Raw genomic sequence first — 144,179 nt, forward strand, 5'->3', positions numbered from 1 at the left:
CGCCTAGACACAGAAACCCCTACAGCCATTTTCTAACCAAGGAGAGTGTTACAAAAGTCAGAGGTAGCATTAAAATTAATCACTTACTTTTGATGATTTTCATCTGGTGGCACTCCCAGGTCTCCATGTTAGACATCAAATGTTTGTTTGTTCGATAAAGCTCATCTTTATGACCAAATACCTCCGTTTTGTTGGTGCATTTAGTTCAGAAATCCAAAGGCACAATGCGCGCTCTCAACACCAAGATGGAAAGTCAAAAAAGTAAAATAAAATATAGTAGAAATATGTCAAACAATGTTTAAAATCAATCATCAGGTTGTTTTTGTCAAAAATAATCAATAATATTTCAACCGGACAAAAGCTTTGTCAATGGAAAAGGTAAACAAGAAATGCGCGCTCAACGTCGTGATCAGAAGAAGATTGAGAAGAAGCAGATGAAGATTGCTTGGTTCATGTCTGGAAATTTCCACTGTCCTCTCATTGAAAGCGGTGTAGCTCCCTAATTTTTCAGAGTAAAAGCCTGAAATAATGCCTAAAGACTGGTCACATGTTGAGGAAGCCATAGAGATGAACTGGGTCCTAAGTCTTTGTATGGTGGATAGGCTTTCAATGGAAAAACAGCCTTTCAAAATAATAGTACTTCCTGGTTGGATTTTCCTCAGGTTTTCGCCTGCCATATCAGTTCTGTTATACTCACATACATTACTTGAACAGTTTTGGAAACTTTAGAGTGTTTTCTATCCAAATATACTAATTATATGCATATCCTAGCTTATGGGCCTGAGTAGCAGGCAGTTTAATTTGGGCACGCTTTTCATCCAAAATTCCGAATGCTTCCCCCTACCCTAGTGATGTTAACTTTAAAGCAAGGCCCCTGACCTCTCATGTATGTTCTGCACAATGCAATGATATGGGCAGCAACCATGTTACGCTTTTACAACATACAGAAGTGCGCTGGTTATTAAGGGGCAAAGTATAGACATAATTTTTTTAATTGTGAGAGGAGCTTAAAGTTTTCTTTACTGACCATAATTTTCACTTGTCTGACTGCTTGCATGATGATGAGTTTCTCACACCACTGGCCTATCTGGGTGATGTTTTTTCTCGCCTGAATAATCTGAATCTAGGATTACAGGGACTCTCTGCAACTATATTCAATGTGCGGGACAAAATTGAGACTATGATTAAGAAGTTGGAGCTCTTCTTTGTCTGCATTAACAAGGACAACTCACAGGTCTTTCCATCATTGTATGATTTTTTTGTGTGTAAATGAACTCATGTTTACAGACAATGTCAACTGTGATATAGCGAAGCACCTGAGTGAGTTGGGTGCGCAATTACGCAGCTACTTTCCCGAAACGGATGACACAAACAACTGGATTCGTTATCCCTTTCATGCCCTGCCTCCAGTCCACTTACCAATATCTAAACAAGAGCCTCATCGTAATTGCAACACGCATTTCTGTGAAAATTGAATTTAATCAGAAGCCACTGCCAGATTTCTTATCATTAATCTGTGGTGAGTTATTCACAATTTTCGATGAACAAATAAGGTTTTATATGTAAGATGGTTAAATAAAGAGCAAAATTATGTATTATTATTATATTATTATTTGTGCCCTGGTCCTATAAGAGCTCTTTGTCACTTCCCATGAGCCAGGTTGTGACAAAAACACACACTCATTCTTATGTTTAATAAATGTATCGTATGTGTCAGGCCGGGCGCAGTGCACACTGACCAGGTCGCCAGGTGTACGGTTAGATGTGCATTGTGTCAAGAAGCAGTGCGGCTTGGTTGGGTTTTGTTTATGAGGATGCGTGGCTCTCGACCTCTGTGTGTGTGTGTGTGTGTGTGTGTGTGTGTGTGTATAATATTTCAATTGTGGAGGTTAGTCATAAAACTCTCAGTACTATAAAACAGAAGATATCAAATGCACTGCACACCACAATAGCATTAAATCAAAGGAACACAAATCAGAAAGAGCTGAAGTGAAAAATATCAATATAATTTAATCACCAAATATCATATATGTCAAGACTCGGTTACAAACTCGGGTCTCCGGTGTCAGAAACAGTCACTTAGCTAACAAAGCCCATAATAGTCAGCAGAACCCAGAAGATGAGGCAGACACAGCAATACTTGAGACAGTGTTTTAATAAAGTAAAAAGGAAAGTTCTTCAGGCAAAAATATAAATCCACAATGTCAAAAGTAATTCCAAGAGAACAAAGGTAATCCTCCAAGTCAAAAGGTAAATCCACAAGGTGGGAGGTACAGCAGAAAAAGCCTCAAAAGATAATCAAAAATGAATAAATAAGAACAAAAACAGAGTACCACAAGAGAGTCCAACTGGAGCAACAAATATTCACAGCATCGCTGGGGCTGGGTGGTAACATTCAAACACAGAGCAAAGAACTGAGGAAAACTAAGGGTTTAAATACATTCAAGGGAAACGAGGCACAAGTGCAAATAATAACTGGGAACAAGGGAAAACAAAAGGATCCAAAAGCACAATGGGGGCATCTAGTGGCAAAAACCGGAACAACCCTGGCCAAATCCTGACAATATATAAACATTTAGAGATATGTTTTTTCATTTAGCAGACACGTTGTACAAAGTTGGCCTTCTTCCGTTGACTGCTTTGAGTCATCTGTACAAAACACAAGGTGACATGGATGACTGCGCACAAGGAGAGGAAACGCTGTCCCAAGCAAACAACAACAATAGCAGCAAACCAAACCAAAAGTAGCAGGACAGGAAAATGGTCCAATTCACACATTTATCAAGAGAACATCCTACTGCCACTGATCTGGTGGTCTCACTAAACAAAAATGCCTCATTTTGTAAATGATGTCTGAGTGTTGGCGTGTGAGCCTGGCTAGCCATAAATATGAAAGACAAGAAAATGGTTCCGTCTGGTTTGCTTAATATAAAGAATGTGAAATGATTTCTACTATTACTTTTGATACATTTTATATTTAGCAATTACATTTACTTTTTGTACATAAGTATATATATATTTAAAACCAATTACTTTTAGACTTTTACTCAAGTAGTATTTTGCTGGGTGACTTTTACTTTTCTATCAAGGTATCTTTACTTTTACTCATGTATAAAAATTGGGTAGTTTACTTTTTCCACCACTGCGCAAAACGAACTCGCCCACTGGAACCTCTTCCCCAGACAAGACGTGTGGTTAGTAGCTACTCTAGAGAAAATGGGCTTCCAGAAAGTTGTTCAACAATTTTGGGCAGATGGCCAGGATAACCGTCAAACAGTTACATGTCATTATAGGCTACGCTGCTATGATACTAGGCTGTGATACTGTGATGTACCTCGCTAAATACATAGCCTCTCGCTTATTGGTCATGTCAGAGATAGATTTGCATAGCTATCGTTGAACCTGAATAAAGGTTTTATCCCTGCTAGTTAACTAGCTAGCTCCTAATCAAGCACACCTGAAGACATGTTTGATGCATGTTGCCAGCTTGCTTTCAATGTTTCAACTCGAAATGGCTAGCTACTTGCATTGTTTGTTGTGATTGATTGGCAAACACAAACCCAAAGAAAGACCCACCTCAAACCACACCCCCAAGACAGCTCTTGTTGTGGGATAATGTAGGTATGAGGAAATGTTTTTCTTTAATCCATTTTAAAATAAGGCTGTAACAACAAAATGTGGAACATTTTGGGGGGTCTGAATACTTTCCAAATGCACTCTATCTGTGGTCCTAGCCCCACCCCAATCTCACCCCTATCATTATTCTCTGCCTAACACCTATTTTTGCAATTGCACCTGCAAACTATTTTTCAGCCACCCACTAACCCCCATTTGCACGTCACCCTAGGCTTTCTAAAACCACAAGCTCCTCCCCCCCTCACACCCACAGGATTTCCTGCCTCCTAACAGTCTAACCTGGCTAGGGTTGTTCTCAGTCAAGCTTGCACCCTTAATATACTTTTAGCTACATATCATCACCATTACTAGTTTGAAACATTAACACTTATTATTCCCTTTACTATTCTAATTTCACTCAATTCTAATCTAACTCTAACCTAACTCTATTACCGGATCTTAAACATCCAACATCCCACCATTCTCTTATTTCTACATTCTAACAAATCACTATCAACCTAAGACCTTATCCTCCAAGCCTAATAGACATAGTCCAAATATACTGTCCCTTAAAACCAACATCTCATCCTTAACCATTTTACTATATTACTTAAGTCAACCTTTAACATTCAACATATTTAACCTTTAATTATTATTTTAATAAATTCCAGTCCCAATGAATTTCTTCTTATTTTTCTTATTTTCTAAGGCAATGTCAATTTTTCTCTGTTCGTTCTTCTTTGTGCTCCATGTGTGAGTGTAAGTAAAACTTTTTCTTGGGTGTGTGAGTGGGGCCTTCCTATTCATACTTTCTGCCTTTAAAATGTCACAGAAAACTAGGCCTTAGTCTGCCATTCTGAGTATGTATGTATGTATGTATGTATGTATGCACTGAGTATACAAAACATTAAGGACACTTGCTCTTTCCATGACATAGACTGCCCAGGTGAATCCATGTGAAAGCTATCATCCCTTATTGACGTCACTTATTAAATCCACTTCAATCAGTGTAGCTGACGGGGAGGAGACAGATTAAAGAAGGATTTTTAAGTCTCAAGACAATTGAGACCGATTGTGCATGTGTACCATTCAGAGGGTCAATGGGCAAGACTAACTATTTACAGTAAGTGCCTTTGAATGGGTTCTGGTAGTAGGTGCCATGCGCACCGGTTTTTGTCAAGAACTGCAACGCTGCTGTATTTTTCATGCTCAACAGTTTCCCGTGTGTATCAAGAATGGTCCACCACCCAAAGGACATCCAGCCAACTTGACACAACTGTGGGAAGCATTGGAGTCAACATGGACCAGCATCACTGTCAAATGCTTTTGACACCTTGCTGTTCTAAGGGAACTTAATAACTTAATATTAGGAAGGTGTCCTTAATGTTTTATACACTGTGTGTGTGTGTGTGTGTGTGTGTGTGTGTGTGTGTGTGTGTGTGTGTGTGTGTGTGTGTGTGTGTGTGTGTGTGTGTGTGTGTGTGTGTGTATGTGTATGTGTATGTGTGTGTGTGTGTGTGTGTGTGTGTGTAATATTTCAATTGTGGAGGTTAGTCATAAAACTCACAGTACTATAAAACAGAAGTTATCAAATACACTGCACACCACAATAGCATTAAATCAAAGGAACACAAATCAGAAAGAGCTGAAGTGAAAAATATCAATAGCATTTAATCACCAAATATCATATATAAACATTTAGAGATAATCTTTTTTCATGTAGCAGACAAAATGTTGTACAAAGTTGGCCTTCTTCCGTTGACTGCTTTGAGTCATCTGTACAAAACACGAGGTGACATGGACGACTGTGCACAAGGAGAGGAAACGCTGTCCCAAGCAAACAACAACAATAGCAGCAAACCAAACCAAAAGTACAGAAAGACATTAAACATTCATATTATTTCATAGCCTAATAAATAAAACGATAGGAAAGCTGTTACGGGCTTTTTTGAATAAACTGAAGTTAAAATGCCCATCCCCCATATTTTTCAAAAACATTCAACGTTCTTTAAATTTTGCAATAAACAAACTGCCCATTGAGTTCATTCTCACAATCAATGCTATTACCTAATGTATAACAGGTAATATGAAGCATACTCAAAAGTCAATCAGAGGTCATCGACCAAAACCCCCACATGCCTATCAGATTCTCACAACACTCATAGTGTAAGGTAACTCTGGTCCAGAACATTGTTTGGCTGCGATCTCAAAGCTGAATGACGCCCTGGACCAGAGTTAAGTGTAAGGTGGCACCCATTGGGAAATCCTCACGGAGTGGGAGAGTGCTTAGGCTACTCACGTTCACCTGTAAAGAAATGTCAAATACTTTTTATTACTAGTTTATACATCAATCTGGAAATGTTCCATAAAATCATGCAATAAGTATATCAAAAATTAAACGTACCAAACTAAAACACTGACTTCAGAGTTAATAGCACACTGTATAAAGAGCAATAGTTATCCTATAATGTGGACAGAGTTGTTTTCAATATTTAATTCCCCCAAATCAATCATGAAAAGCCCAGATAAAATGCTCGTCTTTAAAATGCCCATGGTCTGGGATGGGTACTGGGTTGAGGTGTGCAGCTTCGATGTATACAATTTTTGTTTGTTAATTTACTTTTGTAAACACATTCTTGAAGAGACAATTATTTGTATGTTTTGTACAATCAGGTTTTTGTCTAGTCTGTCTTGAATAATATATAAATAATAATAAAAAACATGGTCCAAACTGAGTGTTCTTCAGTCTATTTAACAAAGGCTCTACATGAGCCTGTGAGAATTGCAGAAAAAAAGTTCAACTGTACTACTGCTAATACTGTATTCTAACAGTCATTGTAATTGAGTGACTTGTCATATCTGATTGGCTGATGGCAAGTCACTTCCTGGATGTCTCATGTATACAGTGAGGTCAGTAGGAAAGGTGAGCTGGTATCTGGTATTCCTACAGAGAGTATGGAAATTCCCCTGGGTTGGAGGTCGCCCCCATAGAAATAGGAATTAGAATACTAGAATGTGTTAAAGGTCAGCCATTTTGGTTAGGGAGTTGGTCAACTATGATTTGCCAGTGCTGTGATAAGATATTGTGTAAAATAATGGATTTGTAAAATGTATCTGCACTGTATATTTGTTAGCTAGCTATCCAAACAGTTTTACTGCCAATATCCACAGCCATTCACTGGCCGAAATATGTAGATGATAGGACTTAGACAAGTTGTAAATGCAACAAGTACTTATATTGTATCATATAATAGCACTCTCAGATTTCCAAGAAAGCAAAAATGTTGACATTTATGGTCTGGTTACATATATGTTTGTGGCTATTTATACAGAAAAGGTGCATAAAACCCATATCAACTGTTTTTATGTTTATATAACATATTTGGTTGAAAATAATTATATTACACAATTTCTGATACATCACATGCCTTTGTTTTAATTTCATGCATAAGTAAAATCAGGATTATGCCTTTCATTCCATTTAGACTGGTTTGGATTTCTCCCTGACCAATATGGCAGCCATTTTCACTCCATTCTGGAACTTCGAGGGTTAATGACATAACCGCCCTCTAGTAATTTAATAGGATCTCTATGGTCCCCCCCACCCTCCCCAGATACGATATGAACATGTCATTAAAAAAAATGATTTACAGGAAATTTGCTGTAAAACTGCAACATTATCTCTCAGCCTCATGCCAAAATGTATAGAATAACAGGAAATTTGCTTTAAAAATGCAAAATTCTCTAAGCCTCATGGCAAAATGTGTAGAATTGCATGAGATACTGCGGTACACCACTGAACTACAGGGTAGAGGGAGATGACACTGAGCACTGGGGAAGCAGGCTATCTAGGCTGTCCTTTATCCATGATCAGCTCTTGGTCACACGGTTGACTGCACCTTTTCACAAACAGACTGGAGCAGGCTGAACGATGGCTGTGCCTCTGTGTCCATGGGGAAATTACAAGGGAAAGTACTGTAACTGGGCGCTGTTTCAATTGTGCTGTATCCCTAATACCTTGCAGTCTGAAATGTAATCCTAAACTACACCTATCTCCCTTCACCTCACACAGTCCACCTTAACATTTCCCATGGCCCACAAAATCCATTGAGGGCTGTCCTTTCAGTCAGTACTGTCCATAGAGTCGAGTGTGCCTTTCTCCAGGGCTGGAGCAGAAGTGTCTACTGTCCAGATCTGAGATCTAAAGTCCCGCTCATCCAATAGGAGTGCACCAAGGCACTGCTGGGTGGAACACCAGGCATGACATGAAAGAAAAAACATTTTACAAATATTTCATCAAAAAAAGTGTGTCAAAAATATTACTCCTTTTTCTATAACCCAAATGTGTTTCTTCATAAAGGCTTCCAGGGGCTATAAAGCTCTGCTTGGACTAGAAGGGAATATCAACAAAGGGAATCGGAGAGTGGCATCATCAAATGTTTACACTGAAAGCTGCCCATACATAAGCTACATTCTCCAGAAGTTAGCATACACAAATGCATGAGCTTTTCAGATCACATAGACAAATCATTGCACAAGATGCAAGGTAAAGCTTCAGTAGGTCATCTTCAACCATCCAAATGGAGTATAACTTAAATGGAGTATAACATTTGACATATAGGCTATGCATGTTTGTTCATACATCTAATTCAATATATGTATTGTTCATATATATATATATACAGTGCCTTGCGAAAGTATTCGGCCCCCTTGAACTTTGCGACCTTTTGCCACATTTCAGGCTTCAAACATAAAGATATAAAACTGTATTTTTTTGTGAAGAATCAACAACAAGTGGGACACAATCATGAAGTGGAACGACATTTATTGGATATTTCAAACTTTTTTAACAAATCAAAAACTGAAAAATTGGGCGTGCAAAATTATTCAGCCCCCTTAAGTTAATACTTTGTAGCGCCACCTTTTGCTGCGATTACAGCTGTAAGTCGCTTGGGGTATGTCTCTATCAGTTTTGCACATCGAGAGACTGAATTTTTTTCCCATTCCTCCTTGCAAAACAGCTCGAGCTCAGTGAGGTTGGATGGAGAGCATTTGTGAACAGCAGTTTTCAGTTCTTTCCACAGATTCTCGATTGGATTCAGGTCTGGACTTTGACTTGGCCATTCTAACACCTGGATATGTTTATTTTTGAACCATTCCATTGTAGATTTTGCTTTATGTTTTGGATCATTGTCTTGTTGGAAGACAAATCTCTGTCCCAGTCTCAGGTCTTTTGCAGACTCCATCAGGTTTTCTTCCAGAATGGTCCTGTATTTGGCTCCATCCATCTTCCCATCAATTTTAACCATCTTCCCTGTCCCTGCTGAAGAAAAGAAGGCCCAAACCATGATGCTGCCACCACCATGTTTGACAGTGGGGATGGTGTGTTCAGCTGTGTTGCTTTTACGCCAAACATAACGTTTTGCATTGTTGCCAAAAAGTTCAATTTTGGTTTCATCTGACCAGAGCACCTTCTTCCACATGTTTGGTGTGTCTCCCAGGTGGCTTGTGGCAAACTTTAAACAACACTTTTTATGGATATCTTTAAGAAATGGCTTTCTTCTTGCCACTCTTCCATAAAGGCCAGATTTGTGCAATATACGACTGATTGTTGTCCTATGGACAGAGTCTCCCACCTCAGCTGTAGATCTCTGCAGTTCATCCAGAGTGATCATGGGCCTCTTGGCTGCATCTCCCATCAGTCTTCTCCTTGTATGAGCTGAAAGTTTAGAGGGACGGCCAGGTCTTGGTAGATTTGCAGTGGTCTGATACTCCTTCCATTTCAATATTATCGCTTGCACAGTGCTCCTTGGGATGTTTAAAGCTTGGGAAATCTTTTGTATCTAAATCCGGCTTTAAACTTCTTCACAACAGTATCTCGGACCTGCCTGGTGTGTTCCTTGTTCTTCATGATGCTCTCTGCGCTTTTGACGGACCTCTGAGACTATCACAGTGCAGGTCCATTTATACGGAGACTTGATTACACACAGGTGGATTGTATTTATCATCATTAGTCATTTAGGTCAACATTGGATCATTCAGAGATCCTCACTGAACTTCTGGAGAGAGTTTGCTGCACTGAAAGTAAAGGGGCTGAATAATTTTGCACGCCCAATTTTTCAGTTTTTGATTTGTTAAAAAAGTTTGAAATATCCAATAAATGTCGTTCCACTTCATGATTGTGTCCCACTTCCTGTTGATTCTTCACAAAAAATACATTTTTATATCTTTATGTTTGAAGCCTGAAATGTGGCAAAAGGTCGCAAAGTTCAAGGGGGCCGAATACTTTCGCAAGGCACTGTATATATATATACACACAGTACCAGTCAAAAGTTTGGACACACCTAATCATTCCAGAGTTTTCCTTTATTTTTTACTATTCTTTACATTGTAGAATAATAGTGAAGACATCAAAACTATGAATTAGCACATATGGAGACATGTAGTAACCAAAAAGGTGTTTGTAAACAAATCAAAATAGATTTTATATTTGAGATTCTTCAAAGTAGCCACCTTTTGCCTCAAAAACAGCTTTGCACACTCTGGAATGCAAAACACTGGAATGCAAAGCTGTCATCAAGGCAAAGGGTGGCTACTTTATTCTTCAGTGTAGAAAATAGTAAAAATAAAGAAAAACCCTGGAATGAGTAGGTGTGTCAAATTTTGACTGGTACTGTGTGTATATATATATATATATATATATGAACAAAAATACATCTTTGGAATATATTTTACGTATTTTTTTATTTATATATTTACTATATGTTCATGTAAAATTCACAAAAACAAAATGTACTGTATCAGTTGATAGCAACGGTCCACTGTACTTTTGTTACAGTGTTGTTGTTTTTTAAAATCTCTCAATCACTTCTTATTTGGCTTTTGGAAGCACTTTTAGAACATATTTAGCATTGATGCTAACTAACATCTAAGTCAATAAAATATTTGTCATAACATCCCTTTATCACACATTCAAATGAAGTGATTTTTTTTAAAGGATATGGATGATTTAAAAAAAAAAACATATCTCACACTTGGGGCAATTTACTGTCATCAAAATAAGAGAAACTCTCTTCTTTTCAAGTGGCCTGTCATATGAGACATGCAATGGCAATGCAGAGAGAGAGATTAAGGGAAATCACACTAGAGAAAGGGAGAGGAAAGAGGAATTTGGAATTATGAGAAAAAAAAACTGTTTTGGCAGAGGTCAATCCCCGACCAGAAGTGGATAAAGAAATGTTGAAGAACAAAGGGAAGAGTAAGATAATGGATGTCAGGAGATAGTGGATGATGACTGTGGTAATGGTCTAGTCCAGGTGTCAGAGAGAGAGAAGAGTCAGGATCAGCTGGATAGAGAAAAGGATTCCTATTGAAGATTGTAGGGAATGGCCTCTCCCACACTCCGATGTGTTCTCCTAGAAGAGAGAAATAAAGAGAAGACGCAGACTGAGAGGACTAGAGAACAACCACCTATATAATATATATCAAATAATAACAATAGGAAGTGATGCACAAGAGATCACAGTTGTGTCCCAAATGGCACCCTATTCCCTTTACAGGGCACTACTTTTGACCAGGGCCCATAGGACTCTGGTCAAAAGTAGTGCATTACTGTATATAAGGAAAAGGGTGCCAAGTGGGGGACACAGTATGTCTGGGGTACTAGAGAACTCCTTACCCAAATGTTGTAGTCCCAGCATTCGGTCGGGCCTCTCCGGTAGCGTGCAGAGTTCAACACCTCACAGGGATCCTCCTCCTGGACTGTTGGCCTGGGTTAAGGTCAGAGGGTCAACAAGGAAATGCAGTGACACTTTGGGCCTATATAGAGTCTTCTATATGGATACGATAACACCCAATGATTCACTTATTTACAAAATGTAGGCTACAGCTAGCAATATTATCTAATAAGTCAATTTATTAGGTTTTTGTAACATGCAGGAGATCATGCCCCCGTTTGTGGACAGCCTTTGTTCAGATTTGTAGACGTTGCAGTCCTGGTGACCAAATGAAGGATACACTCCGTTTTGACCTGGGTCAGTCTCTCAATCTCACAGGAGCTACAGGGCAGTGTCTCAGCCACCACAAACAACAGGTTGGTGTTCTCTATCCTCTTAGCATGAAATAACCTACAACAGAGGAAAAGAGGTCACATATTTGTACAAACATACACACACACACACACACACACACACACACACACACGCATAAAACATGCATGAGTACACACACCTGGAACAGTTCCCACAGTCCTGCAGCACATTGTATGAGTTGGTGGTGTTGGTGAAGTAGAACTGGCTTTGGATGGTCACACAGCTGCTCTCCTTCTGGTCAAACCCATCTGCCAGAACATCACCTGCAACAAAGGAGGAATGAAACACACAGAAATGTTTTTTTGTTTAGGGTATCATGACACTTTATTTGACAGTTGTGAAATGAAAGGGGGATACAGGCACGTGGGAGAAACAGTGGGAAAGGTGGACGCGGGGATTGAACCTTTGTCTACAGTAGAGAGCCAGGTTCATACATGTGACATGTACTGGGAGTGTTCATGTGTATATGTAAAAACACAGTGAGCTCCATTCCAACAAGACAGCCCTGGCAATGTGCTGTCCCGTGTACACCAACTACTTTCCCATAGCATATGGAAACATATTCCCCTAACATGTCAGCTTTGGAGAAAGGCACACATACAGCACAACAATAAGAAATGTGCACCAACCTGTGTAGAGCCAACTGTTGTAGGCCAGTCCATAGAGCAGCTGCTGGACTACAGACCTAATACAGATGAATCAGGTAACAACACACAGTGTGAGGGAAGCTGAGCCATAGAGTAATATCACAGTAATAGGCAGGACATCTCTCTGACCTAAACCTGACTTGATACCTCTAAACCCTGTCTGGGGGGGGGGGGTTCTACTACCAAGGATAATTTTGCTATCTAACTTTGATTTTTTTTTTTGAAGTGTCCCAAAAATATCTGAAAAGAATATTTGATGAAAAAAATAGTTGGCCCTACTGCCATTGGCACATCAAACACATTGAATAACAGATTCACTACATGGAACAACAGTTGGTCCCCTCATATTTCCTCTCATCAATCTACACACAATACTCCGTAATGACAAAGCAAAAAAACATTTTTTCTACATTTTAGCAAATTTGTTAAAAATAAAAAACTGAAATCATATTTACATAAGTATTCCAGACCCTTTACTCAGTACTTTGTTGAAGCACCTTTGGCAGCGATTACAGCCTCGAGTCTTCTTGAGTATGACGCTACAAGCTTGGCACACCTGAATTTGGAGAGTTTCTCCCATTCTTCTCTGCGGATGCTCTCAAGCTCTGTCAGGTTGGATGGGGGCGTGTCGCTGCACAGCTATTTTCAGGTCTCTCCAGAAATGTTCAACCGGGTTCATGTCCGGGCTCTGGCTGGGCCACTCAAGGACATTAAGAGACTTGCCCCGAAGCCACTCCTGCGTTGTCTTGGCTCTGTGCTTAGGGTTATTTTCCTTTTGGAAGGTGAACCTTCGCCCCTGTCTAAGCGCTCTGGAGCAGGTTTTAAAACCTCACTCAAAATATTGTCTGTGAGTATAACAGAACTGATATTGCAGGGAGGCCCGGCTTTTATTTTTTTAAATGAGCGAGAAAGATCAGATCGCAGCAGAGGATGGCAGGGTGCCAGCAGCGTTTTTTATACGCAACAGAGTGGGGCAGCCATTTTCTCTCTCTCTCCTATTGAAGAAGCTACAGTCCGGTTGACATATTATCGATTATTTATTAAATAAAACAACTTGAGGATTGATTATAAAAAACGTTTGACATTTTTCTCACAAACTTTATGGTAACTATTTTGAATTTTCGTCTGCCCCGCTGTGACCGCTCGAGCCTGTGGATTTCTGAACATAACGTGCCAACCAAATGGAGGTATTTTGGATATAAAAATAATCTTTATGGAACAAAAGGAACATTTATTGTGTAACTGGGAGTCTCGTGAGTGCAAACATCTGAAGATCAAAGGTAAGCGATTCATTTTATTGCTTTTCTGACTTTCGTGACCAATCTACTTTGCTGCTAGGTGTATGTAATTTTTTGTCTACTGAGAGAGATGTTCTTACATAAACGCTTGGTTGTCACGTTCTGACCTTAGTTCCTTTGTTTTGTCTTTTGTTTTAGTATGTCCAGCGCTGCCAGAGTCTCCCGTCTGTCCTGAGCCGTCAGTCAGCCAGGAGCTGCCAGAGCCGTCAGTCAGCCAGGAGCTGCCAGAGCCGTCAGTCAGCCAGGAGCTGCCAGAGCCGTCAGTCAGCCAGGAGCTGCCAGAGCTGCCTGTCACGCCGGTGATGCCAGAATCACCCTTCACTCCGGCGCCGCCGGAGTCTCCCGCCTGTCCGGCGCCACCGGAGTCTCCCACCTGTCCGGCGCTGCCGGAATCTCCCGTCCATTTGGGACCCATGGCTAGGGTCACGTTCTGACCTTAGTTCCTATGTTTTGTCTTTTGTTTTAGTATGGTCAGGGCGTGAGTTGGGTGGGTTGTCTATGTTAGTTTTTCTATGATTTTCTATTTCTGTGTTTGGCCTGATATGGTTCTCAATCAGAGGCAGCTGTCAATCGTTGTCCCTGATTGAGAACCATATTTAGGTAGCCTGTTTTCCTTTGTGTTTTGTGGGTGGTTATTTTCAGTCTTTGTGTGTCTGCACCAGACAGAACTGTTTCAGTTTTCACTTTGTTGTTTTGTATTTTGAAGTGTTATTTTTCATTAAATAAGATGAACACTTACCACGCTGCGCTTTGGTCCTCTCCTCCTTCCACCTACGAGAATCGTTACATTGGTATGCTTTCGCCGAAAAGCTATATTGCACTGGTGATTTCATGAAAATGAAATATTTGTAGTAATTTAATTTTCATTTGGCGCTTTGCAATTCTGCGGAAGTTGACGAAAATTATCCCGCTAAAGGGATAGGTGCACCAAGAGGATCTCTGTACTTTGCTCTGTTCATCTTACCCTCGATCCTGACTAGTCTCCCCACAGCATGATGCTGCTACCACGTTTCTCCATAGGGATGGTGCCAGGTATCCTCTAGACGTGACGCTTGGCATACAGGCCAAAGAGTTCAATCTTGGTTTCATCAGAACAGAGGATCTTGTTTATCATTGTCATAGTCCTTCAGGTGCCTTTTGGCAAACTCCAAGCGGGCTGTCATGTACCTTTTACTGACCACTCTACCACTCTACCATAAAGGCCTGATTGGTAGAGTGCTGCAGAGATGGTTATCCTTCTGGAAGGTTCTCCCATCTCCACAGAGTAACTCTGGAGCTCTGTTAGGGTGACCATTAGGTTCTTGGTCACCTCCCTGACCAAGCCCTTCTCCCCCGATTGCTCAGTTTGGACAGGCGGCCAGCTTGGAAGACTCAGCACAATCCTGTCTCAAGCTCTACATACAATTCCTTCGACCCCATGGTTTTTGCTCTGATATGCACTGCCAACTGTGAGACCTTACATAGACAGGTGTGTGCCTTTCCAAATCATGATCAATCAATTGAACATACCACAGGTGGACTCCAATCAACGTGTAGCAACATCAAGGATGATCAATGAAAACAGGATGCAACTGAGCTCAATTTCGAGTCCCATAGCAAAGGGTCTGAATACTTATGTAAATTAGGTATTTCTGTTCTTTATTGTTAATAAATGTGCACGTTTTATTTATTTTTCCGGCTTTGTCATTATGGCGTATTGTGTGTAGATTGAAATCCATTTTAGAATAAGGGTGTAACGTAACAAAATGTGGAAAAAGGGAAGGTGTCTGAATACTTTCCGAATGCACTGTATACTTCCATTCATTTTTTCAACTGGTACTGGGAGACCTTCAACAAGTCTTGTGAGGCCTATAGGCATCCTAGAGCAAAACAACCGACATGTACGTGTTCGTTAGTCTCACCTTTCCACAGAGGCTTATGAGGTTTCTGTGTTATGCACTATAGCCCGTTACCATATATGTGATTGAATATTATCTGCTGTTGGCTTGTGTGGATGTATGTATGTGTTATGCAACATAGCTGACTTGAAACATTGTTAACAGTTTCAGGGCCATGGACCTTTCTCATGATGGAAAAATACAGAATAACATGAAGACAGAAACTGTGCAATGAGTTGAGGGGGCACATTCAGAACGTAGTGTTGCGAGAACAAACAGTATTTTGTTAGATAACAGGAGCCAGGTGCGAGATAACGGTATCGAGCATGAGCGCATAGATATTCTTCACAGCAACAGTTACATCTATCAACTGAAGCGCTTAGGGGGCTGGGACCAGCCTTTGCGCCAACAATCAACGATAGGCTGGGTGAGTCTAAACCACACCCAGTCTCTACTCTGACAGGCCGGCTCGGAAGCAGGAACTATTTCTGTCAAGCTATATTTATAATATCTTTGTCAAGAACAAGTCAGTTCTCTGTTTGCCCTGCGAGGTGGGACAGAGAGCCCGTATATACGAAAATTGCATTTACCACTTATTGCTTAGCTAATAAAAAATACATAGTATACAATCGGTGACTCAGTGTCATACTTATCCTGATACCAGATTTGAATTGACGCAACTCTAACAGGCGTCATATTAGTGTGTAGCCCAAACTGTTCAGACACTACAGCCAAAAGTTAGCAGATCAGCTGTACTGACTTTAGACAAGTCCCAAGACGCTTGTGAGAGGAGAACACCATCATCACCATCGTGTTCTTGAGAGTCTCATCTTTCCATAGAGGGGTCATAATAGTTTGTACACTACAGACAATTCTGTGAGAAGACCGATTTTTGTGGTGTCTCATGGTCTGATAAACACCGCTCTAGCTCTGTCACCTTTCACCGCAAATGAGGAAGTGCGAAATAGTCAGATGCGGTGGACTGAGACGCATCCAATGCCAAAAACATATCTCTAGCTTAAACTGACAGATTCTTATGGGGATTTTTTTATTAGCCTAATGAGATTTCTGCGGGGGCAATCAACAACAAAGTTTTGGTAAACAGCTGAGGGATGGAGCTGGAGAAATCTAACTACTCTCAAATTCAAACACGGAGCTATGGATGCAAGGACTGACCATGCATTAGATCAAAATGATATTCCTATTTTGGTTACACAGTACTCGTTTATTCATTATATTGTTAAACAAGGTTTTATTTTGGGTTGTGATGGAGTAAGAAAGTTGAACTATTTCTAAGTTATATTCTCCAAGAATCTATGGCTGTATCATTCCAAAAATGTATGTACTAATCCCAGATTATCCCTTTAAAGGGTTACGTTTCATACAACTTGTTCTTTAGGTCATGTGATCTGTGCTAAAATAGAGATAGTCTCACCATGCTGCCGCCGATGTCCACCAGGCCAGACTGAGCATGTCTGCGATGGAGGGCTAGACACAACACATTGGGGACCAGGAGGACAGGAGAAGAAAAGAGAACACAAGGAGAAGCCATTACTCACTGAAAGATTTAGAATAAGTAAGTCCCAAACGCTGTTCCCTATAGTGCACTACTTTTGACCAGAGCCTTATGAGGTTGAAGTTGATAGCCCCTTCCAGAAACAAGCTTTAGCCCCCCTACACTCTTAGAAAAAAAGGTGCTAGAACCGAAAGGGGTTCTTTGGCTGTACCCATAGGAGAACCCTTTGAAGAACCCTTTTTGGTTCCAAGTACAACCGTTTTGGGTTCCATTTACAGAGCCTCCGGAAAGTATTCATACCCCTTGAATTTTTCCACAGCCTTAATCTAAAATTCTAAAAAACTATTTAATACATTTAGAATAAGGCTGTAACCTAACAAAATCTGGAAAAAGTCAAGGGGTCTGAATACTTTCCGACGGCACTGTGGAACCCTTTCTGTAGAGGGATCTACATGGAACCCAAAACGGTTCTACCTGGAACCAAAAATAGTTATTGTACGGGGCCAGCCGAAGAACCCTTTTGGAACCCTTTTTTCTAAGAGTTTCCCACTAAGGGACTTGTGTAGATTTGAGGGCATAAACAACGTTGTGGTAGCTGCATCTTTGATAGGCTACGTGGAATAGTTAGTCGTTTTCTCTGGGCCTGTATCCACCCGTAAAACGTCTCAGAGTAAGAGTGCAGATCTAGGATCAGAACCCCCTGGAAAATGCAAAACTGATCCTAGATCAGCACTCCTATTCTGAAACACTTCACAAATATGGACCCTGGAGATTAACTAAGGTAAGTAAGGTAAGGTAAGGTAAGACTGCCCTGGTCCTTGAACTCTCACCACAAAGATGCCCCTGGGTGCTGCCCCTGTGTGGCTGCTGCTGACTGGCTCACATGCTGACTGGTACTGAAAAGACTGCCGGCGGGCATAGATGGAGTTGTTATACAGCGCGTGCATAAGATAGGGGTCCACATCACCAAAGAAAAGGCCCACCTAGAACAGAAAGATACTGGGATAACTGACAGGCAGGTAGAAAAGATATTTGTCAGACCTCCATATCTTTAATACACAGATCTATCATTCAATGTATTTGATAACAATCCGTCTGTATTATTTGCACACTGAGCTATAGCAAAAAACAAGGGTAAGGCTTTGTGACTGGTCTGCACCTATTAAAACTAATGGGAGTCAAATAATACAGACTAAATGTTATAATTGTAACATACAGCTAGCTACCAAAGAATCTCTCAATATCTTCGATAATCAACTTTATTGTGCTATTTGACCATTTAGAGATTGTGTAAGTTGACATGGTTGGTACCTACTGACGTTTACCCTCCATACCTTTTTCCAGTGATCCCTCTGGTTGGACATCACCAGGAAGCCACCATCGTCAATCAGATAGCAGAGTAAGTCCTAGAGACAGGGAATTGTATTGGATTATTATATCACTACTGACAGGCACATACAGACAGACTCTCACACTCTCTCTTATTCTCTCTGTCACACAGACCAGCACTGGACACACACACAAACAAATCATGCCATAATTCCCCAGACGCTTGGTTGACATGAACTAGTCAAACTGTATGTGTGTGTAGGTTGTGTCTGGTTGGGTACTGTGACAGCAGTTTGTACAATTTTGGTATTTGGTATTTTTATTAGGAACCCCATTAGCTGTTGCAAAAGCAGCAGCTACTCTTCCTGGGCTAGGGCTATGTGAAATGAGATGAATTCTTACATCAGTGTTGACTTCACAGTCCATCTCACAACTTCTGGATGGCCCACACTGTACAAAGGAAGTCAGAGTCACCATAACATAATAACGTTAGACTGGATCTGTTCAAGTCACTTGACAGCAGTCACATAGAGGACTGATCATTTTTTACCCAGCCTTTCATACTGTACCTTTTGCGAGCCCTGACGACTGTCAGACACATTGCTGGCCAAGATCTTGAACTTGTCTACCCATGCTTCCAAGTCTAGCTTCACCCCCACCACTGGTCATCAGGAGAGTTCAAACAAAACCATGAGACCAGAACATGAAAGATGGAGATAACAGAAGAGTAAGAGAGAGCCCATTATTAAAGGAGGAGGCCTTGCTCTGCTCCCGTTGCCAGTGAATTCATGATTCAGAAATCCGCAAAGTGTGGACAAATTCATTGTTTTATTGAAAGCGTACAGCCAAATTAGTTATTTTTGTCAAAAGTACTATCGGTTTTGAGTCAGGAAATGTGTACTTTTCCACCCAAAACACTTGTGATGATTTAAAAACATTATTTTATGTAGCCAACTGCCACAGCAGTGGAGATGGGTAACAACTGCGCATGTGCATTCTCAGGGAATCCCTGCTGCTTCGAAACGTTATGATATGCCCTAAATAAATGTCTGAGAAGTGAAGATAGCGTTACACATTAGTTATACAGAGTAAACAACACCCTACAAATATGTCTGACAACAAAATACTTGCGAGTGGTGAAGAAAACTACTGGAGGTAGTTTCTTCTTCGCCCGCTTTGAGCGCAGCTCGCTCCTGAAGGACTGTGGGCTCTTGTTCTCCGTGGCCGATGTGAGCAAGACATTTAAGCGTGTTAACCCTCGCAAGGCTGCCGGCCCTGAAGGAATCTCTAGCCACGTCCTCAGAGCATGCACAGACCAGCTGGCTGGAGTGTATACGGACATATTCAATCTCTCCCTATCCCAGTCCGCTGTCCCCACTTGCTTCAAGATGTCCACCATTGTTCCTGTACCAAAGAAGGCAAAGGTAACTGAACGAAATGGCTATTGCCCCGTGGCACTCACTTCTGTCATCATGAAGTGCTTTGAGAGGCTAGTTAAAGATCATATCACCTCTACCTTACCTGACACTCTAGACCCACTTCAATTTGCTTACTGCCCAAATAGATCCACAGACGATGCAATCGCTATCTCACTGCACACTGCCCTATTCCATCTGGATAAGAGGAACACCTACGTAAGAATGCTGTTCATTGGCTACAGCGCAGCCTTCAAGCTCATCATTAAGCAGGGTCCTGGACTTCCTGACAGGCCGCCTCCAGGTGGTGAAGGTAGAAACAATACCTCCACTTCGCTGATCCTCAACACAGGGGCCCCACAAGGGTGCATGCTCAGCCCCCTCCTGTACTCCCTGTTCACCCTTGACTGCGTGACCACGCACGCCTCAGATTCAAATCATCAAGTTTGCAGACGACACAACAGTAGTAGGCCTGATTACCAAAAAGGACAATGCACTATCTGCTGAGATGAGGACCATGGCAGGGGTGGAGGAGTCTGGACGGTTCTCTTGGTTGGGAACCTGGTTTGGTAAGTACACTGGTATGGTGGTTACTGGATTTCTGACCCTAATTCTTGTATTTTTGTTATTGATGTGTTGTGCTGCTTGCATCATACCATGTTTTAAGAAGTCTGTTACAGATGTGTTGAAGGCTTCAGGCATGATGCCTTTGCTTGATGCTCCAGTTGGAGATGCTGATACTGAATCATGCTTTCAGGGGAGGATGGGACTGACTGAGGATGATCCATGGTATGCTGTGGGTGAGGTAGTAGAATAAATATTACACCACCACAGTTCCTTGTTTTACATTTTTATTTTATGATAAGTTCTTTCCAGTATGTTTGTTCTCCCTGTTGTGAAGGTTTGGAGTCCCTGGGTGGCATGGTGCCCACCTGGTGCAGGATAAGAGTAGCTGAGAGGATCAGATGGTTTATAATAATGCTTTGCTCTGCTTTACTCTGTTTTCCATGATCAAAGTTTTATCCTACATCATACATGTCAATAAAACAGTAAAGTCTTATCCTGTTTTTGTCAAAAGGGGGAGACAAAAGCATATATCACTTGTTGATTTTTCTTTTTTCTTGGTTGATTTTCTTTTCTGTTTTTCTGTAAAAAAAAAAATATATATATATATATATAATAATAATGATAATAATAATGTTTTATTATTTTCATGAAATGCTATTAACATATTGCTATGTTGGGAACGCTGAAATATAGGATAATGAGTGACACCCTAGCAGGTGTCAAAAGGGGGACTTAAATTTAACACTATTTTATTTTATTCTGTTTTTAAATGAGCTGTTGTTCTCTTTTGACATGAGGGTTTTAAGTTCCTAGGTGGCTGGTAGCCAATCTAGTACATAGTGGGATCGAATGGAGGACATGAAGGTATTTTAAACTTTGTAACTGTTATATGATTCATTGCTGAATTTTTGTTCACACCCTTGGGGGTGTGAAAAAGGGGGATTGTTGGATTCTGTATTTTACATTATAGCCATTAGCATATATATGATTAAATATTATCTGATGTTGGTTGTGTGAGGTGTCTGCATTTGTGCACTGGAGCATCATTATGAGATTAAACAACTGCTTGCTACTTGCCTGTTTGTGTGTGACAAGAACTGAGTAACATGGTGTGACCTGCATGTTGCAAAACTGTAGTTAACAGCCCAGCAGATGCTTTGTCCTTGTGTTTGTATGTAACAATATTGAGTGTGACTTGCTGTATCTTACAAAGTTGTGATAGGGAGGGGTGGTCATCAAGAGGTTTAACTGAAATGGAAAAATACTGAACAACACAATAGCAAGAACTGAGCAACTGTTATAATTAGGGGGTGATACCAGAACAGTAGGAACCTAGACATCGACGGAGGGAGGACTCCAAGAAGCGCCAAGAGGCGGGGACCCGCCTGAGCGCCTGCGATAGGCTGGGCAAGTTTAAACCACGCCCAGCCTCTACTGTGATAGGCCAACAGACGGGTTGGAACTATGTCTATCACAGTATAAGAACAACTGTTTACATACATCTTGTCAGTTCTCTGTACTGCCCTGCGTGGTATTACAGTGAGCCCGTATATACGAAAGTTGCATTTGCCATTTATTACTTAGCAAATAAAAAATATAGTATAAAATCGGTGACTCATTGTTATATTTATCCTGATACCAGATTCGAATTTACGCAACCCTAACACATTTACTATTTGAATTGCTACTAACCATCTTCAGCATCTCTCCGTATCTTCTAATGGAAAACAGTGACATTTTGTGCCGTCTTCACCCAATTTCCTACAGTGCCTTGCGAAAGTATTCGGCCCCCTTGAACTTTGCGACCTTTTGCCACATTTCAGGCTTCAAACATAAAGATATAAAACTGTATTTTTTTGTGAAGAATCAACAACAAGTCGGACACAATCATGAAGTGGAACGACATTTATTGGATATTTCAAACTTTTTTAACTAATCAAAAACTGAAAAATTGGCCGTGCAAAATGATTCAGCCCCCTTAAGTTAATACTTTGAAGCGCCACCTTTTGCTGCGATTACAGCTGTAAGTCGCTTGGGGTATGTCTCTATCAGTTTTGCACATCGAGAGACTGAAATGTTTTCCCATTCCTCCTTGCAAAACAGCTCGAGCTCAGTGAGGTTGGATGGAGAGCATTTGTGAACAGCAGTTTTCAGTTCTTTCCACAGATTCTCGATTGGATTCAGGTCTGGACTTTGACTTGGCCATTCTAACACCTGGATATGTTTATTTTTGAACCATTCCATTGTATATTTTGCTTTATGTTTTGGATCATTGTCTTGTTGGAAGACAAATCTCCGTCCCAGTCTCAGGTCTTTTGCAGACTCCATCAGGTTTTCTTCCAGAATGGTCCTGTATTTGGCTCCATCCATCTTCCCATCAATTTTAACCATCTTCCCTGTCCCTGCTGAAGAAAAGCAGGCCCAAACCATGATGCTGCCACCACCATGTTTGACAGTGGGGATGGTGTGTTCAGCTGTGTTGCTTTTACGCCAAACATAACGTTTTGCATTGTTGCCAAAAAGTTCAATTTTGGTTTCATCTGACCAGAGCACCTTCTTCCACATGTTTGGTGTGTCTCCCAGGTGGCTTGTGGCAAACTTTAAACAACACTTTTTATGGATATCTTTAAGAAATGGCTTTCTTCTTGCCACTCTTCCATAAAGGCCAGATTTGTGCAATATACGACTGATTGTTGTCCTATGGACAGAGTCTCCCACCTCAGCTGTAGATCTCTGCAGTTCATCCAGAGTGATCATGGGCCTCTTGGCTGCATCTCCCATCAGTCTTCTCCTTGTATGAGCTGAAAGTTTAGAGGGACGGCCAGGTCTTGGTAGATTTGCAGTGGTCTGATGCTCCTTGGGATGTTTAAAGCTTGGGAAATCTTTTTGTATCCAAATCCGGCTTTAAACTTCTTCACAACAGTATCTCGGACCTGCCTGGTGTGTTCCTTGTTCTTCATGATGCTCTCTGTGCTTTTAACGGACCTCTGAGACTATCACAGTGCAGGTGCATTTATACGGAGACTTGATTACACACAGGTGGATTGTATTTATCATCATTAGTCATTTAGGTCAACATTGGATCATTCAGAGATCCTCACTGAACTTCTGGAGAGAGTTTGCTGCACTGAAAGTAAAGGGGCTGAATAATTTTGCACGCCCAATTTTTCAGTTTTGTCGTTCCACTTCATGATTGTGTCCCACTTGTTGTTGATTCTTCACAAAAAATTACAGTTTTATATCTTTATGTTTGAAGCCTGAAATGTGGCAAAAGGTCGCAAAGTTCAAGGGGGCCGAATACTTTCGCAAGGCACTGTATATAAAGTGCCACCAGGGACCGAACCAGTGTTGCCAACTCCTCAGTAAGGAAAGTAGCTATGGGCTGTCCTAAAAGTCGCTAAATGACGCCATCGCTTAATTTGCATAATTGGCCATGTGCATGTAATTGTGATGGACGCTGTAGGAGAGAGGAATAACGTCGTGGGAGAGACAAAAAAGTGAGTAAAAAACACCCTAAATATGTTGAGAACTACAAATGAACAAGCTGCAGAGAGTTGCACACTCAGCGAATAAGAACCAGATATTTGAGGCCATATGCCTCCTTCAGCACTTTATGGACCCCATTGTTAATCCCCGTCATAACAGAGGCATTGTCAGTCCCTACCTATCCCCAGGAGTTTCTCTTTTTTAAGACAACACTTCTCAAGGAAAGCCACAACAGCACGGGCTATAGATTTGGCATCTCCTCCCTCCAACAAGCCCCAGAAATGTTGATACAATTGTCTGCTTGGTGTCACTAAAGTACCTTATCACAACCCCCAGGTACTTAGAAACACTTACATCCGTGGACTCATTGAGGAGGCTGAAACGCTGGTCAACCACATCTACGACCAACTTTTTCAGAGAGTATGGTGCTAGAACACCATTAATCATTTCTGTGCACTTTGTCCTGCATTTTGAAGTGGGTAGCAGCAGTGGAGTTTGAGAATGCAGCTCTACATGCTTCTCCAATGTGATCACATGCCAGCATGGAACAGTGTTCAGCGATAGCTAATGCCATGGTGGTCTCAAGCCTTTTTTGCAGAGTAAATATTTTAACCATAACTGGCAGCTTGTTTTGGTGGAACTGTTATAAGGCTTTGCCTTTTGAGTATGTTTTTGAGTTGTCATGTGTTTTTACAGCACTATGTTTGGCGTAGAAATCAGCCTTACAATAGAGGCCGTATGCCCGTGTATCAACTTCAATAAACGGCTTCAACCAGCCTTTGAATTCAGGGTTTAATTCCCACTCCTCTCTGTATTTTTGAGTGTACAGTTTAGACTGAGACATGATGAGCTAGCCAGCTAAATGTTTAGCTTATGTCACAGAGAGGCACACACACAGTGGACAAGGTGAGTAAGTGACTGAGGCTGTGTGAGTCAAATGCAGTGATTTATTTTAGACAAAGAACATTTTACATTTACATCCCATCCTGAATGTAAGCCAGGGCGGGAACAGCCAGCGGCGGCCTCCCGCATGAGGAATGGGCCGCCTGTGAGTGCTTTGGGATGGGGTGGGGCTCACGGCAGAACCCACTGCTTGTTGAGAAGAGTAAGAACGATCGATACGTGCTTTCACGTCTGAGTCTTAGTCTCCAATAACACCAGAAAAAGTCGCTAGATTTGTCTCTAGTTGCTTTTTTTTGTGTTGCTAGATGGGTCTGAATACTCGCTAAATATAGCGACAAAGTTGCTAAGTTGGCAACGCTGGACCGAACAGCAGCTTGCTCTAGCTGCCATCTCGTTTCCATTTTGCGTAACTAATTTTACCTGCGATATGCTCTATCAACTTTCGCACTACCGCCTTCTCCTGCCCCCCAAAAATGAATCTGTGACATCAAGCTCCATATAAAGGCATTTCGTGACGTTCTTTTGTAGCAGGGTCCTTCCCCACGAGGGCGCACATGCGCAGTTGTTACTCATCTCCGCTGCTGAGGCAGTCGCCTTCATAAAATAATTACATAAAATAATAGCAAATGTTTTAGATGGAAAAGTACACATTCCCTGACTCAAAACCGATAGTACTTTTGACAAAAATAGCTAATTCGGCCATACGCTTTCAACAAAACAAAACATTCGCCCATACTGGCAACGGATCAGAGCGAGGCCTGCATCCAGCAACTTCATGAGTAACATGACCCATTTTTTCAGCTGTTTCAGTACAGCAGTACAGCACTACAGGGGAGGGAGAGGGCAACATCCACTGAACTAGTTTACATTTATGGAATCACTTGGGTGCTGTGGGATTTTGGGTGAACTTCTACTTTAAGAAGATGGAGCAGGACAAAGCAACCAGGATTTGAGGCCATTAGAGTTGCAAAATTCCAGTTACTTCCCCCTAAATTCCCAGGTTTTCCAGAAATCCTGTTTGGAGGATTCCAGATTTCCTGGGAATTTGGGGAAAGTTCCTGGAATTTTGCCACGCTAGTGAACATTGGCATTAACAGATAACACCTCCTCCAATTACTTTATTCATAACCAAAACAGCTTTACCTGCCGGTTTCAGGTTCTTGCCTCCCAGGTTGACTTCCACGGCAGTGCTGACCAGGATTCCGATGGTGCCGTTCTCAGAGGTCACCGGATCATCCATGGCTATGACAAAGGTTAACAGGGTCAAAGTTCATGCAAACAGAATGCAGTGATTTGATCTGTGATATCCTGACAGGTAAAACAATGTTTTCATGTTATATGAGTGAAATGTCTTTAAATGCCTACAACATGCTTGCTATCTAAAAACCTGACTTTTATCTCCAAGGTCATATATACTACATGGTCAAAGGTATGTGGACACCTGCTCGTCGAACATCTCATTACAAAATCATGGGCATTAATATGGAGTTGGTCCCTCCTTTGCTGCTATAACAGCTTCCACCTTCCTGGAAAGGCTTTCCACTAGATGTTGGAACATTGCTGCAGGGATTTGCATCCATTCAGCCACAGGAGCATTAGTGAGGTCGGGCACTGATGTTGGGCGATTTACCCTGGCTCACAGTCGGCTTTCCAATTCCTCCCAAAGGTATTAGATGGGGTTGAGGTCAGGGCTCTGTGCAGACCAGTTATGTTCTTCTATACCGACGTCGACAAACCATTTCAGTATGGACCTCGGTTTGTGCACAGGGGCATTGTCATGCTGAAAAATGAAAGAGCCTGCTCCCAAACTGTTGCCACAAAGTTGGAAGCAAGAATCGTCTAGAATGTAATTGTATGCTGTAGCGTTAATATTTCCCTTCAATGGAACTAAGGGGCCTAGCCCGAACCATGAAAGCAGCCCCAGACATTAATCCTCCTCCACCAAACTTTACAGTTCGCACTATGCATTCGGGCAGGTAGCATTCTCCTGGCATCTGCCAAACCCAGATTCATCCGTCGGACTGCCAGATGAAGCGTGATTCATCACTCCAGAGAACGCGTTCCTACTGCTCCAGAGTCCAATGGCGGCGAGCTTTACACCATTCCAGCCAATGCATTGCATTGCGCTTGGTGATCTTAGGCTTGTGTGCAGCTGCTCAGCCATGAAAACTAATTTCATGAAGCTCCCAACGAACAGTTATTGTGCTGACGTTGCTTCCAGAGGCAGTTTGGAACACGGTAATGAGTGTTGCAACCGGGGACAGACGATTTTTACACGCTACTCGCTTCAGCACTCGGTGGTCCCGTTCTGTGAGTTTGTGTGGCCTACCACCTCACGACTGAGCCGTTGTTGCTCCTAGACATTTCATCTTCACAATAACAGCATTTACAGTTTACCAAGGCAGCTCTAGTAGGGCAGACATTTTATGAACTGACTTGTTGGAAATGTGGCATCCTATGACGGTGCCACGTTGAAAGTCACTGAGCTCTTCAGTACGGGCCATTCTACTGCCATTGTTTGTAGCGTATATCAGTGTAGCGTATATCAGTGAGTGTTACTCACAGGCTCTGGGTGGAGCTCTGAACATATAGCCCTTGTTGTCAAGGCTGCGGCGGTAGTAGTTAGAGTTGAAGGGCTCAGGGTCCTCATCCCACGACTCAGCAGCCCTGGGAAGCACAGGACAACTCACATTCAAGCAGTATTGCTTGAGTATTCAACAGTATTGCTTGAGTAATGCGTAAGTATTCAAGCATACTCACATTCAACTACCATAATGCTCACAGACAGGAAAGGCATGCAATTATTAACAAACAAACAAACACAGTATATTTTATTAGCCAGAGTGATATCTGTAACTACTCAAAGACACACTCACGAGTTGGGGAAGACCCGGGTTACACCTCCATCTGTGGCTGCAAATAATGCCAGGAAACCATACCTGAAGCAAAAAGTAATTTAATTCACTCAGACGTTTCACATATTGTTATTATTCAAATTAATTGGTTTTAATATCAATGAAATAGGGCAATTATTTGTTGAATTCACTCACGTTTGGATATCCTTGTTCTTCCACACTCTAGATGCTAGCTGCCAGATGATTCCAGAATCCAAGATCAGATTGTGAATGAGGCCTTGATCACCTGTGAACACACAGTTAATGTAACCTGTCAGGATTTATAAAATATCATAGGTGAAAAAAATGTGCTTTTTGCACACTTCCATGTCATCTTCAGCAGTTCAAAGCTGGTGTAGTATGGTGAATGGCATTGCCCTTACCACTCTACAAACTCATTGACATAAAGAAGAGAAACTCACAGTCTTCAGATTCTGGTGTGATCTCCACCATGAGAGATAGGAAGTTCTCTAGGAACTGTGTGTTGTTGTCAGAGATGTGCAGACGCTTGCAGTATTCCCTAAAATAAGAATGGTTAGACAGAGATGAGACTACACACACAAAACTCTGTCTCTCACACACACACACACACACACACACACACACACACACACACACACACACACACACACACACACACACACACACACACACACACACACATCTCTGTACCTGGGAGCCAGGAACACGTGTCCCCCTGATTCAAAGGAGCTGGGCAGCAAAGATTGCAGATCTGCAACAGACAGAAAAAGTAATCAACCGCCCCTGTCATCAGGATCAGTGTCATCAAGCCGCACATAACGCCCTGGACCTGAGCTAAAGGGAGACAGCGGCTTTCTGGGTGGGCAGTGATACTCACACTGGAGCTGCAGCATCACATCACTCAGGTCTGCCTGGATGTAGTATTCACCGTAGGGCGGCAGTACCAGGCCCAGACTACAAGGGGCAGCATCCCCAACAGAAAACAAAGGAAAGTAATCAAAGTCTGAGGCTCAATAGAAGACACTACCGCCATTAAGCAGCTAGGTATAGAGTCCGTCCACCTACACTCTCAAACTTGTCATCTTCAGAAGTTCATATCCTATTGCTATGGTTACAATTACTAATCCTCTACCCTTCAACCCACACCTCCATCTCCTGCCTCCTCACCTGTAGTCTGTACCATTGATGGGTGTCCAGGTGTAACTCCGAACTCCCTCATCTATGTATCGCTGCAATGAAGTGGGAAAAGCCACATATTAAAATAGGTTTGCGTGTACGCTTACACGTAAGTGTGTTGATCAACCATACATGATCATGGCTGTTGGGTTACTGGGGTTGACAAAGTCATTACTGTGAATTAAGTGTGAAGTGAAGTATACCTGATATATTGCCTAGGTGTGAAGTAATTAACAAATATACACACTTGCCTCATCAATTGATTTTACAAGCGTCTTAATCTGCATGTCACCCGGTCTGCCATCAATCATATGTTTGCGGATCTGGAATGTAGAGATAGTATGTTACCTACGCAGTGTTCAGTGTTTAATTGCTATATTGTAATTATTTCGCCACTATAGCCTATTTATTGCCTTACCTCCCTTGTCCTATCTCATTTGCACACACTGTATATGACTTTTTCTACTGTATTATTGACTGTGTGTTTGTTTATTCCATGTGTAACTCTGTGTTGCTGTATGTGTCGAACTGCTTTGCTTTATCTTGGCTAGGTCGCAGTTGTAAATGATAACTTGTTCTCAACTAGCCTACCTGGTTAAATAAAGGTGAAATTATTATTATTATTTATTTAAATACGCTGTCGCATCTCTATGGTCTAACCCAAAAACATGTTTTAGAAAAGTAATCTCAGTAGGAAATATGCTAACATGATTGCCATTCGTAGCTAGATAGCTAGCTAAATTGGTTGTCTAGCAACACACATCTTAAGAAGATTCTTAAGAAGATATTTGAGAAGTTCGTAAGAAAATCATTGAATCTTAAAATATTGTTGAGGAATTGATTTCACAAACTATCTTATGAACTTCTTATTTTTTTTCTTTCTTTTTCTTTTCTTTTTTTTCTTTTTTTCTTGTGTAAGAAGTGTTTTGTGAATCTGGGCCCAGGTGTTCTTAATGTTTTGTATACTCAGTGTATATAGTTTATGGCACAGTACATGTCATTATACTCACTTCCTGTTTGGAACTGTCCTCCACCTCAGCATCCAGGAAGTCAAGTGTTACAGGCTCTGGTAGGTCGAGCAGCTGTTGCGAAAAAGCACCAGTCACATTAGGGATATCACAGCATCCCCATGTTTTACAGTAACACATTCAGTTGAATACATTTCAGTTGCATTCTATTTTCAGTTTAATACATGCAGTGGCAATCTTATCTCAGCTAATTGGAATGACATGCAATAAGCAATACACACTAGGTTCTATATCCAACCTACATCCAACCACATTCACTTTGTATAAAATCGAAATCTACAATCTATTTACAATGCTCCCTATAAACTGAACAGTGATCTTTCAGTGGGGGAATAAAGTATACATAACCTTTGGGTGAAGGTTTGGATGCAGGAGAAGGTATCCATTTGGGTCGATGGCGTATATGTACCCATTGGCTCCAAGCTGCAAAGGTACGGAGCAGAGAATAAATTATTACTTGTGTGCATGCAAGCGTGCGTGAAGTAAGATGTGATGCGGTATACTGACGTTGTATCGGGGCGTCAGCTTTTTGATTTCGTCCAGATGCACGTCCACCCCCATGACACCTAATATGAGCTGATTCTGTGGAGAAAACAACCAGTAAAAAAAAACACTCAAGAAATTGTGATTCATTGAAGAAAGATTGTCGATTAGGTCAACGTGAACTGTTTTAAATGACTGCACCTGTGAGTTTCCATCCACGGTGAGATTAAAAACAGGCATGGTCCCAGTAAAAACAAGTCCCAGACCCTATATAGAAACAAGAGAAACAGAAGAACAAAACTTTAAGTGTTTTCCCTAATAGTCCTCCCCCACACTACCAACATAAAACATCATAATCCAGGCCTAGGCTTAATCTGTGTCTAGGAAACCGCCCCAATGTGTCTAAATTGAGCAATGGCAACTGACTATATGATTACAGGAGATTGTAATGCTTAGAAATCAGATGTGGTTATATTATCATCCACCTTCAGAGCACTTGTAAGGGTCGATGCCGGAGATGAGAAGCAGGTACGGGGAGTCAAACATTGAATCGGGAATAGACATAGAACAAAACAGGACCAGCATTAGCACACGGGTAAACAAGAACGTATGACAATCAATGCAGAAGCAGGGAACAGAGCGGGGAACCAGACAGATATAGGGAACGTAATGACAAAGATGATTGTGTCCAGGTGAGTCCAATAATCGCTGATGCGCGTGACGGGGGGACGGCAGGTGTGTGTAATGATGATGGCAGGAGTGCGCCATGCTGAGGAGCTTGGCGCGCTCGAGCGCCAGGGGAGAACAGTGGAAGCAAGGGTGGGAGCACTCAATGGTATGTCTCTGTCAGTGGACTATGTGTATATACTGCAGGGTCAACTTCCCCTTAGAATCAACTTCTCTGGTTTTAAAACAGCCTATGTGGCATCGATATGAGTCAGAAACATTAATTATAGTGTAAAAATTGACTACAAGGTGTAAATAGGATAATTTTGGTCAAGAAGTCAGTCTCGTCCAAATTTGAGTTTGGTAAGTGACTGCGTCATGACTTACTTGAGGGTTTGGTTTGGATTATAATTCTGTCAACATTTCTTGCCCCCTTTTGCCTTTTAACACATGGTGCCACCATAATTTTGTTGAAAATACTGGGCGAGTTCGCTTTGTATGGCCCGGTGCCCTGGGTGGACAGAGAACTCTCCTTAGGAGGACCAATGGAATGGTCGAAAATGAGCAAACTCCGCCCACCCGGGGCACTCAAAACCAGTGGTGTAAAGTACTTAAGTAAAAATACTTTAAAGTACTACTTAAGTCGTTTTTTGTACTTGGCTATTTATATTTTTGACAACTTTTACTTTTAATGCACTACATTCCTAAAGAAATTAATGTACTTTTTACTCCATATATTTTCCCTAACACCCAAAAGTACTTATTACATTTCAAATGCTTATCAGGACAGGAAAATGGTCCAATTCACGCACTTATCAAGAGAACATCTCTGGTCATGCCTACTGCCTCTGATCTGGTGGTCTCACTAAACAAAAATGCTTCATTTGTAAATTATGTCTGAGTGTTGGAGTGTGAGCCTGGCTATCCGTAAATTTTAAAAACAAGAAAATGGTGCCTCTGGTTTACTTAATATAAAGAATGTGAAATTATTTATACTTTTACTTTTACTTTTGATACATTTTATATTTTAGCAATTACATTTACTTTTTATACTTGAGTATATTTAAAACCAATTACTTTTAGACTTTTACTCAAGTAGTATTTTGCTGGGTGACTTTCATTTTTACTTGAGTCATTTTCTATCAAGGTATCTTTACTTTTACTCATGTATAAAAATTGGGTAGTCTACTTTTTCCACCACTGGAACTCGCCCACTGGAACCTCTTCCCCAGACAAGACGTGTGAGAAAATGGGCTTTTCTAGAGAAAACGTTTCTAGAGAAAATGGGCTTCCAGAAAGTTGTTCAACAATCTTGGGCAGATGGCCAGGATATGGATTACATCTGACTAGTTTCTTCTTGGGCTGTCAACCATCAAACAGCTACATGTCATTATCGGCTACGCTGCTATGATACTAGGCTGTGATCCTGTGATGTAACTAACTAAATACACAGCCCTTTCGCTTATTGGTAATGTCAGAGAAAGATTTGCATAGATATTGTTGAACCTGAAGAAAGGTTTTATCCCTGCTAGCTAACATTAGCTAGCTAGCTCATACCCAAGCAAACAACATGTTTGATGCATGGTACCAGCTTGCTTTCAATGTTTCAACTCAAAATGGGGAGCTACTTTCCTTGTTTGTTGTGATTGAGTGGCAAAGACAAACCCAAAGCAAGACCCACCTCAAACCACACCCCCAAGACAACTCTTGTTTGCCTTCAGTCATGGCCGCTAGCATTTCTTAATAAGCATTGATAAAGAATGTGGCCAAAGCAGGAAGTGCAGTCACCCTTTAAGCCCAATGTAGATGAATTAGCATGAGTGCCAGTCTGTTTGTGCTATCATGCCAACTCTTTGTCACTCAATGTCATACCAAACAGCAACTGACTGCAATGAAGTTGGCATGATTGCACAAACAGACTGGCATTCAGGCTATAGATTAGATATAGATGAATGTTCAGAGCTAGGTGACCTCACCAAGGCATCCTGATAGACATTGGTCCACTGAACCTGCTTGGCACGGCTGCCTGCCAGGACCATGGGGCGGCCCAGCACATCCAGGTACTCCTGGTAACAACACACAGGAATAGCAAACAGTCAGGCATCAGCTGTGTAGCAATTCTGATGTTACACATTCTGTAGCTTGTGTCCCAAATGGCACTGTATTCCCGTTATAGTGCACTACTTTGGACCAGGGCACACAGTGCTCTGGTTAAAAGTAGTGCACTATGTAGAAAATAGGGTGCCATTTGGGACGCCTCCATGCTGATGTTACACAGGAAACTGAAAAGTATTTCACATGACTACGCGCTGTTGCTGATGGAAAGATGCTCAGTGGAGTTTGTCTAACTTGATATCTTTGCCTGTCATCCAGCTGTAAGTGAAAACACTTCAGAGTAATAACCTCAGGGTAATAATATATACGCTACAGTAGAGTCAGTCTCCGGCAAACAACAACAATTCCAGGAAGCAGTGCCAGGAGGAGAACTGGCTGACCCAGGATCAGCTGTGTAAGAGGCACTAGACAAACCCACCTGGGTGTTAATCCTTATGGCACAGATGGAGCGGATCTCAAAATAGAAACCTAGAGGGAGAGCAGAGAGAGAGTTGGAGAGGAGAGAGAGAGAGGGGGGGATAAAAAGAGAGATAGGAGGAGAAACAGAGCTCACAATTATGGCACAGATGAGGGAGAGTGAAGATGGATGTTGTGTATCAGGCGCTTAAAACCTAGGCTAGGGGTTATAAACTGAAAGGCTACAGTAACTTCTCTTAAGCAAACAAGTGTCATGTTTATTAGGGCACAAGGAAATGAAAACGGCCATTTTGTTACAATCCCCTACTGCATCTATTTTTGGACAAGTTAAGAGGGATCTTCACTGATGCTGTTAGGAAAAATAGCCCCTGCACAGATCCCACTCACCTTTATTGGCACACGCAATCCATTGCAAGGGTGTGACATCATAGTTGTGCTGCCCCACAGAGAATGTAAAGACCCGCACCTTAGGAAAAAGAGAATTCAAAGAACCCATTCATCTTTATTCTGGGACATTAACACAGAGATACACGGCCAACTGTGATGTCCATTGTGGTATCCTTTGACCAGAAATCCCATTTGGAAGATTCCTGTAATCAGGAGGAAATAAGCAGGAATGTTTTAAGCCCTGGTGATGCCTTTATGGATTCCAAGAATGAAGTCATCAATAAATAAGGAAGAATGAAGTTACCAATGAAATAGTGATTGAAATGTTTTGTGTGTGTGTTTTGTTTCTGAGAAACAGACCGTTTTGTTGGGCCAATTGTACTGCTCAAAGATGTCCTGAGCTCGATCCTCTCCTCCATCAGTGAACAGCATGATTATTTTATTGCAGTGAGCTCGCGGGACATTCGTCTTCTAGAAAGAGAAACAGAAAGAGTGTGTGCTAACATTAATAAAAAACACAGCAAGTGAATGATTAACAGAGAAAGTAAATATGTGATGAATAAAGCAGGCAAGAGGGCCAAAGGGCACCCTATTTAAAAATAGGGATCTGGTAAAAAGTAGTGCACTATATAGGGAATAAGATGAGCTGCTCCCCTAATATGGCTTTCACTATGATGCCCTACAAAGGCAATGAGCAGTAACTATGCAAACAGTGAAACTGAGAAAAATGTCTTAAAGTGTATTTGCTGTCCAGCCAAATTCAGCATGTTGTAGGTAGATACAGTATGTGATAATGCACTGATGTTTTATCTTATTATGAAGTAATGTGTTATGCATGTCAACCATGACCACTGATTTGACCTATGACCCATAAAATGCAGATACTGCACTCTGCCTTTGTATGACCTTAAACAACTATACTGAACAAAAATAGAAACGCAACATGCAACAATTTCAACGATTTTACTGAGTTACAGTTCAGATAAGGAAATCAGTCCATTTAAATGAATTAATTAGGCCCTAATCTATGGAATTCACATGACTGGGCAGGAGCGCAGCCATGGGTGGGTCTGGGAGGGCATAGGCCCACCCACTGGGGAGCCAGGCTCAGCCAATCAAAATGAGTTTTTCCAGTCAAAAGGGCTTTTTTTCGCCATTAGTTACGAACTATTTAATCACAGAAATGTTTATACTTTTAAGAAATGTTTGACTTTGTATAACTATCATTTTTACACTGTCATTTCCTTTGTTAGCTAGTTTTTACATATTTAGTTTGCTATCTTTCTTGCCATTGTAGGCTCTGCCCTAATTTATGTGCTCTCTATCACCTCTGGGTCCGCATGGCAAATGGCCCTGAACCCAAGGAAAGCACAGAGGACAATGCCTTCACCTCTGGGTCCGCATGGCAAATGGCCAGGAACACAAGGAAGGCACAAAGGACAATGCCTTCACCTCTGGGTCCGCATGGCAAATGGCCAGGAACACAAGGAAGGCACAAAGGACAATGCCTTCACCTCTGGGTCCGCATGGCAAATGGCCAGGAACACAAGGAAGGCACAAAGGACAATGCCTTCACTTCTGGATCCGCATGGCAAATGGCCAGGAACACAAGGAAGGCACAAAGGACAATGCCTAAGGACTAGACAGCCATTTCCCTTATGAGGAGCCAAAATGTTATACTCTCTGTTACAGTATACAGAGGACTGACTATTGAATGTGTGATATAATAATACTATAGTATCCATGTTTGGTATCTATCTGAAATGTGTTCACTGAGGATAACTCTGATGCTATCTATATGGATGTATGGTCTCTGTAGTAACTTGTAAAGGGTGAACTCTAAATGACTCTATGCAAGAGTTTTATGGTCGTCTCTGGAATTGGTCTCATCCCCCACACAAACCTTTAGAATCTATGCTGTCACACCCTGTGGAGATTGGGCTTGGTGGTCAGGTCACGCTAAACTTGGTATCGTTTGATTGGTCTATGATGGTTAGTTGTGGGTTGAAAGAGTTTCACCTGAAGATGTTATGGATGGAATTAAATTCCTTTGTCCTCTCTCTTATCCTGTTTCCAGTCTATGGAGGAAAGTTGATCAATTCTCATTTCCCAGGCTTCTAGGGCTCTGGTCTAGTAGGCATCTCTTTGCTCATGCTTTGTCTTGTAAGTTAACCTTAGGATTTATATGCCTAGAATTAGGTTTTGTTAATGTCAGTATTGCTGTCACGACTTCCGCCGAAGTCGGTCCCTCTCCTTGTTTGGGCGGTGTTCGGTGGTCGACGTTGTCAACCTTCTAGCCATCACTGATCTATTTATCATTTTCCATTGGTTTTGTCTTGTATTCCTTCACACCTGGTTCCAATCCCATCAATTACATGTGTATTTAACCCTCTGTTTCCCCTCATGTCCTTGTCTGGGATTGTTTGTTTGTATGTTTGTGTATTATGTATTGGTGCACGACGGGTTCTTGTACCCACTTTTATTTATTTTGTATTTTGGTTTTGGAGTTTTGTTATAGTTTATTAAATGACTCCATTTATACCAAGTTCAATTCTCCTGCGCCTGACTTCCCTGCCACCTACACACATGTTGTTACAATTGCCTTGTAATATAAGTATGTGAATCCATTCATTTTACAAAGTTATTGCACATGGTTTTACTATAATGTTAAACGGTATTCAGATATTCAGTTTATTAACCTTTGATCATATTAATTGCAAAGTCTTATTACAAATTGCATGTGATGTACAGTTGAAGTCGGAAGTTTACATTCACTACAGTCCCTCCTGCAGCAAAGTACCCCCACAACATGATGCTGCCACCCCCGTACTTCATGGTTGGGATGGTGTTCTTCGGCTTGCAAGCCTCCCCCTTTTTCCTCCAAACAAAAAGATGGTCATTATGGCCAAACAGTTCTATTTTTGTTTCATCACACCAGAGGACATTTCTCCAAAAAGTAAGATCTTTGTCCCCATGTGCAGTTGCAAACCATAGTCTGGCTTTTTTATGGCGATTTTGGAGCAGTGGCTTCTTCCTTGCTGAGCGGCCTTTCAGGTTATGTCGATATAGGACTCGTTTTACTGTGGATATAGATACTTTGTACATGTTTCCTCCAGCATCTTCACAAGGTCCTTTGATGTTGTTCTGGGATTGATTTGCACATTTCGCACCAAAGTACGTTCATCTCTAGGAGACAGAACGCGTCTCCTTCCTGAGCGGTATGATGGCTGCGTGGTCCCATGGTGTTTTTACTTGCGTACTATTGTTTGTACAGATGAACGTGGTACCTTCAGGTGTTTGGAAATTGCTCCCAAGGATGAACCAGACTTGTGGAGGTCTACAATTTATTTTCTGGGGTCTTAGCTGATTTCTTTTCATCTTCCCATGATGTCAAGCAAATAGGCACTGAGTTTGAAGGTAGACCTTTAAATACATCCACAGGTACACCTCCAATTGACTCAAATGATGTCCATGAGCCTATCAGAAGCTTCTAAAGCCATGACATAATTTTCTGGAATTTTCCAAGCTGTTAAAAGGCACAGTCAACTTACAGTGTGTAAACTTCTGACCCACTGGAATTGTGATACAGTGAATTATAAGTGAAATAATCTGTCTGTAAAGAATTGTTGGAAAACTTACTTGTGTCATGCACAAAGTAGATGTCCTAACCGACTTGCCAAAACTATAGTTTGTTAACAAGAAATGTGTGGAGTGGTTGAAAAACCAGTTTTAATGACTCCAACCGAAGTGTATGTAAAGTTCCGACTTCAACTGTATATATATAATATGCATATACACTGAGTGTACAAAACGTTACTACAAAGTCTGATTTCGGTCAAAATTGTAAGAAAATGTGTAGTTACTGATGTTTTCAATCATACGACATTACACTCTCAGCCGTCTCTTATCCCCAGGTGCACATTCGTTAACTAACGCACAGGGTGATTTAGAGCAAGGCAAGGTTGATACTGTAACTGTAAAGTACATTTAAGCAATAAGGCAAGAGGGGGTGTGGTATATGGCCAATATACCACGGCTAAGGGCTGTTCTTAGGCACGATGCATCGCGGAGTCATTGAGAGCCGCTCTTAAATGTTCTGCTGGTTGGCCTGTTATCTGTAATGAAATGTCCTTCATGTGTTTGCTCAAAGAACAACATTGCAAGCACACACATTTTCTTTGGAAAATGTCCTTGTCTATTTAATAGTAGAAGCCCTAAAGAATTGGGAATCACTTGTACAGAATGCGGTCGTTCAGAGTGTTGAGCTTGAAGTCATTTACGTTTAGTAGCTGATTGAAGGCAAAGTGGAAACCAGACTTGTAGTCTGTGGTGCCTTTAGCTTGCATGAGCTTTACAGCCTCTTTGAAGATCTTCTTGTTGCGAACGTTGGCCTGGACCAGGTGTTTGAAGCAAGGGACCACTGCCTCGGCCTTTTCATTAAACTGAAACAAGAAAGGAGAGAGAAAGACAGAGCAGAAGTGGGATTGAGGAACAACAATGAGAGAGCAGGCTAGATAGAGAGCAAGAGATAAAGACAGTGAGAGAGCAGGCGAGATAGACAGCAAGAGATAAAGACTGTTAGTGAAGGAGGAAATTGGTTATGAACAAATGAATAACCGTTCATATGAGTGATTGCTGTGTTGTTTAAGGTTGTGCAACATGTTTTGTGCTGATATCTATAAAAATAGTATGAAATAGAATTCTCCAAAAAAACAAATGTATAACCAATGAAATGTCAATCCCAGGTGTAACTACAGTAACTACCACACTATCACAGACACACTCACCCTGGCCACGTTGACATAGTCGTCATCAGACAGAGTGTCCAGCATCTCCATCACTGATGACTTGATCAGCTTCAAAGTGAGGCCGCTCACACTGCCACTCCTGAGGGGGGACAGGTATTATGAGACACACACACGCACGCACACACACTGCACTCTCTTATAATGTAACCAGTCATTTTGGTACTAAAGTTATTGGAACTTTAAATTAGAAAACTCACACATCAACGAGTATGATCATGTCTTTGGGGGATGAAGCCCCTTGGATGTACCTTATGAAAAAGAATGAAGAATTCTCAAAATGAACTCTTCAGCCATAATCAAAATCAATTATTAAAAGAGAACAGAATAGGTAACACATACCATGGCCTTCTCCTCACATCATAAAGGTCGATCTTATCAGGGGCCCTCCACGGTGTGGCTACAGATAAGGCAATAAAAACATACAGAATTGTAACTTGCAGTTTTTATTTGCCCCTACCAGTATGCCACAAAAATAATATTTGATATATATAAGACAATGGAGGAAATATTGTATTTACATTGCATAGGTTTTATGGTATTACTTTGAGTTTTTGTAACCTTCAAGTAAGCCCTCTTTGAGGAAGTAGATGCTTAAAGGACCAGTGCAAAAACCTGACTTTCCTGTGTTTTATATATATTTCCACACCATGAGGTTGGAATAACACTGTGAAATTGTGAAAATTATGAGAACGCGTAAGAGCTGTTTGCAGTAAATTAGTTAATAGACCAACAGAGTTCCTTACCTCTCTACCATTAACAGCTAGTTTTCACCTCCCCACTCAGACCCCTCCCAGACAGTCCTAGCAAAACTAGCTTGAGAAATTGTTCTTTGCCAAAAATCAATTTTAGTTTATTTTTGACAATTTTAATTGAAACAAATCACAGTAAGGTACTTCATTGTTGCCTAGAAATGATAGATATATCAGGTTTATAGCTAGAAACTCAGCGAGTGCATCCCAAATGGTACCCTATTCTCTATATACTGTAGTGCAGTTGTAGGGGCCCTGGTAAAAAAGAATTGTGCACAATATAGGGAATAGGGTGCCCTAGTTAAAAAATAAGGCACTATAAAGGGAATAGGGTGACATTTGGGATGCAGAATATGAGACAGAGGGGGGTTATTATGGAACACTTCAATTGTGCAGACTGGCTGACATTAAGCTTAGTTTCACAACCCAGCATATTTCCAACCATTCATATAACCATTCACATTTAAGTAAACTTGTATTGCTTTACAGTATATTGCATTGTCGCAAAGGAAAGGACCAAAGACATCCTATAATTCTAATAAGGGCATCCTGTATGTCCTGTAATAAGGGCATCCTGTAATAAGGGCATCCTGTATGTCTTGTAATAAGGGCATCATGTATTCTTGTAATAAGGACATGTACCTGGGTAGTAGCGAGTGACCCCAGTGGCGCTACCAAACGCCTGCCAGAGTAGTGAAGGATCCTCTTGACTGTTCTCCATAAACACCTTCTCCAGCGCCTGGGTCCAGTTCAGCTCATTTAGAATCACTGGGGCTGAAGGGAAAGACCAGGTAGAAGACGGATTGGTCTCAATTACAGTGCCTATAGAACGTTTACACCCCCTTGAACTTTTTCACATTTTGTTGCGTTACAAAGTGGGATTAAACTGGATTTAATTGCAAATTTTGTCAACGATCTACACAAAATAAAATAAATGAAAACTAAAACACTAATATACCTTGATTAGATAAGTATTCACCTCCTGAGTCAATACATGCAAGAAACACCTTTGGCAGCGATTACAGCTGAGTCTTCTTGGGTAAGTCTCAAAAGAGCTTTGCCCACTGTATTGTGCAATATTTGCCCATTAATCTGTTGAGACTATTTGACTTGAGCTCGTTTTAGTTGCATAATGAGTCCGTTTATGATTTCATAATCCCATTATCAGTAGTAATAACTTGTTATTGGTTAGGATGTTGGAGCTGGAGAGTGTTATTGCAGCAACAAAGGGAAGTCCAGAAAGTATTTTAATGTCCAGATACGCTAAATGACCAAAAGTATGTGGACACCTGTTCGTCGAACATCTCATTCCAAAATCATGGGCATTAATATGGAGTTGGTCCCCCCTTTGTTGTTATAACAGCCTCAACTCTTCTGGGAAGGTTTTCCACTAGATGTTGGAATATTGCAGCGGGGACTTGCTTCCATTCAGCCACAAGAGCACCAGTAAGGCCGGCACTGATGTTGGCCGTTTAGGCCTGGCTCGCAGTCTGCGTTCCAATTCATCGATGGGGTTGAGGTTAGGGCTCTGTGCAGGCCAGCCAACTTCTTCCACACCAATCTCGAAAAACCATTTCTGTATGGGCCTCGGTTTGTGCACGGGGGCATTGTCATGTTGAAACAGGAAAGGGCCTTCCCCCAAACTGTTGCCACAAAGTTGGAAGGACAGAATCGTCTAGAATGTCATTGTATGCTGTAGCGTTAAGATTTTCCTTCGCTGGAACTAAGGGACCTAGCCCAAACCATGAAAAATAGCCCCAGATTCCTCCTCTACCAAACTTTACAGTTGGCACTATGCATTGGGGCAGGTAGTGTTCTCCTGGTATCCGCCAAACTCAGATTTGTCCGTCGGACTGCCACATGGTGAAGCGTGATCCATCACTCCAGAGAACGCGTTTCCACTGCTCCGGAGTCCAATGGCGGCGAGCTTTACACCACTCCAACCAACGCTTGGCATTGCACATGGTGATCTTAGGCTTGTGTGTGGCTGCTCGGCCATGGAAACCCATTTCATGAAGCTCACCGACAAACAGTTATTGTGGTGACGTAGTGAGTGTTGCAACCGAGGACAGATGTTTTTTTATGTGCTACGCGCTTCAGGACTCGGTGGTCCCATTCTGTGAGCTTGTCTGGCCTACCACTTCGCATCCACTTCACAATAACAGCAGTTACAGTTGACCGGGGTAGCTATACCAGCACATGCATTTGACAAACTGACTTGTTGGTGCCACGTTCAAAGTCACTGAGATCTTCAGTAAGGCCATTCTACTGCCAATGTTTGTCTATGGAGATTGCATGGCTGTATGCTCGATTTAATATGCCTGTCAGCAATGGGTGTGGCTGAAATACTCATTTGGGGTGGGGTGTCCAGGGGGTGTCCAGGGGTGTCCATGTACTTTGTATATATATTGTAGGTCATTGTCCTCCTGAAAGGTGAATTCCTCTTTTAGTGTCTGGTGTAAAGTGGACTGAAGCAGGTTTTCCTAGGATTTTGCTTGTGCTTAGCTCCATCCCTTTTCTTTTCATTCTGAAAAAGCCCTCAGTCTTTGCCGATGTCAAGCATACCTATACCATGATGCAACTACACCATGCTTGATGTGTGTGGGTGGTCTAATACATCATCCACAGCATAATTATTAACTTGACCATGCTTAAAGATATATTCAATGTCTGATTTATTATTGGTACCCATCTACCAATCACTGCCCTTTTCTTTATGAGGCTTTCGAAAAGCTCCTGGGTCTTTGTATTTAAATCTGTGATTGAAAAGTTTTAGTTCTGAACTAATTTAGACTTGCCTAAACAAACGGGGTGAATACTTATGTAATGACTATATTTTTGTTATTTAATTTGTATTAATTTGTAAAAATGAGTAGAATATTTTTTTACTTTGACAATATGGAGTATTTTGTGAAGATCAATGATGAAAAAATAGAACTAAATATAATTCATTCGCACTTTTTAAAGCAAGAAAATGTGAAAAAAGTTCAAGGGGGTGAAGACATTTTATAGGCTCTGTACCTGTGAAGGAGCATGGTGTGGTGGTAGTGTTGCGGTCTCCTAAGTGCATAATCCCACCTCTACCGCCACAACATTTCTGTTCTCCAGTGCTTGACATGGGCAGGAGCTCCCCAGAGAGGAGTACAAGCACCTCAAATTTTGTGCTACTTGAGCTCTTGTTCCTCTTATTGAATATTAGCTCAAAAGTATTGTGGAGCTCCTGCACCTAAATATAAACAGTACTGGCACCCAAAATTGAGTTCCGGTACCTATTGAGTCCAAGTCAAGCACTGCTGTTCTCCCCTCTTCTAACTTGTAAACATTATACTTTCCACCTGTCTAAATTAAGATCGAAAAACACTCTAGCCCTTTACACACACAAAGCATTTGGTATGGAGTTTCTCTGCACCAAAAACATTATCACAAGCATAATTGAGGAGACAAACTATGCCAAAATATTAGTTGTTTCACAACCATTGTGTCAAATGTGTTGTACATCAGTTGTACTACCCAAGTGTGTACAGGGCCATAGTCTCAACTGAGCAGCAAATGACTGCTAAATAACATAATAACAAGACATTCACTGTCCATTGCACTAATGTGAAACTCACCTCCTTTGTAGATGTCTGTGGGGATCTGAACGGCTGTGAAGGAGTAGTTGACCTTATTTTTGAAGTTAGGGTCATACACAAACTCCACCTGTAGTGGAGGGCTCACTGTTTCCCCATCACCATCTTGCAGGGAGTACTGCTAACACACGTACACACGTAGATACATACACACACACGCACACACACATACACACACAGACACACAAACACACACAATATTACTACCACTTCATTCTTCAACAGATTTCAAAAGCTTTATCAACAAATGAGAGAGGATGTGTAGAAATGAGCTTTTCACTATCTACTCACATAGTCTAGCTCTGCCTTGGAATCGTAATACGTCATGTTCCACTCCTGGTAAAAATCCAAACAAAACAGACATATAACATGGGTGATGACAAGTTGGCCTAGAGTTGCAAGGCTAACGGTAATTTATCATAGATCTGGAATCGTAAGTAATTTTGGTAATTAACAGGTAATCTATGGTAACTTTGGTAATTTATAAAAATGTATTCATTTATAGTAGTCATTTTTTGTATGTGTCCATATTGACCTTGAGTTTCTAGTGGATAGACCATATAGTTCAAGTGAAAATAGCCTAATTAATGAAAAAAAAGCATCTAGTCATCAATGGCATTATTTTCAATGAACCAAGCAACTCTTCCAACTATTGACTTTTTTCACAACTGCCACCAGTTTGACGCCAAAACATTTAAAACAAAGACATATTGAGATAGTAAAATAAATAAAAGTATGTCAAAAAATATATATGATATTTAATGATGAAAACCTCACAAACACCAACGGTATTCACTAAGTTGATGGTTTATATTTAGGATAATGTTTTACAGCTTTGTCATTTTATTTTATTTGGCCTATATTATATATTTTACATGTGATAAGGCCATACAGAGGACCAGAAATAATTACAGACACCTGTGATTATCTGGAATATCTAAAAAGGCCCCTAGATGTAATCTGATAAAATGAAATAAAAACTTGAAAGTTACCAAACTTCTGGTAAACTTGTAAAGTTTCCAGTAATATACCATCCCTGGGCAACCCTAAGTTTGTCAGAATCTTATAATAGGGTAACCAGAGTTAACGACCATACTCCCTCAACAAGTATAAAATAAATTGGAAATACTCATCTAAACAAACTGTCCTGCTGTCATGAAGGAACACCACAAACTACACCCCTGTATTTCATACAATACAACAGTGTGGTAAAACCCACTGAATCATCCAACCAAACTCCTTTTTTATTGGTGCATGAGGTTGGGAAGAGTTGTTACTTGTGAGCTATGCTGGTTCATACACAGAGAGCGAGCCAGTGGTGGTGAGGCTCACAGAGGGAGTCACTGCAGCTGGGAGGGCTGGGGTGGGGTGGTGTGGCGAGGGGAGGGAGGGAGGGAGGATGGGGGATGAGTCCACAGGGCCTGTCCTACCTCAATGAGCTAATGGACCAAACCATGTGGAAAAGTGGAATGTCAATGTGTGTAGGACTCAGCAGTGCTCCCCCTCAGCAGTGCTCCATCCCTGAGCTCCGTCCTCTGCCTCTGGTGATCTCAGAACATCCTGGCTGTAATAATGACTGACTGTGCGCAAGGATGGATGATTGATGATGCAGTGTGGCATGGGATGAGCGCAATCTAATCTTTGCAAATCTGTGTAGATTACTAGGAAATAGTACTATTGGACTCCAGCGGCTGTAGTGGTGGTAAACAGACATGGTGGTAAACCTTTGAGTTTCATGGTGAATAAGGGGCCTGGAATCTGATGAGAAGAAGAAGAGGAAGAATACATGGGACTTATAAAGTGCTTATCAAGGACCCAAAGTCACTTTACAATTGTAGAAACAAAAAAAAAAAAAACAGATATCCAAAGAAAACAATGGCAGACTAAAAAGCAGGGAGAAAAATCATGAAACAAAGAGAAGGTTGGGGTAGAGCTCAAGGAAGGGTAAGAGTGTGATGTGTCAGTGTATGAGTGAACCAGCGGGTGTTGTGTGTGTGGGGGTGTTCTTGGTTTTACTGTCCTTGTGGGGACCAGAAGTCCTCACAAGGATAGTAAAACCAGGAAAATTCGGACAAGTGGGAACATTTCACCTGTCTCCACATTAAAAGGCTATTTTAGACTTAGGGGTTAGGTTTAGGGTTACAATTAGGGATAGATTTAAGGTTAGGGGTTAGGTTTAGGATTTAGGGTTAGGTTCAGGGTTAAGGGTTTGGGGTTAAGGTTAGGTTAAAGGTTAAGGAATCAATTGTTTATTCCCCACAAGGATAGTGATGGACAGAGTCAGAGGGAGTTCCAGGGCCTGGTTACAGTATGTTACGGATACAGGTATCCTGTGTCTGTGTGTGTATCCTGTGTGTGTTTCTTTTCTCTCCTTCTCCCCTCACAGGTGAAAATCATCACTTCCCAATCAGTCACCAATCCAATCCTCAATCAGAAGACACACCTCCTCCTGTTTCCTACCCTATCACAGTTCCTTCCCCATGGTTTAAAAACCCCATCAGTTGTTTGCTCTGGAGCTCAATCTCTCTGTAAATGCCAATGTATGTAGAGGTCGCTGTGGTTCACGCTCTCTTTGTGTATTAACCTCTCTTTTGTTTGAGCACCTCCAAATCACTTTCATCTCCTGTGAGTATTGTTTTTGCGTATGGTGTTTGCTGGTGGGAAAAGGGGAAACCAAGACAAGTCGCCCATGGGCTTACACTACCCGTAGGTAGACTTTGTTAAATACACTAGTTAGACCTGGGCGGACCACCCACTGTATTTTTGGTTAGCTGTTGTTGAAATAGGCTAGTCTAGCTTAGGGGTGTTTTTGAATGCTTATTGTTTCTTTCCTTGGGTCCAGCTCAGCCCCTTTTCCTGCTCCCTCCATTACCGTGTGTTTATTAATAAACCTTGAGTTTGACGGTAGATTTCAGTTGTCCTGGTTATTTCGTTCACACTTTTACTTTGTCACAATTATAATTTGCATGAGTTGTTACGGGTCTCAAAAGCTCTATTTTTGTCTCATCAGACCACATGACCTTCTCCCATCCAGATGGTCATTGGTAAACTTCAGACGGGCCTGGACATGCGCTGGCTTGAGCAGGGGGACCTTGCGTGCGCTGCAGGATTTTAATCCATGACGGCGTAGTGTTACAAATGGTTTTCTTTGAGACTGTGGTCCCAGCTCTCTTCAGGTCATTGACCAGGTCCTGCCGTGTAGTTCTGGGCTGAACCCTCACCTCCCTCATGATCATTGATGCCCCACGAGGTGAGATCTTGCATGGAGCCCCAGACCGAGGGTGATTGACCGCCATCTTGAACTTCTTACATTTTCTAATAATTGCGCCAACAGTTGTTGCCTTCTCACCAAGCTGCTTGCCTATTGTCCTGTAGCCCATCCCAGCCTTGTGCAGGTCTACAATTTTAGCCCTGAAGTCCTTACACAGCTCTCTAGTCTTGGCCATTGTGGAGAGATTGGAGTCTGTTTGAGTGTGTGGGCAGGTGTCTTTTATACAGGTAACGAGTTCAAACAGGTGCAGTTAATACAGGTATTGAGTGGAGAACAGGAGGGCTTCTTAAAGAAAAACTAGCAGGTCTTTGAGAGCCGGAATTCTTACTGGTTGGTAGGTGATCAAATACTTATGTCATGCAATAAATGCTAATTAATTACTTACAATTCATACAATGTGATTTTCTGGATTTTTGTTTTAGATTCTGTCTCTCACAGTTGAAGTGTACCTATGATAAAAATTACAGACCTTTACATGTTTTGTAAGTAGGAAACACTGCCGATTTTGCAGGTTATCAAATACTTATTCTCCCCACTGTACAAGGGTATGGTAGGATGTGAGTACAGTGGAGGTAAACCCATGCGTTGCGTGATGAGCGAGGCATCAATTAACGTAGTTGAGGTCTCCGCATGTGTGTGGGGTGGGACGAAAGAGCTATCTAAGGTATTTTGAGAGGGGCTGAGTGCTCTACAGTGAAATAAAACAAAAACTAGCCAAGACAGCAGACAAGGCATATTGACATTAGACAGAGGCATAAAGCAATCACAGGTGTTGATCAGGAGAGCTAAGACAACAATGGGTAAATGGCAATGAATGGGCAGAGCGTGTCAGTTAGGTACATACAGGACCTGAGTTCGAGGCTGGGGCCGACAGGTAAACAAAAATGAGGTGCCGTGTTATTGAAACAGTCCAGGGGGCATCAGCTATGTAGCCGATTGATCATAGGGTCAAAAGAGCAGCAATGGGTAAGTCAGGGTGCTGTTCGGTAGTCACTACTACGGGGAAGCAGGGGACACAGTGTTCAGAAAAGCTAGCGGGCCGGGGCTATTAGATGGTTCTGCGGCGACATCGTAACAGAATAGCCTGTTGAGACCACATCAGGCGATCACGTCGGCAGTCCAGTCGTGATGGATCGGCGGGGCTCCTTGTCGACAATAAAGGCGGCTTTGGAAGAATGCGGAGTCGCCAGTTTGCCATGCATGGCACACACGCTGCAACTGACTGTGAACAAAGGTGTTTTGTCCCAACGCAGCAAATCTGACATTGGCAACAAGTAGGAAGATAGTGGGTCATTTGAAACACTCGCAGCTAGCATACAACCACCTGCAAGCAATACAGGAGCAGCTTTACATAATGGAGAGCCTGCTGGAAAAAAAATGAGTGCTTGGCGTGCAACAATCAGTACAAACCAGTGGACTCTCATTGAAAACATGAACACACTCCATTCGAACAACTGACTCGAGAAATAATCTCATCAACTGCGTCTGCAGCAGACGTGAAACCCTCTCATGTCATTTAAACACCTGCTCAACAAAACTGCCAACAGGCCGTGGGGTTAACTTGAAAAACGACTCTACTAGAGGCTGTGAACAAGCGATTCGGTGGCATTCTCTCTAAGCCTCTTTACTGTATCGCCACCATGCTCGATGCTAGGTACAAGGATGCTACTTCGATGCAGACAAGAAACAGGGTTTACGTGAAATGTTACAGACACAGCTGGACAAGATGGAAACGGACACAGTGACAGTGCGCACTGAGGAGGACCCACGACAGAAGAGGCCATTGACAGACAGAGCTGAAACTTTACTGCTTGACATGTATGATAAAATCCTGGTTGAGAATGAAATGACTGAACAAATGAACAATGAAACAGCACAGCAAGTAAGTGAAATAAATAGGTTATGATTATGTTTTACTGCTATTGGGGACATAAGTAAATGCCAACAAAATAATTTTTAGTCAGTTTATGTGTGTTTCAACTATTTAACTGTACTAGAATGCTTAAAAGGCCACTAAAAATGTTTAATATCTGTTATTGGTATTGGGTTTTCTTTGGCAAGGAAAATATCGGTATTGGCCAAAAATGTCATATCGGTGCAACCAGTCGGATGTATTCAGGATTCTTTTTGAAGTTGAATACACACAACATTTTACCACTTGGTTGGAAGATACTTTGATATTATTTGGGCATGGAATTTAGAGTATTCTAACGTGGGAACATTGAATTACATTTTTATTTTATGCTCATATTAACAGTTGGTGGCAGTGGCTAGCTATAGGATGGACTGCAGTCTCTCCTTGTCCACAAGAAAAAAACATTAACTATCCCTTTAAAATAGGACCGTAGAAAATCCTGACTACAGGTAGCTCTCCAAGACGGTTAGCCACCCCAAATCTATGTTTCCCAAATCCTGTGGGTTTGAATATGTTCATGTGACATTGGATTCTACAAATTCTCCCACTCTGAAGAAAAATCAAATGAATCACTTTTCAGGTGGTTGAGGCTGATTTGCAAAACCTTGCCATCATCTGACTCTGCATAGGCAAGCTCTTTTGCATGTATGCCTACCAGCAAAACAGGTTATTTGAAGAAAGTGGCATTTCAGAATAGCTTTGCCAAATTTTTTGCACTATTACTTTGGTGCCTTGTTGGCAACAGGATTCATATTTTTTTATATTTGTATTCTGTACAGGCTTCCTTTTCACTCTGTCAATTTGGTTAGTATTGTAGAGTAACTACAATGTTTTCTCCAATCACAGCCATTAAACTCTGTTTTAAAGTGACCATTGGCCTCATGGTGAAATCTCTGAGTGGTTTCCTTCCTCTCTGGCAATTAAGTTAGAAAGGATGCCTGTATCTTTGTAGCGAATGGGTCTATTCATACACCAGCCAATAAGTAATTTATAACTTCACCATGCTCAAAAGGATATTAAATGTTCTTTTACACATCTTCCGATACTGCCCTACCAAGTAAAAGAGCAGGAACTGCTCATAGATTTAAATTGAGAAAAAGGATTTACATTTTTTTTACATTTTCCAGACAAATTAATTGTAGTCTGATCATTGGAGATGTAGTTATCTGTCTTACTATGTCATTTTTTTATTAAAATTGACCTCTGACATGACCTTTGACCCTAGACAGCAGTTACTGCCTTCTTGCTTGGTACACCCACTGGAATACATTTCCATTATGATATTTATTTTTTTACAAAAATATGTGTTCATAGATTTATTTGTACGTGGCTGTCAGTGTTATATAGTTTGAAACTTGTATTAGCAAACAACAATAAATAATACCAAGGTAAACCGGAGTAACTGCAGCCCAAATCTCGGTGAAACCAAGGTAAAAGGCAGTAACTGAAGTGAGTGATGGAAGTCACTGCTTTTTTCCTTGGTTTCACCGTAACCTTTTATCCAAAACAGCACAGTGGAGACAGGATATTTCTCCACATGACAAAGCATGTATTTAACGTATCAAAAATGTCAACACATTTCTGACCAATGTGCAGTTACTGCTCTTTTGCTTTGTAGGGCAGAATAGGTGCCCGTCTTTGCGAGGAATTTTTTTTGTGGTTGAATCTGTGTTTGAAATCCACTGCTCCACTGAGGGACCTTACAGATAACTAACTGTACAGTATGTGTGGGGTACAGTTATGTTATACACTATTATTGCACAGTGTGCAACTTATTATGTGACTTGTTTAAGCAAAATTTTACTCCTGAACTTATTTAGCTTTGCCATAACAAAGGGGTTGAATACTTATTGACAAAAAAATATTTGAAAAACATAATTCCGCTTTGACATTATGGGGTATTGTGTGTAGGCCAGTGACAAAATAAAATCTACATTTAATACATTTTAAAGTAAGGCTGTAATGCAAAAAATGTGGAGAAAGTCAAGGTGTGAAGGCACTGTATAGTCCCCCCCACTAGAATCAGTTACACATTTGGGTTCACAATCGGTTTGGGTAAAATAATGTTCATAGTTAGACAAAACAGGTCACGCTACCAACATTTCTGCTGAATGCTGCCTTTTCGATGTTACAGCCAAATTAACCTAGTGCTAAATTGCCAATGGCCAAACAAAGTGAAAAATGTAGCCTATGGATCTGGGCTCATGTAAGTGGTGGATTAAATCACTAGTGTCACCAGTGGCATAGACAGAAATTCGTTTGGGGTGGAAGCAGCTAACTTCCTGCAACTTTACACATTTTGCCATGGGGCAAAGAGAAAAATGTGGGGTTTTGTATCTGGTCTCATGCTATTCTACCCATTTTGACATGAGGCTTAGAGAAAATATAGCTTTTTTAAAGATAATTCATGCTCAAATATAGGTGTTGACGTTAGGGCTGACGCCGTTTAGTCGACTGGTCGATTGTTTGGTCGATCAATATTTTTTTTAGTTGAGCAGTTGCAAATATACAGTGCATTCGGGAAATTATTCAGACCACTTTTTCCACATTTTGTTACGTTACAGCCTTTTTCTAAAATGTATTCAATATTTTTTTCCTACATCAATCTACACACATTACCCCATAATGGCAAAGCAAAAACAGGTTTTTAGAAATGTTTGCAAATGTAAAACAAATTTAAAACTGAAATATCAAATTTACATAAGTATTCAGCCCTTTGTTGAAGCACCTTTGGCAGCGATTACAGCCTCTAGTCTTCTTGGGTGTGACACTACAAGCTTGGCACACCTGAAATTGGGGAGTTTCTCCCAATCCTCTCAAACTCTGTCAGGTTTGATGGGGAGCGTTGCTGCACAGCTATTTTCAGATCTCTCCAGAGATGTTTGATTGGGTTCAAGTCAGGTTTCTGGCTGGGCTACTCAAGGACAGTCAGAGACTTGTCCCGAAGTCATTTCTGCAATGTCTTGGCTATGTGCTTAGGGTGGTTGTCCTGTTGGAAGGTGAACCTTCACCCCAGTCTGAGAACCTGCTCCAGAGAGCTCAGGATTTCATTAAGGATCTCTCTGTACTTTGCTCTGTTCATCTTTGCCTCAATCCTGACTAGTCTCCCAGTCCCTGCCGCTGAAAAACATCCAAAGAGCATTATGCTGCCACCACCATGCTTCACCGTAAGGACGGTGCCAGGTTTCCTCCAGGTTTCCTCCAGAGTTTAATCTTGGTTTCATCAGACCAGAGAATCTTGTTCCTCATGGTCTGAGAGTCTTTAGGTGCCTTTTGGCAAACTATGTGTCTTTTACTGAAGAGTGGCTTGCGTCTGACCACTCTACCATAAAGGCCTGATTGGTGGAGTGCTGCAGGGATGGTTGTCCTTCTGAGAGGTTCTCCCATCTCCACAGAGGAACTTTGGAGCTCTGTCAGAGTGACCATCGGGTTCTTCGTCACCTCCCTGACCAAGGCCCTTCTTCCCCAATTGCTCAGTTTGGCCCGGCGGCCAGCTCTAGAAAGAGACTTGGTGGTTCCAAACTTCTTCCATTTAAGAATGATGGAGGCCACTGTGTTCTTGGGGACCTGGAATGCTGCAGAAATGTTTTGGTACCCTTCCCCAGATCTGTTCCTCGACACAATCCTGTCTCGGAGCTCTACTGGCAATTCCTTCCACCTCATGGCTTGGTTTTTGCTCTGATATGTACTGTCAACTGTGAGACCTTACATAGACAGGTGTATGCCTTTCCAAATCATGTCCAATCAATTGAATTTACCACAGGTGGACTCCAAGTTGTAGAAAGATAATATTATCAATGGAAACAGGATGCACCTGTGCTCAATTTCGAAAATCATAGCAAAGGGTCTGAAAAGTTATGTAAGGTCAAGGAGAATTAGGATGTTGAGGGCACCAGTACCAGCAGTGGTGAGGAGGTCATTGATGACTTTGAGGAGTGCATGATGATGTTTGTGTGAACATTTACTGTTGATATAATCAATACATCAATAGGGGATGTGCTTAGTATCATGACCCCCTGCTGAATCTTTAATACATTACAAATGCAGACAGTCTGCTGGTAGGGTGTGTTACAGTAGTGTTACCTTGACGCTGTCGTGCCAGGGATGGTCTCGCTGGACACGTTCTGCTTCACTGGCCAGCCTCTGCAAGTTCAAGAGTTCAGGTTAGAGAACAGAGAAAACAAAGGTCCTGCCCTTTATTTTGAAAAGGCCTAGTTGAATGGGAGGGATATTTAAAAAATGATATTCACATGATTTAGTTATGTCCACTGCCAAAAGTGTCCACCCCTGGTACACAACGGGATTCAATTAGCTGTTAGCGTCTGGTGCTAGGGCCGTTGCTAGAAACGGTCAAATCCTGACCTGCCTACGTAATGAACCAAAGCGTCTGTTGCTATGCTGGTTGCTAGCTCTATTTAATCTCAGCGCTCGCGGAGGACAGAGGACATGGGCGGTTCTGGGTCTATTTCACCTCATAAGCCCATTTCTAAAGTAGCCTAAATGGTCTGACTTCATAGAAATGTAATGGGTTTAGAAGACTATAAGAGTCTAAGAGTTTGTCTTTCTGTGTAAACCACATAACCACCTGATGCTCTTACCTGTAGAAAAAAAAGTGAAAGTTATATTAAAAAATATGGTCCCTCTATTACTATAATGGCTCCATTTACAAGAAATGGGTATAGCAATAGGAGAGCTAGACAGCCCTCCTCACCTGAATTTCACTTTCTATTGTGCAGGCATAAATAGGTGCTGTGGCAATCCTTTTTTTCACAACTATATCAGAATCTCAGCCTCAGGAGGAACTAGTACCAGCAAGGTAGGTCTACTCACATTTGCTTTATACATCTTTTATTTTATCTTTTATAAACAAGTTATTCAGCTGATAGGAAAAATTGGTAGAGGACCTGATCGAAATGCAGTACAATATTCGCATTGCAAAAGGAAAAATCTAAACTGCTATACTGCAATGTTTGTAGAAGCTATAATTTGTGCAAAAAGGAAATGTAACATTGTCTTCTATTGTTCCTATACATCTTCTACATTATGGGGCAGTTTCCTGGACATATTAAAACTATAAATGAATTATACAATAACAAATGTTTACTGTAACACATTGAATTGTAACTGGTTAAAAATGCATTCCACCTGTCTTTGCTTTCACAAACAGCAGCTGGTTTCGGGTGCATTTTTTGTTCCTAAATATACTGAACAAAAATATAAACGCAACATGTAAAGTGTTGGTCCCATGTTTCATGAACTGAAATAAAATATCACAAATGTTCCATATGCACAAAAAGCTTTTCTCTCAAATGTTGTGCACAGATTTGTTTACATTCCTGTTAGTGAGCATTTCTCCTTTGCCAAGATAATCCATCCACCTGACAGGTGCAGCATATCAAAAAGCTGATTAAACAGCATGATCATGACACAGGTGCACCTTGTGCTGGGGACAACAAAATGCCATATATGGCATTGTGTTGTGTGACAAACTTTCCATTTTAGTGGCATTTTGTTGCGTGCAATTGGCATGCTGACTGCAGGAATATCCACCACCAGAGATGTTGCCAGAGAATTTAATGTTCATTTCTCTACCATAAATCGCCTCCAACGTAATTTTAGAGAATTTGGCAGTACAACCAACCGGCCTCACAACCGCAGACCAGGTGTAACCATACTAGCCAAGGACCTCCACTTCCGGCTTCCTCACCTGGGGGATCGTCTGAGTCTGAGACCAGCCACCCGGACAGCTGATGAAACTGAGGAGTATTTCTGTCTAACAAAGCACTTTTGTGTGGAAAAACTCATTTTGATTGGCTGGGCCTGGCTCCCCAGTGGGTGGGTCTGGTTCAAGTGGGTGTGACCCTGCCCAGTCATGTAAAATCCATAGATTAGTGCCTAATTTATTTCAAGTGACTGATTTCCTTAAGAACTGTTTCTCAGTAAAATCTTTGAAATTGATGCATTTATATTTTTGTTCAGTATAGATTAAAAATGTATTGGAAACAGGTTATCAAGTCATTGCGTTCGCAATACGAATATATTGCATATGAAATGTGTTCATTTTGTGTGAAATTTCCAGTAGGGAATCTTGGATTAAGAAGCATTTTCAATGGAGATTGAACTTGCTTTTTAGCCCAGGGATGAGCTAAATCTGTCTGTCAAACTGCCACTAAATGTTATGTTTATTTGTGAAATAAATAGAAGTCAAATTGCTGACTTACATCAAGTGCTTTGCGTTTCTTGGCCAGTAGCTTCTCGATGTCTGATGCTACCTTCTCCACCATCTCATAAGGAGAATTCTTTACCAGGCTGAACTGCCTTCTTTTCTCATTGTAGATCTGCAAAAAGAGTAAAAAAACAGACATCATTTTGAGTGCAGTTAAATGACAGTTCCACATATATTGTACATGTACTGATTGTATTACTGCATTTAACATCATTTGCAACAGTTTCTGATCCTTGAGTTGACAGCAACAAGGAGGCTCCCAGCACATCCAGACCATATATCTGTTTGTGGCGCTTAGCAGTCCATATACTTTGCTTAGCAGTCTGCAAAGTATATGGACACCTACTCGTCAAACATTTAATTCCAAAATCATGGGCATTAATATGGCGTACCCCTTTGCTGTTTTAACAGTCTCCACTCTTCTGGGAAGGTTTTCCACAAAATGTTGGAGCATGACTGCGGGGACTTGCTTCCATTCAGCTACAAGAGCATTAGAGAGGTCGGGCACTGATGTTGGGCGATTAGGCCTGGTTTGCAGTTGGAGTTCGCATTCATCCCAAAGGTGTTGATGTGGTTGAGGTCAGGGCTCTCTGCAGGCAAGTCAAGTTCTTCTACACCAATCTCGATAACCCATTTCTGTATGGACCTCGCTTTGTGCATGGGGGCATTATCATGCTAAAACAGGAAAGGGCCTTCCTCAAACTGTTGCCACAAAGCTGGAAGCACAGAATCGTCTAAAATGTCATTTTATGCTGTAGCGTTAAGATTTCCCTTCACAAGAACTAAGGGGCTTAGCCCGAACCATGAAACAGCCCCAGACACCAAACTTTAGAGTTGGCACTATGCATTAGGGCAAGTAGCGTTCTCCTGGCATCCTCCAAACCCAGATTTGTCCTTCGGACTGCCAGATGGTGACGCGTGATTGATCACTCCAGAGAACGTGTTTCCACTGCTCCAGCCGACGCTTGGCATTGCACATGGTGATCTTAGGCTTGTGCGCGGCTGCTCAGCCATGGAAAACCATTTCATGAAGGTCCCGACAAAAACATTTTGTGCTGATGTTTCCAGAGGCAGTTTGGAACTCGGTAGTGAGTGCAACCGAGGACAGATGATTTTTACACGCTTCAGCACTCGTGGTCCCGTTCTGTCAACTTGTGTGGCCTACCACTTTGCGCTGAGACGTTGTTGCTCGTAGACGTTTCCACTTCCCAATAACAGCACTTACAGTTTCCCAGGGCAGCTCTAGCAGGGCAGAAATGTTACGAACTGACTTGTTGGAAAAGAGGAATCCTATGATGGTGCCATGTTGAAAGTCACTGATCTTTTCAGTATTGCCCATTCTTCTGCCAATGTTTTTCCTATGTAGATTGCATGGCTGTGTGCTCAATTTTATACACCTGTCATCAACAGGTATGGCTGAATCCACTCATTTGAAGGGGTGTCCACATACATCTGGCCATGTAGTGTAGCTACTAGGGCCATGACGATACCAATATCACAATATTCATTAGTAACGTGGCAAGGAAACAAAACATGAAACAGATTAAACTTCTTTAGGAAAACAGCCCTAATGTTGGAAACAAACATCATTATGTTGCCATCCAGAGTCACATGCATTTATTTTTCAAGCTATAGCACACAATATCTTACATACAGCACATATTTAAAGGACCAAAGAGTTTGGTCTGCTTCGTATTGTAATTTTTGCGGTGAAAAAAATATTGTAATACTGGTATCGTGCCAGCCCTAATAGCTGCAGTGCAGACATGACATTCTATTCAACCCAAATAGTATTTTTATGTTCCAGGGTTGAGTTAAAAGGTCCAATGCTGTTTGTATCTCACAGTCAAATAATTTCTGGCTAACAATTAAGTACCTTTCTATGATAGTTTTTAACCATTTTTTTTTAATTGAGAACAAACACAGCTTCGTAGCAAAGAGCAATTTCTCAAGCAAAAAATGTGGATAGGACTGTCGGAGTGGTCTGAGTGGGGAGGCGAAATCTATCTGTTATTGGCAGAGAGGTAACAGAGGTTTGGAACGCTCTTTCTTATTGGTCTACTAACTAATTTACCGCCTGGGGATGTCGCCAGGGAGGCCAACAATCCATCCCACCAAAACAGGCTGAAATTGAAAGCAGTCTTTTCAAACAGCTCTTACACTAAAAGGACATTATCATCATTTTCACAATTTCACAGTATTATTCCAACCTCATAGTGTGGATGTATATATAAAACACAGGAATCATATTTTTGACTGCACTGGGCCTCTAATTCCACAAATTCAATTAGAAATAATTTAATAATCTGTAAATTCGATTTAATTCAATTAAAAAACCAGGTCAGTCTTTGAATTCAGATAACTAATTTCCTCTCAATTCCAATGTTAGGTAAATTCCAAGAATTAAATTCCCAATTCAATATTAGGTCACAACAATTCCACAAATTCAATTCCCTCAGGCTTTCAGACTGATCATGTGACTGTTCAGACAGCCTACCTATACTGGAACGATAGCAATACCAATTCTACAGTCAATGTTTGATACATTGCTTTACCTTAAATGTGAAAATACTGAATTGCAATTTAATTCAATTCCACAGATTAATTGTTTTACAATTCCGACGAAATTCCAATAAATCCGTGCAGTCTATTTCCAATTCAATAACTTGAAAGATTGTTGAAATTCAAATTTAATTCAATATAAATTCTCCACTTCATGAGTTCATTCAATTGGAATTTCTAATGAATTTGGAATTGACCCCAACACTGTTACATTCCCTCTCAGAAAAGCAAACATGGGTGGAGCTGAATCAACGCCAGCACTGACACCAACACCCCCACCAAAGAAGGGTAAGAGAGATGACATATCTGTAAAATACAGTCCACCCCTGATAGTTAATATCAGGTGTGAGTGCAAATTCTGTTCAAGCACAGTGCATCGGTCCCAATTCTTTTTACTTGTTCTGGGAACCTGCATACACCGTTTTAGCGCATGCATTGACCACAGCCCCAAGGCATTATATATATATATATATATATATATATATATATATATAGTACATAACCTGTATCATTGACTGTAGTCTACTCTCATTAATTATGTGTCATTGTACTCAATCTTCAAATTATTTTGAAAGTAAGAGATGGGGGGGGTGTTGGAATGTGGAAAACAATTAACTAATTTAATCAAAATGTGTTCCATGTATGTTACACAGAATTTGACCAACAATGGAGGAAAACATGTTGGAGGTAAGTACTGTACTGACTGACCAATATGGAGGACGAAGGAGAAAGTAAAACAAACATTTAGGTTACAATTACAATCACTATCAAGGGTTGTGTTGTGTGAATGGTGTGCTATACTAAAATGCTGATATCAGTTTTCCCACCATCTTAAATTAGTCCTAGTGTTATCTTGATAACATTTCCCATGAACATAATTATAAGCAGTCTATGGCCACTGTTTCAAAATGATACATGTTTAGCCATTTGTGGCACAAGTCAATTGCAAGTCAATGGTACTAAAATTAGCATTTTCCACGCTTCATGTCCAAATCGCCTATAAGTAACTTAATTGAGCTACACAATCAATTTGAAAAACTTTAGGATGATTAGGACATGAATTATGCAAAAACATGCTAATATCAGTACCATTGATTTGCAATGAATCTGTGCCAAAGATGCTAAAAGGTTAACATTTGGAAACAATGGCCAGGTAAACAAAACAAGAAGTAACAGGTGCTCTTCATTGTCTCTGACAGTAAAGAAGAGAGAGACCACATGGTGGATGATCTGAGGAGCTTTAAACTGAGTGATCCTGACGTGGGTCAGCTCAGATGCCTGCTATATGGACCAATCAGTGCAGGAAAGTCCAGCTTCATCAACTCAGTCAACAATGTCTTCCAAAATCGGACAACAAGTGGTGCCCTGGTAGCTTCTGCCTCTGGCTTTAGCTTCACCACAACAGTAAGCTGCAGTGCTTAATACATTGAACAGACACAATGCAGGCATGGAATATGGCTACCTAATATATCCTGGTACACTAAGACACAGTATTTCATGAGCCACAAATAGGCAGAGACATGAAGAGGGACTTACAGGAACAAAGAGGTTGTCTGCGCTGTTTTAAATGCAAAACGTAGTCAATCACAGGGGCGTAAGTTTGCAAAAGTAGGACCATGAAAATAATAAATACACTCACTGTTGGAAACGTCACACAAAAAACAAATGTATATCATTTACATATTTTTTTATATGAAAATGTACATCAAGGAAAAGGGACAAGACAAATGAAAGCACACAAATCTGGCTATAAAGAAAATGTAAATGAGTTGATTACATCACATAATCAAGACTAGATAAATGCAAAGCATGTAAATACACAGTAGAATACAAGGCAGAAATGTACACAGAATAAATGTTATATTTAAGCAATAAGGCCCAAGGAGGTGTGATATATGGCCAATATACCACGGCTAAGGGCTGATCTTAGGCACAACGCAACGTGGAATGCCTGGACGCAGCCCTTAGCCGTGATATATGGCCAATATACCACGGCTAAGGGCTGATCTTAGGCACGACGCAACGTGGAGTGCCTGGACGCAGCCCTTAGCCGTGGTATATTGGCCATATATCACAAACCCCTGAGGTGCCTTATTGCTATTATAAACTGGTTACCAACATAACTAGAACAGTAAAAATAAATGTTTTGTCATACCCATGGTATACGGTCTGATATACCACAGCTGTCAGCCAATCAGCATTCAGGGCTCGAACCACCCAGTTTATAATATGTATTCTACTGTATAGTTATATCCTTTGAGTGAGCGGGCACCAGTTAGTCGAGGTAATTGAGGTAATATGTACATGTACTGTAGGTAGAGGTCAGGTGTTCCTAATGTTTTGTGCACACAGTGTATACAGTGGGGAGAACAAGTATTTGATACACTGCCGATTTTGCAGGTTTTCCTACTTATAAAGCATGTAGAGGTCTGTAATTTTTTATCATATGTATACTTCAACTGTGAGAGACAGAATCTAAAACAAAAATCCAGAAAATCACATTGTATGATTTTTAAGTAATTAATTTGCATTTTATTGCATGACATAAGTATTTGATCACCTACCAACCAGTAAGAATTCCGGCTCTCACAGACCTGTTAGTTTTTCTTTAAGAAGCCCTCCTAATCTCCACTCATTACCTGTATTAACTGCACCTGTTTGAACTTGTTACCTGTATAAAAGACACCTGTCCACACACTCAATCAAACAGACTCCAACCTCTCCACAATGGCCAAGACCAGGGAGCTGTGTAAGGACATCAGGGATAAAATTGTAGACCTGCACAAGGCTGGGATAGGCTACAGGACAATAGGCAAACAGCTTGGTGAGAAGGCAACAACTGTTGGCGCAATTATTAGAAAATGTAAGAAGTTCAAGATGCCGGTCAATTACCCTCGGTCTGGGGCTCCATGCAAGATCTCACCTCGTGGGGCATCAATGATCATGAGAAAGGTGAGGGATCAGCCCAGAACTACACGGCAGGACCTGGTCAATGACCTGAAGAGAGCTGGGACCACAGTCTCAAGGAAAACCATTAGTAACGCACTACGCCATCATGGATTAAAATCCTGCAGCGCACGCAAGGTCCCCCTGCTCAAGCCAGCGCATTTACAGCTCTGTCTGAAGTTTGCCAATGACCATCTGGATGATCCAGAGGAGGAAAGGGAGAAGGTCATGTGGTCTGATGAGACAAAAATAGAGCTTTTTGGTCTAAACTCCACTCGCCGTGTTTGGAGGAAGAAGAAGGATGAGTTCAACCCCAAGAACACCATCCCAACCGTGAAGCATGGAGGTGGAAACATCATTCTTTGGGGATGATTTTCTGCAAAGGGGACAGGACGACTGCACCGTATTGAGGGGAGGATGGATGGGGCCATGTATTGTGAGATCTTGGCTAACAACCTCCTTCCCTCAGTAAGAGCATTGAAGATGGGTTGTGGCTGGGTCTTCCAGCATGACAACGACCCGAAACACACAGCCAGGGCAACTAAGGAGTGGCTCCGTAAGAAGCATCTCAAGGTCCTGGAGTGGCCTAGCCAGTCTCCAGACCTGAACCCAATAGAAAATCTTTGGAGGGAGCTGAAAGTCCGTATTGCCCAGCGACAGCCCCGAAACCTGAAGGATCTGGAGAAGGTCCGTATGGAGGAGTGGGCCAAAATCCCTGCTGCAGTGTGTGCAAACCTGGTCAAGAACTACAGGAAACGTATGATCTCTGTAATTGCACACAAAGGTTTCTGTACCAAATATTAAGTTCTGCTTTTCTGATGTATCAAATACAATAAAATGCAAATGATTTACTTAAAAATCATACATTGTGATTTTCTGGATTTTTGTTTTAGATTCAGCCTCTCACAGTTTAAGTGTACCTATGATACAAATTACAGACCTCTACATGCTTTGTACGCAGGAAAACCTGCAAAATCGGTAGTGTATCAAATACTTGTTCTCCCCACTGTATATTTGTTGATTCTGAGCATCAGTTTGGGATGCTTTCATGTGTGTGAGGGTATTTATCCTTTCCATAGAAAAAAAAGATATGTCATTAAATGTTTTATTTATTTTCAGTATGACACACACTACATTCAAGGCTGTTCAGGAGAAAAACGTCTTCCCTTTGCATTCAATGATGTCATGGGTCTGGAAACACAAAAAAAAGGGCTGCACCCTGATGACATCATCAATGCTCTGAAGGGCCATCTACCAGAGGGCTATGAGGTAATGCAAAAGACACACACACACACACACACACACACACTAACAAATCTTATATTTTCTTGGCCAGTTCAATACTGTCCACCCATTATCAGACCAAAAAAAGGAATTCATTCAGAATCCCAGTTTAAGTGACAAAACTCACTGCCTGGTGAGTATTGTGTCAGCGGACAAAATCTCTCTCATGCCAGTGGATGTCATAGCCAAGATGAAGAACATCAGGGCAGAAGCCAGCAGACTAAGTAAGTAAGCTCTTTAAACTCTGTTTCTCAATAGAAACTACAACTATGGCTGGCTATCAGTTGTCACCTTTCAGCTGTAGCTCTTGACTTTTCACTATTACATGATAGTGTTACTTATGCTAGTCCTTCTATTCATTAAATATTCATTTTTATTGCAGAAATTCCTCAAGTTGTTGTCATGACCATGCCAGACAAGGCTTGTGAGCTGGTGAACAAGGATGTGAAGAGAATCTTCTACAGCAAGGCGATCAAAGAGAAGGTAAATCACATGACCTCAGACCTGATCAAATTTCACATTGCCTGGACAAGTGTTTAACATGTCAGCTAACTATTTAATTTGATGAGGCAATCTGATGCCAAACTGCACAGTTGATGACGTGGCACGCAACCATCGGTTGACGGAATGTCTGCAAAGTAGTCGGCCATTAAATCTTGGTTGTGCTGACATGATTCAATGATCATCACTCAAGCAAAACTGATCCAGACCTTTTTGTCTTCAACGTTTTTCAGATGCAGATCTGCAGTAATGAGCTAGGCCTTCCCATGAACTGCATCCTGCCGGTGAAGAACTACCACGAGGAGGGGAGGATGGATAACGACATGGATATCCTGATACTGAACGCCATGACCCAGATTATGAACTTCGCCAACGACTACCTCTGGAACCTCCAACAACATGCAAATCAAAAAAATTAACAGTGAGCCCTGCAGTTTAAGATTGGAATAAAGTTCCTAATTTCTATATTTTTGACATTGTTGTCGTATAATTTAATGTCCATGTAGAGGCCTAAATATGTTATCTGGGGCTCTGGGAGAAATGTATTTTGATTGAGTATGCATTTCGTGTGACAAGAATCTTTAAAATAAACTGAGTATTGATTGCTGTGCATATAAGCTACTTTTTAACATCAACACCCATCAGTGTACAATTGTGTTAGATAAACTAGCATCCTTCACTGAATTCTTTAGATGACAAACTGATTTTAAAATATACTTTGTTTTACTGATGTTGCTGTAACATTAATTTCATGTGACATTATTGTTGTATCATTTTTGTGTGTAGCTTTTCTGCTTAAATTAACTTAATTTCCAGGTAAATTTTAAGTTAAATAAATAATTTAAAAAAATATTTACTATTGACGACATCGACATCTTTCTCTCTATAACCAGGTTTCCATCCAACCATTTCATGGGGATGAATTACCTGACGCATAAAGAAACTCATGATAGGCCTGATGGAAACGGCGGCAAATTTGTCTGTAAAATTTCCCAATGTCGACAAAACAAAATACACCACCAAAATGATCCACCCTTGTGTAGTCTGTGAAATAAATGATGCGACAATTGTAGTGGAAACGCATTAAAGCGCAAATATTGATATAATAACCATTTCGAAGTAAACTTGGGAGTCACGTCTGTTATGTCGTACAACCGCCACAACGTGGAAAAGCATGCAGTTTATAGGCAGATTAAATATCGTAAATCATGATTAATTTACACTAGTTAACCTGTTGAGTGTTAATGTGAAGTGGATGGTTGTATTAAACATATCTTCATGAGGGGACCATGAACAGTACCTAGTAATGCCTTATACTGTTAGAAAGCGGTTTTGTTGCATTTATTATTTGTATTAACTTTTTGCACTAGCACGCACTGCTATAGTAAATAGTATGAAAAAAATATATTTTAGATTTAATTTTCAAACTTCATTTGCTATGAACAAACAATTAATGAAAAATGACCATTGACATGCTGAGATTTCAGCTGCCTAATTTACTGTAATAATTTGGTATAAAACTAGTGGTTGGAAAATCTGACAAATTTCCTGGTGCACTGCTCTCATTCATTGATGTCTCTATCCCCCTATGAAGAACACAAAGTGGTGTTGTATCACAACTTCAAATTGTGTTCGAGTTTTTATAAATGAAACTCGATATAGAATGATGAGACTTCCTATGGCTGCAGTAGACTCTCAGCTTTGCAGCGCAATGCAGTTTGTGTGCCTGTGATGCACCGTCCACCATAAATTGACGGACAGTCTGGTCAGCGATGACCCTTTTCCTAACCTTAACCTAATTCTCCAAACCTACTATCTTAATTCTCCTAACCTGCTGCGTAAGTCGTATCTTTATCAAAGTGGCGTGTTTTTAGGGAATCTCGATTCAAAAAGCCCCACCGGTGACGTTTCTGGTAATTCCTTTGTCTCCGTCTTTCTGGCAGATGGACGCCTACTTGGCGTATCATTGCCACCGCTGGTTTGAGTGCACACTACACTCTCAACCCAAAGTAAAGATTGTGACTAAAACTAACCAGTAACCTTACATAAAAGTAACAAGCTTCCTGTCTCATCAGAACATGCAAGAGTATTGTAGCGAATACATATTTAAATGCAATTTATATAACGTTTGAATTTGATTTGATTGCACTTTTTATTGGTCCAATATTTTTAGAGAGAAATAGGCTGTCACCAGTAGGGTTGCCAACCAAATAAGGGACAAAAGGTGGCATGCCAGTGCACGGTGCCACGGTGGTGTCACACTCTGACCATGATTTGGGTTGTTTGTTTCTATGTTTTGTTTGGTCAGGGTGTGATATGAGTGGGCATTCTATGTTGTATGTCTAGTTTGTCTATTTCTATGTGTTTTGGCCTGATATGGTTCTCAATCAGTGGCAGGTGTTTGTCGTTGTCTCTGATTGGGAACCATATTTAGGTAGCCTGTTTTGTATTGTGGTTCGTGGGTTATTGTCTAATGTCTAGTTGCCTGTGTATGCACATTTGTAGTATAGCGGCACGGTCGTTTTGTTGTTTGTTTAGTGTCCGTATTCATTAAATATATAACATGTCTTCAAATCACGCTGCGCCTTGGTCTCCTCCATTCGAGGAACATGACAGGTGGTGTGGGTATAGTGTTGTGGGAATGAATTGGAAAGGCAAAAACATTTTTATATTCCATTTAGTCTATTTTTTTTTAACCTTTATTCAACTAGGCAAGTCAATTCCTATTTTCAATGACGGCCTAGGAACAGTGGGTTAACTGCCATGTTCAGGGGCAGAATGACAGATTTTTACCTTGTCAGCTCGGGGATTCAATCTTGCAACCTTCCGGTTACTAGTCCAACGCTCTAACATCTAGGCTACCTGCCCTATAGCTTTACTAAAACTGTATCATCATGTAAACTTATATGTGAATAAACCTCGAAATAAATGATCAGAGAAATCACAATTTGGACCTTTACAGCAACAACAAACAAAAAAACATTTTGAACTCAAGAGGAAGAGGGGCATATTTTTTGCTGCTCTTGACTGTTTCAAGCATCCATTTGCATAGCCAGAGTGAAGTTCTTATATGACAAGTCACAGTTCACAGATATTTGAAGTTCATTTTTGATCAGCTCTGTGCTGCATCTGTTTCTTGAGGCTGACCATTTAATAGTCATCAGAGAGAAAATCCTCTCTACAAAGGCATTTGAGCCGGGCACACTGAGGACAAATGAGACAATCCTGAACATGGTGATCAAGTTGGCTTCCCTAGGTTTTGGAAAACTGCCATCCACTGCTCACTGCTGGATTTTGTGGTATCCTGTCTGTCTTTCTGTATTTCCTCCCAGCAATCACAAACCTCTTCATAGAGTTGGTCCATACTGACTGTCTCTGTCATTTTGAGGGCAACCACCACCTGCTCCAGGTCAGTGAAGGAGAGCTCCTCATAGAGGTCTTGACTTGATCTTGACTTCCGGCGCCGACAGAGATGGCCGCCTCGCTTCGCGTTCCTAGGAAACTATGCAGTTTTTTGGTTTTTTTTACGTGTTATTTCTTACATTGGTACCCCAGGTCATCTTAGGTTTCATTACATACAGTCGAGAAGAACTACTGAACATAAGAGCAGCGTCAACTCACCATCAGTACGACTAAGAATATGACTTTCGCGAAGCGGATCCTGTGTTCTGCCTTTCACCCAGGACAACGGAATGGATCCCAGCCGGCGACCCAAAAAAACGACTTCGTAAAAGGGGGAAACGGAGCGGTCTTCTGGTCAGACTCCGGAGACGGGCACATCGTGCACCACTCGCTAGCATTCTTCTCGCCAATGTCCAGTCTCTTGACAACAAGGTTGATGAAATCCGAGCAAGGGTAGCATTCCAGAGGGACATCAGAGACTGTAAGGTTCTTTGCTTCACGGAAACATGGCTCACTGGAGAGACGTTATTGGAATCGGTGCAGCCAGCTGGTTTCTCCACGCATCGCGCAGACAGAAACAAACATCTTTCTGGTAAGAAGAGGGGCGGGGGCGTATGCTTCATGGTTAACGTGACGTGGTGTGATCATAACAACATACAGGTACTCAAGTCCTTCTGTTCACCTGATTTAGAATTCCTCACAATCAAATGTCGACCGCATTATCTACCAAGGGAATTCTCTTCGATTATAATCACAGCCGTATATATTCCCCCCCAAGCAGACACATCGCTGGCTCTGAACAAACTTTATTTGACTCTTTGCAAACTGGAATCCATTTATCCGGAGGCTGCATTCATTGTAGCTGGGGATTTTAACAAGGCTAATCTGAAAACAAGACTCCCTAAATTTTATCAGCATATCGATTGCGCAACCAGGGCTGGAAAAACCTTGGATCACTGCTATTCATCACTGCTATGCTATTCTTTCTTATAACTTCCGCAACGCATATAAGGCCCTGCCCTGCCCTCCTTTTGGAAAAGCTGACCACGACTCCATTTTGTTGATCCATGCCTACAGACAGAAACTAAAACAAGAAGCTCCCGCGCTGAGGTCTGTTCAACGCTGGTCCGACCAATCTGATTCCACACTCCAAGACTGCTTCCATCACGTGGACTGGGATATGTTTCATATTGCGTCAGACAACAACATTGACGAATACGCTGATTCGGTGAGCGAGTTCATTAGAACGTGCGTTGAAGATGTCGTTCCCATAGCAACGATTAAAACATTCCCAAACCAGAAACCGTGGATTGATGGCAGCATTCGCGTGAAACTGAAAGCCCGAACCACTGCTTTTAATCAGGGCAAGGTGACCGGAAACATGACCGAATACAAACAGTGCAACTATTCCCTCCGCAAGGCAATCAAACAAGCTAAGCGTCAGTATGGAGACAAAGTAGAATCTCAATTCAACGGCTCAGACACAAGAGGTATGTGGCAGGGTCTACAGTCAATCACGGATTACAAAAAGAAAACCAGCCCAGTCACGGACCAGGATGTCTTGCTACCAGGCAGACTAACTAAATAACTTTTTTGCCCGCTTTGAGGACAATACAGTACCACTGACACGGCCCGCAACTAAAACATGCAGACTCTCCTTCACTGCAGCCGACGTGAGGAAAACATTTAAACGTGTCAACCCTCGCAAGGCTGCAGGCCCAGACGGCATCCCCAGGCGCGCCCTCAGAGCATGCGCAGACCAGCTGGCTGGTGTGTTTACAGACATATTCAATCAATCCCTATCCCAGTCTGTTGTTCCCACATGCTTCAAGAGGGCCACCATTGTTCCTGTTCCCAAGAAAGCTAAGGTAACTGAGCTAAACGACTACCGCCCCGTAGCACTCACTTCCGTCATCATGAAGTGCTTTGAGAGACTAGTCAAGGACCATATCACCTCCACCCTACCTGACACCCTAGACCCACTCCAATTTGCTTACCGCCCAAATAGGTCCACAGACGATGCAATCTCAACCACACTGCACACTGCCCTAACCCATCTGGACAAGAGGAATACCTATGTGAGAATGCTGTTCATCGACTACAGCTCGGCATTTAACACCATAGTGCCCTCCAAGCTCGTCATCAAGCTCGAGACCCTGGGTCTCGACCCCGCCCTGTGCAACTGGGTACTGGACTTCCTGACGGGCCGCCTCCAGGTGGTGAGGGTAGGCAACAACATTTCCACCCCGCTGATCCTCAACACTGGGGCCCCACAAGGGTGCGTTCTGAGCCCTCTCCTGTACTCCCTGTTCACCCACGACTGCGTGGCCATGCACGCCTCCAACTCAATCATCAAGTTTGCGGACGACACAACAGTGGTAGGCTTGATTACCAACAACGACGAGACGGCCTACAGGGAGGTGAGGGCCCTTGGAGTGTGGTGTCAGGAAAATAACCTCACACTCAACGTCAACAAAACTAAGGAGATGATTGTGGACTTCAGGAAACAGCAGAGGGAACACCCCCCTATCCACATCAATGGAACAGTAGTGGAGAGGGTAGTAAGTTTTAAGTTCCTCGGCGTACACATCACAGACAAACTGAATTGGTCCACCCACACAGACAGCATCGTGAAGAAGGCGCAGCAGCGCCTCTTCAACCTCAGGAGGCTGAAGAAATTTGGCTTGTCACCTAAAGCACTCACAAACTTCTACAGATGCACAATCGAGAGCATCCTGTCGGGCTGTATCACCGCCTGGTACGGCAACTGCTCCGCCCACAACCGTAAGGCTCTCCAGAGGGTAGTGAGGTCTGCACAACACATCACCGGGGGCAAACTACCTGCCCTCCAGGACACCTACACCACCCGATGTCACAGGAAGGCCATAAAGATCATCAAGGACAACAACCACCCGAGCCACTGCCTGTTCACCCCGCTATTCATCCAGAAGGCGAGGTCAGTACAGGTGCATCAAAGCTGGGACCGAGAGACTGAAAAACAGCTTCTATCTCAAGGCCATCAGACTGTTAAACAGCCACCACTAACATTGAGTGGCTGCTGCCAACACACTGACTCAACTCCAGCCACTTTAATAATGGGAATTGATGGGAAATGATGTAAAATATATCACTAGTCACTTTAAACAATGCTACCTAATATAATGTTACATACCCTACATTATTCATCTCATATGTATATGTATATACTGTACTCTATATCATCTACTGCATCTTTATGTAATACATGTATCACTAGCCACTAACTATGCCACTTTGTTTACATACTCATCTCATATGTATATACTGCACTCAATACCATCTACTGTATCTTGCCTATGCCGCTCTGTACCATCACTCATTCATATATCTTTATGTACATATTCTTTATCCCCTTACACTTGTGTCTATAAGGTAGTAGTTTTGGAATTGTTAGCTAGATTACTTGTTGGTTATTACTGCATTGTCGGAACTAGAAGCACAAGCATTTCGCTACACTCGCATTAACATCTGCTAACCATGTGTATGTGACAAATAAAATTTGATTTGATTTGATTTGAGAGGTCGATCTGTTTCAGTTTCAACATTACATTTTCTGGTGAGAAATCAAACCACTTGTCAATGTATGTAATGACAGTGTCATAGAACTTCAAAGTCCTGTTGCTGCTTGGACCTTAGTGCTGACAATTGTTTGTCCATCAGCTGCTTGGTCTGGTATCCAAAAAAGCTGTCCTGTTTCGCTGAAGCATCTTCATTTGGAACTTTTGGACTTCCTCGTAAACATCTGTGATGCAATACGTTGTTTCCTCCAGCTTTTTTACGAGTTGGTCAAATACACACCCCACGGTGTGGAAAAAGCACAGATAAATCTCAGCAGCTTCCGTTTATTCTTCATACTCAAAAATAGTCTTCAGTGCCACAGGACAGGTCTCCCCAAGGGACCTGAAGTATGAAGTAAGAGCTAGCCAGCTTTGCAGGAGACAATCGACAGCTGGATGAAGAGAGAGCCATCTAGTGCAAACATGTCGCAGAATTTCACGCCACTCAATGTCAACAAAGGCAAAAAATGCACGCAGTTCCTCTCTTCGGGAAGCAGATACTGAGAAGTGGCTGTAGATCTTTAAAACAATTGTCTCAATATCCACTGACAGCTGATCGCAGGCGTGCTTGCAATTCAGAATGCGATTGTTGGCACTGATCAATAAATGGTAAACGGAGTGGTGTTTTCCATTATCTGCTGCATAGGCTGTGATGTGTCTAATATCTAGTTCATGCTTTTCCAGACAGTTCATCAGAGCTTGATGTATGCCTTTTTCAGTTTCATCACTGTCTTCATAAACGTCAAGTAAGTTGAACTACACTCCATCAGAGAAATTTCTCACGCCCACCGGAAACACTTTTTTATTTCCCTTGTTTGAGGCATCACTGGCAACTGAGAAACACACAGGCTCAACTTCGGTCAGGGACAGATCATCCACAATATTGCTCAGTCTTTGGTCCTAAAACATTCATTGTAATCATCTCAGCTTTCGATCTTCCCAATTGCATCTTCTTCACAACATTTGAGTCATGAAACAAAGTATTTTCCGCAGTAGACGTCACAGATGAATGATGGCGCCGGAGGAGATGGCCGCCGTTTTAAAGTCTCCTAACCATTTGTGCTATTATGTGGGGTTTTTTCACGATATTTGTAAATTATTTTGTACATAATGTTTCTGCAACCATATCTTACAGAAGAAAAGAGCTTCTGGATATCAGGACAGCGATCACTCACTTCGGATTAGATGAAGATTTCTTTGACAACAACAACAGCAGCAAGCAGGACTCACACGATATTCTCCAAACACCCCACAGGGCAGACATCCCAATTATTCGCAAAAGGAAGCGACGCAGAGGACGAAGAGCCGGATGCCTCGTCCGGACCCGCAGAAGACAACTAGGAAAGCTGCCGTTACCCTTCAATATTACTCGCCAACGTGCAATCATTGGACAATAAACTAGACGAGGTAAGATCACGAATATCCTACCAACGGGATATCAAAACTGTAATATCCTATGCTTCACGGAATCGTGGCTGAATGACGACATGGATATTCAGCTACCGGGATACACGCTGCACTGGCAGGATAGAACAGCACACTCCGGTAAGACGGGGGGGGGGGGGGGGGGGGGGGGGCAGTCTGTGCATATTTGTAAACAACAGCTGGTGCATGAAATCTAAGGAAGTCTCTAGATTTTGCTCACCTGAAGTTGAGTGTATTGTGATAAACTGCAGGCCACACTACTTGCCTAGAGAGTTCTCAGCTAAACTTTTCGTGGCTGTTTATTTACCACCACAGACAGATGCTGGCACTAAGACCGCACTCAGTCAGCTGTATAAGGAAATAAGCAAACAGGGAACCACTCACCCAGAGGCGGCGCTCCTAGTGGCTGGAGACTTTTATGCATGGAAACTTAAATCAGTTCTACCAAATCTCTATCAAATCTCTATCAACATGTTAAATGTGCAACCTCCATTTGGTAAATCCGACCACAACTCTATCCTCCTGATTACTGCTTAGAAGCAAAAAGGAATGCAGGAAGCACCAGTGACTCGATCTATAAAAATGGTCAGATGAAGCAGATGCTAAACTACAGGACTGCTTTGCTATCACAGACTGGAACATGTTCCGGGATTCTTCCGATGACATTGAGGAATACACCACATCAGTAACTGGCTTTATCAATAAGTGCATTGAGGACGTTGTCCCCACCTTGTCTGTACGTACAGTGCCTTGCGAAAGTATTCGGCCCCCTTGAACTTTGCGACCTTTTGACACATTTCAGGCTTCAAACATAAAGATATAAAACTGTATTTTTTTGTGAAGAATCAACAACAAGTGGGACACAATCATGAAGTGGAACAACATTTATTGGATATTTCAAACTTTTTTAACAAATCAAAAACTGAAAAATTGGGTGTGCAAAATTATTCAGCCCCTTTACTTTCAGTGCAGCAAACTCTCTCCAGAAGTTCAGTGAGGATCTCTGAATGATCCAATGTTGACCTAAATTACTAATGATGATAAATACAATCCACCTGTGTGTAATCAAGTCTCCGTATAAATGCACCTGCACTGTGATAGTCTCAGAGGTCTGTTAAAAGCGCAGAGAGCATCATGAAGAACAAGGAACACACCAGGCAGGTCCGAGATACTGTTGTGAAGAAGTTTAAAGCCGAATTTGGATACAAAAAGATTTCCCAAGCTTTAAACATCCCAAGGAGCACTGTGCAAGCGATAATATTGAAATGGAAGGAGTATCAGACCACTGCAAATCTACCAAGACCTGGCCGTCCCTCTAAACTTTCAGCTCATACAAGGAGAAGACTGATGAGAGATGCAGCCAAGAGGCCCATGATCACTCTGGATGAACTGCAGAGATCTACAGCTGAGGTGGGAGACTCTGTCCATAGGACAACAATCAGTTGTACATTGCACAAATCTGGCCTTTATGGAAGAGTGGCAAGAAGAAAGCCATTTCTTAAAGATATCCATAAAAAGTGTCGTTTAAAGTTTGCCACAAGCCACCTGGGAGACACACCAAACATGCGGAAGAAGGTGCTCTGGTCAGATGAAACCAAAATTGAACTTTTTGGCAACAATGCAAAACGTTATGTTTGGCGTAAAAGCAACACAGCTCATCACTCTGAACCCACCATCCCCACTGTCAAACATGGTGGTGGCAGCATCATGGTTTGGGCCTGCTTTTCTTCAGCAGGGACAGGGAAGATGGATAAAATTGATGGGAAGATGGATGGAGCCAAATACAGGAAGATTCTGGAAGAAAACCTGATGGAGTCTGCAAAAGACCTGAGACTGGGACGGAGATTTGTCTTCCAACAAGACAATGATCCAAAACATAAAGCAAAATCTACAATGGAATGGTTCAAAAATAAACATATCCAGGTGTTAGAATGGCCAAGTCAAAGTCCAGACCTGAATCCAATCGAGTATCTGTGGAAAGAACTGAAAACTGCTGTTCACAAATGCTCTCCATCCAACCTCACTGAGCTCGAGCTGTTTTGCAAGGAGGAATGGGAAAAAATGTCAGTCTCTCGATGTGCAAAACTGATAGAGACATACCCCAAGCGACTTACAGCTGTAATCGCAGCAAAAGGTGGTGCTACAAAGTATTGACTTAAGGGGGCTGAATAATTTTGCACAGCCAATTTTTCAGTTTTTGATTTGTTAAAAAAGTTTGAAATATCTAATAAATGTGTCATGTACTGTCATGTTGTGTCTTGTCTCTGTCCTTTCCCTTCACCCTGTCTCCCTCTGCTGGTCGTTGTTAGGTTACCTTTTCTCCCCCTCTTTCCCCCAGCTGTGCCTTGTCTCCTCCTAACCACCTCGTCACCCCTTTTCCCACCTGTTCCCTTTTTCCCTCTGATTAGGTCCCTATATCTCTCTCTGTTTCTGCTCCTGTCCTTGTCGGATTCTTGTTTGTTGTGTTTCATGCCTGAACCAGACTGTCGTCATGTTTGCTGTAACCTTGTCTTGTCCTGTCGGAATCTGCCGGTCCGTCTGAGCCTACCTATGTTTGGTAATTAAAGAAGCTCTGTTTAAGTTAATTCGCTTTTGGGTCCTCATTCACGCACCGTAACAGAAGAATCCGACCAAGAATGGACCCAGCGACTTCGGATCCTCTCCACTCAGCCGTCGGGATCCAGGGAGCGATGCTAGGCAGACACGAGCAGGAATTGTCTGCTGCTCGACATGCCGTTGAGACCCTGGCCACCCAAGTCTCCAACCTCACAGAACAGGTTCACCATCTCCGCCTCGATCCACCGGCCACTTCCAGGGCTTTCGAATCTCCGGAGCCCAGAATCAATAACCCGCCGTGTTACTCTGGGGAGCCCACTGAATGCCGCTCGTTCCTCACCCAGTGTGATATTGTGTTTTCTCTCCAGCCCTACACTTTCTCCAGGAGCACTGCTCGTGTCGCCTACGTCATATCTCTCCTTATTGGACGGGCTCGTGAGTGGGGCACGGCAATCTGGGAGGCAAGGGCTGAGTGTACTAACCAGTATCAGGACTTTAAGGAGGAGATGATACGGGTTTTTGATCGATCTGTTTTTGGGGAGGAGGCTTCCAGGGCCCTGTCTTCCCTATGTCAAGGTAATCGATCCATAACAGACTACTCTATTGAGTTTCGCACTCTTGCTGCCTCCAGTGGCTGGAACGAGCCGGCTTTGCTCGCTCGTTTTCTGGAGGGTCTCCGCGCAGAGGTAAAGGATGAGATTCTCTCCCGGGAGGTTCCTTCCAGCGTGGATTCCTTGATTGAACTCGCTATTCGCATTGAGCGACGGGTTGATCTTCGTCACCGAGCTCGTGGAAAGGAGCTTGCGTTCTCCGTTGCCCCCCTCTCCGCATCACTACCATCTTCCTCTGCCGGCTCGGGTGCTGAGCCCATGCAGCTGGGAGGTATCCGCATCTCGACTAAGGAGAGGGAACGGAGAATCACCAACCGCCTCTGTCTCTATTGCGGTTCCGCTGGTCATTTTGTCACTTCATGTCCAGTAAAAGGCCAGAGCTCATCAGTAAGCGGAGGGCTACTGGTGAGCGCTACTACTCCTGTCTCTCCTTCAAGATCCTGCACTACCTTGTCGGTCCATCTACGCTGGACCGGTTCGTCAGCTTCCTGCAGTGCCTTAATAGACTCTGGGGCGGAGGGCTGTTTTATGGACGAGACCTGGGCTCGGGAACATGACATTCCTCTCAGACAGTTAAAGGAGCCCACGGCCTTGTTCGCCCTGGATGGTAGTCCTCTCCCCAGGATTCAGCGTGAGACGCTACCTTTAACCCTCACTGTCTCTGGTAATCATAGTGAAACCATTTCTTTTTTAATTTTTCGTTCACCTTTTACACCTGTTGTTTTGGGCCATCCCTGGCTAGTTTGTCATAATCCTTCCATTAATTGGTCTAGTAATTCTATCCTCTCCTGGAACGTCTCTTGTCATGTGAAATGTTTAATGTCTGCTATCCCTCCTGTTTCCTCTGTCTCTTCTTCACAGGAGGAGCCTGGTGATTTGACAGGGGTGCCGGAGGAATATCACGATCTGCGCACGGTGTTCAGTCGGTCCAGGGCCACCTCTCTTCCTCCACACCGGTCGTATGATTGTAGTATTGATCTCCTTCCGGGAACCACCCCCCCCCCCGGGGTAGACTATACTCTCTGTCGGCTCCCGAACGTAAGGCCCTCGAAGATTATTTGTCTGTAGCTCTTGACGCCGGTACCATAGTCCCCTCCTCCTCTCCCGCCGGAGCGGGGTTTTTTTTTGTCAAGAAGAAGGACGGGTCTCTGCGCCCCTGCATAGATTATCGAGGGCTGAATGACATAACAGTGAAGAATCGTTATCCGCTTCCTCTTATGTCTTCAGCCTTCGAGATCCTGCAGGGAGCCAGGTTTTTCACTAAGTTGGACCTTCGTAACGCTTACCATCTCGTGCGCATCAGGGAGGGGGACGAGTGGAAGACGGCGTTTAACACTCCGTTAGGGCACTTTGAATACCGGGTTCTTCCTTTCGGCCTCGCTAACGCTCCAGCTGTCTTTCAGGCATTAGTCAATGATGTCCTGAGAGACATGCTGAACATCTTTGTTTTCGTTTACCTTGACGATATCCTGATTTTTTCACCGTCACTCCAGATTCATGTTCAGCACGTTCGACGTGTCCTCCAGCGCCTTTTAGAGAATTGTCTTTTTGTGAAGGCTGAGAAGTGCACTTTTCATGCCTCCTCCGTCACATTTCTCGGTTCTGTTATTTCCGCTGAAGGCATTAAGATGGATCCCGCTAAGGTCCAAGCTGTCATTGATTGGCCCGTCCCTAAGTCACGCGTCGAGCTGCAGCACTTTCTCGGCTTCGCGAACTTCTATCGTCGTTTCATCCGTAATTTCGGTCAGGTGGCAGCTCCTCTCACAGCCCTTACTTCTGTCAAGACGTGCTTTAAGTGGTCCGTTTCCGCCCAGGGAGCTTTTGATCTCCTCAAGAATCGTTTTACATCCGCTCCTATCCTTGTTACACCTGACGTCTCTAGACAGTTCGTTGTCGAGGTTGACGCGTCAGAGGTGGGCGTGGGAGCCATTCTTTCTCAGCGCTCCCTCTCTGACGACAAGGTCCACCCATGCGCGTATTTTTCTCATCGCCTGTCGCCGTCGGAACGTAACTATGATGTGGGTAACCGCGAACTGCTCGCCATCCGGTTAGCCCTAGGCGAATGGCGACAGTGGTTGGAGGGGGCGACCGTTCCTTTTGTCGTTTGGACTGACCATAGGAACCTTGAGTACATCCGTTCTGCCAAACGACTTAATGCGCGTCAGGCGCGTTGGGCGCTGTTTTTCGCTCGTTTCGAGTTCGTGATTTCTTATCGTCCGGGCTCTAAGAACACCAAGCCTGATGCTTTGTCTCGTCTCTTCAGTTCTTCAGTAGCCTCCACTGACCCCGAGGGGATTCTCCCTGAGGGGCGTGTTGTCGGGTTGACTGTCTGGGGAATTGAGAGGCAGGTAAAGCAAGCGCTCACTCACACTCCGTCGCCGCGCGCTTGTCCTAGGAACCTTCTTTTCGTTCCCGTTCCTACTCGTCTGGCCGTTCTTCAGTGGGCTCACTCTGCCAAGTTAGCCGGCCACCCTGGCGTTCGGGGTACGCTTGCTTCCATTCGCCAGCGTTTTTGGTGGCCCACCTGGGAGCATGACACGCGTCGTTTCGTGGCTGCTTGTTCGGTCTGCGCGCAGACTAAGTCCGGTAACTCTCCTCCTGCCGGCCGTCTCAGGCCGCTTCCTATTCCCTCTCGACCGTGGTCTCACATCGCCTTAGATTTTGTCACCGGACTGCCTTCGTCAGCGGGGAAGACTGTTATTCTTACGGTTGTCGATAGGTTCTCTAAGGCGGCTCATTTCATTCCCCTTGCTAAGCTTCCTTCTGCTAAAGAGACGGCACAAATCATCATCGAGAATGTTTTCAGAATTCATGGCCTTCCGTCAGACGTCGTTTCGGACAGAGGTCCGCAATTCACATCTCAATTTTGGAGGGAGTTTTGCCGTTTGATTGGGGCTTCCGTCAGTCTCTCTTCCGGCTTTCACCCCCAGTCTAACGGTCAAGCAGAACGGGCCAATCAGACTATTGGTCGCATCTTACGCAGTCTTTCTTTTCGCAACCTGGGTCTTGGTCAGAACAGCTCCCCTGGGCAGAATACGCCCACAACTCGCTTCCTTCGTCTGCGACCGGGCTATCTCCTTTTCAGAGTAGCCTCGGGTACCAGCCTCCGCTGTTCTCATCTCAGTTCGCCGAGTCCAGCGTCCCCTCCGCTCAGGCTTTTGTCCAACGTTGCGAGCGCACCTGGAAGAGGGTCAGGTCTGCACTTTGCCGTTATAGGACGCAGACTGTGAGGGCTGCTAATAAGCGTAGAACTAAGAGTCCTAGATATTGTCGCGGTCAGAGAGTTTGGCTCTCCACTCAGAACCTTCCCCTTAAGACGGCTTCTCGCAAGTTGACCCCGCGGTTCATTGGTCCGTTCCGTATTTCTCGGGTCATTAATCCTGTCGCAGTTCGACTTCTTCTTCCGCGATACCTTCGTCGCGTCCACCCGGTCTTCCATGTCTCCTGCATCAAGCCCGTCCTTCGCGCCCCCGCTCTTCTTCCCCCCCCCCCCCCCCCATCCTTGTCGAGGGCGCACCCATCTACAGGGTCCGTAGAATTTTGGACATGCGTCCTCGGGGCCGTGGTCACCAGTACCTCGTAGATTGGGAGGGGTACGGTCCTGAGGAGAGGAGTTGGGTTCCCTCTCGGGACGTGCTGGACCGTGCGCTGATCGAGGATTTCCTCCGTTGCCGCCAGGTTTCCTCCTCGAGTGCGCCAGGAGGCGCTCGGTGAGTGGGGGGGTACTGTCATGTACTGTCATGTTGTGTCTTGTCTCTGTCCTTTCCCTTCACCCTGTCTCCCTCTGCTGGTCGTTGTTAGGTTACCTTTTCTCCCCCTCTTTCCCCCAGCTGTGCCTTGTCTCCTCCTAACCACCTCGTCACCCCTTTTCCCACCTGTTCCCTTTTTCCCTCTGATTAGGTCCCTATATCTCTCTCTGTTTCTGCTCCTGTCCTTGTCGGATTCTTGTTTGTTGTGTTTCATGCCTGAACCAGACTGTCGTCATGTTTGCTGTAACCTTGTCTTGTCCTGTCGGAATCTGCCGGTCCGTCTGAGCCTACCTATGTTTGGTAATTAAAGAAGCTCTGTTTAAGTTAATTCGCTTTTGGGTCCTCATTCACGCACCGTAACAAAATGTCGTTCCACTTCATGATTGTGTCCCACTTGTTGTTGATTCTTCACAAAAAATACAGTTTTATATCTTTATGTTTGAAGCCTGAAATGTGGCAAAAGATCGCAAAGTTCAAGGGGGCCAAATACTTTCGCAAGGCACTGTACATACCCCAACCAGAAGTCATGGTTTACAGGCAACATTTGCATTGAGCTAAAGGGTAGGGCTTCCGCTTTCAAGGTGCGGGACTCTAACCCGGAAGCTTATAAGAAATCCTGCTACGCTCTGTGACGAACCATCAAATAGGCAAAGCGTCAATACAGGGCTAAGATGAATCATACTACACCATCTCTGACGCTCGTCGGATGTGGCAGCGCTTGCAAACTATTACAGACTACAAAGGGAAGCACAGCCGTGAGCTGCCCCGTGACACGAGTATACCAGACGAGCTAAATCACTTCTATGCTCGCTTTGCTCGTTTGCTTTGGTCTAATTGTTTTCACCTGTTCCTTGTTGGGGTTTTGGGATGGGTATTATTTAGGTTTGTTTAGCCCGCTGGTGTTTGTGCGGGCTTGTTGTTATTGTACGTTGGTGGTGTATTGTTGATTTTGGGTTTTCGCTGTCCGGTGTTTGTAACAGTGGTGTTTGGGTTGTTGTTTGCGCCTGTGTTTTGGGCTTCACCCTATTTTGTACCTGTTCCTGTTACGGAGGACATTAAGGAGTTTTTCCCGTTTACCTTCTGCTCTCTGCGTCTGACTCCACACCCATCACTCTCCCGGCGTTACATTGCCCCCCATCTATCTTCAGAGTTCGTTCTGTTAGGTGACCTCAACTAGGATATTGTCACGCCCTGACCTTAGAGAGCTTTTTATGTCTCTATTTTTGTTTGGTCAGGGTGTGAGTTGGGTGGGCATTCTATGTTCTGTATTCTATGTTCTTTAGTTCTATGTTTTGGCCGGGTATGGTTCTCAATCGGGGACAGCTGTCTATCATTGTCTCTGATTGGGAATCATACTTAGGCAGCCTTTTTCCCTTTGTTATTTGTGGGTAGTTATCTTTGTTAGGGGGACTATAGCCTAAGTTAAGCTTCACGGTCGTGTCTTTATTTTGTTGGCGACATTTACCTAAATAAACAGAAATGTACGCTCACCACACTGCGCTTTGGTCCACTTATTCCTTCCAGGAAGACGGCTGTGACAGAACTACCCACCACAAAAGGACCAAGCAGCGTGGTGAAAAGGAGGACTGGACATGGGATGACCAATACACACAGTAAGTTAGGAAAGCAAAGGCTAGCTTTTTCAAACATGAATTTTGCATCCTGTAGCTCTAACTCCAAAAACTTCTGGGACACTGTAAAGTCCATGGAGAATAAGAGCACCTTCTCCCAGCTGCCCACTGCACTGAGGCTAGGTGTCACGTTCTGACCTTTATTTCCTTTGTTTTGTCATTATTTAGTATGGTCAGGGCGTGAGTTGGGGTGAGCAGTCTATGTTTGTTTTTCTATGATTTTGGGATTTCTATGTTTCGGCCTAGTATGGTTCTCAATCAGACGCAGGTGTCATTAGTTGTCTCTGATTGAGAATCATACTTAGGTAGCCTGGGTTTCACTGTTTGTTTGTGGGTGTTTGTTTCCGTGTCTGTGTTTTTCACTACACGGTACTGTTTTGGTTTTCGTTCATTCCACGTTTGTTTTTGTATTCAGTTGTTCATGTTGATTATTTCTTATTAAAAAGAACCATGGACACTTACCACGCCACATATTGGTCCTCCGATCCTTCTCGCCTCTCCTCTTCAGACAAGGAGGAAAACCTTTACACTAGGAAACACTGTCACCACCAATAAATCCACAATAATCGAGAATTTCAACAAGCATTTCTCTATGGCTGGCCATGCTTTCCTCCTGGCTACCCCTACCCCGGCCAACAGCTCCGCAGCTACTTGCACAAGCCTCCCCAGCTTCTCCTTCACCCAAAACCAGATAGCTGATGTTCTGAAAGAGCTGCAAAACCTGGACCCGTAGAAATCAGCTGGGCTAGACAATCTGGACCCTCTCTTTCTAAAATTATCTGCCGCCATTGCCGCCTATTACTAGTCTGTTCAACCTCTCTTTCGTATCGTCTGAGATTCCTAAAGATTGGAAAGCTGCCGCGGTCATCCCCCTCTTCAAAAGGGGTGACACTCTAGACCCAAACTGTTACAGACTTATTTCCATCCTGCACTGCCTTTCTAAAGCCTTCTAAAGCTTTCAATCAGGATCTCAGCGACATTATCAATAATGTCGCTCTTGCTGCGGGGGATTCCTTGATCCACCTCTACGCAGACGCCACCATTCTGTATACATCTGGCCCTTCTTTGGACACTGTGCTAACAAACCTCAAAATGAGCTTCAATGCCATACAACACTCCTTCTGTGGCCTCCAACTGCTCTTAAATGCAAGTAAAACTAAATGCATGCTCTTCAACTGATTTCTGCCCGCACCTGCACGCCTGACTAGCATTACTACTCTGGACGGTTCTGACTTAGAATATGTGGACAATTACAAATACCTAGGTGTCTGGCTAGACTGTAAACGCTCTTTCAGACTCATATTAAGCATCTTCAATCCAAAATTAAATCTAGAATCGGCTTCCTATTTCGCAACAAAGCCTCCTTCACTCACGCTGCCAAACATACCCTCGTAAAACTGACTATCCTCGACTTCGACGATGTCATTTACAAAATAGCCACCAATACTCTACTCAGCAAACTGGATACAGTCTATCACAGTTCCATCCGTTTTGTCACCAAAGCCCCATATACCACCCACCACTGTGACCTGTATGCTCTCGTCGGCTGGCCCTCGCTACATATTTGTCGCCAGACCCACTGGCTCCAGGTCATCTATAAGTCTTTGATAGGTAAAGCTCTGCCTCATCTCAGCTCACTAATCACCGTAATAACATCCAACCGTAGCACGTATCTCACTGGTCATCCCTAAAGCCAACACCTGCTTTGGCCACCTTTCCTTCCAGTTCTCTACTGCCAAGGACTGGAACAAATTGCAACAATCGCTGAAGTTGGAAACTTATATCTCCCTCACTAACTTTAAGCATCAGCTATCTGAGCAGCTTACCAATCGCTGCAGCTATACATAGCCCATCTGTAAATAGCCCATCCAACTACCTACCTCATCCCCATATTGTTTTTATTTACTTTTTTGCACACCAGTATTTCTACTTGCACATCATCATCTGCACATCTATCACTCCAGTGTTAATTTGCTAAATTGTAATTACTTCGATACTATGGTCTATTTATTGCCTTACCTCCTTACTCCATTTGCACACACTGTATATAGATTTTCTATAGTGTTATTGACTGTACATTTGTTTATCCCATGTGTAACTCTGTGTTGTCGTTTTCTGTCGCACTGCTTTGCTTTATCTTGGCCAAGTCGCAGTTGTAAATGAGAATTTGGTCTCAACTGGCCTACCTGGTTAAATAAGGTGAAATAAATCAAATAAAATATGAATTAAGATGTTTTTAAAATGTATGAACTAATCCCGAAGACTGCAGTGATACTAAATAAAGGTTTGGAGCAGCTAGATTGACTCCTGAACTGAACTGGGGGTTGAGAATGATGACAAGGTGTTAAGAGCTATTAGCATGAGCTATTAGCTTCTACTTGTTACACCCTGAAGACGATGTCCGCACCCATGTGGAAATCTAATTAGCATCATTAAAAAATCCCCATCAAAATCTCTGTTTAAGATAGAGATATCTGTTTTTTTGCTGGAAGGTGGCAGCACTACAGGCTTCTGACTAGAGGGAGTACAGCTATGACCGGAAGTTACTTTTTCATAGCAGGTTAGGAGAACTTGAGCAGCAGGTTAGGACAATTAATGTGGCTGGTTCGGAGACTTAGGTTAAGGTTAGGAAAAGGGTAGCTAAATTGCTCTACTAACCAGATACAAAAAGTAACTTCCGGTTGTAGCTGTACTCCCTCTAGTCATAAACAAGCTACAGTGGTGTTTGTCAGGCCAGGAGACTTCCCGAAAATCGGTCTTCTTATTTGCATTGATTGACATATCTCTTGAGAATATGGATAGAGTGGCCATATAATGAAAAAGGCCATGACATTCAGAAATACACAGAGAGGAAGAGGCGAAGTGAGAGGGTTTACTCCAGCCAAAATCTGTTTATGAAAATAAGACCACAAAAGCTAGGTTTCCATCCAATTGGAGACAGATTTTCATGACAATATTCTAGAATGCGCATTAACACAATATGCACATTTTCCCACCAGTGTTGTTTCCAACAAATGGACATGTTGCAGATAGAAATGCATGATGACTTAGTGCACACAACATTTTATTTTTCTCTTAAGTTTTCATGTACCGAATAAAAATCTAAAGTTCAATATGTTTCCATTGCATTTTCAAATCTACTGATAGTTTTGTCACAAAAACTGTTGCTTTAAATTGCAAATGTGCCTACTCCGGTCTTGGCAAGTGTGCTCTAACCAACAGCTCGCACATACAGTGCTGGTAGGCTTGTCTACATAATGAGATTATTATGGATGAGCCATAATATTTTAATTTGTAAAACAGCAGTCAAGCATCTTTCACCACCCATCATAACTTCCACTGAGCGTACAAAACATTAAGAACACCTCCTCCTTCCATGACATACTGTGGACTGACCAGGTGAAAGCTATGACCTCTTATCTATGTCACATGTTAAATCAACTTCAATCAGTGTAGATGAAGGGGAGGAGACAGGTTAAAAATGATTTTTAAGCCTTGAGATGATTGAGACATGGATTGTGTATGTGTGCCATTCAGAGGGTGAATGGGCAAGACAAAACATTTAAGTGCCTTTTAACGGGGTATGGTAGTAGGTGCAATGCGCACCGGTTTGTGTCATGAACTGCAACGCAGCTGGGTTTTTCATACTCGACAGTTTCCTGTGTGTATCAAGAATGGACATCCAGCCAACTTGACACAACTGTGGGCCAGCATGCCTGTGGAATGCTTTTGACACCTTGTAGAGTCCATGACCCGACGAATTCCTAATGGTTGGTATACTCAGTGTATTTCATCTGTAGCCTAATAAACAGCATGGTTCCGAGTCGTAGTGGGAGGACCACACACCATATGTGTGTGACTCCAAGTTTATTTCAATATGATGGTTATTATAGCAATATTTGCGCATAAAGGCATAATGAATTTGTCTGACACAAAAAGATCCCACTTATCTAGCGTATTTTCTTTGGTCGCAATTTGATGTGCTGTTTCCATCAGGCCTGTCATTACATTTTTTATCTGACATGTACAGTACTTCACTCGCATGAAAAGGTTGGATGGAAACCTGGTTATTGTGAGGAATTTAGACGTCAATGAGTGTCGAAATTGGTCAACAAAAAATGTGTTTGCTAAATTGCTACGTGAAGCTTATTTGATCGAATATAAGTTTAGTAATGGTTAGGTTTTCGCGAATGCACTAATGCCTAGGTCCTCGTGGACCACGAGGCATTTCAGAAACGTAAAATAAAAAAATATATGTATTTTTTTTTCACGCTCGTATCGGACCTATCATTAGCTAGAATGATTTACTTATTAATTTATATATTAATTTATTTTTCATTTTTCATTTTGAGTACTTTGTTCCTCCATAAACATTGGCCTGGGAGTGGGAGCCTCAAAGGAATATTGGCGTCCACAGCACTCAGTACACATTTTTCAACTCAATACTTGGTGGCAGGTAGCCTAGCGGTTAAGAGTGTTTGGCCAGTAACTGAAACTGCTGGTTTGGATCCCTGAGCCGACTAGATGAAGAATCTGTCTATGTCCTTGAGCAAGAAACGTAACCCTAATTTCTCCTGTAAATTGCTCTGGATAAGAGCGTGTGCTAAATGACTAAATTATAATACTGTTTGTATTTTTTTTATTAACCTAAATGCACTGTACTTTAAGATTTAAAACTGCAAAGTTTTCTCTCTACCTCATGACAAGATGTGTGCGATTGCAGAGTATTAGCTTAAAAGTTACAACAACTAAAAATCTCTGCTCCAAGACAAAATGTGTATAATTGCGGGGAATTAGCTTGAAAACTGCTAGATTTTCTCTCTGATGCCAGGAGGCACGCCTTTAAAATGTTCCTTCCCAGGGCCTGAGACTTGATTCGTCCAGCCATGCACTGAAGTCATAGTAAAACACCTTGTACGCATTTTTTTTAAAATCTCACTCGAGTTGTGTTCTGAGTATGAGTGGGTCCCTGATGAATTAGTTATCACAAAGGGGTCCCCGGTCCCAAAATGTTTGAGAACCCCTGTAATACAGTACTGTACCTTAGACTGCTGCTCCACTGGGTGCCAGTTCAAGTAGCCTACTGTGAGCTGCATGCAGGCTATGCGCATCTCATGTCAATTCTTATGTGGATTAATAAATGGACGTATTTGTTGGGGGTTGATGTATTTTCGATTAGGGAAAATATGTTTATTACAGTATATGTTCAAGGCAAGCAATAAATCATTGGAAAAATAACAACTATACTGTCGGCGCACGTCCAACATATGTGACAAAACAAGCAAGTAGAGTCTAGAGAATCATTGTACCATGTACAGTGCCTTGCGAAAGTATTCGGCCCCCTTGAACTTTGCGACCTTTTGCCACATTTCAGGCTTCAAACATAAAGATATAAAACTGTATTTTTTTTGTGAAGAATCAACAAGTGGGACACAATCATTAAGTGGAACGACATTTATTGGATATATCAAACTTTTTTAACAAATCAAAAACTGAAAAATTGGGCGTATAAAATGATTCAGCCCCTTTACTTTCAGTGCAGCAAACTCTTTCCGGAAGTTCAGTGATCCAATGTTGACCTAAATGACTAATGATGATAAATACAATCCACCTGTGTGTAATCAAGTCTCCGTATAAATGCACCTGCACTGTGATAGTCTCAGAGGTCCGTTAAAAGCGCAGAGAGCATCATGAAGAACAAGGAACACACCAGGCAGGTCCGATATACTGTTGTGAAGAAGTTTAAAGCCGGATTTGGATACAAAAAGATTTCCCAAGCTTTAAACATCCCTAGGAGCACTGTGCAAGCGATAATATTGAAATGGAAGGAGTATCAGACCACTGCAAATCTACCAAGACCTGGCCGTCCCTCTAAACTTTCAGCTCATATAAGGAGAAGACTGATCAGAGATGCAGCCAAGAGGCCCATGATCACTCTGGATGAACTGCAGAGATCTACAGCTGAGGTGGGAGACTCTGTCCATAGGACAACAATCAAGTCGTATATTGCACAAATCTGGCCTTTATGGAAGAGTGGCAAGAAGAAAGCCATTTCTTAAAGATATCCATAAAAAAGTGTTGTTTAAAGTTTGCCACAAGCCACCTGGGAGACACACCAAACATGTGGAAGAAGGTGCTCTGGTCAGATGAAACCAAAATTGAACTTTTTGGCAATAATGCAAAACGTTATGTTTGGCGTAAAAGCAACACAGCTCATCACCCTGAACACACCATCCCCACTGTCAAACATGGTGGTGGCAGCATCATGGTTTGGGCCTGCTTTTCTTCAGCAGGGACAGGGAAGAGGGTTAAAATTGATGGGAAGATGGATGGAGGCAAATACAGGACCATTCTGGAAGAAAACCTGATGGAGTCTGCAAAAGACCTGAGACTGGGACGGAGATTTGTCTTCCAACAAGACAATGATCCAAAACATAAAGCAAAATCTACAATGGAATGGTTCAAAAATAAACATATCCAGGTGTTAGAATGGCCAAGTCAAAGTCCAGACCTGAATCCAATCGAGAATCTGTGTTAAGAACTGAAAACTGCTGTTCACAAATGCTCTCCATCCAACCTCACTGAGCTCGAGCTGTGGGAAAAAATGTCTCTCGATGTGCAAAACTGATAGAGACATACCCCAAGCGACTTAAAGCTGTAATCGCAGCAAAAGGTGGCGCTACAAAGTATTAACTTAAGGGGGCTGAATAATTTTGCACGCCCAATTTTTCAGTTTTTGATTTGTTAAAAAAGTTTGAAATATCCAATAAATGTCGTTCCACTTCATGATTGTGTCCCACTTGTTGTTGATTCTTCACAAAAAAATACAGTTTTATATCTTTATGTTTGAAGCCTGAAATGTGGCAAAAGGTCGCAAAGTTCAAGGGGGCCGAATACTTTCGCAAGGCACTGTAATATCTTTTCCATAACCAAAAATATTATATTTTCAGCTGTTTGAAGCTGGTGTACAAAGCTGAAAGTAAAAGATGCAAAAACAACTTAAGAACAGGAAGCATTGAAATAGCGCACAAAGAACAGATCTACCGTTTCTTAGACTTGCTTTCAATGACGATGACCGATGTAACCAATGTGATCACACCATCGTGCGCACTCTTTCTCCTTTCAAACTCCCACCAGTTCTGTCTGTTTCCTGAAGTTGTAAGTCAGAATGGGTGTAGTAGGCCTACGGGAATGTGAAATATATCCTCCTTGACTAAACTCTAAGTATGTGCTTATCAGCAAAACACAATGTAGGCCTATAATATAATCAAAATACAGTATAATAACGATAGGTAGCCCAATGGCAGGTAGCCTAGCAATTAGAGAAGTGAGCCAGCAACCAGAGGGTTTTCAATTCAAATCTGGGGTCTGACGGAAAGTATGCTGGCAACAGGAAGATTGCTGGTATCAAATCCAATAGAGTCCCACAGTGGAGGTGTCATAATACCCATAAAACCTAGAGGTCAAACAGGGAAATGGTTCCAATAATTTTTCCAGCATTCATCGATAATGCTAATTAGCATCAAAGTAGACATCATGCAAGACTACAAATCCCTGAAAACTACTGCATGTCATCTCTAGTCGGTAATTTTGATAACAGGTACATTTAAAGACATTTAGCCAAAATATTAATTACTTAATTTATCAAATCACATTTTATTGGTCACATACACATATTTAGCAGATGTTATTGTGAGTGTAGCGAAATGCTTGTGTTTCTAGCTCAAACAGTGCAGTAGTATCTAACAATTCACAACAATACACACAAATATAAATGTAAATGAATGGAAGTAAGAAATATATAAATATTAGGACGAGCAATGTCAGAGTGGCATTGACTAATATACAGTAGAATAGAATACAGTATATACATGTGAAATGAGTAAAGCAGTATGTTAATAAACCATTATTAAAGTGACCTGTGATTCCATGTCTTTCTAAATAGGTCAGCAGCCACTAAGGTGCAGGGTTGAGTAACCGGGTGGTAGCCTGCTAGTTATGGCTATTTAACAGTCTGATGGCCTTGAGATAAAAGCTGTTTTTCAGTCTCTCTGTCCCAGCTTTGATGCAACTGTAATGACCTCGCATTCTGGATGGTAGCAAGGTAAACAGCCGTGCCTCGAGTGGTTGATGTCCTTGATTATCTTTTTGGCCTTCCTGTGACATCGGGTGCCATAGGTCTCCTAGAGGGCACGCAGTGTGCCCCCAGTGATGCGTTGTGCAGACCGAATCACCCTCTGGAGAGCCCTGCGGTTGGGGACGTACCAGGCAGTGATACAGCCTGACAGCCTGACAGGATGTTCTCAATTATGCATCTATAAAAGTTTGTTTCTTTAGCCTCCTGAGCCAAATTTCTTTAGCCTCCTGAGGTTGAAGAGGCACTGTTGCGCCTTCTTCACCACACTCAGATTGTCAGTGATGTGTACGCTCTGAAACTTCTCCACTGCGGTCCCGTCAATGTGGATAGGGGCATGCTCCCTTTGCTGTTTCGTGAAGTCCACGATCAGCTCCCTCATTTTGTTGACGTTGAGGGAGTGGTTATTTTATTGGAACCACTACGCCAGGGCCCTCACCTCCTCCCTGTAGGCTGTCTCATCATTGTTGGTAATCAGGCCTACCTACTACAGTTGTGTCATCTGCAAACTTGATGATTGAGTTGCATGGCTGCGCAGTCATGAGTGAACAGGGAGTACAGGAAGGGGCTGAGCACGCACTCTTGTAGGGCCCCTGTGTTGAGGATCAGCGAAGCGGAGGTGTTGTTTCCTACCTTCACCACCTGGGGGCAGCCCATCAGGAAGTTCAGGACCCAGTTGCACAGGGCGAGGTTCAGACCCAGGGCCCCGAGCTTAATGATGAGCTTGAAGGTACTTTGGTGTTGAAGGATAAGCTATAGTCAATGAACAGCTTTCTTACATAAGTATACCTCTTGCCCAGATGGGATATGGCAATGTGCAGTGCAATGGCGATTAGTTCAGTTACCTTTGCTTACTTTGGTATTGGAACAATGGTGGACATCTTGAAGCAAGTGGGGACAGCAAACTAGCTAACAATATATAGTTAATCCAGAGATTCTTACCTTTTCCTTGATTTCGCAGTCTCTTCCAGATCATCAGGGCCTAACTTTAAGCCCCCCCTCCCCCTAACCTTCACCATACCCCTTACCCTAAACTGGGTTCATCTCCAAACCCTGCCCCCCCATACACTGATACATCACACTCTTTCCCTTCTTTGAGCCCTCTCTTCATTCATGTCTTGTTTGTCTGATGTTTTGTTTTGACTCCTGTTTGTTTGTTTTTCTATTTAATTTATATAATTGTAAAGCGACTCTGGGTCCTTGAAAAGCGCTATATAAGTCCCATGTATTATTATTATTATTATCATCATATCAATCATTTGCAGTTCTTTATGAAAGCCACATTAGCAGCTAATTAACATTTCATTTGCTGGGGGTAAATACAGGCGAATATATTGATAAAAGTCACCTTGTCTGAAAAAGGTTTACATGGTCATCAAAACTTCACGCCAGGGTATCAGCCCTTATTTGAAGTGTTTCTAAAATCCCCTATTGGAAAAATTAATGGTGGAAAAACAATTGGAACCATTTCCCTGTTTGACCGCTAGGTTTTATGGGTATTATGACTCATACTGTGGTACTCTATATGCCATTGCCTGCCGTTGCCCTTTAGCAAGGCACTCCCCACAACAACTGCTCCATGGGCGCCCAGTGTGCCAGGCCCTTGCTCCAAACTGTATATAGGCTATGTGTGTATTTCGGAGGGGTTGGGATAAAGCGGAAGTCAAATTTTGGTTGGACGTTGTGTACAATTGAGCAATAAAGTGATCTTAATCTCATAGGCTATAAACCTAATAATATGGCATTTAGCAGTTGGAGCATTTTAACATTAACACATGAGTGCGGCAAAGTGCCAGATTCTTGAATGATAATGACCAAATCATTGTCGCATGATTGAAGAGACAGGATTGGCGCAAATTGCAGTATGGTCTGTGCTATCCGGGATCCTTGGGACGTCCCTGACCCATTGAAGTAGAAATATAAAATGGTTAAGGTTAAGGTTAGGTAACGGTTAGGGTAAAGGTTGGGGTTAAGGTTAGGGTTTAGAGTAAGGACGTCCCAAGGATCCCGGATAGCACTGTCCATTGCAGGAGTGAGGATGGTGAAATTAGCTGTTCAACAAGCTGTTCAATTAGTGGTCAATAAACTGATGGGTCAAATCAGAGATCTGTATATAATGATGAGATGCTCATGTCTCCACCATAACAATGGAAGTTGTTGTCCCAAGGCGGGAAGGCAGGCAACAAGCTTGGTCCAAAATAAGAACATTGAAACGCATTGGGATTATTTTGGACAGATTTTGGCAAATTATACCTCTTATACCCTGATGAAGACAGCTTGGCTGTTGAAACGTTGGTATTACATTTTTGCATCTGAGCTCCTAGAGTGTGCTGCTCTCTCTTTTATTTTCAAATTAAACCTCTTACCTTACCTCTTCCTCTCTGGCCAAATCAGCTCATCAACTCAGCCAGGGAAACACAAACAGTAGCTTATTATTGTTTTTCACAACTTCCATTACTGTGATAACGGATAGGCAGTGGTGGAAAAAGTACTCAATCGTCATACTTGAGTTAAAGTAAAGATACTTTAATAGAAAATTACTCAAGTAAATGTGAAAGTCACCCAGTAAAATACTACTTGAGTAAAAGTCTAAAAGTATTTGGTTAAAAATATACTTAAGTATTAAAAGTAAAAGTATAAATAATTTAAAATTCCTTATAGTAAGCAAAGCAGACGACACTATTTTATTTAATTTTTTTTATTGACAGATAGCTAGGAGCACACTCCCAACACAGACCTAATTTACAAACGAAGCATTTGTGTTTAGTGAGTCCGACATATGAGAGGCAGTAGGAATGACCAGGGATGTTCTCTTGATATGTGTGTGAATTGGACCATTTTCCTGTCAAAATGTGACAAGTACTTTTGGGTGTCAGGGAAAATATATGGAGTAAAAAGTACATTATTTTTTTAGGAATGTAGTTTAGTAAAAAATATATATTAAAAAATAAATAAATAGTCAAGTAAAGTAGAGAAAAAGATGGTACTTACAGTAAGTAAAAATACTTTAAAGTACTACTGCGGAATGGATACTCACAGAAAATATTGGAATATAAACAAACCAGTGCTGAATGCACACGTGTGGAAATTATTATTTGCAAAAAATGCTAATTTTCAACGGGTTTTATGTGCTCTTTTTTTTATTTTTTACAGTGGATTGGCAAACCTGAGGTTCGCTAGAAACCTAAGATGTCCTCTTTTCGATAACATACAGTGCCTTCAGCAAGTATTCATACCCCTTGACTTATTCCACATAATGACAATGTAAAAACATGTTTGTATTTTTAATGTTACCAAATGTATTTAAAACGAAATACAGAAATATTCACACCCCAGACATGCTGACTAGACCGGTCACGCGCATGCGCCATCGTGCGTATGTTGATTTTTGTCCATCCACACCAGACGCAATAGGACAGACAGGTTGAAATTTCAAAACAAACTCTGAATCAACTATATTAATTTGGGGACAGGTTGAAACACATGAAACATTAATGGCCATTTAACTCGCTATCTTGTTGTTGCTAGCTAATTTGTCCTGGGATATAAACATTGGGTTGGTTATTTTACCAGTAATGCACAAGGTCCTTTTTTTCTGGATCTTTGTAGAATTTTGACCCATGTTGAGTCACACTAAATCGTGGGATGAAAGGGGAAACCTAGTTAGTTTCTAGTAATCTCTCTTCTTCAGTCTTCTTCTTCTGTGGACTTTATATGGCGATCGGCAACCAACTTTATATGTATATGCTCCTCAAAACCAATGAGGAGATGGGAGAGGCAAGTCAAGTAAAAACAATAGAACCAAGTTCTATTCAGCGCCTGGCTATGCAGACGCTTGTTGAAAGGATTGAATAACATGTATGTGTACATTTATTTTGCTATGCTTGCGCACGTAACACGAGCGGTGTGGTCAGCATGTGAGTCAATACATGTTAGATTACAGCTATTACAGCTGTGAGTCTATCTGGGTATGTCTCAAGAGCTTTGCACACCTGGATTCTACAATATTTGCCCATTATTATTTTCTAAATTCATCAAGCTCTGTCAAATTGGGTGTTCATCATTGCTAGACAATCATTGTAAAATCTTGCCATTGATTTTCATGCAGATTTATGTCAAAACTGTAACTCGCCCACTCAGGAGCATTCACTGTCTTCTTGGTAAGCAACTGCAGTGAAGATTTGGCCTTGTGTTTTAGGCTATTATCCTGCTGAAAGGTGAATTCATCTTCCAGTGTCTGGTGGAAAGCAGACTAAACCAGGTTTTCCTCTATATTTTTTCCTGTGCTTAGTTCCATTTAGTTTCTTTATTATCCTGAAAAACTCCCCATTCCTTAACGATTACAAGCATACCCATGACATGATGCAGCCACCATTATGTTTGAAAATATGGAGAGTGGTATTGGATTTGCCCCAAACATAACACTTTGTTTTCAGGACAAAAAGTTAATTGCTTTGTCACATTTGTTGCAGTATTAATTTAGTGCCTTGTTGCAAACAGGATGCATGTTTTGGAATATTTTTTATACTGTAGGTTCTTTCTTTTCACTTTGTCGAGTAACTACAATGTTCTTGATCCATCCTCAGTTTTCTCCTATCACAGCAATTAAACTCTAACTGTTTTAAAGTCACCATTGGTCTCATGGTGAAATCCCTGAGCGGTTTCCTTCCTCTCCGGCAACTGATTTAGGAAGGACGGCTGTATCTTTGTAGTGACTGGGTGTATTGATACACCATCCAAAGTGTAAATAATAACGTGAACATGCTCAAAGAGATATGCAAGCTCTGCTTTAATATTTTTTTTACCCATCTATCATTAGGTGCCCTTCTTTGCGAAGCTTTGGAAAACCTCCCTGGTCTTTGTCGTTGAATCTGTGTTTGAAATTCACTGCTTGACTGAGGGACCTTACAGATGATGTGGGGTACAGAGATGAGGTATAAATATATAAATATTTGATGGTAAAGTATGAATTGCTAAGTTAACACATTTATTACGTTAAAATATGTAATAAGAAACCTCAGAACACCATATTCAGTCAGAAAATGTATTGATGGGCTTCCCGAGTGGCGCAGTGGTCTAAGGCACTGCATCACAGTGCTAACTGTGCCACTAGAGATTCTGGGTTCGAGTCCAGGCTCTGTTGCAGTCGGCCGCGACCGAGAGACCCATGGGGCGGCTAACAATTGGCCCACCGTCGTCCAGGTTAGGGGAGGGTTTGGCCGGTAGGGATGTCCTTGTCTCATCGCGCACTAGCAACTCCTGTGGCGGGCCGGGCGCAGTGCACGCTGACATGGTCGCCAGGTGCACTGTGTTTCCTCCAACACATTGGTGCGGCTGGCTTCCAGGTTAAGTGGGCATTGTGTCAAGAAGCACTGTGGCTTGGTTGGGTTGTGTTTCGGAGGACGCATGGATCTCGACCTTCACCTCCCTATGGGAGTTGCAGCAATGAGACAAGACTGTAACTACCAATTGGATACCACGAAATTGGGGTTAAAAATAAAATAAAAAATAAAAAATAAATATGTATTGATTGATCCAGAAGACTGTAAGATGATGTATTTTCTGACTGTAAAAAAATAGTTGCCCGCCCAGCTGGACTGACCAAACTACAAACTACATATTGAAACTAATTTCACACATATAGATGTAGCCTAAAGACACGATTAAATTGACAATATTCTGATGGGTGACAATATTATACATTTTCAAATAGAGAATGAAGAGACTGATGACCTGCATTGACAAAGCAGTAAGGAGATCACTAAATAGCACTTCTTCCATATCACCCTACATGGTCCATGCAGGCCAGATGTTTTGATTGCTATACCCTATCAGAAAGAGCAGGTTCCAATGTTTCTAATTAACCTATTTTTGACAAACAACTGTACAAATTAAACGGGTGGTCTCTGTTTCAAAATATACATTGTTCCCAGGATAACCATGGCTCCATGCATTCCTCATGTGAGTATGCTTCTGGTGACAATCAGCAATAGCCATTTGGGATATTCCATTATATTCTTACTGTAAAATACACTACATTGCCAAAAGTATGTGGACACTCCTTCAAATGTGTGGATTCGGGTATTTCAGTCACACCCGTTGTTGACAGGTGTATAAATTGAGCACACAGCCATGCAATCTCCATAGACAAACATTGGCAGTAGAATGACCCGTACCTACAAGCTCAGTAACTTTCAATGTGGCACAGTCATACAGTAGAATGCCACCTTTCCAACAAGTCAGTTTGTCAAATTTCTACCCTGCTAGAGCTGCCTTGGTCAACTGTAAGTGCTGTTATTGTGAAGTGGAAATGTCTAGAAACAACAACGGCCTCAGCCGCGAAGTGAAAGGCCGGCCACACAAGCTCATAAAACGGGACCGCTGAAGCTCGTAGCTCGTACAAATTGTCCGTCCTTGGTTGCAACACTCACTACCAAGTTCCAAACTGCCTCTGGAAGCCATGTCACCACAACAACTGTTTGTCGGGAGCTTCATCAAAATGGGTTTGGATAGCCAAACAGCCGCACACAAGCCTAAGATAACCATCCGCAATACCAAGCGTCAGCTGGAGAGGTGTAAAGTTCGCCTCCATTGGACTCTGGAGCAGTGGAAACGCATTATCTAGAGTGATGGATCACGCTTCATGATCGGCCCGACTGCATAGTATCAACTGTAAAGTTTGGTGGATGTGGAATAATGGTCTGGGGTTTTTCATGGGTCTCCTTAGTTCCAGTGAAGGGAAATCTTAACGCTACAGCATACAAGGACATTCCCGACAATTCTGTGCTTCCACCTTCGTGGCAACAGTTTGGGGAAGGCCCTTTCCTTTTTCAGCATGACAATGCCCCCGTGCACAAAGTGAGGTCTATACAGAAATGGTCTGCCAAGATCTGTGTAGAAGAGCAGAGCCCTGACCTCAACCCCATCACCTTTGGTATGAATTGGAACACCGACTGCGAGCCAGGCCTAATCACCCAAAATCAGTGCCCAACCTAACTAATGCTTTTGTAGCTGAATGGAAGCAAGTCCCCACAGCAATATTCCAACATATAGTGGAAAGCCTTTCCAGAAGAGTGTAGGCTGTTATAGCAGCAAAGGGGGGCCAACTTCATATTAATTCCCATGATTTTTGAATGAGATGTTCAACGAGCAGATACTTTTGGTAATGTAGTGTATGTGTCGTCAAAAAGAAAGGAGGACCAAGGCACCTTATATATATATATAATTAAAATTGCTTTATTTGTATGGCATGTTCAATGGAAACAAAGATTAAAAACAATATGTGTGTTGACTGTGGTAGGGCAGGGCCTGTGATGTCTGCTACATGAACAACTTAGGTTTATTTCTTTTGAAATAAATTGCCTTGTATCATGTTTTTTTTTATGACCTTCCTAAACAAAATATGAATGGATTTATTTGTAATTGTTTATATTAACACCAGAAAGTCAGAGCATCATAATATCTCAAAACACATTTTAATGTTTAATTACTGCCATTTTTAAAGTCATGTCCCCCTTGTTCTTGACTTTCCCTAAATAAGTCTATATAACACACTATCATTGTTAGACTCTTTAATTTCACAAACAGAACAGGAGTTATAACCAGTTTTTTGGGACATGTAATATTTGGAATGATTTTCCCTGGCCTGCTCCGCTCCTTCTCCGATAGTTGAATGTGCCATGTCCAGTTTATAATCACCCCAATAATTGCCTCACAACTGAACCTAAACTACACCGAAACTAATTTCACGCATATAACATAAGACCAACAACAACAAAAAAGAGTATAGTATGATTGGGGAGAATGGGTGATTAGATGAGTGAGGGGATGCGAAAGACGCATAATTATGTAATCACCAATTGTGAAGGGCCATTCTATTGTATTGATCTTTTCTAATTATAATCTCAAAATGGTGTACCCTATATCAGTCTACCAAATCCAATCAGCTGTGTTAGTCTACTCTAGGCCTACTTGGAGTACGCTACACAGTGAGAGGGTGCATAATTCACAATGGCAAGACCAAGATGAATGGATGCACATGCTGCGTTAGTGTTGCTATAAGATCTGAATGAAAAATAATGATCATGACATCTCAGATTATTTTGATACTCTGTTTGTTGATTTATCAAAGGCATTTGATTCAGTTGACCATTAATTGTTGCTGGCTAGACTCAGTAACATTGGTCTCAGTGAAGGGGCAGTACATTGGTTTAGTAACTATCTTTCTGACAGAATGCAATGTGTATATGCTGACAATCACAAGTCTAGCTTTCTTGAGATTAATAGAGCTGTGCCCCAGGGTTCCATTGTAGCTCCTGTGTTGTTCTCAATTTGTATTAATGATTTGGGAAATGGGATGCAACCAGCAAAGTTGCATCTATATGCAGATGATAAAGTCATATATTCCTGTGCTCCTTCTCTGGTTCAGGCTGTTGAAGAGCTCCAGACTGCTTTTCAGTCACTGCAGGCCTCCCTTTATGGTCTCAATGTCACGTCCTGACCTTAGTTCCTTTTTTATGTCTCTATTTTAGTTTGGTCAGGGCGTGAGTTGGGGTGGGCATTCTATGTTTTGCGTTCTATGTTTTCCATTTCTAGGTGTTTGGCCTGGTATGGTTCCCAATCAGAGGCAGCTGGCAATCGTTGTCTCCGATTGAGAACCATACTTAGGCAGCCTGTTTTTCCCACTTGAGTTGTGGGTAGTTATTTTCTGTTTAGTGTTGTTGTTGCACTTTGCAGAACTGTTCGTTTGTCGGTTTGTTGTTTTTGTTCCCGTATTCATCTTTATTAAACTCACTATGAATACGTACCACGCTGAGCTTTGGTCTACTCCTTCTTCCACCAACAACAAGCGTTACACTCAATCTGGTCTTGAATGTACAACATTTTTAATTCATGACCTTTACCAGAGTTCACACTCAGTCAGAGAACATTAGCATAGTCACATCTGGTGGCTTATGCATTGAAAAAGTGCCATCCTACAAATACCTAGGTATATGGTTGGATGACAAGTTTTCCTTTAAAGTTCATATGGATAAACTTGTGAGGAAGCTTAAATTAAAATTGGGTTTTTATTTTCATAATAAGGCTTGCTTCCTGCTTATGGCTAGAAAGAATCTTGTTCAGGACACTTTTCTCTCTGTAATTGATTGTGGTGACTTGTTGCATATGCATGCAACCTCCTCTGTCTTACAGAGACTGGACTCTGTTTATCATGCATCCTTACGCTTTATTACAAATGCCAGGTCACACACCCACCATTGTACATTGTACCAAATGGTGGATTGGAACTCACTTTACATGTGCAGAAAGCTACATTTGTATGTGTTCATCTACAAAGCCCTTTTGGGTAAACTCCCTCTTTACCTCTGTAGTCTGGTCTCCTTCACCAACATACCCGGTCTGCTAGGTGGTTGCTACTTAAAGTCCCCAGGACATTCACAGTATTAGGCAAGACCGCCTTCTCGTCTTGTGCACCAAACGCATGGAATAATCTACAATCCATGTTTCATCTAGATATGTTAGTGCCACTGAAAGAATTTAAAATATTGACGGGAGACTCTGTTACAGAGGAGTGTAAATGCTTTTTTTTTAGGCTGGATCATGTTGTTGTATTTTATTGTTGTATGTTTTTAATTATGTAATGTATTAATTGTTGCTGCCTTCTTGGCCAGGTCTCCTTTGAAAAAGAGACTCTGGGTCTCAATGGACTTTTCCTGGTTAAAAAAAGGTTAAATAACAATAAATGATTCTGATTTGTGCTGAAGGATCCATATCGGGCAGCAGGTGAGCGAGTGTCGGATAATGTTTTCGATCAGATTTCACTGCTGTACTAGGTGTAAGGAAGAACTCGCCGCTGGCCTGTTGCTGTGTTCTTCAACATGCTTGACTTGGCTGCTATCAACGTACACGTGTTGTTCAAGCAGTGCATGAATAACACCCATGAGCAGAAGAAACTTCATCATGAGTCTGGCACACGGGCTACGTGAGAGACATATGAGGGCCAAGAGAGCAGCAAAGATTGAACGCGAGCCATTGCTCGAGCCAAAATTGCACACAGCTCCCGGGGAGGAGAAGCTGCAAGGTGGGCAGATCGGAACAGAACCCACGACACCTGTTTCCACTCCAAGCGACTTGTTTGTGGGAAGTGTTGAAATCAAGTGAAGGTGTCGAAGATTTGTGGTGACTGTTAGGACAAGGGATAACAGCTAAATGAGATCCAACTGTTGCGTGAAGATGCACACCATACTGTAAGCACGAGCGAGGCCACAAATAATGTGTCCAATAACTGTCAATAATATTCTATTTTTGACCACTGTCATATCGACACTTATATTCATTAGAATGCCATTATTGATTTTGTGCAGATTTTTTTACTGTTCACAAGCAGGCTTTCACAAGCAGGATTGGCGCCTATACTGATATTTAGGCCACACCAGATCCACAGACGACACAATGTCTATTGCACTCAACACTGCCCTTTCTCACCTGGATAAAAGGAACACCTACGTGATAATGCTGTTCGTTAATTACAGCTCAGCATTCAACACCATGTGCCCTCAAAGGACCCTGGGACTAAACACCTCCCTCTGCAACTGGATCTTGGATCTTCCTGACGAGCCACCCCCAGGTGGTAAGGGTAGGTAACAACCCATCTGCCACGCTGACCCTCAACACAGGGGTCCCACTCGCTGTTTATTATCTATGCATAGTCACTTTACCCCTGCCTACATGTACATATTACCTCAATTACCTAGACTAACCTGTGCCATCGCACATTGACAAGGTACCGGTACCCCCTTTATATAGCCTCGTTATTTTTATTTTATTGTTGCTCTTTTATTTTTTTTACTTCAGTTTATTTAGTAAATATTTTTCTTAAAACTGCATTGTTGGTTAAGGGCTTGTAAGTAAAGCATTTCACGACAAGGTCTACACCTGTTGTATACGGCGCATGTGACAAATAACATTTGATAAACAAGGAGTACCGGTACTGAGTCAATGTGCAGGGGTACGAGGTAGTTGAGGTAAGTGAGGTAATATGTACATGTAGGTAGGGATAACGGTGACTAGGCAATCAGGATAGATAACAAAGAGAGTAGCAGCAGCGCACGTGAAGAGGGCCTATTTGTGAGTGAATGCGTGTGTGTGGCATTAATATGCATGTGTGTGTGTGTGTGTGTGTGTTTTGTGTGTTGGAGTGTCAGTGTAGTATGTGTGAGTAGTCTTGTGAGAGTGCATGGAGTCAGCTCAAAAAAACTCAAACAAAGGGGTCAATGAAAATAGTCCGTGTAGCCATTTAATTAACTGTTCAGCAGTCTTGTGGCTTGGGGGTAGAAGCTGTTTAGGAGCCTTTTGGTCACAGACTTGGAGCTCCGGTACCGCTTGCCGTGCGGTAGCAGAAAGAACAGTCTATGACTTGGGTGGCTGGAGTCTGACAATTTTGAGGGCCTTCCTCTGACACCGCCTGGTATAAAAGGTCCTGTACGGCAGGGAGCTCGGCCCCAGTGATGTACTGGGCCATATGCACTACCCTCTGTAGCGCCTTGCCGTCAGATGCAAAGCAGTTGCCATACCAAGTGGTGATGCAGCCAGTCAATATGCTCTCAATGGTGCAGCTGTAAAACATTGAGGATCTGAGGGCCCATGCCAAATTTATTCAGCCTCCTGAGGGGGAAGAGGCGTTGTCTTGTCCTCTTCATGACTGTGTTGGTGTGTTTGGACCATGATAGGTCCTTAATGATGTGGACGCCGAGGAACTTGAAGCTCTCGACTTACTCCACTTCAGCCCTGTCGATGTGGATGGGTTGGCATGCTTGGCTACTCCGTTTCCTTTAGTCTACAATCAGCTCCTTTGTCTTGTTCACGTTGAAGGAAAGGTTGTTCTCACCACACAGGTCTCTGACCTCCTCCCTATCACTGTTGGTGATCAGGCTTACCACCGTCGTGTCGTCGGCAAACTTAATGATGGTGTTGGAGTCATGTATGGCCACTCAGTTGTGGGTGAACAGGGAGTACAGGAGGGGACTAAGCACGCACACAAGGGGCCCCATGTGTTGAAGGTCAGCGTGGTGGATGTGTTATTGCCTATCCTGACCACCTGCAGGTGGCCCATCAGGAAGTCCAGGATCCAATTGCAGAGGGAGGTGTTCAGTCCCAGGGTCCTTAGCTTGGAGGGCACTATGGTGTTGAACACTGAGCTGTAGTCAATGAACAGCATTCTCACGTAGGTGTTCCTTTTGTCCAGGTGGGAAAGGGCAATGTGGAGTGCAATAGAGAGTGTGTAATCTGTGGATCTGTTGGGGCGGAATAGGAATTGGAGTGGGTCCAAGGTTTCTGGGATGATGGTGTTGATGTGAGCCATGACCAGCCTTTCTAAGCATTTCATGGCTACAGATGTGAGTGCTACGGGCAGTAGTCATTTAGGCAGGTTACCTTGGCGTTCTTGGGCGCAGGCACTATGGTGGTCTGCTTGAAACACGTAAGTATTACAGACTGTATACATCTTTGTATGCGTCTCTGTGTGTGGAGTAAAAGTGATCTAGAGTTGTTTTCCCCTAGTTACAGAAGTGACATGCTGGTCGAAATGAAGTCAAAGCGATTTCAGTTTTTCTGCATTAAAGCCACTAGGAGTGCCACCTCTGGATGTGCATTTTCTTCTTATGGCCCTATACAGCTAGTTGAGTGGGGTCTTAGTGTCAGCATCGGTTTGTGGTGGTAAATAGACAGCTACTAAAAATATAGATAAAAAATCTCTTGGGAAATAGTGTGGTCTACGGATAATCATGAGGTATCCTAACTCAGGCGAGCAGAACCTAGAGACTTCCAGGCATTGTTAACAAAGAGACACCCCTCCTCCCTGAGTTCTGTCTTGCCGATGCACAGAAATCCCAGCTAACTGTATATTATCCATGTCCTTGTTCAGTCATGACTCCGAAAAGCATCGAATATTACAGTTCTTCAGGTCCCGTTGATGGCATAGTCTCGAACGGAGCTCGTCCATGATTGCCCGTTGGCCAATAGAACAGAGGGTAGAGGCGGTCTATCCGCTTGCCGACCGTAGTCTCGTCAGATATCCCGCACGTCGGCCTCTATAACGCCGCCTCTTTGTTCTCTGTATGTCGTGGATTTGGGCCTGGTCGGGAATGAGCAGTAAGTCCTTCGCTGCCGACTCATTGAAGTAGAAATCCTCATCCAAATCGAGGTTAGTGATTGCTGTTTTGATGTCCAGAAGCTCTTTTCGGACATAGGAAACAATGGCGGAAACATGTTGCACAAAAAAATACACACAAAATATCACAATTGGTCAGGAGCCCATAAAACAACATCTATTTCCTCCAGGACCATTCTACTCACAGTTGAGTAGAAACTCAAGTTTGGGAAGAAACCACAGATAAAATAGATAAAGGTTAATTTCAATTCATGGGCCTTTTTCAAACGAGCACAGGATTCTCCTGCGGCCTACACTGTGTAGCGCCAGGCTATGGAACATTCGCTCCCGGAGCTGTTTCAGACACTGGGCAGGATTATGGGTAAATGAATGAGGAAAAGGTGCATGGCTCCCATCAAGGATTTACTGCAGGCTGCCAGACCATCTGTTCTTCTCTGACACCAACATAGAGAACACGAGCATCAGTCATCGCTCACTCACAGCATCGAGGACACCCATCCCTCACCATGTATAGGACCCATCGGCCCACAGCTGATCCAAGTTTTACGATTCGGCTACTGTGCAGCATATGTTAAAGGATGTTGTATTGTTCAGTCACCTGTCATAGTATGGTCACAGGCTCACAGACACGCACGCACACGCACACGCACACACAGACACAGACAGACACGCACGCACACAGTACAGAAGACACACCCACATGTATATTTTACAGTACACAGAGGGCAACTCGGACACACATCTTCTGAGACTTGGCAATCAGGGGCAATGAGTTCAAAATATAGGTTACAATGTGATCCAATCAGAAAACGCAGGACAGTTTGACAAGCTGTCTCTCTCCCTGTTGAAACATGATATGCGGTAGCTTTTAGCCTGGGGAAGAGAGGTTAGGCGAGCACTCACCCCTTTTAGCTGCTGGGCTCCGCTGATGTGCTGGAAGACTCTGTCGATCTCCTGCTCAATGCGCCTGGCCCAGTGCATTATTCTGTGGACACACAATATGGAGGTGAGGTGTCACCCAATACCAGCACATCTGCATATTAACCCCATGCAAACGGAGACAACAGGAGTTTGTTATGACCAGGACCTTGCTTGCGATCCCCGTAACCAGCTTTAACAGTTCCCATTCCCCTCCTAACACATGGAAATGACAACACCACTCTAACAAATGCTAAAGAGAGAAAGTGGAGGCTACGGGCCCAAAAAGAAATGCACTACTTTGAGAATAGGGTGCCATTTGGGACGCAGGCTTGGTCAAAAGTGGAACTGTTTCTACAAGATATACTCATTCGAAGCAAAGGAACTCTCAGAGTGGCGGTTCTTTAGCCAAGAACATCAGTTTCCTCTCACTCCCTTGGTGGGGTTAGATTCTCTCCTGCAACAAAGCCAGAAGAAGAAGCACATTCAACCACCTGACTCCACACTAAAAAGAAATGCAAAGCCCCAATGCTTGACTCAAGTACTCTGTGGACCATTAATCATTGATGAGCCCATTGAGCGAGTAAAATACGAGGGCCATATTTTGTTGCTTCATCAGGCCTGAGAAATGCTGCAGTAAAGCAAGCGCATCTAAAATGGTGGAGCGAGTCAATCGAAGGACACATGATTCTTACTATTGTAGTCCATTGCCTTATGCTACACCTTAACAATCACAGCAATACACTTCTGGAACAATCTTCAGTTACAGTGTTCCAAAAGAGGGTTTATGACTCCGACACTAAACAGTAGATACAGTAGGTCTATAAACACGTCACTACCACATCAGGATATATAGGCCTAGACTCTGCCTAGAGTATTAAAAACAGACTGTGCATTAAGAACACAGTGTATATTCAGTTGTCCACAGTTGTACACTGTGAAATCAAGTCGAAGGGCTATATATAGGCACACAATGTAGGTAGCAAGTATCAGATGAGTCATGACCAGCAGCACAAGAATCAAGTGGGTAACAACTGTAACAGCCAGGCTACAGTATAAACACGCTCGTGAATCATCGGCTATGGAGCCACAACACAGCCAGTCACAATGTAACCGACACCACTACAGCTGGCTGAGAGAAGAGCCGATGCAGACAGATACTGTCGAAAGACAATGCATTCCGCTCCCAGACGTTGGCTGCTGGATGACACATCGAAGCGCTATCAACGACTAACAGACTCATTAACGATTTAAAAATAGCCGTAGTCCTGTCTGATGCAAATGAGGCTACTGTCTGATGATTACGCAAGAGACGCTGGACACAGGAAGACAGACATGACATGACCAAAGATGGTATTGTTTTAAAGGAGAGGTGGCAAAATAGGCTTTGTTTCGTGATTGTTGCAATCCGAGCTGCAGAGCACCCCCTGTCTGTTGACGAACACAAACAGACAGACATAATATGTGATATGATATGACCAAAGATGGTCATTTGTTTTAAAGGAAGAGTAGGGTGGTAATAAACGCCTTTAGTATATGATAGTCCATGACTAAACAGTCTTGGTTACATGACTACTGCTAGTGCCCACAGAACAGCAGAGCAGAGCAGAGCAGAAGCCCTCTCTCTGACTGTGGCAACATCCCAAATGACACCCTTTTCCCTGTATAGTGCACTATTTTTGACCGGGGGCCGTTATAGTGCGCTAGAAAAGTAGTGCACTAAATAGGGGATAGGATGTCATTTGGGATGCCCAAGCTTGTGTGACTCAGAGCAGCTGAAGCCCGATCCTGGCTTTTCTTAGTGCGCTCCATTTCCTCTCCTCCTGGGCCCCACTGGGACATCAGATAACTGTGTGTTGCGGAGCTAGCTGCCTGCCATGCTCCTGCCTCTCCTCTGTTACCTACCATCCATGCACACCCCAGGGACCGGAGAGAGAGAGAGTAGCACTACACGGCCCGCTGTGACCCATATTCACTTCCAAAGGGAGAGGGAAGGAGAGAGGGGGAGCGGATGGGATATTCAGAGAGGGTGGGGTGATCCGAGAGGGGGAGGGGCAGGAGAGATTCTGAGGAAGAGCAAGTGTGAGAAAGAGGGAGGGGAGGGAGGGAAGGACGGGGGCTGTGAGGGATGGAGAAAAGGGATAAACCCTGACTGCTGCAGTATTCATTCTTAATTGGAGGGAGCTGCTGTTCTTCAGTGTGGCGATTCTGCTTCATTTAGCTTACATGAAGAGACCCAGGGCAGAGGGAAGTGGTGCTGTTTCAATGCACTCACTCAGCAGATAACCATAGGGAAGGAGAGGACAACCTTATGTACCTCCCACAATAATCCAATTCATCACCCCCCCCCCCCCCCCCCCCACACACACACACCTCCCATGTTGCGCCAAAGACCCTTGCTCTCATTGGAACACAACAAACCGCTCCCAGTATCTCCAGCTGTCATTGGCCCACAGTTTCCTTCTACTGTCCCAAAGATCCCAGTCCCATCTGGTGAGTGCCTGCCTGCCTGCCTGACTGCAGAGCCTGGAGAAAGGCCCGGAAAGCTGTGGTCTCCAGTTAAGTGCCAGCTGTGCTTACGAGTGAAAGGGTTAAAGGTTGGAGAAGAAGAGCTGGGAAGAGGATGATGAAAAGTAGGGCACAAAGTGATGACTATTCCACTATGGACAGATTGAGGATCATTTTGAACGCAGGCTTATTAAAATCAGCTTCAAGCATAGCTAGAATGGCATTATTACTGTCGGGCTCACTGTAACTGCCAGAGTAAGCCATGCCGTACAACTGTAGGCTACTTACTTCCTTTATGTCACCGTTACCTGTCTTGTTTCTAGCTAGTGTTTTAAGCTCCTCTCACAGACCAATTAGGGCACAGAGATGGTCTATTTTGACATGTGGACATGGGCCAATGGCTACAGAGGTTTTTATTGATTCATTCTATAGATCCGTTTTAAAGCAAGACATGCTTTAGCCCCAGATTACGTTCCAGATCTGGTGGTTGTAGTCCCAGCAACCACATAAAAGGCAGAACTGATCCTAAATCAGCACTCCTACTTTGAGAAGCGTGAAACATATGATACGTATCAAGCGTCTCAAAGTAGGAGTGCTGATTTAGGATCAGTTCTGCCTTTTAGATCACAATGAATAAGATTACATGGACAGAGGGAACCTGATCCTATATCAGCACTCCTCTGAAACCCTTGATACATTTGAAAGGCTTTCAAAGAGAGGACTGGAGTGAGTGACTTTGTCGAGACTGTATGCTACACTTGAATGTATGTCGTTTGTGCAATTAAAAAACGGTACAATAAATGTATTGAACAACAGTGTTCTGTAACCCTGCACACACAACCATCACGGCTCCTATAGAAAATGCAATCCCATCAAGTTGTCGGCAAACCATCAAGACATGCATGTCGTTCTGCACAAAGCACCAAACAAAAACCCACATTTCATAGGCTACCTAACTAGACCTACATCCCAAATAAAAGCATGTCCACATGATGTTGATGTGTCATTCTGATTCCACATGCTTGAATCCCAAACAAAAGCTAAAGATTTTACAGCATTAGAAGTAGTGGAGCACAGCTATATGATACCATGTCCAAAAACAAATGACCTCCACTATATTCCCCTCAGGACTGAGACAGTCTGGAAGGAAAGCAACAACAAAAAAGCCTGATGCTGCCCAGTTTGATCAAAGACAGCAGCCAGCGCTGCATTGACATCATGAGACACACAGAGATGTTGTGACGACTAAACTCCCATTGAGCCACATATGAACACAACAACCATCAATTAGGTGGCAAGCAGCCTGCTCTTGCCAACCAGACTGTTGACAGTGACTGGCTAGCAAGCAAACAGTATTGTTTGTGCCAATGATATGACAAAAATAACACATCTAGAACATTTACATTTTAGTCATTTAGCAGACGTTTTTATCCAGAGCCATTTAAAGGAGTGATTAAGGTTAAGTGCCTTGCTCAAGGACAGATGTCTCGCCTATTCAGCTCGGGGGTTCGAACCAGGGACCTTTCCGTTTATAGCACAACGCTCTTAACCGTTGGGCTAAACGGGAAATGATATATGTAGTCAATGGTAAATGGTAATTAGGGAATAGTGCCGTGTTTGTATGTGATTCCTTCATGTATTGTGTATGACAGAAAGCAACGGTCCACATCCCTTTAACATCCTAAATGGACTGTTTCATTGCCCGTTCCTCGTTTGCCGGAGCAGTCGCAGCATAGCGAGAAATATGTTCACGTCAGAAATACAATGCGAGTAACCTAATTTAATGATAGGAAAGCTGAGGTGGTACACCAGCACAATGACGGTCACCCAACGTGGCAATCAAATGCTGGACCTCAAAATACGCATTTTGTCTGTGACAGCTGAGCAGCCAGTGATATAAAATACTTACGTGTATTGCTGGGGGAACGTGAGACCATCGGCGCCAGGCCACTGTACATTGAAAATCAAGATAATCTGGAAAGATACCAAGCAGACAATGCTGCAAGACGGAGTGCATATCGCCATTTTCCATTAAAAATCTTGAAAACGGGTTTGGAAAAATGTGAACTAAGATCCCAAAACGTTAATGTTCAATCGCCTTTCGAGTTTATTTCGGGTCGCCTGCTGATTTCGACGGTAAACAAATGTGGACGAGCCTATGATTGATGCTCCTGCCAAGATACCGCAGTCGCTCACTCGCCCACTCTGCACTAGTCTCAGCAGCATCCGACGCACAGGCACGAGTGTAGCCTCTCTATTTCACGCATGAAGAGGACCACTTTGAATCCAATGTGATATAGGCTCAATTTCACCGATGAGCTAGACTTAAACGCATTGTCACTTAATTTAATCCACAAACACAAAACATGTACATGTATTTATTATGCTTTCAAGATGTATTAACAATAAAAAATATTTTTTATAAAAATTAAAAATAAACATCTAAAATGTGATTTACTATGCCTATATATATTTTCATGTGCTAAACCTAGTGATGTAGAGATTAAAAGGAAACTTGATATGCATGAAGGAAATTTATGCAATACAGTTTGCCTACTGTACTTCCTCCTACTTCTTCTGGCTATTGGATAGCCTAATAGCCCATATCCTACTGATATCATGCGAACCCACGGATGCGCAACTGTATAAGAGCTCGAGCTTCTTGGATAAATCGCTGTGCGTGGGAGACTTGCCAATGTAGCCTATACCGACTGGACAAAACGTCAAGTCAATCCTTTCTATTCTACAGTCTCTTCAAGCTTGAAAAACCCTAACAGTACATTGCTTACTTGAGCAATGGCCTTGTGCCAGTTAATGAATTTAACAGGTCCCTCTTTGCGCCTCGGCCCCTAGTGTTCCTTCGTGAAATATAGACCGAAGAACTCAGCTCTCCGCTGGTAAACTGACCTTCTTTCTAAAGGTTACATGAGATTGCTGCTTCAAAGCAGCTTGTTGAGTTCTGGCTGGCTGGCTTGTGCCCCATGTGAGGGACCTCACCCGCAGGCAGGGAGGCAATGCCAGCAGGTGTAAGATTAATTCGTATGCATGCTCTCCACATATTGATTAATGCTATCAAAGTTAAGGGGGAACTCCACTTTTGTGTCTTGCACTTCAGCATTCAAGTTTGGAAGATATTGGACATTCAAGACGCAAAGTGTCACTGGCCACATCAATATGATGAAAATGCTCTCCTGAATAAAAGGGAGTCAATGACAGAGTCATGTGAGATTGATGTTAGTACGCCTTTGAAAATTGGGTACACAAATATGGTGTTATTTGTTCAATTCATTAAATCTTTGGTCCCCAAAAGGCAATTTGTGTGCAACATAAAAAGACACATCAAAACACACATAAAACCACATATGCAAGTATAGGATAAAACGCAAGCATGATACGATAAGTTGAAAAATGCCCGTTGTTGTGCAAAAGGTGGAGTTGCAGGATATTTAGGCAGGCCAACACATATTGAGGAAGTTGTAATTGAAGACATCTACTGAAAATCCTAGCTCTCTCTTACTAAGCAGACGGACAGTGTGGCAGCATCTTTTCCTGTTTCTCCAATCGCCAGGCAGGGGTGAGGGGGCGGTGGGGTGCTAGAGGTTACAGCTTTGAGGACTCTCCCTGACAGCCCTGCAGGCTTTAATCCTGTTGTCACATCCTGGGGATAGCTGTCTAATTACTGACCCACCACTACCTCCACTCTTCTCTTCCTGCTGATCCCCCCTAGGAGGGCACTACTCTGTTAATTGGAATGGCTCTCTAAAGGGAATTGAACAGTAGTTCAACACTTCATGTGTCCGTCTGTGTGTGTGTGTAGCCAATTCCGAGTTATAATAGCCCTACATTAATAAGTACTTTGGTTTTGTGCACTGACACAGGGAACATTGTCAAGTCGGACGGACCGTGAACACATAGCGTAATACCAGCCAGACCTTAACATGACCGGAGGTCATGGGAAGGTTAACTCAGTCTCAACGTTAAATCACACAAGTATCATGCGGTTCCACTTCAGCATATTGAGGACACGTCTCAATGACACAACCCTGCGGTCTCAGACTAGGTTAATTGGGAGCAGAAAACAACCTTTTCTCAGTCAGTCAAGCCTCTTCGTCCTCTAGCCTCAAACTCTTTGGCATATGCCAAGTCGTTTACTGGATTGACATTTGTATTTAATTTTTTTAACCCAAACCAAAATATAATTAACATGACCTTAGAATACAAAGAGGCAGAAGTGGATAGTTGAGCACTCACGGGGGCACTGGGAAGCACTATAAATAGAAATTCAAACCAACTTATATTATTCTAAAGACTGTTGTAGCTTCTACTGAAAAAAAAAAGAAAGAAATGTAACTCAATGAGGATCATAAATGTTTCAAAATCTTCCCCATTACTGTCATTGTGAGTCTATGAGTAGTGGCCATGTTGTTTCCTTTGGTTCATACCCGAGATAAACATATTATGGTGCTGACGGCCTCCACGTGGCTACAACACAATTACTCCTCAGTTCCTATGCTTCATTTATTGTTTACTAAAATATATCTTATGCTCATGTTGTAATATATTTCTGTCTTAGTGTTTTGAGCTGTGTGGTGTGCATGATACCAACTCGGTTTTTATTTTATTTGTAAGAACAGATTTAGCTACACTGCTCTTTCCTATCTGCAGTCCCTGGGCAGAAAATATAAACACTCAATAACCTGTAAAAATCACATAACAACAAAACAGTTTAATAAAGTGATATCTTTATTCAAATCAGCTCTAGCAAATAGCAGGCAAAAATAAAAAAAATAAAAAAATAATAATTATACAAATCTGTGGTTTCAAGTAGTTGATGAAATATGTGAAATACGTCAACATGGCATTACTTCAGTCTTGCTTGTGTGGTTTGGGGGCTAATCAGTAAGGTTATGGCGTAAATAATAAAAGTAGCTTAGCAATCACATTACAATAGGACTGGAAGATACCAAGTTGAACAGAAGATATCCTTAAATTTAATGGATGGATTTAACCTTTTTTTAAATATTTTTGTAATACTCATTAACTATTTTAATAACAGAACATTTTCCCCCAATTGGGTTCTGTGTTACATTTCCATTGAAAGCTCAATTCCACTAACTGTGAAACCAAGTTGGTTCTGTGTTGTTTTAATCAAATGGTTAGAACTGTTATAAAAGTTGTTCAAAGAGCGAAATGGCAGATAAACTTGATTAACTGAGAGGGATAGTTGATGTTCGGTTTAAGTGGATAAGTAGTATTATGGAGGAACAGCTGAAGTTATGCTGTGCAAAGTTTGGATGAAGCAGCATTTTAATTACCAACTTCAAAAAGAGGGTCATCTGATATAACCGTGTTGCTTTTCTTTAATACAATCTTTGATCATCATTTAAGATTAGAATACATGGTTTAGAATAGTGGATGATCACACCCTTCGTCAAGACCGCTTACACTGACGCATGAAACACATTCTCTTAAGTACAATGTTGTTACAAGGCTGTTACAATGTGTAATGCAATGGTATAATGTTGTCCTGAGTTGCTATGTACGGTCTGAGAAAATAAAATAGATGTTATCCATACAAAAAGGCATAGAGACAAATGTGAAGTGCTAAATTTGAGTATTTTAAATTATATCTGTATGAAGTAATCTCATTCTTTGGCGCTGCCTTCTGGATTATTCAAAACCATCTGGATTATTCAACATTTGTTTATCTGTGAAAGGTGTCAGAGCAGACTTACACGTGCCAAGGGGAGGTTCAGAGACAAAGGATGTGAAGTAGCCAAGCTATTGACCTTTGACTTCTAAACTAGCAGTTCTCAACTGGTTTGATTTCGGGACCCACATTTAACTGGGTTGCCTCAGTCTTCACCCAATATTCGAGTGACAAAAAAAAATATATATCTTTACCAAAACGTAATCAAATTTGCGTCACCCACCAGTTAAGAATGGCTGCTCTAGGTGTCGCAAGGCAGAGTGGGCACATTTGCTAATGCTGGCACTAGGTTCTCGTACACCTGAATGCCTTTGAGGAAGACCTGCTCGTTCAGATATTCGTTGTGGTCGTGCAGCAGGATGGGTGTCCGATTCATTGGGGAGAAGCCGATGGCAGGGAGACCCACCTACAGCAGGACAAACATGATTTTGAGAGATCCTACTTTTTGTAAAGAAAGCATTGCCACCAATATCCGACACACTGACAATGACCTAACAGCAGAAACACATTTTTTGCCTCAATGAATAAATCAGCATTAAATAACTTTGAAAACGTAATTTTACCCAGTAAGGGCCCTCGCTCTACCATTTTACCAAATATTGTATCAATCTCAAGAGGGGTGATTTTAAAGGGAGAACTGCATTTAGCTCATTCAAAGCACTGCGGTTTGTCTCTACGGAGATTTCTAGCTTGTGGCATTTATGATGCATTTCTTCTCCTAATGATCAAGTAAAATGAACAACACATATGGACATAGCTTTGAAGTGCAAGCTTCTACAAAAACAAAACATGTTTTGTCCTGAGGTCATAAACACATTAAGAAAAAACATGCAGTTCTAAGTGTTTGAAAGTAAGATGTTGTTATGGTGTACTAGAGTTGGGTGGGATCCCCGATTTTCATACCGTTTCTGTACCATACCAAGGTATACGGTATTACCAGAAGTGCACACACATTAAAATAATAGAATACATTTTTTTTTAAATGCACAAAAACAATTTAGGCAACAGGGATCTTTATCTAGGAGGGGACTGCTGTAACCAAGAAGCTCGATTTTGACATCTAGCCAGTCAAATGCATAGCTGGAGCCCTGAGCTGGATAGAATTGATTAGACTCATCCTAGATTTCTTAGTTATACTTAACTTAGTTATAAGCAGTGGCGTAGCCCCCGGGATGACAAAGAACAGTATTGAAAATCATAACGTCGGTATTTCCAAATCACACAGTATATCGGCCAATCCTATGGTTTACACACTACATTACCCATGGGCCACTGCTCTAACTCACCGCTCTGATGAAACGACTGTCCGTGGCTGCAGGGAAGATCTCCTTTTCCAAAGTCATGTTCCTGAGGCGAGAGAAATTCAGATGAAGCTCGCCTTTACTGAGTGTGTGTGAGTTTGGGTGTTAGTGTGTATCCTCACATGGCTTTGCAGGTTGTACTGAAGGCTTTCCACCAGGGGTCGCTATCATCTGTGGATGTCAAATTCTGGTTCATGTGTTTCTGTGGAGGACAGAACATCTTACAACTGGGTCGTTTTCATTCATTTACACCGTAGCAAAACACTTAACAAAACAAGCGTTTCTTATTGGAAAGTTCAGGGAGTCCCTCCCCGTTTACTTCAATATCGTATCTACTGAATATGGCCGAAATCAGAACACATTAAAGCATACTCTACTGATGTGATCAGTTGTCGCCATGCCCATATACAAGTGTGTGTATGGAGAAATGCATTTTATTGTACTGACCTGAGCAAACTCATACGTGATGCCCTCTCCTGCCTCCTTACACCACTTCTTAATCTGCTCCTCGAACTCCTAACAATAGAATAAAATATTTGAAATGGTGAAGACACAGAGTAATCGTTTTTGGATCATTTCTTTTAGGCCTATTTTAACAATTGAACAGTTCTCTAAATAAAATAAAAATCCATGTTACATTGTTACACACAAAATATATACCATGACATTTGAAATGCTTAATTTAAATTAAACAAAACTTAATGTAGTGTTTATTTACAGCGTATTTACTCTCTCCCTCCATGGGCCTTTTCTACACTTGGCTACTGCGGATTCAGACGTCACGTGGCTTTGATAGCGCATTTACAGTAGCACAATGTTCAATGTAAGTAGCCTAACGTTCTGAGGATGCACAAAGTGATTGTTTTGTTTAGACCTCCAGTCAGCCCTGGCAATGGTATGCCATTTTCGCCACTTCAAATACTGATTAGCCTAGTACCAATGGAGGGTCCACAAGATCTGATACAGATCAATGCAACACTCACCAGAAAACGTTTTGGGAAACAACTCATTTTCAGGGTAAGTTGATAGAGGCAGGTTGATTTGTTGCTAAAAGTTGCTAAATGACGTTGTGATGTCATTGCGTGATAACGTAAAACTGCGTCATTAAGTAGAATACACAATAACGTTACTCAAATTGACTGGACATCTCGGGGAAAAAAAATATTTGACATTTGTTCAGGTACAGACTCTCTTTTCTGTACTTCTGGCTGTACAATTTTGTTTGAGACATGTTGATTGATGTTGTTATTTCTGTTCAAGATCAAACGTTCGTGATATTCATTGGGTTTGGCTCATCGAACCCGTACTACTGCTGCAGTCAGCCAACAATGATTTGCAATTTGCTGAAATTGCTGCTGGCCTGCTGCTGACGTCACTCACTATGCACTTTTGCAGCCAGGCACGTGTTTTGTGACTGAGTGTATGACAGAAAATCGTTTTTGTGTCATTTAGAGGGAAAATGCATGCATTTTAGCATTTGAGTCACTTTTCAAAACTTGCTAAAAGTTTCAAATAAATTTGCAAAAAGTTGCTAAATTTGTTGCTAGGTGCTGTTTGAAAAAAATTGTTGCCAGGGCAGTCTGAAAAGTTGCTAAATCTAGCAACAAAATTGCCATTATTGGCATCACTAGATGGGGAGCATCAAACTTTCACTGTGTTGCTGTTAGCCTAGGCTACTGTTAGTCAAAGATGACCGATGTAGCAACAACCGTGCAATGTCTGCTGTTGTGGAATTTTGCTTCATTCTGATTGGTCAAGAGAGTAGAGCAATTTTTATTTTTAGAATTGTCTTTTTTAATCAGGATATTATTCGAATAGTGAAATAGGTGGAGTCTGTACTATACTGAACAAAAATATAACCGCAACATGTAACAATATCAAAGATTTTACTGAGTTACAGTTTATATAAGGAAATCAGTCAATTTAAATAAATTAATTAGGCCCTAATCTATGGATTTTACATGACTGGGCAGGGGCGCAGCCATGGGTGGCTTGGGAGTCAGGCCCACCCACTGAGGAGCCAGGGCCAGCCAATCAGAATGATGTTGTATAATAGAAAGAAATACTCCTCAGTTTCATCAGCCACCCGGGTGGCTGGTCTCAGACAATCCCGCAGGTGAAGAAACCGGATGTGGAGGTCTTGGGCTGGCTTTGTTACACGTGGTCTGTGGTTGTGAGGCTGGTTGGACATACTGACAAAGTTCTCTAAAACAACATTGGAGGCAGCTTATGGTAGAGAAATGGACATTTAATTCTCTGGCAACAGCTCTGGTGGACATTCCTGAAATCAGGATGCCAAGGATGCCAACTGCTCCCTCAACTTGAGGCATCTGCGGCATTGTGTTGTGTGACAAAACTGCACATTTTAGAGTGTCCTATTGTCTCCAGCACAAGGTGCACCTGTGTAATGATCATTCTGTTTAATCAGCTTCTTGATATGCTATACCTGTCAGGTGGATTGCTTATCTTGGCAAAGGAGAAATGCTCACTAACAGGGATGTTTAAAAAAAATGTTTTACCTTTATTTAACTTGGCAAGTCAGTTAAGAACAAATTCTTATTTTCAATGACGGCCTAGGAACAGTGGGTTAACTGCCTTGTTCAGGGGAAGAACGACAGATTTGTACCTTGTCAGCTCGTGGATTTTGAGCTAACAGGGATGTAAACAAATTTATGCACAACATTTGTGAGAAAAGCTTTTTGTGCATATCGAACATTTCAGGGATCTTTTAATTGAAACATGAAACCAACACTTTACATGTTACGTTTACATTTTTGTTCAATAAGTGTTTTCATTAGTTAATTCCATTTTTTGCAAAAAAGGTAAGAATATGGGTGAAGTAGGCAAAAATTTCCAGTGTTTTTCAGGATCAGACCCAATTCTCATTTGAAACAGTTGTGTTAAATAGGCTAAACTACACATTATGTTAACATCTGAATCCAATTTGTAGTCTATGACATTTAAGAGTTAGATATGATAATTTATGAAGCAGTAGTTTGGATGAAGTGAACTACTTTTCGTGTAGCTTATCTTCTCCCAGTGTGAAGTAGTTGGTAGCTTGGTAAACTATATATTCAGAAGAGCTTCCACAACATTTATAATTTAAAATGTCCCTTCCCTAACACACAAGGCACACACATAGACAAAGGCACACACACACCTGCAAATTGACTGTGGGTGGTATTCTCAAGTCAAAACTGACGTCCATCTCGGCAGGGATGACGTTGTAGGCCACGCCTCCTTTCACCATGGTCATGTTGACAGTGGTGACGTCACCAAGAGTGAAACACTCGCTGGTGTTCAACCTGCCACACACACACACACAAAACACATTCCTGTTAAGTAGTTATGGCTCCCTCTAGTGACTGAACTCATCCCTCTTCCTGCCTTACTGACCTGTGTTTCTCCTTCTCCCTGAAGTCCAGGAAGGAGTTAATAATACTGCGCTGTGAGAAGGGAGACAGACAAAAGCAGGTGAGGTCATTGACATCATCGTCCTCCAAGTGATCAGAATTAGCACCCTTTTCTGCTGTCTTTGGCCAAGTGAACTATAGTGTGTGTGGGGACAAGGGCTGTGTCCAAAATGGTGACCTACATTTTAGTAATTTAGCAGACGCTTTTATCCAAAGTGACTTACAAACGCAATTAGAGTTAAGCGCTTTGCTCAAGGGCACATTTACAGATTTTTCACCTAATCAGCTCTGGGATTCAAACCAGCAACCTTTCGGTTACCGGCCCAACGCTCTTAACCGCTAAGCTACTTTCGACCAATCCCCACAGGAAAAAAGGTGCTATTTGTGACACACTCAAAGTCCCTCTAGCTGTGAATAAAGGAAGTCTTACCAGTTTCTCTGCAGCCGTGTTCTCCACAAACCTGGAGCCGTGGCCAGGACTGCCTGGGCAGTGGACCGTTATCCCTGAGGGGAAGCAGACACAGGCTGTTTCTAAAATAAAAAAAAGATTTTTCACATCCCCTCACCTTGTCTCTTTCTCAGAACACATTGGTGGAAAAGGTCTGACTTCTCCGATCCATTTGAGACGGCAGACTGGTCTCAGACTAGACTTAACACAGGAAATGGAAATCTGGAACACTCAAATGAATATGGTTACATTCAACCTAACGTGGATAAGAGCATCATTGGCGGCTGCTGTGGAGAGGACAGCTCATAATAATGGCCAGGAATGGAGTAAATGGAATGGCAAACACATGGAAACCATGTGTTTGATACCATTTCACTTATTACCGTCCTGCCATTACCACAAGCCCATTCTCCCCAATTAACTTGCCACCAACCTCCTGTAAAGAGCATCTACTAAATGACTAAAATGATATCAGCAGTTGAAACTATAACAAATCTCCTCCCTGGCACTTAATTTTTAAGTCCAAAACAGGATGTAGCTACTGCATATTCCCCTTTTAAAAAGGCAAAAACGAAATTCCAGTGGTTGGTAAAAGGCAAAGGTCTAGCAACCCAATGGTTGCGTGTTCAAATCGCATCACGGACAACTTTAGCATTTTAGCTAATTAACAACTATATACATTGCATCTACTTAGCATGTTAGCTAACCCTTCCCCTAACCACTAACTTAACACTAACCTAGCTAGCGTTAGACAACAAATTGGAATTTGTAACATTTTGTATGAATTGCAAGTTGTAACATATTATACAAATTGTAATTACTAACACATCATACAAAATGGATGATGGACATCCACAAATAAATACACTGAACAAAATTATAAACGTAACATGTAAAAGTGTTAGTCCCATGTTTCATGAGCTGGGGAAAAAAAAACATTTAACCTTTGCCAAGATAATCCATCCACTTGACAGGTGTGGCATATGAAGAAGCAGATTAAACAGCATGAAGAAAAACACAGGGGCACCTTGTGCTGGGGACAATAAAAGGCCACTAAAATTAGAATTTGAGGGAGAATGCAATTGGCAAGCTGACTGCAGGAATGTCCACCAGAGCTAATGCCAGATAATTAAAATGTTAATTTCTCTACCATAAACTGCCTCCAACGTTGTTTTAGAGAATTTGGTAGTACATCCAACCGGTTTCACAACCGCAAACCATGTGTAACCACGCCAGCCCAGGACCTCCACATCCGGCTTATTCTCCTGCGGGATCGTCTAAGGGGGGTGGGGGGAGTGTTGAGCATTTCTGTCTGTAATAAAGCCCTTTTGTGGGGAGAAAATAAAACTCACTGATTGGCTAGAGCTGGCTCAACAGCCTGGCATACACCCTCCCAGGCCCACCCATGGCTGCCCCCTGCCAAGTCATGTGAAATCTATAGATTAGTGCCAAATTAATTAACTTTAAATTGACAGATTTCCTTATATGAACTGTAACCTAGTAAAATCTTTGAAATTGTTGCATGTTGTGTTTATATTTTTGTTCAATATACATACCATACGCAACCAACATATCATTGTTTATTTGAGTGTCCCGGATTTTAATTTACTACCCCAGAGTCCAGGTTGGAGGAGGCGGGTATTGAGGAAAGACTAATTGAGATAGGATCACAGACAGACTAAGGCCAGGGTGAGAGGAAGAGACATTTTTTGTGCGTACTGCTGGGTGTGCGTGTGTATTTGATCATTCGTCATTGTTACAGCTAGGGCCAGATTCTCTAATACTAAGGGCTGATACTTACACCAGGGATTCCTCTCGCCATAGAAGACAGTGAAGGCTTCCCCAGGGTTGGCAAGACCTAAAAAATAAATAAAAAATCCAGACATCAGGTGACAGAAGGGAAGTATAGGGCCTAAGGAAGTGTTCGTTTCAGTGCTGGACAGTCCCGAGTATGTCCCATGGGGCACCCTATTCCTTATAGTGCATTCGGAAAGTATTCAGGTCCCTTGACTTTCTCCACATTTTGTTACATTACAGCCTTGTTCTAAAATTGATTAAATAGTTTTTTTCTCTCATTAATCTAAACACAATACCCCATGACGATAAAGCAAAACCTGGTTTAGACATTTTTGCACATACAGTATGACGCTACAAGCTTGGCACAGATCCTCTCCAGCTCTGTCAGGTTGGATGGGGAGCGTCGCTGCACAGCCATTTTCTGGTCTCCCAGAGATGTTCAAATCGGGTTCAAGTCCAGGCTCAGGCTGTGTCACTCAAGGACATTGAGACTTGTCCCGAAACCACTCATGCATTGTCTTGGCTCTGTGCTTAGGGTCGTTGTCCTGTTGGAAGGTGAACCTTCAACCCAGTCTGAGGTCTTGAGCGCTCTGGAGCAGGTTTTCATCAAGGATCTCTCTGTACTTTCCTTCGTTAATCTTCCCCTCAATTCTAACTAGTTTTCCAGTCCCTGTCACTGAAAAACATACCCATAGCATGATGCTGCCACCACCATGCTTCACCGTAGGGATGGTGCCAGGTTTACTCCAGACTTGACACTTGCCATTCAGGCCAAAGAGTTCAATCTTGGTGCCTTTAGGTGCCTTTTGGCAAACTCCAAGCGGGTTGTCATGTGCCTTTAACTGAGGAGTGGCTTCCATCTGGCACTCTACCATAAAGGCCTGATTGGTGGAGTGCTGCAGAAATGGTTATCCTTCTAGAAGGTTCTCTCATCTCCACAGAGGAACTATGGAGCTCTGTCAGAGTGACCATCGGGTTCTTGGTCACCTCCCTGACCAAGGGCCTTCTTCCCCAATTGCTCAGTTTGCCCAGGGGGCCAGCTCTAGGAAGAGTCTTGGTGGTTCAGAATTTCTTCCATTTAAGAATGAGGGAGGCCACTGGTTCTTGGGGACCTGGAATGCTGCAGAAATGTTGGGGTTTCTGTGCCTCGAAACAATCCTGTCGCGGAGCTCTACGGACAATTCCTTCGACCTCATGGCTTGGTTTTTGCTCTGACATGCACGGTCAACTGTGGGACCTAAAATAGACAGGTGTGTGCATTTCCAAATCATATCCAATCAATTGAATTTACCACAGGTGGACTCCAATCAAGTTGTATAATCATCTGAAGGATGATCAATGGAAACAGGATGCACCGGAGCTCAATTTAGAGTCTCATAGCAAAGGGTCTGACTACTTACATAAATAAGGTATTTCTGTTGATAAATTTGCAAAGATGATTAAAAACCTGTTTTCGCTTTGTAGATGTAAAACAAATATTTTATCAATTTTAGAATAAGGCTGTAACGTAACAAAATGTGGAAAAAGAGATTTGAATACTTTCCGAATACACTGTATATAGTGCACTAGTTTTCACTAGAGCCCTATGGGGCCTGGCCAAAAGTACTTCACTATAAAGAGAATAGGGTGCAGAATTTGGGATGCAGGCCTCGGTTTATAGTTGGGTGTTAATAAGTGGTACAGTTAGGTTTTTTGTTAATTTACCTTCGTCAAGTGCAAAGCCAATGTTCAATTTCTGAAACTCTGGGAGCTTCACAAACGTCTCCATTCCTTTGTGACCTCCGACCTCCTCGTCTAAGATATTCAACGTGTCAAATACAGAGCAAAGAGTATCTCAAGCAATCACATTTATTTACAGAAGTTGTCAAAAGTGCTTTTAAAATGTTCTATACCCTTGTCAAATGACAGGGGCTGCGTTTCAAATGGCTCCCTATATAGTGGATTACATTTGATCAAGGCCTATAGGGCTCTGGTCAAAAGTAGAGAACTATATAAGGAATAGGGTGCCTTTTGGGGTCGCACCCGTGGAATTACTACATTATTACAGTGTTGTCACAGTATTACATTCTGAGAAGCCAGTCTTAGCCAATGACTGCTCATCCTACCTGGCACAAACATTAGGTGGATGGTGCGCATACACTTCCTTCCCTCTGCTTTAAGTCTTCTGATGGCCTGGATATACCTATGAGAGATGTCGAGCAGTAGCCTTATTGGTTATGAGGCAAACAAAAACTGGGAGATGTGAAGGACACTTGTAACATCGAAATTGGATTACAGTTGCAAAATTCTGGTAACTTTCCTAATTTCCTTTCCCCCCCCCCCATTATGATTATACCGATAACACATGCAAAACAAGTAAAGGGCAGAACACACAGTCCTATACAAAATCAAACCCACTCCAACCCCCCAATCTCTAACAAAGCCCCACCCCAAAACCAGACTTAAAGCAGGCATGATATACAATGAGTAATATAATCAAACAGTAAAAAATACAAAAAAATACAAAACAAAAAGTAAAGAGTAAAAATTATTTGGCTTGGTTTATGGAGTTGTGAAATTAGCTGGGTCCATGTCTTCTACAAAAGATTGTAAAGGTTGCCAGATATTATAAAATGTAATTGCAGATCCCCTAACAGAGTAGCGTATTTTCTCTAGCTTGCGATGTTGCCTAACTTCCTTTATTTAAATGAGAGTTTTGACCCGTTGTGTTAGGATAAAATATCCCAACAGGGTGGTTATGACATCATACTCACTGTATGGTGACACACTTCATGTCCTGTGTTCCTCGAGCGTAGATGTTGCCCTCTGCATCTTTCACAGCAGCAAACGCATCATACTTCCAGTGTTCCTGGAATGAGACAGATAAGGATGAGTTCCTTTCCCCGTTTCCCCTCGCACTAGTGGTAAAGAAGACAGTGGGGTTCCAGGGGCGTCTTGGAGTGCTAATCTAAGATCAGGTCCCCCCCCTGTCCATGCGAGACTAATCCTAGATCAGTACTACTCTGATATGCTTTACAAATACATGCCCAGGTCTTTACCTGGTAAACAGGCACAACGTCAGTGTGGGAGTTGAGCAGGATGGACTTCAGAGCAGGGTTGGTCCCCTGCCAGGTCATGATAGACACAACTCTACCGGGGCAGACCTACGGACAGGTGTGAGGAGGACAGAGACAGGAGTTGACATGAGGTCTAGTGTGTAAAGAGTTGAATATCAAAAAGACATGTACCTAACCACACAAACCTCAATTTTCTTCATGGGCAGCCCAAGCTCCTCTGCTATTCTATCCAGGAACCTCAGAGCAGCATCTGTAAAGAGATAAACACAACCCAAGGGCCAAGACTGTTACACCAAGACAAGATTTATAGTAGCCTCATACAGAAAACCAAAACACATAGGTACAGTAATGAGTAGAATATGTGTTGGTCTGAATGTAACCGGTTTTAAATGAACTTCCACGGTTATAAAACACACTCTCTCCTGTTTAATAATTACTTTGATTGTGTTTTCCCACCATTAAGACTGACAATCTGTAACCATTATATTTCCAGCTTGAGTTAATTCAAGGGGACTCTAAACTCAATATTCTTAGTGGCAAAGACTGGAGTTCTGTTATTTCGGTGTCTGTGACTATTAGCCTAAGGTTTACTGCTATAACCACGGTTGGGGTGTAATGGATTACAAAAAACTAACTGTAATCTGTTAAATTACCATCAAAAATATTGTCATCAGATTACATATACTTATGAAAAACTACAGAATTACTTCTAGGATTTCACAAATGATGTTTGTAAAAAATATCTTTGACACCTTTTTTCCCCTCAATGACATTGAAAAAAGGCGCAAGTTTAAGTTTGTTTTCCGCCTGAGCGAGTCTGACCACAAATCAGAGACCATGATTGCACACCAAATCCATTTGAAGGATCATGGGAAAAGAGCAGGAATATGCAACAGTCCAAGCCATGTCTTCCAACAGTGCGACTGCTGTCGACATCCAAAGAACGTACATACAATTTTAATAAACGCTTGGAGGTAAGGACGACAGCAGTGTTGTAGACTATGGGCAATACGGATATCACTTATTGACATCTACAGAGCACAATGATATGAATCAAACTGCTGCCCTCTCATTTAGCTATTTGCACCGTGATTGTTGTGGATGGCTGTTCACAAACGTATGTGTACTTTCACCCAATAAATGGTTGATATGAAGAAGTTTAAGGTGCCTATCAATCATTGTTTTTAGAACCAGTGGACAGCCAGTGAAAAACACACTCTTGCAATAGCTGCACAGTGCAGATACCAGCCTATGGAATAAAAATATGAGGGTGCCTCCTTTCTAAACTCCTCTGTGGTATTGTGCTCCACATCATATATTGGTCAATCCATAGGCTGAAAGGCATCCGCATGCTTCTTAGCCGAAACAGTTCGGTGGAGTGCATGCATATGAGGATTACATTTTGTGACGTTTTTGTTAGTTTTCGGAGAGCGTTTAGGTTGTTTGGGCACACATTTTTTTTCTGGAGGCAAGCCAAAGTTCGGGGACGAAGTCTACGCCCCTTCGTCAATGATTGGTCAACAGTAGGGATTCTTAAAAAAATAATAATCTGTTTCGTTTTTGTGCATGTTTCTGATATAAAAAGAACACTACACCAAACATTTTAGTTCAATGTAAAACTGCATGACTAAGATTTCTTTAGTTAGATTAATTCTGACTATTTTGAGGAAGTATACTGGCTACGGCGTCTATAAATGGACAAACGGTACTATTGCCGCTCTTTTCAAATTGTTCAAGCTAATTTATTTTAAGGGGGAACGCGAGCACACTCATTCGGTTAGGCACCAGCCGAACTGAAGCATGCTGACGCCTTAAGACACATTCCCAAAAAGTTACACATTGCAGCTAAGGGGAAAGTAATCAGATTACTTTACTGAGCTTGGGTAATCCAAAAGTTACACTACTGATAACAATTTGGGCAACTAGTAACTGTAAAGGGTTACATTTAGAACATCATCTTCCCAACCCTGGCTAGAACATACTCATAGGACATTTAGTACAACTACAACATACTGTGCAGAGAGAGGAGTACAACACTGACAGAGAAAAGAAACAAGTCTTCCTGACACACTAGTATTAGTCCCAACAGTGACCTATGGACCCTGGACAAAAGTAGTCTGCTATATAGGGAATAGGGTGCCATTTGGATCTCAGCCTAAAGTTAAAGACATGCATAAATTCAAATGTCTTCCACCGAGAAGAAGTGGACCTTACACCATTGTAGGTAATAATTAGCCAATTGCTGGCCTTCAGTCAGATTTTTTCCTTTCAGCGTTATATAGTCCAGTGGTAAGGGTTGCAGAATGGATTGTACAGTAGATCAATCATTTATGGTAGCTACAGTGCATTCGTAAAGTATTCACAGCTCACTGCACCTGTACATAGCCCATCCAACTACCTCATCCCCATACTGTTATTTTATTTAGCTCCTTTGCACCCCATTCTCTCTACTTGCACACTCATCTTCTGCACATCTATCACTCCAGTGTTTAATTGCTATATTGTAATTATTTCACCACTATAGCCTATTTATTGCCTTACCTCCCTTATCCTACATCATTTGCACACACTATTTATATACTTTTTCTACTGTATTACTGACTGTATGTTTGTTTATTCCATGTGTAAGTCTGTGTCTTTGTTTTTTTTCGCACTGCTCCAAAACTTCAGTATTTATGGTAGTGGCCAGGCAGAAGCCACTCCTCAGTAAAAGGCACGACAGCCCACTTTCGGAGAGCATTTAGCCCACTCAGACCATGAGAAACAAGATTATCTGGTCTGATGAAACCAAGATTGAACTCTTTGGCATGAATGCCAAGCATCATATCTTGAGGAAACCTGGCACCATCCCTACGGTGAAGCATGGTGGTGGCAGCATCATGCTGTGGGGATGTTTTTCAGTGACAGGGACTGGGAGACTAGTCAGGATCGAGGGAAAGATGAACAGAGCAAAGCACAGAGATCCTTGAGGAAAACCTGCTCCAGAGCACTCAGGACCTCAGACTGTGGTGAAGGTTCACCTTTCAACAGGACAGCAACCGTAAGCACACAGCCAAGACACCGCAGGAGTGGCTTCGGGACACCTCTCTGAATGTCTGAGCGGCCCAGCCAGAGCCCGGACTTGAACCCGATCGAACATCTCTGGAAAGACCTGAAAATAGCTGTGCAGCAATTCTTCCCATCCAACCTGACAAAGCTTGAGAGGATGAGAAGAATGGGAGAAACTCCCCAAATACAGGTGTGCTAAGCTTGTAGCGTCATACCAAAGAAGACTCAGCTGTAACAGCTGCCTAAGGTGCTTCAACAAAGTACTGAGTAAAGGGTCTGAATACTTATGTAAATGTGATATTTCTGTTTTTAAAAACCTGTTTTTGCTTTGTCATTATGGGATATTGTGTGTCGATTTAGGGGGGGAACCATTTAATTTTAGAATAAGGCTGTAACGTAACAATGTGGAAAAAGTGAATGGGTATGAATACCGAATGCACTGTAAATAATGTATGATACTGTGTGGTGGTGGTACACAAAACCTTGTCCACACAGTATGACATTGTCTATGTCCCAAATGGCAACCTATTCCCTACTATATGGTGTGAAGTAGTGTACTATATTGAGTGTCAAATTTGGGATGCGGACATTACCATATAAGATTTACATCCACGGTATAGCTTAAACACAGATCCATAACTTACCATAGTCAGGCTCTGGGTGGACAGTCCTGAGGCGGAGGTACTCTCTAAACAGGTTCACTGAGGGGTCTTCTCCCGATGTGGCCTGGCCTCCACCACAACCACCTGATCCATCCTTATCAGGCAACATAGTAACTGTCTTAAGCAGGGAGAGAGGAAGCAGGCTCTGAGTGATGTGGGCTACAGGTACACATCCGTGTGTGTATCAGTGAGAGCAGCCCATATGTAGCGATTACTTTTTCAACAAGCCATTTTGCAAATCAACCAATATATTTTAGTGAACTTTAGCATGGGGACATTGTGCATGCTATGCGGAACACAGTGCAGCCACATTCACATGACTAGCAGTGGAAACCTGCTTAGCTAGCTAAATGCCTCCCAAACCAAGGATTAGCTAGCTAACGTTAGCTAGCTAAACAATACATTAGTTAACTAGCTAACGTTAGCTAGCTAAACAATACATTAGTTAACAAGCTAACAGTAGTGTATTAAGCAAAAACGCCAGCGTATGTAAACGTCACACAGAGTAGGATTTCATGAGACCCTTACCTTGATATATCACGACTGACTACCTCACTGAATGAAAGTTCACTGTCACTGTTTACTTGTAGTGATGGGTCGTTCGCGAACGAGTCGGTTCCAGTTCGTGAACGAGCCGGCTCGCATATCAGAAGAGCCGAATCTATTTATAAAAATATAAACAATTAAGATATGAATAATCTAAATATTTAAATTAATAGAAGTAACTAATTCATAGAACGAATAAAATAAAATAATAATAATATAGGCCTAAATGTTCAAGCGCACACATTCCGTTCTGACTGTCTTGGCAGCTGACTTGTAACATTCAGTACAAGGGATGTGCAATCGATCTCCATCGATTGTTCTCATCGTCGGCATCAGTACCAAAACAGGCTACATGTATATTTGCTCAAACGTGTATGTTTTGTAAACTAACAATTACTAAACACATAACTGTTTTCTGAAGTCATGTTAAAGGAAATTTAGCACAATAACAGCACAACTCAAATAGAGGACATGATTGTTTAAGCCAATTAACTTTTGAGGCTTTTATTTGTTGTCCAATGAAAAACAAAATCACATAGTTATGTACAAGTTCATTATAAAATAAGTAGTGGTCACTGTCATAACAAAAACATGGAACGGAGTACACTTTTCTGGTTGTAACAGCTTTCCACAGATTTAGTAGATACAGCACCTTAATTGGAATGATCACACAGGACCCATGCTAGTTTTAGTTTTCTGTTGCAAAACATTTTGCTATGGTGTGCACTTATGAATACGACCCTGGGACTATCTCCCTAGCTCTCTTTAAACCTCTTTATCATCATGTCAACTGATTTTTATCATGGAACCAATAATGGTGCCTGTAGAACAATAAATACTTTGAACTTGCCTTTAAAGAGCAAACTTATTTTAGAGTTGCTTTCTATTGAACGGGATGTTAACAAAAGCATGGTAATGGAAGCAACTCCACCGGGGTGACTAGGGGGGCAATTTATCATATCAAAGCAGCCTTTGCCCTGTTATCCCAGAGGACTACTTTTCTTTTATCTGAATTGCATAACACTCCTCCGCTTCCATGCAAACACAACCCTGTATCGCTCTTCTTTCCCACAATGTTTCTTCTCCACTCACTCCAGTTTGCTGAGAAAGTCTGACAGTGAATGGTGGAACTCCCCAGGTTTATCCATGTAGCGGGCAGGGCGCGCCCCCATCCATTTTCAGGACTGAGTGGTGTAGGAGCTGCATGAGGTTCTTGTGGGACTGGGCCCCCAGGTTGGTGTCCAGTGCTCCGAACACAGAGTATGAGTCTGCATAGGGAAATAGAAGAAAGCAGGGATCACAATACGATATATTAGTGGAGGGCTGAACATTTCAAGTAACTTTCCCAACATTTTCCCGAAATCCCAGTTGGAAGATTCCTGGAATTATCACGGAATAAGTAGGAAATCCGGGAATCCTCCAACCGAATTTTGCAACCTTACATTAGTGTTTTAATGTACATTTATGAACAGTATTACTTCTCAGATTAGAGTAAAAAAAAAAGATAGATTTAATTGACACATCAATATCATAAAACAAAGAGGGCATGCTGTTCTCAACAGATAAAAACAGACTGTCATTGTGCCAATGCATTACAGATACTCGTAGCTTCATTCTGCAACCTAGTGGTCATTTTGCATGGATGCACAACATAAACAGGTCAGTTATACAGTGGGGTGCAAAATGATTGGATCCCTTGAAACAGATGAGCAAAAAAATACTCTAAAATAAATACAAATACTGAGCTATATTGTGAGTAAAAACACGTTTTATATTATAATATTTTATACTAATACAAATGCGAAGATATAGATTTTGTTTAACAAGTAATACAAAATAAATGTAAAAAAAGATAGGGGTCAAAGTTATTTGTTCCCGTTTTCAATACTCCAGCACCCTCCCTTGCGAGAATAACGACACTGAGCCTTTTTTTAAAAATGTTTTATGATTGGAGAACACATGGAGAGGGATCTTAGACCATTCTTCCATACAGAATATTTCCAGATCCTTGATATCCTTTATCTGTGCTTATGGACTGCCCTCTTCAATTCAAACCACCAGAAAATACCTCTTCATCCCGGCTGCAAAATATGGTGGTAGATCTTTGAAATGATGTCACCAGCAGAATGTGAGATAGAATTTCGCTTTATTGGTTGAGGATGTGCATCGATTTCTCAATTGTCTGAAAAGCAGCAAATCAGCCAGAGTTATTCTCGCAAGGGGAGGGTGTGGGAGTATTGAAAACAGGGGAACAAATTACTTTGACCACTATCTTTAGATTTTATTTTATTATATGTAAAACAAAATCGCTTTCTCTGAGCAATTGTATTAGTATAAAATATCGTTTTTCATTTTTGTGCGTGCATACAATATACCTCAGTATTTCTATTATTTATTTCATACAGTCTTTTTTGCTCATCTTGATCAAGGAATCCAATCATTTTGGACTCCATTGTATAACTTTTTATTTTTTTTAATTTTTTGTACATGTAAACAAAACCTGCATATCCATAGCAGAAAAATATCAAATCTTAATTACTGATGGAGGTGCTCTGTAATTCAATTTCATTCTGAATAGAGTTAAAACACACAAACTCAGACTGTGTTTCAGCCTAGTAAACCCAGCCAAGGATAATCTTAAACCAATCAAGGACTTGCACTAATCCAAGACGACAATATCCTGTAGTTGTTATTGGTGCATTTCTCTGTGCCCAAGACCATTATGTCAGATTCTAACTGGTTAAGAGCGACTATGTAGCCTAACCATTACAAAGTCAATCAAATACAACTATGTATTTATGCTTCATCATTGCCATCTTTCCTACTGCATTTTCATACTGCTTCTGCTGCTACTACTAGTAGCATCACACTAGAAGCTGGCTGGGTCTCACGCCCCAAAATAGCTTATCTAGTTCCTCCCACAATTTACTCAAATTCTTTGCTTTGTTGAGGTTTATTTTTATATTGGTTTACTTTATGCCATTTTTGCTAGTGAAACATTTAGAATCGCAGACACTCATTGAGTTGTAAGGGACCCACTCTCAGGCCTGTAAAGCTCCTATATAACCCACCCAGACATCCAGCATTGCAGTTCTCGCCTGGATGCCCTGGTACTGCTGAGGGGTGTAGTTGCGGGTTCCTACAGGGGCTATGGGGATGAAGCCGTGGAACTGGGCACTGTGTTTCGTGAGGAAGGGGATGGAGCAGTGGCCGCTCATAGATGGGCTCAGCAGCACCATTGTCCGGACACCCAGCGTCTCCATAAACCTCCCTAGGAGGTCCACCCGGTGCTGAACCATCTTCAGAGCATCCGAGTCTGGAGAGTTCCCAAATCCTGGAGGGAGGAAAGGATTTAGAGAAAAAGGGAGAGTGAGAGAGGAGAAGGGAAACCAACTGATAAACCACTATAAAAAGTGTGAATAAGCATTTGTGGAATTCAATGAGAACCCATGATTCTAACTGGCTATCAGGGGAGGCTGGTGGGACTGACTCTGCAATCAGCATGACGCAACTGGAACCGTGATTCGTCGGACCAGGCAATGATTTTCCACTCCTCAATTGTCCAGTGTTGGTGATTGCGTGCCCACTGGAGTCGATTCTTCTTGTTTTTAGCTGATAGGAGTGGAACCCGGCGTGGTCGTCTGCTGCAATAGCCCATCCGTGACAAAGATCAATGAGTTGTGTGTTCTGAAATTGCAGTTCTGCACACCATTGTTGTACTGTGACATTATGTCTGTTTGTGGCCCGCCTATTAGCTTGCACGATTCTTGCCATTCTCAATGCCTGCATGCCTGCCTGCTTAATTTAGTGCCCCATGGCCCATGTGACTCACTGTCTGTAGGGGCGATCTATTTTTGTGAATGGGGTAGTGTAATAAACTGGGCAAGAAGTGTATGTGATGAGTCACAAGAGTTAGTGCAAAAGGGATAAATGCAGATAGTTGAATAGTTAACCTGGACTAACTAATCAGCAGTCTTATGGCTTGGGGATAGAAGCTGTTCAGGGCCCTGTTGGTTCTAGACTTGGTGCATCGGTACCATTTACTGGTGGCTGGAGTCTTTGACAATTGTGCGGGCCTTCCTCTGACACCACCTGGTATAGAGGTCCTGGATGGCAGGGAGCTCGGCCCCAGTGATGTACTGGGCATCTACCATCTGTAGCGCTTTGTGGTCGGATACCAAGCAGTTGCCATACCTAGCGGTGATTCAGCCAGTCAAGATGCTCTCAATGGTGCAGCTGTATCATTTTTGTAGGATCTGAGGAGCCAGCTGAGGGGGAAGAGGTGTTGTCATGCCTTCCTCATGACTGTGTGTGTGGACCATGATAATTCCTTAGTGATGTGGACACTGAGGAAATTCAAGCTCTCAACCTGCTCCACTACAGCCCCATTGATGTAGGTGGGGGAGGAGGGGACTAAGCACACACCCGGAGGGGCCCCCTCACCACCTGGGGGCGGCTCGTCAGGAAGTCCAGGATCCATTTGTAGAGAGAGATGTTCAGTCCCAGGGTCCTGAGCTTAGTGATGAGCTTTGAGGGTTCTATGGTGTTCAAAGCTGAGCTGTAGTCAATGAACAGCATTCTCACGTAGGTGTTCCTCTTGTCCAGGTGGGAGACGGCAGTGTAAATTGCAATATAGATTGTGTCATATGTGGATCTGTTGGGGCGGTATGGAAATTGGACTGGTTCCAGGGTGTTTGGGATGATGCCGTTAATGTGAGCCCTGGCCAGCCTTTCAAAGCATTTCATGGCTACAGATGTGGGTGCTATGGGGCGATAGTCATTTAGACAGGTTACCATGGCGTTCTTGGCAAAGGGACTATGGTAGTCTGCTTGAAACATGTAGCTATTACAGACTGGGTCAGGTAGAGGTTGAAAATGTCAGTGAACACACTTGCCAGCTGGTCAGCGCATGCTCTGAGTATGCGTCCTGGTAATCCATCTGTTCTCATGCATGGTTCAGTGTTGCGACCATAGAAGGAATTTAGCTAGTCTGGTAGGCTCGCGTCAATCGGCAGCCCGTGGCTGGGTTTCCCTTTTGTAATCCGTGATAGTTTAGGGATATATACGTACGATCACTGTGGGGACAACGTCGTCAAAACACTTATTATTGAAGCCGGTGACTGATGTGGTAAAAGCCTCAATGTAATCGAATGAATCGCGGAACATATTCCAGTCTGTGCTTGCGAAACAGTCCTGTAGCTTAGCTTCCACTTCATCAGACCACTTCCTTATTGAGTGCGTCACTGGTACTTTCTGTTTGAGTTTGTGCTTGTAAGCAGGAATCAGGAGGATAGAGTTATGGTCAGATTTGCCTAATGGAGGGCGAGAAGAGCTTTGTAAGCATTTCACCTGTAGTTGCACAGGTGACATGCTGGTAAAAATTAGGTAAGACGAATTTCAGTTTCCCTGCTTTGGAATCACCAACCACTAGGAGCGCCGCCTCTGGATCTGCATTGTATTGTTTCCTTATGGCCCTATACATTTGGCACATACATGAGTGCAGTCTTAGTGCCAGCATTGGTTTGTGGTGGTAAATAGACAGCAACAAAAAATATAGATAACTTTCTTGGTAAATAGTATGGTCTGAAGTTCATCATGAGGTATTCTAACTCAGACGAGCAAACCTTGAGACTTCCTTAACATTAGAGATTGTGCACCAGCTGTTCTTAACAAAGAGACACACACCCTTAACCTTTCCCCGAAGCTGCCGATCGGTCTTGACGATGCATGGGAAAAACAGACAGATGTATATTGTCTATGTCTTTGTTCAGCCACGACTCAGAGAAACATAGGATATTACAGTTCTTCAGGTCCCGTTGATAGCAGAGTCTCGAACGGCGCTCGTCCAGTGATTGTACGTTCGCGAATAGAACGGAGGGTAGAGGTGGTTTATTTACTCGACGTAGTCTCGTCAGGGAGACCGTGTCATGCCCTGACCCGTGAGTTGGGGTGGGCATTCTATGTTTTGTGTTCTATGTTTTCTGTTTTTGTGTCTGCACCAGACAGAACTGTTTCGGTTTCGTTCGTTCTCTTTGTTATTTTTGTTATTTCAGTGTTCAGTTCAAATAAAAGCATGAACAAGTACCACGCTGCACCTTGGTCCTCTCCTTCCAACAGCCGTTACAGAACTACCCAGATATTGTTTATACAGTTGAAGTCGGAAGTTTACATACACGTACGTTGGAGTCATTAAAACTGTCTTTTCAACCACTCCACAAATTTCAAGATTTTTTAAAGTTTCTTCACGTGCAAGCGCAAAAACCATCAAGCGCTATGATGAAACTGGCAATCATGAGGCGGCAGGGTAGCCTAGCGGTTAGAGTGTTGGACTAGTAACCAAAATTTGCAAATTCAAATCCCTGAGCTGACAAGGTACAAATCTATCGTTCTGCCCCTGAACAGGCAGTTCCTAGGCCGTCATTGAAAATAAGAATTTGTTCTTAACTGACTTGCCTAGTTAAATAAAGGTTAAAAATGTTTTTTTAAATGAGGACAACCACAGGAATGGATGACCCAGAGATACCTCTGCTGCAGAGGATAAGTTCATTAGCGTTACCAGCCTCAGAAATTGCAGTCCAAATAAATGCTTCACAAGTTCAAGTAACATCAACTTTTCAGTGGAGACTGTGTGAATCAGGCCTTCATGGTCAAATTGCTGCAAAGAAACCTCTACTAAAGGACACCAATAATAAGAAGAGACTTGCTTGGACCAAGAAACACGAGCTATGACATTAGACCGGTGGAAATTTGTAATTTGGTCTGGAGTCCAAATTGGAGATTTTTGGTTCCAACTGCCATGTCTTTGTGAGATGTTGGTGAACGGATGATCTCCGCATGTGTATTTCCAACCATGAAGCATGAAGGAGCAGGTGTTATGGTGTGGGGGTGCTTTGCTGGTGACACTGTCTGTGATTTATTTAGAATTTAAGCAGCGATTTAAGCAGCGATCATTTGTTTTTCAACAGAACAATGACCCAACACACCTCAAGACTTTGTAAGAGCTATTTTGCCAAGAAGGAGAGTGATAGAGTGCTGCATCAGATGACCTGGCCTCCACAATCACCCGACCTCAACCAAATAGAGATGGTTTGGGATGAGTCGGAACGCAGAGTGAAGGAAAAGCAGCCAGCAAGTGCTCAGCATGTATGGAAACTCCTTCAAGACTGTTGGAAAAGCATTCCAGCTGGTTGAGAGAATGACCGCTTTGCACACTCTTGGCATTAAGGCAAATGGTGGCTATTTGAAGAATCTCAAATATAAAATACATTTGATATGTTTAACACTTTTTTGGTTACTACATTATTCCATGTGTCTACAATGTAGAAAATAGTAAAAATAAAGAAAAACTATTGAATGAATAGGTGTTCTAAGACTTTTGCCCGGTAGTGTATACCAAAATATGATTACGTTCTGATCATTTGAAAATGTATACACATGACTTGATTCAAGAAATGTGTAATAAAATAATAATGAAACAGTAATCCCATGCGTCTAAAGTAAACTAAATATAGTACAATATCAAAAACGCACAGTGTAGACCAGGGGTGTCAAAGTCAAATGGACGGAGGGCCAAATAAAAAAATCAGCTACAAGACGAGGGCCGGACTGTTCGAATGTTCATTGAAACATTTTTAAATGACGCATATAGTCTAGTGAACCTAATTGAACCTACTGAAAACCTAACAAATATATTACAATATGATCAGATAAATAAAGCAATATTTTCTTATGGCTCTGTCAGTAATCTTTAATTTTCAACAGACACAAAAGACAAATTTCCTTTATATAAATATCCCCATAACATGAACATTAAATGAAAGAAACCGGTATTCAAGGCACCATCAGTAGACTATATTTTCTATTTTAGCAAAAGTGGGCTAAATTTACTTCAAAGAAAAAACAATAATAGCAATTTTCTATCATCCACTCAACTGAAATATTTTTAAAATATAATTGGATTGAAATACAAAAAAATAAAGTGCAAAAATCTATTAATCAAAAACAACACTTTGTTTAAGGAGAAGTAACATGCAGTGAAAACAAATATTAAATTTTAACTTTTAAACTTGAACTGAGTAAAAACTCTAAATATGTGATTGCACAGTAATGTTCACTTGTTTGAGGTTGAGGGTGATACTTGGTGGTGTCCCATCTTTTCCACAAGTTCATCAATGTTCGGGGTAAGGCTCTGAGCTGAAGAAATCCTCAGAATTGAGTGGAGGTGTTCAGCAGTAAGTCGACTTCTGTGTGATGTTTTGTTCAGGTTCATCAAAGAAAACAGTTGTTCACACAGGTATGTGCTGCCAAACATAGACAACGTTTGAGCAGCCTGGATGCGCAGCTGGGGCATTGTGCCGGGGAGGAAACGGGCGAACTCCGCAGCACCCACTGCCGCATATTTTGCCCTCAGTGCATCATTGCATTGGAGGTCAATCAACTCCATTTGGAGGTTTGGTGGTGAGCTTTCCACGTCAACAGCAAATGGGTTACCGAGCAGTTCCAACCTGCTTTTTTGTGCTTCAAAGTCAGCAAATCGGCGTCGAAAGTCAGCGGCAAGCATACCTATTTTATCAGCCAACTGTGTGCTCGGGAACGCACTGGTAGAGAGCTTCTCTTTCATGGTCTGGCAGCTGGGAAAGTGGCTCAAATTTTCTTTCCGCATCTGCGTCTCCCACAGAGTCAGTTTGGTTTTAAATGCCTTCACTGTACTGTACATATCAGAGATGACACGATCCCGACCCTGCAGCTGCAAGTTTATTGCATTCAGATGACTCGTAATGTCACACAGAAAAGCCATTTCACACAGAAACATTTCGTCTCGGAGTTGTGTTGTGTCTTTCCCTTTGCTGTCCAAGAACAGACAAATCTCCTCACGAAGCTCGAAACATCTTTGAAGCACCTTTCCCTGGCTTAGCCATCGCACCTCTGTGTGATAAGGCAAATCACCATGCTCCGTTTCTAACTCCGTCAGAAATGCCTTGAACTGGCGGTGATTCAAACCTTTGGCTCTGATAAAGTTAACTGTGCGCGTGATGATGCTCATTACATGCTCCATTTTCAAGGCTTTACCGCACAACGCTTCCTGGTGTATGATACAATGATAAGCTGTCAGCTCACCTGTCGCGTTTTCCTCTTGCATCTTTTCCCGTATCTTCGCCACCAGTCCGCTCCTGTGTCCACACATCGCAGGTGCTCCGTCGGTTGTCAAACCCACGAGTTTTTCCCAAGGCAGCTCCATCTCATTTACACATCTTGACACCTCTTCATACAAATCATGCCCCGTAGTTGTGCCATGCATAGGACGTAAAGCCAAAAACTCCTCTGTCACGCTTAGGTTGGAGTCCACTCCGCGGATGAAAATTGACAACTGGGCAATGTCAGAAATGTCGGTGCTCTCATCCACAGCCAAGGAATATGCAATAAAATCTTTTCCCTTTTTCACAAGCTGCTCTTTTAGATTGATGGACAACTGGTCTACTCTCTCGGCAATGGTGTTTCTGCTCAGACTCACATTTAAAAAGAGTTGCCTTTTTTCTGGGCAAACTTCGTCACAAACTTTAATCATGCAGTTTTTGATGAAATCCCCCTCCGTAAATGGCCGGGCTGATTTAGCGATCTCTTCTGCCAAAATAAAACTGGCCTTTTGTAGCCTTTGTTCCATGTCCATATTCTTGTTTTTGTCCGCGTGTTTCGTTTCATAATGTCGTCTCAGATTATACTCTTTCAGTACCGCCACACTTTCTCCACACAGAAGACACACAGGTTTTCCAGCTACCTTCGTGAACATATACTCCGACTCCCACCTTGTTTGAAACCCCCGGTTCTCAGTATCCACCTTCCGTTTTGCCATTTTTGATGGGTATCTGAAAGTTAATTTTACTGTGATGCTGACGACTGCTGTGCCAATAAATATTGAAATGAAGCAGCCTACTGCTCGGTGCGTCACCTTTGCATTGTGGGAAATGTAGTATTGGTGCGTGTAAAATATCTGCGGGCTGCCGGCTTGCTGCGGGCCGGTTCTAATAATAAATCAAGATCATCCCAGGGGCCGTAAAAAACCTTCTTGCGGGCCGGATGTGGCCCGCGGGCCTTGACTCTGACATATGTGGTGTAGACAAACGTGTCCCAAAGATTTTGAACAGCACTGACCCTGCTGTTGGCAGAAGCAGATATATAAAGTGTGTTTCGAATAAATAATTCCGAAAAGGAATTATTATTCTGCGTTTTTTTTCGTTCCAAATCAATTCAAGGTACATTTAAAAAAATATATCAAATGAATATAGGTGAGTAACTGTTATCAAATAATTAGTTAATTATTAACAATGACATCTACGAGATCTAGTGACGAGAACGTTATTTTATATCGATCAAGTCCAACAATTACACTGTTTCTAATCGAACACATTTGTGGGCTGCACGACAACATGGCGGGGTAGCTACTGCAGATAGCAAACGGAGTGATTCGATGTTGTTTTAGGTTTGTATCTGGTAAATTAGTGAAATTATTAGCTATCGTGCGCTCAGGCTCTCTGCGGAAGTTTGGTATTTTAATAGATAGTCACACACCTTGAAAGTAGTCTAGTTGGATTGAAAACTGAAACAATGGTTCGTTTTTTTAAAGCCAACATCCGCGAAGTTTAGCCACAGCTAGTTAACCTAGATAACAATCCAAATAACATGTAAGTTAAGTCAAACCAAATCATGTAGTTAATTTGGCCATGATAACATTTGAGATCTAGCCGGACGACACACACTACAATATTTCCCGCTGCTCTGTCGTTCGTTAACTAGCTACCACAAGTACATTCATTTCCAATGGAACGCTGCGATTGCCTTGCGAACGTATACATCAAATTGTATGCGTTGACGGCTTGACAGACATGGTTGTGAAGGTGAATGTTGAACTTTTGCTGAACACATATCCAGATGATGCTGTGTACAATTTTGCACAATAACGCTGTCGGTATGATCGAGGCGACACACTGTCATTGCGCTAAATGGAATGCAGCATCATCTGGATATGTGTGCGCAACAAAAGTTCAACACTCCCCTGCTACCATTTCTGTCAAGCCGTCTATGCATACAATTTGATGTATACGTTCGATAAATCCAACATTTGCACCAGGTACCAAAACGAAAATTGCTGTTGGTGTGATCGTGTTGTTCAACATTCATTTCCAATGGAATGCTGCGTTGCAGAGGCAGTTGCAGTTTGTTCTGTGTGGTGCATACAAGTTGGATTTATCAAAAGTATGCGTAGACGGCTTTACAGAAACGGTAGCAGAAGGTGAATGTTGAACTTTTGATGCACACATATCCAGATAAGGGGGTGTACCATTTTGCACGTTTACACTCTAGGTGTTATTGAGGCGTAGCGTTTGGCTGGAGCAAGGAGTCCAAGTAGCCAGGCAATTTGAGGTCCCCGAACACTTGCATTCAGCTTTATCTAACATCTTTAAAGAGATAGTTGTTTGTAGAATTATTTTGTGTGTGTGTGTGTATGTGCGCTCAGGATAAGACGATAACATGGAGTCCATTGATTTGGAGAGGGAGGACCCTCCTAGCTCACTATCTGGATATGCCAATGGCGAGATCATGACCTTGGAGATCTCAGACGTCTCTCCAGACTTGCTTGTTCTCGAGGTAAAGGACAGCAATCTACCTGAAAGTATCCATGGCAGCCTGGACATGGAGATGAATGCTGACTTTCATGAGGATGATGATGATGGGCATGGTAAGAGAAGACAGCAAGGCTATTGGGTTGTGGGTTAGGCTAACTTGTGACTTAACTGGGTTATTAACTGTTCTAGAAATACATACAAGGTCAAAAGCATTTAAACGTTGTCCTTGTTGCTTCTGTCTTTTGTAAAGGTTTTGCAAATGTAGAACTCCAGTTCTTTCCCTGTGATGCCTGCGAAGCCTCCTTCACTAGCGAACCGGAGCTGGAGCAGCACTTGATAAGCTCTCACTCAATATGTGATGTAGCAAGTGAGAGAGGAAGACAGAAGGCCAAGTCAATGGAAATAGAAGGTGTCTCACCCCTGCACACCTGCATGACTTGTGGGAAGGTGTTCAAATATCTAACTTCATTCCGAAAACATGAGGAAACTCATATAAAAGCCCTGTACACCTGCAAGACTTGTGGGAAGGAGTTTAAATACCTAACTTTGTTTACAAAGCACCAGGACACTCACGTTGTACCAAGAACGAGAGGAGGAAGAAAGGGTAAGTCGATCAAAGCAGTTGGCCTAAGTGTCAATAAGAAAATGAAAGGCCTTCACACCTGCAAGCACTGTGGTAAGGAGTTCAAATACGTAATGTCTTTCATAAAGCACGAGAAGACTCACAGGATCACGAGAACCAAAAGAAGCCACAAAAAACAGAGGAAACTTTCAACTTCCAAGATTATTATACGTCTTCAAGGCAATAGGAAAGATGCCACAGAAACTCATGTAAGGGCCAACAAGAAAAACAGGAAGAACAGTGAAGATACTAATGATCAGGATGCATGTATTTTAATATCTTCCGCTGAGCAGCAAACGCCTGACACGAAACGTTCTCCTCCATTTCCTTGTCTGGACTGTGGGAAGATTTTTAAGTTTTTCAAATCTTACCAAAAACACCAGAAAAGACATGCTTGGGCACAGGGCAAAAGTGAAGGAGTGCCTCCTAAACAGAAGCACGGACCAGAAGCGAAAGAAAATATTAGATGTCCGGTTTGTGGTAGAGCATTCAACAAGCAAACAACTCGCAACAAGCACCAGAACATTTATCATCTGAAAAATAACTTGCATAAAAACCCAAATGCATTAACGTGCTGTGAATGTGACCGCCATTTTGAAAAGGCAGATCTTTTCCAAAAGCACAAGTGCTTCCACCTGCGTAAGCATGTAAAGGCTTTCATAGAGGCAGGTAGGGTGAGCCAAGATGGGGATGTTTTCTATTGTCAACTCTGTGTCCTACAGCTCACCAGTGGACTGGAGTTTGAGAATCATGCCAGGGACATACACCCAGACCAGTACCGCAAAATCCTTAAAGCGGTTGGCAATATCATTAAAGACACCTTGAAAGGCTTGCAGACACGAAGGGTTGACAATCAGTCAACAAGTCAGGAGGAACCTGAAATAAACCTAAACAGTGTAGGAGAGACGGAGGAGGATGGATCGAGACAATTCATTTGCAAGAATTGTGGGGAATATTTCCTATATTGTGTTTCGTTTACATTTTGCGGGAAGTGTTTAAAGGATCGCAAAGACCACAGGAAAGCATCCAAGGTGTACCACTGCGAGGAATGTGGCCAACACTTTGGCCGAAAGGATCACCTGAAGCGCCACAGCTATTCTCATTCTGGCAGTTCCTTTGTCTGTTCTGATTGTGGTGTTAAATTCAGGGATCCGGGAGAGTTGCGTACACATGAAAAGACTCATCAGGTGAGAAACCACGCCTGCCAGCAGTGTGGGAAGCGGTTTGAACAGGAAGAGGAACTGATGTTGCATCGTGAAGTTGCTCACCCAGAACCAGGCGGTTATACATGCCACCGGTGCGGCAAGACATTTAGTACAGTGAAAAATCTGGGAAAACACAGAATGATCCATTCAAATAAAACTCCCCATGTCTGTTCAAATTGCGGTACGAAGTTCAAGAGGCGCGAGCACCTGAGGCGGCATGAGAGTCTGCACACCAACGAGAAACCTCATCTTTGTCATTGTTGTGGTGATACATTCGGGCGGAAGGAGGACCTTAACACCCACCTCGGTAAAATGCACATCATATCAAGACATTTTCTTTGTAAAGCTTGTGGGACAAGTTTCAAGGACCGTAACGCTCTCAGGAGACATAGGTATCACGCTCACACTAAGGCTGGCAAAGTGTTCCAATGTGAGGCATGTGGCCTAAGCTTCGGTCGGGCGGATCATCTGAAGCGCCACAAGCACACACATTCCACTGAAAGACCCTTCTCATGCTCAATGTGTTACAAAGTATTCCACCGGGCAGACAACCTCAAGAAGCATGAAAGAAATCACAGGAACAAGTGGTTGGAATACCTGAACACTCACCGCCACAAAACGCCCAAGCAGGAGAGCAGATTTTCTGAGAGATCCAAGTGGAAACTGCGTCGATCTGAAGCATCGGCCCTACTAAAGCTTATCCAGAGTCACTCCAAGCAGCAGCAACATATCTGCTACGTTTGTAAAAAGACTTTCAGGGGAATTTACTATCTAAAGCGGCACCGTCTACTAAACTGCTGTGTACAAAGAAATAAAATGGATTCATTCCGGTATGGGACTGTTAAATAACCTACTTTGGGGTTGATAACCTGGCTGATTTAGAAGTGAAACTTCATTTTATTTTGTAGAACTCGTTGGTGTGTTTTTGTATACAGTGAGCTGTAGAGCTGGGACGATAAACTGAAAATGATCGACACCGATCGCATATCGCAGGGATTGAGCTGATATCGTTCATTAAGATAAGTATCCTATACTAGAGAAATGTGACGTTTGAAATGAAATACGTTTGCTAATATGGGTGATTGTTAAGGGGACAATTGATGGTTACAACCATCAAACTAGGAGAAGTACTAAACTTTTTTTTTTTTAACTCTGGTGCACATCGTTAGAAACTTGTCGTGCGATTTTATCGTTATTGCATCAATTCAGGCAATTTATCATGATATGGATTTTTTTTTGTCCATATCGTCCAGCTCTAGTGAGCTATGGTTTGCTGTATTGTATTGTCATGCATTTTCACAATGAAAATTATAACATCAAAATTGTCTTGTTTCCTGTGTCAAATACCATTCATATCTCCAAATATCCTTCAACATACTGGTATTGTTATAGTAGCAGTTAAGAAGCTTGCATGCATACTTTGTAGTATAGTTCTTACTCTTTACTCTTTTTTATTACTTTGAAAGTGAACAATGAATCACATGTCAATTACATGCAAAAAAAGATGGTGTAATAAAGAGGAATCACTTTCCTTTCTGTTCCAAAGTGTCCACATGGTGGAGATCACAGAACATTTTTGTGGCCCAGGCTTCTATATTAAGGAAAGATTAGACTAGGATGGTTTTGTGTTCAACCCTCACCATCCACAGATCTGGCATGTCACAGTCTTTGTTTTTCCCCTCTTAAAACAACTGGTACAAGGGCACAGAAAATGTCCCGAAAAGTAAGAATACATATTTTCCTGTGAATGTACACATTTTATATTCCGGGAATAAAGATCCTGTAAAAAGCCTAAGATTTAAATGGCTTTAATTACAATATGTTGCCACAATGGCATGTTTTTATTTAATTTTTTATGTTTGATAAAAAAAACAACTAATAGCAGTCTTGCAAGCATTCATATACTGAAGAAAAATATAAATGCAACATGCAACTATTTCAAAGATTTTACTGCGTTACAGTTAATTTGAGGAAATCGGTCAATTGAAATAAATTCATTATGCACTAATCTATGGATTTCACATGACTGGGCAGGGGCGCAGCCAGACCCACCCACTGGGGAGCTAGGCCCAGCCAATCAGAATCAGCTTTTCCACACAAAAGGGCTTTATTACAGACAAATACTCCTCAGACGATCCCGCAGGTGAAGAAGTTGGATGTGGAGGTCCTGAGCTGGTGAATTTGACTTACTGCCAAATTCAAAAAAATGTTGGAGGCAGTTTATGGTAGAGACATGAACGTACAATTCTCTGGCAACAGCTCGTGGACATTCCTGCAGTCAGCATGCCAACTGCATGCTCCCTCAACTTGAGACATCTGTGGCATTGTGTTGTGTGACAACTGCATATTTTAAAGTGGCCTTTTGTCCCCGGCACAAGGTGCACCTGTGTAATGTTTATGCTGTCTAATCAGCTTCTTGATATGCCACACCTGTCAGGTGGATGGATAATCTTGGTAAAGGAGAAATGCTCACTAACAGGGATGTAAACAAATTTGTGCATATGGAACATTTCTGGGATTTTTTCTTTCAGCTCATGAAACATGGGACCAACAAGTTACGTTTATAGTTTTGTTCAGAGTATAATCTATTGATTCATGGAATTCACATCTTGTCCACACATTCCCTTCAATATTCCAATTGTACACACATCAATGGTATTACATGTGCCAAAACATTGGATCAACTTTGACGGGGGGGGGGGGGGGGGGGGTCCCTAAAGAAGCAGAAGCTCAGTCTGGTTTTAGTTATAAAACAAGGCTCACTCTGTCCTCTCAGCCCAATATTGCTTTTTGGAAGAAAGAAGAAAAAAAAAATCGAGAGGAAAAAAAAGGTAAAAAGGCACAGAAGGGGAGGAGCCCAAGGAACAGCTACCAAGTGGCAAAGGCCCTCACGTGATAACATCACAATGTTATAGTTGTTTTTATGATGACATGGTAAAATCCTACAAAAACTAAATTTAGTTCTCTATACTGATCATTCATGGGGGACACACATTTGAAACAGCTCAACCTGCAACACGTGGCAAGTGATTAAACTGACTCACCATGATGTAAATAATGACAGAACAGCATAAATTCAAATTCATTGAGAACCTTTTTATATTTCAAGTTTAATGTAAATAACTACTAATTACATCCAATCCACATGTGACAGTAAAGGAGAAGCATGTTTGGGACATAAATAAGAGCAGTGAAGATGACCAACACAGAGCCCCCTGGAGGTCTGACTGTGGTCCCCTGAAAAAGCACCCAGGGGGTCATGTCTAGATGGGATACAGCTTGTGAAATTGATGTCAAAGTAGATTTTTTTGTGCATTTCAGCAAACCCACCTAATTCTCCTAACCTGCTGTGTAAGTTATCCTAAACCTGTTACAAAAAAGTAAATTGACAAAAGCTGTATTCCTTCTAGATAAAAACCATGCACGAGAGGCCAGAGCCATTTTCGAAGGAATTTTGGTTTCAGGCAACAGAAGGAAGAAGAGTAGAAACAAATGGCAAAATGAGCAAAACAGTGCTTTCAGTTTTGGTTTGCAATCCTCACAGACCCTCAAATAACATATACAAAGGATAGATGGTAGAGGCACCAGAATAAGGATGACAAACATGTTAGGCCAAACACACTTTTCAAAAAAGGCACTTCACACTGGCATACCGTGTCATCTGTGCCGATGTCTGTTCACAAATGTCAAAGAACAGGTTGGCTAAAAATATGAATTGAAAATGATTAGATGAGTCTTTCTTGCTAATGTGATTAAAATGTTGCAAAAGCAGTGCGCGTGACACAGAAAGACAGCTATATAGATTAAAGGAATTCTTTGCCACAATGCTAAGCCTCACTGAAGCTCATGAATATTCAACAGTCAGTTTCAAATATTCCAGTTATTTTCCACCACAACATTAGACTTAAAAAAAATAAGGCCGTAGAAAAAGAGATTGTTACAAAAAGATACACTTTTTTTTAAAGATTGCGTTTTTACTTGTCCTATCTGCAGTTCTGCTAGATCAGAGCTGGGTGAAGGTATAGCCGTCTAGCCGAGAGAGGTAGGACTATCCAAGCACAGCGCCGGTCTCTTTGGACAAAAGCTTCACAGTGGAACAGTCTCCGTCGAAAAGTAGCATTCTTGTTGTGTGGTGCGTTAGTTTCTGTTGAGGTTTCTCAATTCCCTCAGTTCCACATAAGGCGGGAGAGGAACATTCTAACAAACTAGTCTCACTAGTCGTAACCTTACTAGTTTTTATAATTTGTTTATTTAACTAGGCAAGTCAGTTAAGAACAAATTCTTATTTTCAATGACAGCCTAGGAACAGTTGGTTAACTGCCTTGTTCAGGGGCAGAACGACGGATTTGAACCTTTTACCTTTACCTAGTTCGGGGAGTCGATCTAGAAACCTTTAGGATACCTGCCACCCGTAGTAACCTTACAACCTCTAAATGAAACACTTCACACAGACACACTCAATATACAGCTGAGGTCACCATTCATACACATTACAGACATCTTAGTTCTAGTTCTGGCTGCTAGCTCTAGATGTCTTCCAGCTCTGGTGAAGGGAGGGATAGACCAGTCCAGCATAGACCTTCCTTTCTACCTCACAGCACTCACAATAAAAACATCAAGTCAAAAATAGAAGGCCTATTGTTTTCCCACTTCACATGCTGTCCCTTTAGCTTGCGTGGGTAACTGAAGGATACTGAGGAGCATCTTCAGTCCCCTCCATCACCCTGTTGACAGATGACACTCCCATGTCCTCTTCTCCATATGGATCAGTCCCACAGAGCAGCTAGAGCCCATCCCCTACCAGGAATCCCCGAGGCCCAGCAGAGGCCAGGACCAAGGCGTGGTTGTTTCCCCCCATATTGCACATAGTCAGCTCCTGCTCGCCTCCCTCAGTGGAGCAGAGTGAGAAGCCCCAGAGGGAGCAACAGGGTCAGCACAGACCAGACTCCCCAGACAGGGGCGGCAGCACTCTTCCCCAGCTCTCTCTGGGCACAGCCCTCGCCCTTGTACCCGCTGTAGCACTGGCACTGGAAGTGTTGCCTGTACCTAGCCAGCTCCCCCTGATCTAGCTGACCTGTCACCTTCAGCCTGCCCCCCTGGACGCTGATGCTGTGGGTGAGGGGGTTGAGGTGCAGGTAGGCGTCAGTGTCTGAGAGCGTGCGGAGGCAGCGGCCATGGGAGGTGCACAGCTGCTGGCTGCACAATTCTGCTGCCGTAGAGACGTTAAGCAGGTACCGTCCAAGCGGACCGCGTAGGTAGTCATTCAGACTGGAGCAGCTGGCCTGAGGGAGGAGAGCGAGAGAGTGAAACACGGGTGCAGACTCAGAATGGACAAACACATGTTAACATTTAAATTGTGGATAGACGGACAGGATATAGTTGTTCCAGAGGGGAACACCAGGGGTGTTATTCATTAGTCAGATTCCGTTGTCTGTTGCAAAACGTTTTAAAATGGAAATCGTTGACTCCGAACAGAAAACGTGTTGTAACAAAAACCTGACTCTATTGAAAAAAATACATGTTGGTCCCTCCCAGTTTCGTTCTGTTTTCGCTGTTGGTTTCAGTTTGGTTCCTGCGACTAATGAATACACCCCAGACTGATGACTCAAAATCATCATGCATAATCTATGAATTGTCAAATAGGGGTGTGTCCCAAATGGAACCTTATTTCCCTACAGGGTGTTGGTCAAAAAGTAGTGCACTATGTAGGAAATAGGGTGTCATTTGGGAAGCACACCAAATGGTGTCATTCATAGATCATGAATAGTTTGAGTCACTTTATAAGGAATAGGGAATTTTCAGGGAGAACACTCACATTGCTGCTGCTGTAGGTACGTTACAGAGGCGAACACCAGTTTAGTTTGTCATCAGACTATGGATAATCTATTCGTGATCAAAATAGCTCTTGAAGGAGAACACTCACTTTGCTGCTGGCGTAGGTATGATCTCCCCAGACGATGACCCCAGCTGCTCCCAGGGCTACACTCTCCCCAATGGTGGACACCAGGTCTGTCTGCAGAAACACACACACACTCAGTCCGGCAGCACATTATGAACACACTGGCCACGTTTGAGATCGACTACATTGCAGCCAGCGACCACAGACTGACAGATCTACAAATCATAAATGAGAGGTCATTCATAACGTAAGGTGATTTGTAGTTCAGTCAGTGGCTGACCACTATGACGTTGAACGTAATCAATCTGAAACACACCCTGCCCTCTATGAACAGGAACATGTCATCATTTAGTTAACACTGACCAGCTGAGCTCAACCACGCCCTTTACAGTTCACGTCTGCGTCCCAAATGGCACTCCTGTTCCCTTCAAAGTGCACTACTTTTGACCCATAGAGCTGGTCGGCAGGTAACCTAGTGGTTAGAGAGTTGGGCCGGTAACCGAAAGGTTGCTGGAGCGAATCCCCGAGCTGACAAGGTAAATATCTGTCGTTCTGCCCCTGAACAAGGCAGTCATTGTAAATAAGTATTTGTTCTTAACGGACTTGCCTAGTTAAATAAAAAAGAGCTCTGGTCAATTGTAGCGCACTAAGGAATAGGGTGCCATATGAGACGCATTCCCATTATACTCGACATTCTGAAATCATCCAATCTATTCTCAAGACACCCTGATTTAAAAACACAGACACCAGATGCGTCACTCTCCCACACACATTCTTTCGCGCCAACACACTCGTTCAACATGGAGAGATCTAGGGCAATTATATCATGGAGTCGTCAGTTCAGACACACTCTAACGAAGAAATTAAGCATGGAGTCGACAGGTCTGTAGGCTAACCATGACGCCTCATTCATTCAGAATATTCCGACACGCAAAAAAACATCTCGGTCCGTCTCCCATCCAGTGTGTCTGTGTGAAGAGTGGTCCAGTGGGAAAGTAAACACTGACGCCCCGGCTGCCTGACAGCACCCCATTCATCCAGTCAGATACACACTAGTACCAACATCACCACCAGACACAAAAATTGCCAAAAGACTCCAGCCACCTGAGACATGAACTGTTCTCCATAGCCCGGCAGGCAGTACCGGTGCATCAAGGCTCAGACCAACAGACTCCTAAACAGCTTCCATCTCCTGGCCATAACACTGTTGAATGGCTAACAACTACTGCTCCCCCTCATACCTACGCTGCTGCTGCAAAAATGATTATTGATTTGATTTATTACTACCACTACGCTGTTGTTCATCGATTGCCATTAGTATCTATGTATCCTGCTACTGGTCACTATTACTCCTGTTTACATGTATATAAA

At 42.3% G+C, this 144,179-nt stretch overlaps 6 protein-coding genes across 13 annotated transcripts in view; 2 read left to right on the forward strand and 4 right to left on the reverse strand.

Annotated features, from left to right (window-relative positions):
* Window positions 1-5,260: 5,260 nt before the first annotated feature.
* On the reverse strand, window positions 5,261-106,070 carry cacna2d2b (calcium channel, voltage-dependent, alpha 2/delta subunit 2b). 3 transcript variants are annotated; one of them, XM_021568676.3, is made up of 38 exons: window positions 105,390-106,070; window positions 100,958-101,039; window positions 54,485-54,601; window positions 52,347-52,406; window positions 43,369-43,413; window positions 43,060-43,198; window positions 40,091-40,222; window positions 39,039-39,096; window positions 38,897-38,947; window positions 38,679-38,778; window positions 38,172-38,333; window positions 34,252-34,362; window positions 33,892-33,970; window positions 33,506-33,555; window positions 32,949-33,038; window positions 30,508-30,573; window positions 30,331-30,405; window positions 30,172-30,246; window positions 29,806-29,877; window positions 29,047-29,118; window positions 28,787-28,848; window positions 28,497-28,573; window positions 28,310-28,370; window positions 28,060-28,157; window positions 27,794-27,884; window positions 27,620-27,682; window positions 27,307-27,410; window positions 25,887-25,985; window positions 18,942-19,033; window positions 18,775-18,822; window positions 18,378-18,449; window positions 17,874-18,026; window positions 16,963-17,015; window positions 12,335-12,390; window positions 11,845-11,968; window positions 11,632-11,741; window positions 11,294-11,376; window positions 5,261-11,030 (listed from the first exon to the last, which is right to left on the reverse strand). In XM_021568676.3, the coding sequence occupies exons 1-38, from the start codon at window positions 105,503-105,505 to the stop codon at window positions 10,935-10,937; spliced, it is 3,294 nt and encodes a 1,097-aa protein (XP_021424351.3). In that variant the 5' UTR covers window positions 105,506-106,070; the 3' UTR covers window positions 5,261-10,934. The 3 variants fall into 3 exon arrangements, with proteins under 3 accessions (XP_021424351.3, XP_021424352.3, XP_090061348.1); XM_021568677.3 differs by having other exon boundaries at window positions 43,060-43,195; window positions 105,390-105,903; XM_090205222.1 differs by lacking the exons at window positions 38,897-38,947; window positions 39,039-39,096; window positions 40,091-40,222; ... (3 more) ...; window positions 100,958-101,039; window positions 105,390-106,070 and having other exon boundaries at window positions 43,060-43,173.
* Window positions 53,019-62,393, forward strand: LOC110494016 (interferon-induced protein 44-like). 2 transcript variants are annotated; one of them, XM_021568678.3, is made up of 8 exons: window positions 53,019-53,079; window positions 57,275-57,339; window positions 57,705-57,738; window positions 58,251-58,455; window positions 61,117-61,266; window positions 61,334-61,505; window positions 61,664-61,764; window positions 62,016-62,393. In XM_021568678.3, the coding sequence occupies exons 2-8, from the start codon at window positions 57,285-57,287 to the stop codon at window positions 62,199-62,201; spliced, it is 903 nt and encodes a 300-aa protein (XP_021424353.2). In that variant the 5' UTR covers window positions 53,019-53,079; window positions 57,275-57,284; the 3' UTR covers window positions 62,202-62,393. The 2 variants fall into 2 exon arrangements, with proteins under 2 accessions (XP_021424353.2, XP_090061350.1); XM_090205224.1 differs by having other exon boundaries at window positions 53,033-53,079; window positions 54,901-57,339.
* Window positions 106,071-108,205: 2,135 nt separating the features above from the next.
* On the reverse strand, window positions 108,206-123,773 carry LOC110494017 (aminoacylase-1). Of its 4 annotated transcripts, none has more exons than XM_021568681.3 (15): window positions 123,444-123,773; window positions 122,898-123,029; window positions 119,391-119,455; window positions 119,188-119,292; window positions 118,903-118,997; window positions 118,255-118,331; window positions 117,854-117,943; window positions 116,154-116,210; window positions 114,335-114,408; window positions 113,888-113,937; window positions 113,652-113,796; window positions 110,939-111,007; window positions 110,614-110,693; window positions 110,477-110,537; window positions 108,206-109,596 (listed from the first exon to the last, which is right to left on the reverse strand). In XM_021568681.3, the coding sequence occupies exons 2-15, from the start codon at window positions 123,022-123,024 to the stop codon at window positions 109,432-109,434; spliced, it is 1,260 nt and encodes a 419-aa protein (XP_021424356.2). In that variant the 5' UTR covers window positions 123,025-123,029; window positions 123,444-123,773; the 3' UTR covers window positions 108,206-109,431. The 4 variants fall into 4 exon arrangements, with proteins under 4 accessions (XP_021424356.2, XP_021424354.2, XP_090061351.1 ...); XM_021568679.3 differs by having other exon boundaries at window positions 122,898-123,033; XM_090205225.1 differs by lacking the exon at window positions 117,854-117,943.
* A 176-nt stretch (window positions 123,774-123,949) lies between these two features.
* On the reverse strand, window positions 123,950-128,659 carry LOC110495175 (protein ABHD14A-like). Its single transcript, XM_036948350.2, has 2 exons — window positions 126,533-128,659; window positions 123,950-124,729 (listed from the first exon to the last, which is right to left on the reverse strand). Exons 1-2 carry the CDS (start codon window positions 126,758-126,760, stop codon window positions 124,640-124,642), a joined length of 318 nt encoding a protein of 105 aa, XP_036804245.1. The 5' UTR covers window positions 126,761-128,659; the 3' UTR covers window positions 123,950-124,639.
* A 5,202-nt stretch (window positions 128,660-133,861) lies between these two features.
* Window positions 133,862-138,233, forward strand: LOC110494018 (uncharacterized). The gene is made up of 3 exons (XM_021568682.3): window positions 133,862-133,938; window positions 134,974-135,195; window positions 135,333-138,233. The coding sequence occupies exons 2-3, from the start codon at window positions 134,988-134,990 to the stop codon at window positions 137,756-137,758; spliced, it is 2,634 nt and encodes an 877-aa protein (XP_021424357.2). The 5' UTR covers window positions 133,862-133,938; window positions 134,974-134,987; the 3' UTR covers window positions 137,759-138,233.
* A 1,751-nt stretch (window positions 138,234-139,984) lies between these two features.
* The window catches only part of LOC110494019 (hyaluronidase 2), a 14,782-nt gene continuing 10,587 nt past the window's right edge, over window positions 139,985-144,179 (reverse strand). For both annotated transcript variants that reach the window (XM_021568684.3, XM_021568683.3), the window contains exons 3-4: window positions 142,833-142,922; window positions 139,985-142,191 (exon numbers count right to left, since the gene is read on the reverse strand). In XM_021568684.3, the coding sequence (XP_021424359.1) occupies window positions 141,799-142,191; window positions 142,833-142,922 (483 nt within the window). In that variant the 3' untranslated portion in view covers window positions 139,985-141,798. The remainder of the gene's footprint in view (window positions 142,192-142,832; window positions 142,923-144,179) is intronic.

This window comes from Oncorhynchus mykiss, chromosome 17, assembly GCF_057628025.1.
Source record: "Oncorhynchus mykiss isolate SJ-2025 chromosome 17, ASM5762802v1, whole genome shotgun sequence".
Classification (NCBI taxonomy): domain Eukaryota; kingdom Metazoa; phylum Chordata; class Actinopteri; order Salmoniformes; family Salmonidae; genus Oncorhynchus; species Oncorhynchus mykiss.

Coding starts and splice junctions, on each gene's coding strand:
- LOC110494017 (XM_021568681.3), bottom strand. CDS start 123,024: ATGTTGCCTGATAAGGATGGATCAGGTGGTTGTGGTGGAGGCCAGGCC. Junction 113,938..114,334: donor ACACGGCTGCAGAGAAACTG/GTAAGACTTCCT, acceptor CCCTTCTCACAG/CGCAGTATTATTAACTCCTT. Junction 113,797..113,887: donor AGGGAGAAGGAGAAACACAG/GTCAGTAAGGCA, acceptor TGTGTGTGGCAG/GTTGAACACCAGCGAGTGTT.
- LOC110494018 (XM_021568682.3), top strand. CDS start 134,988: ATGGAGTCCATTGATTTGGAGAGGGAGGACCCTCCTAGCTCACTATCT. Junction 135,196..135,332: donor GGATGATGATGATGGGCATG/GTAAGAGAAGAC, acceptor TCTTTTGTAAAG/GTTTTGCAAATGTAGAACTC.
- LOC110495175 (XM_036948350.2), bottom strand. CDS start 126,760: ATGGTTCAGCACCGGGTGGACCTCCTAGGGAGGTTTATGGAGACGCTG. Junction 124,730..126,532: donor CTGCAATGCTGGATGTCTGG/GTGGGTTATATA, acceptor TTCCCTATGCAG/ACTCATACTCTGTGTTCGGA.
- cacna2d2b (XM_021568676.3), bottom strand. CDS start 105,505: ATGGCGATATGCACTCCGTCTTGCAGCATTGTCTGCTTGGTATCTTTC. Junction 101,040..105,389: donor ACGTTCCCCCAGCAATACAC/GTAAGTATTTTA, acceptor GTGTGTCCACAG/AATAATGCACTGGGCCAGGC. Junction 11,969..12,334: donor CAACAGTTGGCTCTACACAG/GTTGGTGCACAT, acceptor CCTTTGTTGCAG/GTGATGTTCTGGCAGATGGG.
- LOC110494016 (XM_021568678.3), top strand. CDS start 57,285: ATGGGTGGAGCTGAATCAACGCCAGCACTGACACCAACACCCCCACCA. Junction 58,456..61,116: donor GCTTTAGCTTCACCACAACA/GTAAGCTGCAGT, acceptor ATTTATTTTCAG/TATGACACACACTACATTCA. Junction 61,506..61,663: donor GGCAGAAGCCAGCAGACTAA/GTAAGTAAGCTC, acceptor TTTTTATTGCAG/AAATTCCTCAAGTTGTTGTC.